We start from the raw sequence: 144179 nt of genomic DNA, 5'->3' as shown, positions 1-144179 counted from the left end.
AGGATTTCCCTTGATATCTGTATTTCTATATACAGGGTTTTGTGTGTCGAGGTCCCCAAGCCACCCCTCAAAATAATTCACAATTCACACATAATTTTTGTTTCAGGTTTTTGGCATAATTTTGGCCACAACTTTATTAAAATACATAATCTGTGAGTGGTTGCTTAGGCATTGGTTAAGACTATCTGTCCCCCTGCCTGGGACAGAACTGACTTCCGAACTCCCTCGGAAGCCAGTGAAGGGAAAACAATACTAGGGAGCAATGGAGCTGAGTCACAGGCCCTCACCGCTCAGCCAACCTGCTCCCCAGGGCTTGCCGGCCCTGGTCCCATTTCAGAGATTGGACGAAATCGTGGCAAGCCCCTGGATTCCTTGAACGGAATTCCCTTCCACACCCCCATTGGAGGGGCAGGCCCAGCCTATCCTTACCCCTCCTCCAACCAATTTTTATAACCAATGCCTAACCGCAACCTTACAAGTTGTGACGAATTGCTAAGTAGTAGGCCAAAACCAAATGGCACCAGCCAATCAGCCAAATGGACAAAATTCCTACTAGGCCCCTGCCCCAAAGGCAGACGACCCCATGACAGGCATAGCAAGGTCAACTGGAACTCAGGGCGGGCGGGCAGGTGATCCGATGCACTCAGCAAAAGAGAAAGCAAAAGCTGAATGCCCCAATATTTAAAACCTTTGGTCCCACCCACCACATTGCGACATGCAATTTGCCCCAGCAACCTGGCCATCCAATCGTTGCCCCAGGCCAGCTCACTTTTACCTGCCTGGCAACAGAGGGTTGGCTTGGCAGACCCCACCGCAACACGTGCTCTCATTTCAGGGAGAACACGCTTTATCCAATGCATTATTGCCTTCCAAAATGCAATGATTTAACTCTATCAGTATTTGATCTTTTAAATGATTTTCCCCTATGTTCTTAGCAGTTCTTTTTAATCTCCAAGGACGGTGTGGGAAAAAGGCAGGGTAATAATAATAATAATAATAATAATAATAATAATAATAATAATAATAATAATAATATTTCAGGGGCAAATGCACTCAAGCTACATTCACATGGAAGTTTGTTTCGTATACTCTAACTGAAATTTTCCACATTATATTTGTGCTTTTGAGGCATCAGATCAAGGCTTCCATTTTAAAATGAGCTTAAAAAATATATTTGTAAATGTTTGTATCTCTCATGCCAGGCAGAAACCAGCTGGCTGGGTGCTTTGGCAGATGTTTATCTTCCTAAACAGGGCCCCTCTGATCTATAGCAGTGCTTCAGGGTTGTAAAAGGAAATTACAGGCTGGGAGCAAAAGGTCACACTGACCATACAAATTACAGAATACAATCAAGCTGCAAAAACCCAAATTAAGAGTTGGTAAATAGTAAGTTTTATTGTTTAACAGAAGACTCGAGCCATATTTTCATAAGGTTAAAGGGCAAGAGCTAATAGAAACAGCAGCTGGCTAGGAAAAGGAGTTGTAAACTAAAGAGGCTGCTTTCAAAATTGTTTTTATTAAAGTTCCTTTTTACTTTGAAAAGGCCTTTCCTTCTAAAAATCTATCTATGTTATGTATGAAATATATTGGCTTAAATGTAATTATGCAAAGGATTTAGAAAGTAAGAAATGTTAGATTCTTATGTTAGATTCTTATTCCATTGATGGTGTGTGAGAAGGTGAACCCAAGATCTCTGTTTAAGATAAAAATTAAAACCATTAGCCATCTGTTCTGGAGTGAATAGGGCAATAGGGCAAAGATTATCTGGTAATTAAGGTGCCTGGTCGAGGCAAATGTAAGATATATGGCTAATTGTCTGCCATTTATGGATAGAAGGAAATATAGCTCTTTGTCTCCCATAAAAGGTAATAGGAAATGGGTGTATCTTTTATGATTGGTTCTAGCAAACAGCCAATAGGAATTTCAACCAGGCTGATTGGACAGAGGCAGCCAAAGGAGGAGCAAGGGGGCTGGGCTGAGGGAATATAAGTGCTGGCCATCAGGGCTGGAGTGGGCAGAGCTTTGGTATCCATATACCACTGTGTCTCTCATTTATTTGTCTGACAAATAAATTATTATTTTAATTTCTCTATTGCTGCGTTGAATATTTCATTCCAGCTAAGCGTTAACCACAAGCAGGGTGCTACACTTTCACGCAACATAAAGCCACTTCTGGAAATCTAGTAGAGTCTAGCGCAAGTTAGTGTAATGTCACAACTTTGGGGGTGACGTACCAGCATATAATTCTCTCCTGCCATTTTCATGGGTGAATCATGGGGAAACAGAAGCACACATGTGCAGAAAGGGTGGGGAAGTAGCAACGTTGTCCAATGATGTTAGTTGTTGTTCCATATGGCACTCACTGGTATGAATGAACTTTAGCAGACATGCTAGTTTGTCAGTCAAAAGGCCTTAGTTCCACAGTGCAACAGGTACAGCAGTGTGAAAGGGACATGAGAAAATGGGACACTGCAATCAGGAAAAGTAGCACAATATTCCCCACACCTGAATGCACCCCATACTCAGGCAATATTTGAAGACTTATCTGTGCAGCAAATGTATGGACAAAATTCTGCAAAAACAGAATTTGTAAGATCAGCTCTACTTTCCCTTCTCGCAAGCTCCCAGTTTTCTTAAGGAAAAAGGGAAGGTGTATCTGTAACTAGTAAAACTGAAATCATCAAGAATACAGTTTCAGACAGGCTGTGAATGTATTACGTAACACCAGGTAATGCTTGATATCCTCTCTAACTTGGTTTCACACATTCACCCTCCATCAGAAGCGATCCTTGCCTAATCTGAACTATGTTTTGTGTAACATTTCAAGCACTGGAAGGGCAGATTTCAATTTAGTTTCCTATTAAAAGGCTAATGACATGGTGCTCCCACTTTCCCAATTTAGCTCATAAATGAATGGTAAGTGGTTTGATTGCTGCCTAACTCAGCCATGACTGATCTGGGAAAAGAAAAGGCGGACACTTAACAGTCAGTTTTCTTTAGAGAAGTATAGCCTGACCAATGCTAGCAATTATGCTTTCAGGGTGCCCAGATAAAATGTTCATTTTCTTTTTTGGTTTTAAAAACGTGTTGCTATTTTCAGAGCTTTAGTATCAGGTTTTAGCCTCTCCTTAATAAATTAAAAGAGGTAGGCTGCCCAACTTTCGACAGAGTCTTCTCTTAGAGTTTTGGTCCCTGTATTAAACTAGAGATGGCAGCAAATTCATCTGAAACCAATTGTTCCAACATCTAGAGATACTTCTCTGATATGATGTCAGGAACTGGTTGGTCACAGAGGAAAGGTGGGAGAAACCAGCTGGGGAACCCCCAAGGTAAGAGGGCTTAGAGCCTGGAGATAGCTGGTGGGACAACAATGAGTGGTCAAAAGGAGAAAACGTTGACAAGGAGGTATCAGAAGCTGAAGAGGTAACAGGGCTTAATGAGCAGGGAGATTCTGTGGCAGAGAGAAGTTTAAAATCAGAGGCAGAGGCTGGAGTGTGGAATGAGAGAGGCCAAGAGGCAGAGTTGAGTCGGGCTGGTTAAGATAAAGTTACCAGATTTTTTTCCAATGAATCCGGGGACACTTTAAATAAATAAATAAATACTACACATTTGGGACGTTGCTGCTGCAGCGATGGTAGTGGCAGAGGGGCAGCTGCCGCCTTGACCTCAACTGCCATGTTTCCCCTTCCTCCGAGGCTTCTATCTCCTTTCTCCATGAGCCTGGGCAGCCCCTGAGTTGTTGGTTCTTCAGTGGTGGTGGTGGTGGTGGGGAAGCGGTGCACAGTGGGTCAGGCATGGAAGGCAGAGAAGGAGGGCCGGGAGCAGTGGCAGTGAGGCCATCGGAGCATTCCCAATCCCATTCCTACTTGTGTGCAAGCAGGAAGGGGCAGGGATCCCTCAGCTGGGAAGGGAGAGATCCCTGCCCAGCTCCTGCTTGCATGCAAGTAGGAGTTGGGAGGCTGCTCTGATAAGCAGCATGAAGCCTCCCTTCACAGCTTACTTGCTGGGGTCAGGGAAGGTGGAGGCAGCCCGGAAGCTCCATCTTCGAGCCCCTGCACCACCATCATATGGGGACTTCTGAGCAGCTCCTGAAGCCAACTGCTCTGGGCTGCTGAAACTGCCACTGCTGCGTTTCCCAGGGACATTAGATGAAATCCGGGCACATTCCGGGGATGGAATTTGTCCAGGGACTTATTCGCAAATCCGGGGACATTCCCCCGGAAACAGGGACATCTGGTAACCCTAGGTTAAGAGTCACAGGTGTCTCCCCCTCCCACTGTGACAAGCTCCCCTCCCCAGAATCAGAAGAGGCATGAAGAGGGCAGGGGAGAAGTTAGCATCACACAGACACAGTCTCAGATTGCTTGGGGGGGGGGGTGAAGCATGGAGCAGACGGGAGAGGCAGCTGTGGCATGGCAGGAATGCCCAGTCTCTGTAAATGCTTCATGGTCGGCAAGACCTACCAAAGAAAAGATGCTGTGCTGCACTCCTGTGCAGCTCCTGTTTTTCTTCTAACGAAGATTTAACTTCACTTACTTTGTGTTATCTACTGCTGGCTAATTCCTGCCTAACAAGCATGCATATCCAGATCTTCAAAATTGGGAATAGAGCGCTTCTCAATCTAATTGCCCACACCTCTGATATGTAAGCTGAGCCCTGTGGTGGGAATAAAGATCTCCACCCCCCACCCCACCCCAGCATCTGGCATTTCTCTCCAACATCATCACTGCATGGAAGGACCAGAGAAACTAAGCTTGTGCTGTTATGGTTTATATTGATTTAAAGCAGGTTTCCCAAACTTGGGACTCCAGCTCTTTTAGAACCACAAATCCCATCCACCATCTTAACCAACTGGTTCTGCTATCTAGGAATGATGGGAGTTGTGGTCCAAAAACAGCTGGAGACCCAAGTTTGGGAAACCCTGATTTAAAAGCATTTATAGCCATTTTAAGGTCATCAAGGCAGCTTACATTTTTACTGACCCAGATCCTTCCTTTTACAAACTCAGGACAGTGTACGTGTGATTGTTTCATTCATTCCTCCTAACATTCCTGCTTTTCTGACAGACTTTGTTCATATAAAAAAATTCCTTCCAGTAGCACCTTAAAGACCAACTAAGTTAGTTCTTGGTATGAGCTTTCGTGTGCATGCACACTTCTTCAGATACACTGAAACAGAAGTTGCCAGATCCTTCTATATAGTGAGAAGGTGGGGAGGGGTATTACTCAGAAGGGTGGTGGGAATGGGAGATTGGCAGATAGCTGAGATTCTCTTAGTTGGTCTTTAAGGTGCTACTGGAAGGAATTTTTTTATTTTGACTATGGCAGACCAACACGGCTACCTATCTGTAACTGAGACTTTGTTCATGTTTACCTAGTAAACTCATCACATCTGAGCAAGGATTTAACCTCAGATTCCCCCTCCCCACGCTACATACATACATACATACATACATTCTCTCTCTCTTTCTCTCTCTCTCTCTCTCTCTCTCTCTCTCTCAGAAAGTCTAATTCAGCAGCATGAGCAAGAAAATAGACATGACAATGATTTTTACTCCATTGGATTAGAGATATGTTTGGGAAGAGTGAGTCATCCCCATGCTAGGTTTTTTGTGGTTGAGTTTTCATGACATGCTCTCTTCCTGCATCCTACAGAACCTAGTTACACGGTTGCAATTAATACTCATCTGTCCTCAGTTCCCAATTTTGACCCATGGAAATCATCTCGGGCTGGTACCAACTGCCGCCTGTCAGAATCGGAGTGTTTTGCAGCACTGACGGCAATGAGATGGATTGTTAAGAACTTGCTTAACAAATATAGATAATAAAATGAAATGTCACGTTTTATTAGGTGCTTCTGTCTTATCTGTCTAAGTGATTTTAAATGCCAATATGAGGAGAGAGAGAGAGAGAGAGAGAGAGAGAGAGAGAGAGAGAGAGAGAGAGAGAGTTGGCCAGCCGTGTCCCTTGGAGGTGCTTGCTAAGTGCTACATGGGTTTTTAACATTTGCTTTTCATTAATGGGCTAATTCATCAATGCTATAAACTAGAAGGGAGAGGGAAGAGGTGACAGCTGGAACTGCTGTATGGCACAGAACCGCTCCCCATCTGGGCTCTTTTCCTTACAAGGATAGACCCAGTCACTGTCCATCATCTTCCCAGCTGGTTGCACAGAAGTTGCCCCCCTGTCAATGTAGTATTCTAAAAAGTCATTCATGCTGAAATCCTGTACTCACTTACCTGGGAGTAAGTCTCATCCAACATAATGTGGCTTAATTCTTGTTTGCTATAATAATAATAATAATAACACAGAAATGGAGGCTCTCAATTCAACAGGTAGTATTTATGTATGCCTATACCAGCTTAGGTGTACATATTTGGGTCAGGATGCTGATCTTTGCACCTCTGGGTTAGGGTTGCCATGTTTTTAGAAGTAGAATTCAGGATGCAAAATGTGTTGGGCTTTTTTTTTTTTTAGGAAACTCAAAGTTGTTGAGTTTTTCTTAGGCAATAAACCTCAAAATCCCGAACATTTGGCCGATTTTCTGAAATTCCCCCGGATGCTAAAAAGTGGGGCAGGAGATTAGAAATCATTCGATTTCATTGTTTGTGGGAAAATGCTTTGTTCTCCTATTCCACTGCATTTTCCCTTTTGGGTAGTTTAATGTCATGTGAGAACAAAATTACTCTCCTGAACTTGTTGCTTCCAAATGCTATCTTCCAAACCTAATCATTAGACATACAATGTGTAATAAGCTCTGGTCCGCTTCTGATCTGCGGCTTTGCTCCATTGAGTCAATAAAACTGGTGCATTATTGTGTGCACATCTGAACTAGATCTCTTGTACTTTTTAAAAAATGCATGGGGATGGTAGCTTGATTTTAGCACACTGCAGGGATGAGAACTTTTAGTTTTGTATTATAGGTAGAATACAAAACTAATAGCAGCCTAGCATTTCCTATAACGTGGGTTAGGCTAAAAGCAGTGCTACCCCAACTGTGCTGTTGCCTCTGGATGGATTTGCATCTGACTGATTGTTCCATTAAGCTCCCAATCTGGTGGAAAGTAACACCAGCAATTTGCACCCGCATAAAAGAATTAGAAGTAATTTGGCTCTCATTTGTCCATGTGCAGTGGTGCCCAAGAAACCTGGCAGGACTGCTAGGAAGTCATGGGGGTGCGTGGCAAATGAGAGGTCATCGTTTGTAGCCAGTTGTTTTGCTTTTCTCCCCATCCTTCTTCCATGCAAAGAAACTGAAGACACGAAAGCGTTGCAGTTTCACAAATACTTATCCCCCAACCGAAAAGCATATCCCTATGGTTCAGAAGGGCTCCCTGCCCTCACACTGGCTTCTCTGCTAGGAGAAAAATTGTGTGGCCTTCATTTGTTCTGAGTTCACTCAGTGGTTTCATGCAGATGCTGAACAGCATGGGGGATAAATCTGAACCCCGAGTAACCCCACATTGAAGGCTCCAGGGCTGAAGAGCACTCTACAAGCATCATCTTCTAGAAGCAAACACCCAAGTAGGACTGGAAGCACCGCAAAGCAGTGCCACTCACCCCTAAGTCGGACGGGGGCCACTAGGGGCGCATTGGAAGATGGCCGACAATACCATCTCTCCGACCCACACGGGGTAATTAAGAGGCTGTTATGGGAGTAGGCAGCCTCCCTTGTTGCCCCAAGGAAATGGGGAACACTGCCCTTGCCTGCTGTGCCCATAAATCACCCCCTAATTTGAAAGAAGGGGGTGAGGGCCCTAGGCAGAATGCCCCCGTGTGGACCTCGGCTCTCCTGGACGCTGTCTCTGATCGTGCACTAGCTGCAGCAATTTGGAATAATTAATTACAAAAGAAGCAAATGCACATATTTCAAGTGAAGAAGGGGAGTGAAGTCTGCTAATTTAAGTGACCTCTGCGAAAGAAGACGACGGGTTGGAGAAACAGGAATATTTTACGATGAAGATACACCAAAGGCTGGGTATGTTGACAACGGGACTGAATGGGGGGGAACCTTTTTTACTTTCCTTCTATGTGATTTACAAGAACCCCCCCCCCCATTAGAATCATCGGTTGAACTGACCCAAGCAGGATGATTAAGGTCTGTGTGGAGATAAACTTTAACCAAAAGTATGCTTTATGAAGATCGAGAAGCAATAAGAGCTTTTGGAATGGCACAGCAATTAATTTGGAGTCGCCATCTTGCCAAAGGATTTATAGCCGAGACGAGGAACGGACTTGTTTTCAGACTGCATTCCTAGTGAATCTCCTCAGAGGTTTTGAGAAAGAAGGCAGATTGGTGAAGATTAATGACGCTAAGACTGTTTTGATGTATGGAAGTGATGTTATATGGAAAATGTCTGGATATGGCTACTGGATAAAAAAATAATATCCACGCAGGATTACAAACTGTTCTAACCAGCTTGCGGAGACTATCAGAGGTCACAAAGAGAAAGGAAAAATATATGAAAATAACAACAAGAGATGTGGAAAAACAATAAGAAAGGACTGGATAGTACTGTGAACATCATAAGGATAGATTTGTGGACATTAAAACAGCAGTAAGAAGCAAGAAGTTGATTGGATCCCCTTCGGAATTTGAAATATGGGTACCCCCAACAAAAATTTAAAATTCAGCTTTGTCATTTGGAATTTATGTAATTTGGTTTGATTTGATGTGATTAGTCAGTTAATAAAAAATATTCTTAATAAAAAAAAAATAAGTCGGACAGCTGCTCCAGGAGGATATAATGGTTGATGGTATCAAAAGCCACTGGGAGGTCAAGTAGAGTTAACAAGGACATATTCCACCTGTCTCTCTCCCAACAGAGGTCATCATACAGGGCAACCAATGCCATTGACCCTTACTTTTGGCTCTTAACTGGATGAAGCCTAAATGCCGACTGAAATGGATCTAGAAAACCAGCTTCCCCCAAGAGTGCCCGCTCAAGAACCTTCTCCAAGAATGTGGCTCCAACTGACTTGAATGTTGGCCCAATGACAAAATTCCTAATGCTTAGTAGCTTGGGCATAAGAGGTTCTCACATACCTCCTTTGGATGAGGGAGCCTTTATCAGGGAACGATATAATTTTCTGTCCAGCTCCCTACCCCCACCCCACTTCTCTCCTCCACTTTTTGCAGTAGCTGTTCATCAAGCAGTATTGAAATCCCAAACTTTAGGCAGTGTCTCTGCATTCAGCCCACTCAGGCTCCCGGGATCAGCAACATCTCAGCCTTTTCAGCTTCATTTCACTACTGGCACTCTTCCCTTGGGCTTCTCTTGGTTCCACCAAGTCTCTCACATCTCTCACCTTCACCTTCACATTCATCTCCCCATCCTGTAGTTTCACCTGATCAGCCCAGATACATGCAGAAGAAGCAGAAATGCTGGGGCCTGTTTTTAGTGCAGAACACCTGCATAGACTACTCTCTTTCTGTGGTTTAGCATCATTAATTGCAGGTAGTGCTGGCTGAATCAATCAATCAGTTTTGGTTTCTCTCTCCGTTTCTCATTTTTCCAATTTTAAGTTATCCACATTTCCACACACACACACACACACACACACACACACACACACACACACAGTGGTGCCTCGCAAGACGAAAATAATTCGTTCCGCGAGTCTTTTCGTCTTGCGATGTTTTTCGTCTTGCGAAGCACAGTCCGTCGCAACTGCGCCTCTTCAAGCGGCTTTAAGAAAAAAGCGCAAGACGTTTTCGTCTTGCGAAGCAAGCCCATAGGGAAATTCGTCTAGCGAAGCAACGCAAAACCGAAAAACCCTTTCGTCTAGCGAGTTTTTCGTCTTGCGAGGCATTCGTCTTGTGGGGCACCACTGTATATGGATTGTGAGTTATGATAATTAAAGGCAATAGGAATTTTGAAATGCAGAAGAAATGATAAAAATGGTGGATCATCAGAGGTGCTGATGGAAGTCCAAAAAGATTGTATAAGACGTGAAGTTCTGTGGAATGTATAATAATTGGTATGTTGAAATTAATAAAAGTTATCCACATTTCCATGTTAGTTTGCAAATTTTGTTTGAACTTGTTATAGCAAGTTATAGCAACTTGTTATAGCAAACAAGTTCCTCTAATATTTATTGGTTTGTGGATTTATAAATTGCCTTTTGCACATATGTCTCCAGGCGATTTAGTCATGTATTTTTTGTATGTAGTTTTCTACTAATATATGAATTCCTTGCACATTTATCCCTAATAGATGCATTTTTAACTACATTCACTTTGTTGTTGTTTTTTACCCTATCGCAAAATTCAGAGGAGTGCAGATTTGAAAGGATAGTATCTTAAATTCCATTCAACATGCAAACAGGCAGACCTAGAAGAAAGAGTCTGGTGGGGGTATACAATGACAATAGTACCTTGGGTTATTTACTTGGCTTACTGAGGCTATTCAAGGGTCATGAATCCCACCTGCTCCTTTCCAAGAGCACACCTTACAATTTCAAGATATTTATGAAACTTTTCCAGCATTCATGCGACATGAAATCTCCCACAAGCCTCAAGTACAGCTCTTGGACTCCCTTGCCAAATGTTAGCCTATTTAACTCATCGCATCACTGAGAATTTGACGGGTTCTGGGTTGTAGGCGTAAACCTATAAATCCTGGTGTTTAAAATGCTGTCATGTATAATCCTTTCAAGTTACAGTGACCTTTGGAAGAAGTCAGTGGCTAAAGTCCCATCAACATCATCTTGCAACAGCATTACATCCTTTATGCTTTCATCAGTGACACCACAAATCAACAACTTTAGTCAATTCCTTGTCTTATCTGCTGTACAATGGATTAACTAAATTGGCATATCACAGAACTATCAATGCCAGTGTTTTACTTAAACATTGAGAGAAATTGGAGTTTGTTTACTTATTTACTTATGAATTTATAATTTGCACTTTCATAAAAATATAGCAAGGCTGAATGCAACATGTACAAATAAATTGCACAAAGATAACCATTAAAAATGTCCAGTAAACATCAACAAATACTGATTGGATTAAATTCCTGTTGTAAAGGCCTGTCACCCTTCATCAGGTCGGTCCAAGTACATTGCTATATGATACATGACATGCTGTTAATGACTCATATAATACAATCCTATATGCAAAATGCCACCTAATATAATCCAAAATATTAAAATATTACACTTACATATACAGGCAACTTAATGCTCAACTATTAGGTCAGTTCCTGCCTTGTGAGGGCACTCAGCTCCTGGTGAAATGCTGACCTGGTGAAGGGTGATGAAACAGAGATTTTACCTGGATGTCTCATTGTCAGAGTCCTCCTTGTATACCATTTTTCAACTACAAGATTTAATACAGAGAATCTGCACTCTGGACTTCAGTACAATATAGTTGAACTTTTGGACGTGGAGGCATTGAAAGTCATTTGTAGAATTGTATATATCACTTCAAGACTGACCAGAGACAATATATACGGTATTGTTTAAGCTCATGCCGATCAGAGTATTAGTATGTGTTCCATTGTGATATTTCGTGTACAATTACATTTAGAGCACTCATCTTGTCCTGTGCATGCAAAGCTACCTTTGCATACCTTTAGTGCTGACCTTTAAAGCCCTAAACGGCCTTGGCCCAGTATACCTGAAGGAGGGTCTCCACACCTATCGCTCAGCCCAGACACTGAGGTCCTCATCCGAGGGTCTTCTGCTGGGGCCCTCATTGTGAGAAGCGAAGTTACAGGGAACCAGGCAGAAGGCCTTTTCAATAGTGGTGCCCACCCTGTGGAACGCCCTCCCTTCAGATGTCAAGGAGATAAAGGACTACATAACTTTTAGAAGACATCTGTAGGCAGCCCTGTATCAGGAAGTTTTTTATGTTTGATATTTTACTATGTTTTGTATATGCTGTAAGCCACCCAGAGTGGCTGGGGAAACCCAGCCAGATGGGTAGAATATCATCATCATCATCATCATCACCTCCTCCTCCTCTTTCTTCTTCTTCTTCTTCTTCTTCTTCTTCTTCTTCTTCTTCTTCTTCTTCTTCTTCTTCTTCTTCTTCTTCAAACCCAGACTGTTAAAAGGGCAGGAGTGGGGAATCTCTGGTTCAGGAATCAAATGTAGCCCTCTAGCTGGCCCTTGAGACTCTTTCCACCCTCTTTCTAGGCCAGTGGTTCCCAACCTTTTTTTTTGGGCCATGCCCCACCTAAGTATCTCTAAAATCCTGATGCCCGCCCCCCTGTGACATATAATTCTTATTATTCAAAAAGTTAACTCCTATTCACGTAGAAGAAGCCTAAAAGGCCATTCACTGTTAATAAGTCATTCTCAAATTGCCCCCCTTAAAAATCAAATTGCCCCCCTGTGGGGCATGTGTCCCATGTTGGGAACCACGGCTCTAGGCCATGCCCCACAGCAGCTTAGTAGAAAAGATGCAGAAAGTTAGCTTGAGACATGTGTCTGAGTCTGGGAGCTATTGAGAGGTACATCTTCCCCCCCATGGCCACATCGTAAAGAAGTGAGGAAAGGAAGATCAGAAATACATCACTTCCTCCCTCACCAGGGTGGGGCTTAACCAACTGAACCAACTCTAGCAATTAGAACTCTGTGATCCTGAACTCCTTCATATACTAACTAGCAAAATATGCATCTAAAGCTCTCCGACAGGATTGCGGCCATCAACCTGAAAAAAGGTTCCACATGCCTATGTTAGGTTCAAATGGCGGGTGCATTTTTAAGAGCATCATTTATTAAATCACACAGTACTTTTGCATGACCCGTTCACTGTTTCCTGCTATTAAATCTTATTTTGATCATTAGTCATGGATAGCCCCAAACAGCATGTGATTCCTGAAAAAGCACCACGAATGAACTGCAATGTTTGTCAGTAAGCAGGGGGGTGTCTTTTGATATAGCATTTCTCGTTACTGCTACAAATTAATCAAAGATTATGTTCAGAAACCTCTGTAATTGGAAGTCAGTAAAATCCGGGGGGGGGGGATATCAATGATTCTGCAGCATAAATGAAGACATAAGAAAAAGCAGACAAGATTAAACCTTAGAAAAAGCTATGTATATAACTTTAGCAATTTACCTGACATTGAGGGGAAAAATAGCTGTCACAGTTCATGTCGTAAAGGCAGCTGGAATGGAAGTCGGGCATAAGCCTGTGTTTTGAGATGCACACGATAATTAGGAAAATGAGTTGTATAGCAATCAAATATGCTTCTAACCATTTCAGGCAGGAGGAGATTTCACAACCAAAATTCATTCTCCAGCACTAATCATGGATTGTTTAGGCTGTAATTAACATAATAGGAAACATTATCTGCCAAAATCTGTCAGCTTGGCCATAAAGTGCAGTCTGACATGCTATACAATTAAGTCTCCTATGATGCTATTATGGTTAAGAATTTTGAAGCTGAAAGCCAATCTGTTTAATCAGATGAGTCCCTGCCCATGCAGGCACCTTCAAAGCAATTTCTCACATGGCAACATGCCAATAAACATGATGCAAACTGTGGCCGGGGCTTGGGTGTATTGTCGTTGCACAATCCTGCCAGCACAAGTTAAGACTTTGTTAATGGGTGGGATAGTCGGGTTTCTGAGAAACAATGGGCTTAACTCTCTGGCTGGAATGGGATGTCGCAAGAGCATGTATGGCTTCCACCAAGAACAGAAGCATCACTGCATCCTGAGCTGGATAACAGCCATTGCATAGAGCAAATTCTCTTTTTGGGGGACATCATGGCACTTAAAAGCCACCCAGCTCTGCTGCTGGCTGGAGCCAGACTCAAAATCGCCAAACATTGGGAGTCTGCATCTGATCCCTATAGGGATGGATGGTTTGAGAGCATGTGCCTTGTCTGAACCAAACACAGAAGGGATCAAGGAGCAGTTATGAAGTGAGACCATTGTGATGATGTATGGACACTGTTTACATGCTTTACCAATAAAAATAACACACTGCAGAGCGCCCTGCCCCCAGTGCCGGATTTACGTATAAGCTAAAGAAGCTATAGTTTAGGGCCCCACTCTCTTGTGGCCCCCTCAAAAAAATTTAAAGGCAAAAAACCCCCCCTTGATGTACATTTCCAAAATATAAGATAAAAAACAAATAAAATAAAACCTACATACAGCAACAGTGTTTTGTTATGCACAAATATTTTGTTAACATATTTTGTTATGTGCAAATGGCTTTAGGTACCTATTAGGTCCATAAATTACCATATAGCATATATTCAACAAAAAAAAACAGTGACAATTTGTTGTTGACAAAGGACAGCTGGACATAAAAAGGGCCCCATTACCTTCAGTAGCTTAGGGCCTCATCAGACCTAAATCCGGCCCTGCCTGCCCCTCAATGCCACATGCTTGTACAGTGGTACCTTGGGTTACAGACGCTTCAGGTTACAGACTCTGCTAACCCAGAAATGGTACCTTGGGCCAAGAACTTTGCTTCAGGATGAGAACAGAAATCTCACAGCAGCAGCAGGAGGCCCCATTAGCTAAAGTGGTACGATAGCGCACGATTAAGAAACATTATGCTTCTGCATTTTATTTTAAGCAAATGATAAAGTAAGCATTGATGGAAAAAACGAGACATATTTGAAACAAAATATTATGTTTATTAAGAGTCTTAAAATTAAATTACAAATTTTTGAAATTGGTAACATAATATATTTAAAGGTATAATAAGATGAGAAATAAGATAACAAATTGCTGAACTGGCTAGAACAATGAATGCAATGCTGAGAGGATGTGAGGAGGTCCAAAAGTTGAAGGACTGTTGAAGGACGTTAAGGAAAGTTTCTTAATATTTTTTCTTTGTCTATTTTTCTTCATATACATATATATAAAAAATGTTTCTTGTATGTTGCCATGTAAACAAATTTGTTAACCTGTGAAAAGAAACGCAATAAAAAATCTATATTAAAAAAAAAAAAATAAAGTGGTACCTCAGGTTAAGAACAGTTTCAGGTTAAGAACGGGCCTCTAGAATGAATTAAGTTCTTAACCCGAGGTACCGCTCGTTATAGCAAGGCTACCTTATCAATACCTCATTGATGATGCTTGGATAGCTCACCTGGAAAAGCACAAGACAATTAATTTCAGGGTCCTCCATTCGAGCCCCACATTGGGCACCAAAAATCCTTCATTGCAGGGGGTTGGACTAGATCAGTGTTTCCCAACCTTTTTTGGGCAAAGGCACACTTGTTTCATGAAAAAAATCTCGAGGCACACCACCATTACAGCCCCGTGACGTCAGCGCGCAGCACGAAAGTGTAAGTTTCAATTTTTTCCCCTCCCCCTTGCCTTCCTTCTGTGCCAACCGCCAAAAAGCCAAGAATCGCGGGACCGCCGGCGGAGGGGGGGAGGGTGAGCGGAGGCAGCGGCGAGCCCCGTTCCTCCCCATCCACCCCATTCCGTGCAAGGAGCGCGAACAGGTGTGAGAAGGGAGTCAAACCTGCGGGTTGGCGCCGGGGAACCTCCAAGCTTTGGGGGGGGGAGGAGGCAGCAAAGCGAGGCAGGAAGGAGAGTGCGGCTTGGCTGGGTGAGCTTTGGCAGGGGCAGGGAATGAGAGCCGCGAGGCGGGCGCTGCGGACGGAGGCGCTGCCCGCCGAGCTCGCAGGCAGCCAGGCAGGCAGACGGCGAGAGCCCCGCGCTGGGCGGCCTCTCCTCGCCGCCGCCGCCCCGCCTCTCGCCACCCGACTCGCCCGCCTCCCTCCGGGGACGGCGCCCCAATCGAAAATTTGAGTTAAAAAAAAAATCTTTCGAATTTTTTAATTTTTCCCGCGGCACACCAGGCAACATCTCGCGGCACACTAGTGTGCCGCGGAACAGTGGTTGAAAAACACTGGACTAGATGACCCTTGCGGTCCCTTCGAACTTGACATGTTCTATGAAAATGTCCATTTTTGGAATCAATTTTATTAGGATGTCTGCAAAAGTGTACTGAACCTTCTGTTTATTTTCTTCCAACTGGAGTCATGTGTGCCACACAGTCATTGCTCCCTTTATTATTATTGCTCGTCTTGTTTGTATATTGTAGTTTTTGAAAGCTCAGTAAAGGATATCCTTTTTTTCCATGCGCACACACAAAAAGGATACCATGGCACTCTTTCTAATATACACAGGAACTCATAATTGCATGGGTTTATTTGGCAGCTAATTAATTTATTTAATAACCATTCCACGCTTTCTCCAAACCTCAGGACTCTGCAGTTCATCCTTCCTCCCTTTTACCCTCAAAACTACCTTGCAACAAGAAGACTGTCACACTCAGGTGAAGACTAAGCTAGATCCCACTTCCATGGTATCCATTTCAGTTCTGAAATTTCTCCCACCTAGATCCAGAAATGGAGCCCAGACACCGGCCTACTACCTGAATTGTTGTATATGTGAAAAAGGCTAAGGTGTTCGACTATAAGACAATCATACCTTGTCTGTTCTGCTGTCCGGTGAAATATAGAGGTGGGAGATTTTCATTTCTTTCTTTTTTTTAAAAAAAAAAGCTTGTTATTGAAAACACCTTCTTCCAAACAACTCAATTTGTCAAGCCTGTTGCGACAGTCAAGGTAAGCACATAAGTGATTGATTCCAGCAAGGCTCAAGGGTGGCTTTGAAAAGAAGATGAAATGTTTGAAATTAAGAATTTCAAGAAGCAGAGAGTCACTTTACACCAAAATGCAGACTGAACCTTGGAGGAGGGATGCCTATGCAAACGAGCCCTGTGCTCATTTGTTTTATTTATTAATGAAATGCCTTTGCCATGTATCTCAAGGCAATTTACAAACATGCCATAAATACAGCTAAGAACAGACTAAAACAAGGACAAAAAAAAACCAACAACTAAAGATGGACTTAAAGTGATACAAATGTTTTCTCTTCTCTGTCCCCAGTGCCTTCACTCACTTCTGATTCAGCAGCAAACAATGGTTTTCTGCTTCATCCGAACTGCATTTTAAGACAATCATATCTTGATTGGCAAACCACAGCTTGAATTGGGCTTACATTCCTGGCCGGCTGGAAAACTGGTTTGCATCAACCACAGTTTGCTTGGTTCAGGGCCGTCTTTAGCATATGTGCCACTGGGGTGCAAAGATCCACCCAGCGCCCCCAAATTTAGTTTTTTGTTGTTGTTGTTTAGTCGTTTAGTTGTGTCCGACTCTTTGTGACCCCGTGGACCAGAGCATGCCAGGCACCCCTGTCTTCCACTCCCTCCCACAGTTTGGTCAAACTCATGCCGGTAGCTTCGAGAACACTATCCAACCATCTCGTCCTCTGTCGTCCCCTTCTCCTTGTGCCCTCCATCTTTCCCAACATCAGGTTCTTTTCCAGGGAGTCTTCTCTAGCCACCCACAAATTAACTTTTATTGAGCTTTTTTGGAGAAAGGGGAAGCCAAAGTTGCTGACCTTTTTTAGGGGGGAAATCACTCACCTGTACAGTGGTACCCCAGGTTACATACACTTCAGGTTACAGACTCCGCTAACCCAGAAATAGTACCTTGGGTTAAGAACTTTGCTTCAGGATGAGAACAGAAATCATGCTCCGGTGGTGCGGCAGCAGCAGGAGGCCCCATTAGCTAAAGTGGTGCTTCAGGTTAAGAACAGTTTCAGGTTAAGAAAAGACCTCCTGAACAAATTAAGTACTTAACCCGAGGTACCACTGTAACTGCTTTTGTTTCTTGACTCGACAGGAATATTTGATGCTACGGAGTAACAGAGCAACCGGGGGGGGGAGGACTTTTACTCTGCTGCTTTTCACTGCTGCCAATCGAGTGGGACCAGTATACAGTAGGTATACATTTGCTGCTGCCCCAGAATTCGGCGCTTGGATGCCCCGCACCCCTTGCACCCCCGGGTAAAGATGGCCCTGGCTTGATTCATATGTAAGACATAACTATGTATTGCTCCCAAATCAAAATCAAGTGTTAATCAGAGTGTGCGAGGGAAACAGGAGGGGCTACATGAGGACAAGACTTATTCACCTAGTATATGTCTATATGATTTGCTTTTCGCTGTTGCAATTTGTCTCACACCTTACAATGTAATATAATTCACTGTGTTGTCTTATCATAATCTTGTCCTTCTTCATCATCTTGCCCTGTCTTAAGCCAAGCTATTCCGAGAGTCCCTTGTACACATCTCCGCAAGCTTCTAATTTACAATGCAATTATGAGAGTAAAGGATGAACTCAAGAAAAACCTACAAATAAATAAAAACGGGTAAACTCACTCAATAAATTATTCATTTCAAATTAGATGCACTCAACTCTATTAAAATGCTACTCGATTGCATTATTGCTGATACAGAACTTCATTTCATCTCCTCAAAACAAAAGAGTTTATTTGTACTATTAATAAAGAATACTGCCATAGGGATTTCTGCGGCAGTCGTATATCTCTGTTTCTCTCAATTATTTCCTCCCCCCTTGCTGTATAAAGGTGTACTTATTTTTCCAAGTAGAAACATTCTTATCGCCAATCACTCGAAGTCACAGGTAGGCATCTTAATGAAAGCAATCTTTTTAAAAAATGGGCTGGTTTGTTAAGGAACACTCATTTGTCAGTAGACAAGATGAGACTCCAAAATGGAATCTCCCTGGCAGTGGGCGTGAGAGGAACCTCCAGCACAGACATAAAGCAAACCTGTAGAAGCAGAACTCATGATGGTGATGATGATGATGATGATGATGATGATTTATATACTGCCCTTAATCACAAGATCTCAGGGCAGTTCACAGGATAAAAATACAAGGTGAAAACACAAGGAAATAGTTAAAACAAAAACAACAAAGCAATTATACCCCCCTTCCACAAATGAAAGTGGAAAGGAGATTGTGAGCCGCTTTGAGACTCCTTAGGGTAGTGATAAAGCGGAATATCAAATCCAAACTCCTCCTCCTCCTCCTCCTCCTCCTCCTCCTCCTCCTCCTCCTCCTCCTCCTCCTCCTCTTCTTCTTCTTCTTCTTCTTCTTCTTCTTCTTCTTCTTCTTCTTCTTCTTCTTCTTCTTCTTCATGGACCTGCTCCTGAAAATCACATCTCTATCTGAAATAGGCATCTGTTAGGAAGGGACTGTAAATTATTGGCGAGAAATGTACCACATGATATAAAAGGAAGCCTAATTGGTAATTGATAACATCCTCTGTCACTCCTGACCCACAAATGCAGAATATTTCAATTGACCACAAGAATGAGCCCTGTTGAGGGGTTCAATTCTCTTATGTGATTAGAACTGTTTGAGGGAGAGCAGGGACATGCTGGCTGGCCCTGGACCCTTCATCATGTCCCTCCTGTGGGATAGCTCTTATAACCAAAATGCTTAACTCTAATTAATGCAAGAAGGGGTTAAGACGATAGAGTAAGCTCTCCTGCCAGGCTTGGCTAGCTCACACCCCCTCACCTTGCGAGGGAAGGTTACCAAACACTTTGTTCTCTCACTTCCACTATGCAAACCTTACCAGTAAGGAGGTCTAAGCTGGATGCTCCAAGTTTAGACTGCATAGCTTAAGCAAGCCATATTTGTGTTTCAAGACAAATAGAAACATGTACTACTTTGGAAGTTTCGCTGCCTGCTTTTTCTTGCTGCTGTATGGAAAAGCACATGAATCGTGGCTCATACTCTTCCCTCTTGCAACATGGGAAGTAGCTGTAATTCAAGTAGCAAGAAAGGCACTTACTACAGACTTCATTATATAGTCTATGATGGCAGGAACACTCATTTTCCTGGGATTCACATATGAGCCGTATAAGCTCGCATTCTGCGGCGCAAACCTTCACATAGCTTACCAACATAATGCTTAATGCAGCCATATTCCTCCTAGCAATTAAAAAATTCAGAAGATGGGCTCTTTATGAGAGAGAAAAAAAGTCAGATCCAACCGTTATTTAATATCTCTGTGGAAAATGAAATGGTGAAATATATCCCCTGTGGTGTAATAAACATGGCACTAAAACTCTTGGGAACTGGAACAATATTTTCAACTCCCAAGCTAGCAGCAATATAATAATGAGCGCTGAAATGCAAATCCTGGGAGGAATGGTTTTAAAAATCAAAAGGCCTTAGCTGGGAATATGCCGTACAGCAAACGACAACCATGGGCTAAGTTCTGAACTCTGCAATTCCATCAAGGATTCAACTGAATCCTCCCCTTTATAATGAAATTCAACAGCATCAATCATTAGGAAGTTTAATAAGCTCGGCAGAGGCTGGGAGTTCATGCTATCCAAGTGCTATTGGCAACAACGATCGTCACTCCAAGTTCACAGAACTTGTCACTTTTGGATCCCGTCTCCTCTGACACCTCTCTACGGGATCATTCTTAGAAACAATTGAAACAGTGAAAATTCAAGAATGGCGACAGGGATCCTTTCCAAATAGTGGGAGCTTCCAGGCCAGAAATCGGGCTGTCATGGTAGCAAGCTGCCTTATGCTGAGTCAAACTATGGGACTATCTAGCTCACTGTTGTCTATGATGAGTAACAGTGCTACTCTAGGGTTCCAAGCAGGAATCTTTCGCAAGCCCTACCTGAACATGCCAGGGCAGAGGTGCCAAGTTCCGCACGACATTGGCAGTGCTCGTTGCATGCTCGTGACATCACACGTGACACACATGATATCACACAGGTCAGAAGGAGGCTGCAAGGCTCAACAAGGCCCAACATCACAGTGGGGAGGCCCAGTGGGACCTTCCACCACTGAGGGGAGACCTCAAGGGGACATCACCACTGTGGGGCGCCCCAGCGAGGCTCTCTACCACCATGGGGAGGCCCGGTAGGACCCAGCCCCTCAAGATGGGGGGGGAGACTCAGCCCTGTCCCCACATAATGGGGGGGGCTGAGCTGTCCTCAGCCCAACAGAGTTGGTGCCTAGGTGCCAAGGCATGAACCTGGGACCTTCAGCATGAAAAGCAGTTGCCTTGCCATCGAGCTAACAGCCAGGCAGTGTCCGTTAAAATCTGTGAATTGATTTGAACACAAACTGGGAAATAAAATGAACACACTAGGAATAAATAACAGAGCTGTCAGGCAATTTTAAAAGAATTTCTAGGTGATTAATAGTCTGGCTTTAACTTAAAGGAATTGTTTTCTATCTTACAAAATCCCAGGATAGATGCTTGTTTTGACCTAATGAAGGGAATAAGAGGAAACTTTCAGTTGAAAAAAAAGCACATGCTCCAAAACAGCTGGGAGGAGGGGAACACACACACATATAAGCAGGTTTTCGGACTCCGCTACTAAGCTGGATGACGAACCACACAGAGCCCAGTGCCATGTGCATAATTACTGTTGCCGATCAAACTTCTGAAGCCTTCTAGTTTGCCTTGGTTTATAAATCTGCAATCGCACCTGTTAGCTGTTTGGGGATGCATCGGGTGGATTTAGTGCCCAGGAGTTGTATGCAAAGTAGAGCTAAGTAATGCACCCCTTCAGTGAAAGGATTTCAACTTGTGCAACAGGGTTTTCATCTCCTCCTCCTCCTCCTCCTCCTCCTCTTCCTCCTCCTCCTTCTGTGTGGCCCCTAAATCTGTTCTAGGGTTTCTCCCAACACTCTGGAGAAGATTTGAGGGCACAGGGTGTGAGGTAGGGTAGGAGACAGGGCTAAGTCTGATTGCACAAGCAGAAATCCTTGCTTTGATATATATTACTGCCCCAGGGGATTCAGGGATGCGGGTGGCACTGTGGTCTAAACCACTGAGCCTACGGCTTGCCGATCGGAACATCAGTGGTTTGAATCCCTGCGATGGTCCCTGCTCCTGCCAACCTAGCAGTTCGAAAGCACGTCAAAGTGCAAGTAGATAAATAGGTACCGCTCTGGCAGGAAGGTAAATAGTGTTTCTGTGCGCTGCTCTGGTTTTGCCAGAAGCGGTTTAGTCATGCTGGCCACAGGACCCGGAAAAACTGTCTGCAGACAAACGCCGGCTCCCTTGACCAGTAAAGCGAGATGAGCGCCGCAACCCCAGAGTCGTTCGTGACTTTGAGAACTTTGCTTCAGGATGAGAACAGAAATTGTGCTCCGGCGGCATGGCGGCAGCAGGAGGCCCCATTAACTAAAGTGGTGCTTTAGGTTAAGAACAGTTTCAGGTTAAGAACGGACCTCTGGAACGAATTAAGTACTTAACCCGAGGTACCACTGTATAAATCTGGAAAGTGAATGTTTAACTCCAAGAATCCTGTAACTACTGCACAAGTAGAAACCTTATCCCTGTCATGGGGAAAATAAATTTTCTTTTTCAGCCGGTTTCTGAAACATATTTTTATTTTTAAACCTCATGTGCTTGTGTGACTTGCTAATAAGAAACTAAAAAAAACACAACCCAACCCGTTTTACTCCACTACTTGGCCTATGGATTTAAAGCTTCCAGTCTTTCAGCATACTTTACTAAATCATTCCGTTGCACTACCTCCTATTGACAAATACACACTTGGAGGGTTTATCTGAGAACTGAGGCAGCTCCAAATGCATAAAGGGCACTCATTAAAAAAAAATCAAAGCTAAAATCAATTAAAAACGATCAATAAATGCCCTCTTGGAAAGTTTGGTGCTGGTTAGTACTGTTTTGGGGGTTTATTTGCTTCTTCATGGTGAGCCAGTTTTGAAAATGTTATTTTAGTTTTAGTTTACTTATTTTCTAAGATTCTTATGCTGCTCAATAACAAAGGGTCGATGGGCACTTTATCTTGGATACAAAGTCATTACCATGAACTCTAAAACAGAATGAAACCAGGAAGAGAATAAAAACAGATCAAAAGCCAGCAATAGATTTTAAACAGCAACAATTTTTTAAAACTCGCTGGCGTGTGTTTACTACTTTTTGAAAGAGGTTGTGGTGCATATAAAATTGAATGAGGGAGAAGGGAAGCCACAGCTCCCTGTTAGAAGGAAAGGTCATATTGAATATTTTCAGATGTGGAAAAGAATGGGCAGCTATATCTGTATGCTTGCGCTTTCACATTTATATAAATAGTGATGAAATTGGAGGGGGAAATATTCGGGAAACCTATATCTTTGCATGCATATGGCTCTTGAAGTTAACACAACAGCTGCATGAAAGTGGAGGCTGGTCTGTGACCGTCTCTCCAACTGAAAATGTCAAGCAGTGTTTTTTTTTTATAAAAAAAATCTCAAAATCTCAAAGCCACACATGCCTTCTGGTCCCGTTCCCCCCATATTGTATATTTTCTTGAACTTTTACTGTTACTGTCAATCTGCTGTTCTCTGGCCTCCTGTAAAGTTTCCAGTAATAACTGGAATTTTCTTGAAGACAGCCATTTCTGTGATTGCCTTAATAAAACCATTGGTTTAAATAAGTCATGCATTATTTGTTCATATATAATCAGCCATTTATTTATTTAATTTCCATACCCCTCTTCATTTGAGGAACACAAGGTGGTTTACAATAAAGTGGTACCTTGGTTTTCAAATGCCTTGGTTCTCAAACGCCGAAAACCCAGAAGTAAGTGTTCCAGTTTTTGAACGTTTTTTGGAAGTCAAACATCCTATGTGGCTGTGGGCTATTGTTTCTGGGGTGCCTGCACCAATCAAAAGCTTTGCCTTGGTTCTTGAACATTTCGTAAGTCAAACGGACTTCCGGAACGGATTATGTTTGATGCTTTTGTTTTTACTATTTATTTTGCATTTTTGTTTTTTCGGTTAATTTGTTTTTGTGACTGTGTGGAACCCAGTTCAGCTACTGATGGATAGATGGATGGATGGATGGATGGATGGATGGATGGATGGATGGATTGTGTGACTGTGAAAATGGATAAAAGCCCCCCATCCAAACAATGACTATCATCAGTGCAGGTAAGAAAAGAATAATAATTTTAATTTTTTTCATCTACAATACTGTCTTATTTATTTTATAGTACAGTACATTGATTATTGTTTTCATTTTATTGATCAATGGTCTTGTTAGATAGTAAAATTCATGTTAAATTGCTGTTTTAGGGGTTGTTTTTAAAAAGTATGGAATGGATTAATCCGTTTTGCATTACTTTCTATGGGAAAGCACGCCTTGGTTTTGGAATGTTTTGGTTTTGGAACGGACTTCCAGAACGGATTAAGTCTGAGAACCAAGGTACCACTGTATAGCTCTTCCCCTCCTTTGCGGTGTACCTGGTTGTCCACTGCCAGGATCCAGGATCCAAATCATCTCCCTCTGTGCTTTCCCTGGTCAGGCAGTTTCCACCACTCCTCCTCATCCAGCCTGACAAGGTGTTAAACAACAAGGGGGATAAAACTGAACCCTGAGGAACCCCACATTGAAGGCTCCATGGGGCTGGCCAAGCATCCCCCTCTAAAAATGACCATTCAAGTAGGACTGGGACCACCACAAAGGGGTTCCATGCACCCCTAACTCAGACATCTGTTCCTGAAGGATATTATTGTTGATAGCATCTAAAGCTGCTGAGAGGTCAAGGGGAATTCACAAGAACACATTACCCACCCCCCTCTCAACAGAGGGGCAACCAAAGCAACTGACTCTTACTTTCAGCTCTTGACTGGATGAAACACAACTCCAGTCCTGCAGGGGAAGAGCTGTAGCTCAGTGGCAAGGCACATGGGAGTAGCCAGGGGGCAGGGGGGGCAGATCTGCCCCTAAATCAAGTAAATAAACAAAAATACTTAACTAACTGACCAATTGCATCACAGATAACTTGGTTCTGCCCACCCTAACATAAAGCTTGCCCTCCCTAAAATAAATCCTGGCTACGCCCATGGCAGGGCACATCCCAGAAGACAGAATGTCACTGGTTCAATTCCTGGTATTTGCATGTAGACCTGGGAAGACTCTTGCTTCATACCCCGGGGAGCTGCTTCCAGTCAGTTTAGACCAGTGGTCTTCAACTGGTGGTTCACAACAGGAATACTTGTTGTTTAGTCATGTCCAACTCTTCGTGGCCCCATGGACCAGAGCACGCCAGGCACTCCTGTCTTCCACACAGGAATACTTCTTGTTGTTGTTGTTTAGTCGTTTAGTCGTGTCCGACTCTTTGTGACCCCATGGACCAGAGCACGCCAGGCACTTCTGTCCTCCACTGCCTCCCACAGTTTGCTCAAACTCATGCTGGTAGCTTCAAGAACACCATCCAACCATCTCATCCTCTGTCGTCCCCTTCTCTTTCCCAACATCAGGGTCTTTTCCAGGGAGTCTTCTCTTCTCATGAGGTGGCCAAAGTATTGTAGCCTCAGCTTCACGATCTGTCCTTCCAGTGAGCACTCAGGGCTGATTTCCTTAAGAATGGATACGTTTGATCTTCTTGCAGTCCACGGGACTCTCAAGAGTCTCCTCCAGCACCATAATTCAAAAGCATCAATTCTTCGGCGATCAGCCTTCTTTATGGTCCAGCTCTCACTTCCATACATCACTACTGGGAAAACCATAGCTTTTACTATATGGACCTTTGTTGGCAAGGTGATGTCTCTACTCACAGGAATACTACCACCATGCAAATATATGGTGAACAGTTAAGAAATACAGTCACTCAACCATAGGCATGTTTGGGTCAAAAGTAGGTTCTGGGTCTGAATAGCCTGAAGATACCTGGCCATTGGTCTGACTTGGTATAAGGCAGATCCTTCTGTTCCTAATGGCAAGATACCTAGAAACCTAGTGGCAAGATACCCAGATACCAGGTAGGACCAACTTTGGATTTCTCAGGAGTCATTCTCTTTTCTTGTTAGTGGTCCACAAGCCATCTCTCCATCTATCAGGGGTGGGGAATTAGTGGTCCTCCAGATGTTGTTGGACTCCAACTCCCATCAGCCCCAGTGAACACTGCTAGTGGTCAGCGGTGATGAGAGCTGTCATCTGGCAACATCCTGAGGGCCAACCCAGCTCTGCTTGTGGATTCTCCTTTTTCTCTTCACTCGGTGTAACCTTGTCCTTTCCACATCTCCCGTAGTTTGTCTTTTCCAGTCCCCAGACCCCCATGCATTTTTAATTTCTTCTTCTTCTTCTTTTCTCCCGATAATTCATTTTTTTCCTCTCTACTTTATTAAAATCATCAAATATATTGGCAGAATGAAAAGCAGCATCGCTTTCAACAGAGTCTTAGAAGGTGGGATTTGGCAGCCTTCAGATATGCAAGTAATGCGCTGAATTATTAATGGTATTTGCAATGAGAGGTCCTTTCACTGGGGGCTGCTTTGTGCTTTTTGACGATGCCAAGGAATAATCAAGTCTATTCCTTCCCTCATGCTGATCTCAATTATTAACATTTCCCTTCATTAATTTCAGACATATAATATCAGCTGCTGTATGGAGTGACATTTTTTTATTTTGATTCTCTCCCCCCCCCACCCTGCACGCTTTCCCTCTTATCACTTTCTAGGTTTTGTTTATTTTGCTTTTCAGGGTCATATATCCTAATAGCAATCTCAGTTCTTCAAATGTTGGTTCCTGTGTGGCCAAGATGAAACCATCCGTGCATAGCAGAGAGTTTACAGCAGGCTCAGAGAAGCCAGAAGTTTTTCAGAAGTACAAAAAATAATAATCTTTAGGGAGCAGGGAATACCCAAAACAATGAAGACTGAGCATGCTCAGTCACTGTGGAATACTGAATGACTGTTGGTGGTGGGGGCAGATAAGGATATAATGCAAGAGATGGGGTAAATTGATTTATTTAATACATTTGTAAAGCACTTTTCAGGAAAATATTCTCCCAAAAGTGATTTACAAGTCAGATACCGAACATACAGCTCAAAAATGTGACACACCAAGGGGAAAAAATTCTCAAAACAGTATTTCAAACTGTTGCTAAAAGCCAAGAGGACCAATGCTATGCTCCCACCTCTGGTGTAAGTTAGGCTTCAGAGTGACCAATGCTGTTTCCAGGAAGTCAGACTGCAATGGATCCAAATAGTCAGAATCGCCCAATACTGCCTAGAGTCAAGGCCAGTCCAAGTGGTTTTGCAGCCCAAGGCAAAGGACAAAATGGCATATACACACAAATAGTATTATATATCTAGTAGTGAATCCTACTTCAATATTAGCAATGGAGCACTGCCCTGCCTCTGAGGGAGATCAGCAAGTTAGTTATAAAGGTGGAGGGGAAGGCATGAGACACACGGCTTTCTTCTCCAACAGAAGGGTATGGTCAGGGAGCTCAGGAGAGAACCTTGAGGGGTACCAACACCTCCCAGGAATAAATTGCCTCACTCTCGAGTTGTCCAAACATTAGCTGCTCTACTACCTTTCTAAAGCACTCAATATTGGAGACCAGGTGACAGTTCCCTCATGCCAAATGAACTCAGGAGCTCCAAGTGTCCCTAGTTTCCAGGCACAGGCTTGGATTTACAGAAGCCATCCTGGTTTCTGATTTGATCCCAGAATGTCCTTAGGATGTCCCTATTTTCACGGGAAAAATGTTGGAGGGTATGGAATAGGATGTCCCTCTTTTCATCAGAGGAACATTGGAGGGTATGTGAACTTAACTGGATTGTGTAACAGGGATCTGACCACTGCCTTCTTTAGGATAGCAGGGACTACCCTGCCCCTCAATATGGCATTCACCACTTCCAGGGTCCACATGCCCCGCTCCCTCTGACAGATTTCAATAGCCAGGAAGAGAGATGCTGGGGATCTAACCTGGGACTTGCTGCACACAAAACAGATGTTCTACCACTGAGCTACAGCCATTCAGAAAGGACTTCCTTGCCAGATCAGACCATCAGTCATCTAGTCCAGCTTCCTGCTTGCAACAGAAACCTGCCATATTCTTCTGGGAACTCACAAGCTTTGCTTGGGTTTATTTCATATGAGTTATATTTATTTATGTTTCCTGTTTATGACCCCACAACAACAGAAGAGCCCTCAGGGCACAACCATGAAAGACAAAATTAAGTTCTTAAAATAAAATTTAAAAGCCATCACTGGATACGAGGAATAGGCCAAGACTTGGGGTGGGGGATTGAGACCCAAAAAAAGATGATGTGGGATGTCTGACTGAACTCATATGGGTAGAATCTAGCAGAAATTTAGCCACTTCTCTACAATAACCGTGCAGAGATTGCCAAGGGATTTTTAAAATGATGACAAAAGGTCAGTTCCCTGACTTTATGTCCCACAGTAAACTAGGTTTAGTCATGAATGAGCACAGACAAGGTTACCATCTTAATAAACCTCTCGTTTCCTGGGAAGGCAGCCTTCTTCAATCATTTCCGCAAAGAATTGGAGAGGAGACTATGGAATAAATATCCCCGAAGCTTACTTGCTTTAGAGTGAAAGTAATACTTTTCTTTTATTGAATAGTAGGAGATAGATGAAGTCCAGTAATCCTGTTAGCCTGTAGCTCCGAAAGGAACACAAATACATCCTGACACTTTAGAGGTTAAATGAAGATTAGGATTAATATAAATTCCCTTTGTAACTAATTGGTTTTGTTAACGGCTGCACTCTATGGCAGGGATTTTTAAACGGTGTTGTGGGGAACTCTGGGGATTACTGGAAGTTGGTTGTGAAGTTAAGAAAGAAAATAATAATGGAGAACCAACTTTCCGGAAGGGTCTTTTGCCCACCACTACTGTACTTCACAAGTAAGCCGAAGAGTCTTGGATATGTCCTGGAGTTTATTTAATTTTTATTACCGGTACATTTATGGGCCACATCTTTCTTCCAAGGAGTTCAAGTTGTATATGTGTTTCTCCTCCTCCCTGTTTCATCCACACAACCACCCTGTGAGGTAAGTTGAGCTGAGAAATGGTGACTGGCCCAAAGTCACCCAGTGAGCTTTATGGCTCACCTTAAGGACCGCTTCTTTCCATATGAACCTACCCAGACCCTAAGATCATCTTCTGAGGCCCTCCTTCTGAGGCCCTCAAGAGGTCCAGAGGATGGCAACACAAGAAGGGGCCTCCTCTCCAGTGGCCCCCCGTCTGTGGAATTCTCTCTCCAGGGAAGTTCGCCTGACGCCTTCATTATACACCTTTAGGCACCAGGCAAAAACATTCTTTTTTAACCTTTGATTGATTTGATTTACATCCTATGCCTTTCTAAAATGTGTTTCAGCGGTGGCTCCCTCGGCCAATAGAGCAAGATGAGTGCCGCAACCCCAGAGTCATCCACGACTGGAGCTAATGGCCAGGGGTACCTTTACCTTTTTTTATTGGGTTGTTGTTTTTATTTTTATGAGGTACTTTGTGGTTTTATATCTTGATTTTATTCTGTGAACCACCCTGAGACCCCCGGCTGTAGGGCAGTATATAAATTCAATACAGTGGTACTTCGGGTTAAGAACTTAATTCATTCTGGAGGTCCGTTCTTAACCTGAAACTCTTCTTAACCGGAAGCACCACTTTAGCTAATGGGGCCTCCCATTGCTGCCACGCCACTGGAGCACAATTTCTGTTCTCATCCTGAAGCAAAGTTCTTAACCCGAGGTACTATTTCTGGGTTAGCGGAGTCTGTAACCTGAAGCGTATGTAACCTGAAGTGTCTGTAACCCAGGGTACCACTGTAAATAATAATGGCTGAGTGGAGGTTTGGATCCTGGTCTCCCAGGTCATAGTCCAACACTCTAACCATTACAACCACACAGCTGGGCTGCCACCACACTCCTCCGACCTGACATGATGTCAGGAAGCTGTGTGCAATGTTGGCACCCCCAATCTCCCCCCACAAGTTGACACGTATGCATGGAAGTAAAGCTCCATTTAACTCAGTGGGACTCACATCTCAGTAAATACTTGCCAATTCGCTACCCTTTAACAGCCCCCCTAAGTCATCTCTGCATGGAAATGGTTTCTGCATTCCATTGCAGTAGCAGTTTCAAGAGAAATGTGTTGTGTACACTGCTGTGATACTGAACAGTGATAAGAGGAAAGGGATCCCCAAATGTATTACGTTGAAAGATGAAATCTCATCACAGAAGAATAGCAGTAATAGAACTGGTAGATATTCTTTTATTGCCAGCGCAGCTAATAAAAAAACCTCACTTGTAATCAGCATTTATAGTACTCAGTTTAATCAAATTCTTGCTGGTCTAGTTGTTTTTAGCCCAGAGGTGAAAGCTTTTTATATCTTGTCCATAATAAAAGAAGGCACTTATTTTCTGTCCAGGAATGAAAAAGCAGGAAAGAATTAATAAATGAGTGGTAGCTACACATGCCAATTTATTCTTCTTTATAATTTTATAAACTAGAAAATGTTACATCATTACATTTTGCCCTATTTTCAGCCCCCCCCCATATAGATACTCACACCTCATTATACACACACACACACACACACACACACACACACACATTCTCTTTGTGTGTACATATGTGTGATGTACCGTACTTTTTGCTCTATAAGACGCACCAGACCACAAGACGCACCTAATTTTTGGAGGAGGAAAACAAGGGGAAAAAAAATTCTGAATCTCAGAAGCCAGAACAGCAAGAGGGATCGCTGCGCAGTGAAAGCAGCAATCCCTCTTGCTGTTCTGGCTTCTGTGATAGCTGCACAGCCTGCATTCACTCCATAAGATGCACACACATTTCCCCTTACTTTTTAGGAGGGAAAAAGTGAGTTTTATAGAGCAAAAAAATACGGTATATTGTTATGAGTATGGGACAGGGCAGATTCCCCTAAATTCATGGGTCTAATAAAAGTTAGAATGAAGCTATTGCTTGGCGGGTTAAACTGAAAGTTAGACTTTAAATAGCTGGATTCAGCTTTGCTTGCCCAGGAAACTGCCTGGCAAAGGTGCCATCAAGAGGAATGCTCAAGAGGTAATCATCAGAATGGCCGAGTCATTGACCTAATAAAAGACAGAAAAAGAAGCCATCAGCAAGTCTAAGACTATGTGACCCACCCCATGCTCTGGGCAATTAACAGAAGGTGATGCCAGGATGGAGTGAGGGGGGAGATCCAGGTTTGCAGTGGGTGCTGGTGTAAGAGAACATGGGAAAATGTGTCAGTTTTGCAAGCCTGAGGCGGGGCTGTCTGTTTTGTGCTGCAGAGAGGGCCAGACACAACGTCTGGGGTCTCTTGGAATCTGAGGCTGCAGCAATGGAAGGAACAGAGCATGTGAATGCTCTGCACTCTCTCCATCCAGGCTCAGGTTGTATATATGTGCAAATAAACCATATATCATAAAGACACCACAGTCTCTGCTGTGCCTCACTGTCCGAAAGGAAGCACAGACTCCGGTAAGTGTGCCCGATACCTCTGCTTGGAGATTGGGGTGGTATGTAACAAGGTGGGAGGAGTAAAGAAAAACTTTAGATAAAGGAAAATGTGTGAAATTATTTCAGATGGCTGAGGTCAATATAATTTTTTTTGGAGGGGACCTATAGATTTTTAAATTGTAGCTACAGTCAATATTGCCTTAGATTTGCTTGATGGCCTTTCTGTTTAAAATCCTGCATTCTCCTCAGAGTATTTTGTCTGTTATCCCCTGTGAGCGAAATTATCGTGAAAACAGGAACAATCCGACTTTCAGATCATGCATTGCCTCTTTACTGACTGGTGTCTTTACTGCTTACAGGCACACCAACTGTGTCTCGGTGCTAGCTGAATATTGAGTTCTGATCCAAATGGTTATGATTATGATATTTATAATACAATTTTAGAGCACCATTTCAGTTTCCAGGAGGGAGGGACACAAAGAGAGATTCACAGCAAGGCTCAAAAGGCTATTCTTCCCTGTTTTCTGTGTTCTATTGAAAACAATAATGACAAAGCAGTTTATAAAAAAATTACATTTGTTACATTTACAATTACATACAATTACATTTGTTATTGCTTGCCATTTAACTGTAACTGGGAGCTGTAAGGTCAGAAAAGCAGGCTTCAGTGTATGCTTCATTGTATGAACGGGGAATCACATAAACCAATGGGGGTTGTGCAAACAATTTTTCAGCCTGTTCAGGAGCTCAGCCTGTTGAAGGAAAAGGTGAAATCCAACCAATCAGCTGTTAACAGAGCAAGAGGAAAGGCTGAATTTGGACTCCAGTTCCCCTCAGCTGATTGGTAGGGTGGCCATTTATGTATCGTTCCCCACTCCCAAAATGTCAAGTTTTCATAAAAATTGCATATGTCAATGAATATGTATAAATACAAAATTAGAAATTATTATGTTATTATTATTTAAATGGAAATGCAATACAGTCGTACCTTGGCTCCCGGACACCTTGGGAGTCGAACGTTTTGGCTCCCGAACGTTCAAAAACCGGAAGTGAGTGTTTTGGTTTTTGAATGTTCTTTCCGAAGCTGAACGTCTGACGGAGCTTCCAGGGCTTCTGATTGGCTGCAGGAGCTTCCTGCAGCCAATCAGAAGCCGTGCTCTGGAAGTTGAATGGACTTCTGGAACAGATTCTGTCTGACTTCTGAGATACGACTGTACATTTCATCATAGTAAATTTATATGTATATTTTTATAGTTTTTTATTTTGACAAAGTAATCATAATTAATAAGAATAAAAATGTGCACCCCACCCGCAAGACCATTCCATTGTAACTATCCAACTTTCAAAATTGCAACACCTCTTGCAATGGTGTGACCCTTTTCCATTTTAAGAGTACAAATTCTACAAACACCTTCCATATCTCCTCAAAATAATTTCTCCTGCATATTCCCCATCTTATCTTAATAGCACATGTTAATTTATCATTAATAGCTATATCCCACACCTCTTTATACCATTCTTCCATTTTATATTCACCTTTCCCCTTCTACTTCCTAGTTATAGTAACTCGCACAGCTGTCAATAAATTTGTGAGCAAGACCTTCGTAGCCTGCGAAACTTCCACCCCATCATAAATTGAAAATAATGCTACCAATGTATATGTACAGATGAAAATTTAGAAATAATTACTATAATTTAAATAGAAACACATTTCATCTTGTGGGTGGGGAGACTGAAATCATGAGATCTGTGTGCCAGCACAGTCTGTTATGTAGATGCTAATTGTTGGTGGACAACTCCCTTCTTACAGTTCTTTATTTTGAAACTAGACAGCCCTTTATATATGTTATATACGTTAAGTATAGTTTGAAGTGGACACCTACCTCACTAAAGGCAGCCCCTCCAGGTATGGAAGAGAGGTAAAGAAAGTTGGATGCCAGGTTTCTCCCCATTCATATTACTGTTATTTCAAAGTACTTCGCAGCCCAAGCAATCTGTAGTGTGCAACAAGATGAAATACAGATTCTAAAAATAATAAAACCATTTCTAAAATTAGACCATCAATACAGTGGTACCTCGGGTTAAGTACTTAATTTGTTCCGGAGGTCCGTACTTAACCTGAAACTGTTCTTAACCTGAAGCACCACTTTAGCTAATGGGGCCTCCTCCTGCTGCTGCTGCTGAGAACGATTTCTGTTCTCATCCTGAAGCAAAGTTCTTAACCCAAGGTACTATTTCTGGGTTAGCAGAGTCTGTAACCTGAAGCATATGTAACCTGAAGCGTATGTAACCCGAGGTACCACTGTATTTTCATTTGGCCAGGTTTTTCAATACAAAGCAAGCATCTACCTTCCATGTAGTGTGCAACAAGATGAAATACAGATTCTAAAAATAATAAAACCATTTCTAAAATTAGACCATCAATACAGTGGTACCTCGGGTTAAGAACTTAATTCATTCCGGAGGTCTGTTCTTAACCTGAAACTGTTATTAACCTGAAGCATCACTTTAGCTAATGGGGCCTCCTGCTGCCGCCGCCGCGCCACTGGAGCACAATTTCTGTTCTCATCCTGAGGCAAAGTTCTTAATCCGAAGCACTATTTCTGGGTTAGCGGAGTCTGTAACCTGAAGCGTATGTAACCTGAAGTGTATGTAACCCGAGGTACCACTGTATTCTTTATATGATGGAGGTCACACTTCAGGGAGAAGCTTCTTAAACAAAAAACGTCTTCAACAGTCCTGCCTTGCAACATAATGATGCTAAGCAACTTTCTAGTTTCAGCTGTAAATTGATTTCAAAGGGCTGCAGCTGCAACACTAAAAGCCCGGCTTCTAGAATGAGATTAGTGCATCTCCAAGGCCTGCAGGACAAAATGAGAAGAAACCAATCCTCAAGACAACAGTTACTTTCAAAGTGCGTGCCTATAACCTGTGTGTGTGCCTACGTAGTTTCCAGAATTGTTGTCACCGGTCCCTGAAAGGATTAGAATACCAAGTACATTATGACAACAGTGCACCAATATCTGTTATGGCTGCCAGTGTGGCTCTGGCTAGGAGCCTGGAAATCTCCTCAAATATTAATGCATGGCAAGGTCTCAGCAAGCTCACACGCCTCAGTTTTTTGAGGGAAAAGAACTAGTCATTCAAAGAAGGTAACAAAGACTCTCCTCCCTGAAAGAGAGGGGAGTGGTTGTGGTCGGGAGCCCGAGCACCGCCCAGCAGGGGGCATGGCCCCCTGCCTCCAGCTCACCTGGCTGGCGCTCACGCCCCCCCCCCCGGTGGCCACCCAACCAGGTGCCACGGAGGGGGCGTGTTCAGCAGCCTTTTGCTGCAGTGCCAGCCTCTCCCTGGCCTCATTCCTCCTCGTCGCCCCGTCACGAGTCACCCGCCCTCCACTCCCTCTTAGTTAGGGCTTAGGTCATTGGCCTTGCTATGGACCTTAGGTTGGTCGCCCTGGTTGCCCGGGGGGCCTGGTAGGAGTTTTTCCATTTGGCATTAGGCTTTTTGGTTTTTTCGCCTACCTCGTAGCAATCGTCACAACTTTTGTGGTATTGGTGGGTAGGTTAGGCATTGGAATAATGTGTTGTGGTGTGTCGAAGTGCTAGGTGTGGCCATCGCCTATGCCTTCAATTTTAGGGGTATTCCGGTAAAGGAATCTGGGGGTCGTGTATTCCGTCCGATGCCTGGTTGGCGGGAGGCCATGGCACGACCCTCGGTGACATCAGGGGGGAGCCTATAGTTGGATGAGCATCAACAGGCTCCACCTACTGGTGAATAAACCCACTTGTTTCGATCCAATGCCTAAGCCAATACCTTTTCATTGCTGTAATCAATAAAGTTGTGGCCTTTTCTAGCCCATCAACCTTACATCACGTGTCTTTGTGTCTTCATTTCACTTTGCGGTGGTCGGGTCCTCGAACCACAACTCCCAGTTGGCACCACCATCCACAGACCAGTGTCAAGAGCTGACACATCCTGCCATTTTGCAGTCGAACAGGACTAGATGCCTGGCTGTGGGCCTCCTGAGAGTATCTTAAACACTTGATATCTTCTCTAATTTGTCTTCTGAACTTGCTGCAAACTGCTCTGCACAGTATTACGAGAAAGAGAAGGCAGCCATATTTGCTAGGGTTCCCATATTTCAAGAGCTAAGAATCCAGACACAGTTGCTGAGCCTTTTTTCGGAGATCAGCAGCTGCTGGCAGCAGGGTGGTGAGCAGCCTTCCGAAATTGCCATCTGGAAGGCAACAAGGAAACAACCTCTCCACAGCGCTTGTGCTTCCACCGGGGAACAGACAAAATCCCAGACATTTCATCTTAAATTTAAAATCCCCTTCAGGCAGCCATGTTAGCCTCTGGCCCCTGGACACTACCAGAATTTTCCAGTATATATGGCAACCGTAGATACACCAATCTGCAAAGCAACACTGTTGTGACTTTGTGCCACTTGGAGAAATTAATGTAAATTTCCGCATCTCTACTCTGCAGCTTTGGATTTTTATCTCCCTTTTCTTTCTCGCTTTTCCTTTTCCTCCACGCCAGATGCTCAATCATCTTTCGACCCTTTTTCCCCTGAATATATCACGCTAACGCAGGAGAGCACTTATAGTCACACCTGCATTCAGCACAGTATATAGGAGGATTTGATGGTGAAGGAGGAGGGAATATACACACACATATGCATAATACTGTTAAGTAATTTGCAAAGCTCCCTGTCGTTACAAATGCAGGAAATGATTTGAAAATGGCCATGAACTGGTTCTCTGTAAAGCACATTAGAGTGAGAATGAAACTGCAAATAGCCATGAAATTTGCAGTCAGGGGTGGGGGCGGGGAGTGACATTATCCCCACCTTTTTTAATATATATTTCTAGAAGGAACTTTTGTAAAAGCTGGAGAGAGTTGCAAGCCCAGCTGCTGCCTCCATATGCCTTCTGCATTTCATAATTGCAGAAATGCCAGAAAATACATCTACGGACATCAGTATGGATGTGCACCCAGCTGGTATCCCCATATGCCTTGTCACAAATTCACATTTCAAATGCTGTGCGTGGAAGAACTCAAAAAATTGCCCAGTAGCACCTTAGAGATCAACTAAGATGTATCTGAAGAAGTGTGCATGCACATAGAAGCTTACACCCAGAATGTTTGGCTCCTGAACAAACTTCGTTGGTCTCTAAGGTGCTACTGGGCAATTTTAAAATTAATCTATCTATCTATCTATCTATCTATCTATCTATTTATTTATTTATTTATTTATTTATTTTGCATCAGACCAAGACGGCTACCTACCTGAATCTAGAATAATGGAAGAACTCATCAGAGGTGACTTCTGAGAGACTTATACATTTACTTATTCATACCACAGTTTCTCCATGGTTCCTCCCCTTCTCATTTTATCCTCACAACCACCCAGAGAGGTAGGTGAGGCTCAGAGATATTCACCGGCCCACAAACCTGTGAGCTTCGGGGCAGAGTAGAGGCAGAGAACTGCCATGAATAGGCCTTCCTACTTGACTCAAACTCAATACAGCCCACCAGATGTATACAGAGTCCACCAGAAAAATATGGCGACTTCTTTCTTACCACTGAAGCTCGTTCCCCCCCCCCATTGTTTTTTCCCATTCTAAATGCCAGTACAGTGGTACCTCAGGTTAAGTACTTAATTTGTTCCAGAGGTCCATTCTTAACCTAAAACTGTTCTTAACCTGAAGCACCACTTAGCTAATGGGGCCTCCCGCTGCCGCCGTGCCGCCAGAGCACAACTTCTGTTCTCATCCTGAAGCAAAGTTCTTAACCCGAGGTACTATTTCTGGGTTAACAGAGTCTGTAATCTGAAGCATATGTAACCTGAGGTACCACTGCACCTCACTTATTCACCACATCTTAGAAACACTCAGCCTGACAACTTTTCAAGTCCCTCAAGGGGACTTTCTCTAAGAAAGAAACTTGCAACGTATGCTTGAAAAAAATTACTTTATTTAAAAATACAGTACACAGCAGTGTGTCTCTTCCCCACCCTGTTACTGCTGATTCACAAAGATAACATGATCAATTTAACCCAAATACTAGGCTCTTATAAATCCTGAGAGACAGACTCAGTTACATGCTGATTTACATAAGACAATATGCTGAAAAAGAATAGTCTTTCTTTTAACATAAAAGAGTCTCTTCCTGAACTTAAGAATCAGATATAAAATCTGCAGAATTGCTGTACTGCACTGACCAGCCAAGGATTTCCCTGAAATCCTCGTTGTGAACAATTGTACATAAGGAGGGTCCTAAACAGCTAGACCAAGTAATGAAACAAGCAAGGGGAGCATATGGGATATGCTATGATTTATCAAACGTAAATTGATCCTTTAAGAAATGATGCTCATAACACGCATTAGACTTATAGTTAAGGGCTCGATTCTTTGCTTCTAGTGACCACTTTACCCCCTTCTTTTTTAAAAGATCCACACAGTATCACATAATCTTTGGGAGACACTTGTATGCCAGCTGGCTCTGATCCAAAATCACACAACTGTATCCATCCCTAGAGAAGACATGTCCCCTCCTTAAGAATGCTTCTAGACCAAGAGCTGGAAATTGGCTATTGAAGTTACATGGTCATCACCATCCATCGTGCAGGCTGGATACAAGAGTGCATTTGATCTATCTCTGAAAGAAATATCGTGCACTTTGAGTCAAGCTACACAATTAGCAGAATCACATGGTACAAGCTCTTTCAGACTGCATCACTTCAGACTGCAAGGGGGAGATCACATAAGGAAACATTGACAACATTAGCTTTCCTGCGCACAGGAAGGTAACATGTTGAAGATTATGTTGCAACCTTCACGGCATGCTAGTCTGAGAAAACTTCAGAGGGTTTTAACAAGAGGGTGTATTGAACAACGTGACCCCCTCCCCATAACCTTCAGTCTGAAGTAGCAAACTCTAGAAAAGGCCAAAGTCATGTAATTCTGATGATCGTAGAATTTGGATCTTCTGCTGATGAGAACAGAGTTTAATTTGCCATGCTGAATGAAGATAATAAAATGCCCATGAGAATAATTGTGGATGGCACGGAGCACCACATCATTTGATTAAAAATTTGGCAAGTGTACACGAGCCACATAGAATTTATGTTGCAGTTTCATCTCCTGCTGCCAGACAGAGCAAAACATTAAGTATATGGGTGAAGCATGGCTCAAGGGACAATTTTCCTTGGACATTTGCCCTGTACAAATTTCACTTTAGCAGGAACAAAGAGCTGGGTTACCTTTTTACTAGGGAAGTCACAGCATGTTTGCTCAAAGCAATTAATGGAAAGGGAAGGGAGCTAATCAGGGCAAGGGGCAGCATTTTTTCCCTCCCTCTGATTTCAAATGGAGGAAATTAAGTGCATGCCTAACTTTCTCAGTGAAATCAAGGGAATATAAAGGTGCATTGTGTGCAAAGTCTGTTGTAGAAAGGCCTAGCTCACTTTGACACACTGGGGAGGAAATGTGGAAATATGTGTGTAGGTTGCCAGGGTAAACTAGATCTCAAAATACAGATGTTTTGGATTTTATGTTCCTTTGTGATTTTGAAAAATAGGAACATGTGCAAAATTGTTCACTAGGCCTTCTCTTGTGTATTCTCACATACTTTCCTGGTGTAACTGAAAAAATTCCTGAGATATACAATAAATAACTGGAAGGATGATAGTACTTTGGTTAAACTTCTTACCATTTTCAAGACCATTTTTTCACGAGTCCTTTCAAAGGAAAAAAAAAGCACCCACCCCCTACCGCCTCCCAGACTAAAGAAATTGAAACATGAAGCCTCCTGGCATAGCAAGGCTGTGATATAGCCCCATTTTACTTTGGTTGTTATGGTGTTTGAAAGGCAATGTGAAAAGACCCTTTATTTGGAAGCCTGAATCCCATTTTCAAGAGTGCCTTAAGCAGTAGGGAGCGGTATACTTCACACTGTGGATTGTAGTCAACAAATCAACAAGGGGGTTGGCATTGGTGACTTAGAGATGGGACCCCGGAGTGACCAAATCCAGATTTTATCCTTCAGTAAAAATGGGAGTTAGTGCTCCAGACCACCTACAACATGACTTAAGGTGAACCATAGCAGCAGTGCTTCCACTTTTTGGGGAAGAGAGGAGTCGGGAGAAAGTCATAAGAGATGGTGAATCCAGGTCCAGGAGAAATAGCAGAGCACTGCGATAGAACATGGTTACATTAGGTATTGAAATGACTGCAGAATCCTTACAAACCATCCTTACAAACCATGTGCTGAAACTGATATCAGTGAAGCAGAGCTGGGCATCTTAAGTCCACGTACTTGTAAAAGGAATAGGGAAACCCATTGCTACAGCAATAATGCGCCAGTGGGAGGAACTCTGGCCCACTCTATCGGCTACTCCATGTTGGGCAACCTTCTCCTTGCCCTATAAAGCTTCACTCTCTAGCATTGGAGGATCCATCATTCACCACTGCTTCACACAAAGGATGGGGACAGATCTCAGATCAGCAGAAGGCAACCTCTTGATGGTTCCACCACCCTCTAAGGTTTGGGGGCATGTCAGCCCAGGATAGGGTATTCTCTATGGCAGTGGATTCCCTCCCACAGAGGTGTGTCCAACACCTTCATTGTGTAGTTTCCACCAAACAATGAAGAAGCAACTCTTAACCCTAGCTTTTCACAGCTACAACATATATTTTAGGACCCATACTATTATTGTGACTGTAATTTGTTTTTAAAGTATTTTGTAATATAATATTTTAAATTGTTGCAACCCACCTTGGAACCTTGTGGTGAAGGGTAGGTGATAAATTAAAATAATAATAACAAAGATCATCGTCATCATCAGAACAAGGGAGAAAGATGTGAGGACCCCTCAGGCTGGGAGCCAAGCACATCTTATATATTGCTCCTTCTTCATGCCAGAATCAAAGGTTTTGAGATCACTTTTGGAAACAGGTTGCTAGCTATGTCACAAAACCTTCAAGTACTATCAACGAAAGCAATCATTTTACTTTTATGTTACAAATGGGGGTGGGGAGAATATGCTGGACCTCAGAACAGAGCCATTAACCTTCAGTATGAGATTGTTAATCGCTAAAATAATAGGATATCCCAATGCCTAAGTGTTCTCACTTCTAATCCTAACTACAGGGTACATTGTAGACATTCAAGAACTACAAAATCAACTATTCAACCACATGAAGTCAGGAAAATATCCAAATAAATAATTTGTTTTAAAATTATGATACAATATACTTATTACAGTAAAAATTGGCGGGTTGTTGTTGTTGTTTCTTCAAAAGCAGAAGCACCAGTCTTAACATATAAATGTGTATGTGAAACACGGCATAATGCGAAGTGCAAACAGCATTTGAGTATGGGATTTTTAGAAAAGAAAAAAGAAAAGAAAAAGAAGTGTATGCACTGAAATCTGTTTGGATGGGAACAAGTGCCATGCTAAAATGTAAAAATAAGTAACAATGAAAAATCAGACATAATAATGTTCCGTCGGATACTTACATAGCTAGGTGGGGGGGGGCAGCCAGAGATGGGAAATGATATATTTATGTGATGTGAACAGATTCATGCTTTCCCAATACCTCCCCTCCCCAAAACCCTCATCCCCTAAATGGTGCAATGCTTTTTGTTGGAAAATATTCCTAACTTTTGACATTTCTGGCATGTTCTTCATAGGCTGATGTAAATCTTAATGCTGCTAATCAGGTCATAAAACCAGACAAAAGTTTTATTTTTCTCCTCTGCTGGAAAACATGTCAGTTATTATGAGTGAACTGTGAAAAGGGATGACGTCCAGTGCAGCGAATAGACATCCGTCTCAACATCATGTGACTTCTGCAAAGGCCGTGATGTGGTTCTACAAAAATGTAAAAAAGGAGTGGGGTTGGGGGAGATAGAGGGAGAGAAGAAAACAATTAAAAGTCTATACAGTAACTGACAAAGCAACAATGTGCATTTCCTACCCTACCAACTTTGGGAATGGTCGAGTGCTTTTGGAGTTTTGTTGCGCTGTGGTGGTGCAAATACACATTCCTGCAAGAAGTCCAAAATGTTTCACAAGACTCCACCCATTTTTAGGGCATTGTCAACGCAGTGTGAATGTGGGGAGGTGAAGGGGACATTTGAAGGAAGAATGAATATTCCAAAGGAGTGTGCGGTACTTAACCTGCTGCCGCCACAACATATATAACACACTTTCCAATTCTCTCTTGAAACTCCCAACCCTCCCCAGTTGATTTTCCTCTGTTCTGACTGACTGCCACTTTTGCAGGACACTTGAGGTAAAAAACACGAAAAACAGCCTTTGCAGGGTGAATCAGCAGGTAGGAGAAGGGTTAAGCCAGGCATAGGCAAACTCGGCCCTCCACATGTTTTGGGACTACAACTCCCATCATCCCTAGCTAACTGGACCAGTGGTCAGGGATGATGGGAGTTGTAGTCCCAAAACATCTGGGGGGGGGCGAGTTTATCTATGCCTGGGTTAAATACTACTTTCCTACCCGACAGTTCTTGCTTGGAAATTGTCAGGGGCCCAGAGTCAGGCTTCTTTCTCTTCATTAGGTGATGGAGGCAAGGACTCAGAACCCGAGGGGCACATAGGGCCAGCCCCAGGAGTACTGCTATCAGATGAACCTGGGGGGCAGCAGAGCCCCCTCCCCCTGGCCCAAGGATGTGGCACTGCCAGGACCGGCTGAAGACATTTTGGCGAACAACAAAATGGCTCCCCCACTTTCTGTCTGGGAAGAAGTGGAGAGTTAAATTCTACATCAGGAACAAGTGGGGGGGGGGGGAAGAAAGAACTACATCAGGATCTGCTGCCCTGTGGATCCTGCCACCCAAGGCCATCACCTCACCTTGCCTCAGGGGTGGGCTGGCTCTGGCCACTGCCATCTTCTGACTCAGAGGACTCCACTGGAAGGCTCCCAGAGGGTCCTCTTCTCCAGAAAAGTAGGAGATTACAGGAGAAGGCTGAGGCCTTTGGATCAAATAGCATCTTGTAGAACAGGTGCTCCTTCCAGGCTGCACCGGCTGTTACTACAATTATATAAGACTCAATTTCAGCTTGTTCCTTGCTGGAACAACATCAGAGATCTTTGTTTTCCAGTGTATTGTATCCACCTTACACCCCAATTAGGTTTTGTCTTGCTGGACCACAGAGTAGGACAGAAGTCCTCCACCTGTATTTTCATTACAAGGAAAATATGGGACTGAGGACCTAATGTTTCTCTTTTATTATAACATTTAGTTTCACCTTGTTTCTATATTTACTTTATTTGCCATTGCTTAGCAATGTGAGTATTGGGTAACTTAGGTGTAATTCTATAAGGATCTTATAATAATTAGGATTTAAATTCCAGGCAACAAATTAGACAGCGTCTGATTGCGGATCATATTGTGTTTCATTGTTAATACAATTTTAATGCTGCATTTCTTCCTTCCTTCATTTTCACTTTAAAAAAGTATTAATTACTCCCAGAGAGACATATGGCACAGAACGAAGCAGCTAAATGTTAGAATGAAAATGACATTTGCTCATTGTCAGTACACATTAACAACACTTCTTCTTTTTCAATCAGTGAGATGCCCCCTTTATTTGATCTGCTCTACACTCTGCTTCTTTCAACAGGATGATTCTATTTCTCCATTGTTTGTGCACATTAGCAAACATTTAAAAATACACGTTTTTATATAAAACACAAACTGTGGTCTTCTGTAAACAGAAACTTAAGTCCAACTATACTGACAAATTATCTGAGGCCCACAGTCACAGATTTGCATGGCATTTTGCGTTTACAACCAAGTACTCAGTAGCAAATTGTGGCATTCAAAATAAGCCTGTCATTTAGTTTTTAACCAGAAAAGGTTGATGGCAAAAAAAAGGATGTTCTAGATGGAAGATACAGGGCATACATTTGTCAAGGTGCTTAAGTCCCCTTGAAGTCAATATGGTAAGTTAATTGTGACCAATTGATGTCCCATTAATTTCAACAGGACTTTTGTATGACTTTCTCTGATTTTGGCTGGGTCTCCAGCACTTGAATTAAGTGTTAAGACCTACTTATTTATTTATTTCCTGCTCATCACCTGAACGTCCCAGGGCAGATTACAACATTTGGATGGGATGGCAGTGAGGTTGAGTGACAGGAGCAGCCCAACAGTCAATCACACCGAGCAAGCTGGAGTTAACTCTCTATTAGTAAAACAGGATCTGGACAGAAGTGTCAGGCCTAATAAGCACAGCAACTCAAGTCTTGCCCCCATGAAGCAGTTGCCAAGACTAAAGGTCCATGCCTCCTGACAGCCGGCTATGTTTCCTCCTCTCCAGGGTGTTTCCCAAGCAATCAGAGATTGTGCCTGTAGGCCATTCTATGCTCCTCCTACTTCATGCCTCTCCAAGTTCTGGGATACCAGAGGGGAAGATGGCTTCTTGCAAAAGAAAGAGGAGACACCCATGCCTCTTCACCAGCCAGACTCATCTCTGCCTCTTGGCCTCCCTCCTCTCCTCTCCTGCTTCAGCTTCTGATTCTGATTCTGGACTTTTCTCTGCCACAGACTCTCCCTGCTCACTAAACCCTGTTAACTCTTCAGCTTCCAACACCTCCTCCCTCCAGTCTTCTCCCTCTTTGTTGTCCCACCACTCATCCCCTCATCGCTCTGCGTCCAACAAGTCCATGACATTGAGGGAGCTTTGGGCTAGGCGAAGGTGTCCTGCAATTGTGTGCACTCCCTTCTTGTCTTGGCACACTTTGTCACCAGAAGGCTACTGCTGCCATCCTGCCACAACCCTTCACACACTGTTGCCGGTTGTTCAAATAATCATTCATACGATTATTCTTCAGGAACGCCTTTAGTCACCTGCAATAATGAGCTACGAGCCTTGCTCTTTAAAATGCGACTTTGTGAAATCTAAGCTTGAAGAGATGTATATTCTAATGCAGATATTTGATCATGTAAGGGGTCTTGTAATATGTCAGACCCCTAATTAGTGAACTCTGGAGTTTTCTAACCATGCAATCTTTAGCAAGTCCTTGAGGTGCAACTCCCACAGCACACACACACAGCAGACAAATTGAAATGTCGTGCGAGCAAGCAGCACACACACACAGGCTCCCAAATGAATGTTTGTTTCTACCCGTCAGTGCTCACAATTAGTTCGCATCAGCCTCCTCTTTGGCTTCCTACCAGAGCACTACACGAGTTTGTTTTGTTCTAATCGTCAGAGGCAGTAACTGGCAGCAGCAACAGAAAAAATTAGAAGCGCAGCATGCATTGTAATGATTATTTCCCACCAATGTATCACAGGAGGAAAAAAAAGAGAAAATGGAATAACACGAAAACCCAAAGGGATCAAACCAGTAAAATCACCCTCCCACTAGGAAAGCAGGATGCGAAGGCTGAACCTCAAGTGCAGGTTTTCGATCAAACATTTCAGCATATTTAGCACTATGCTAAATGTTTATTCTATTATTTTTTAAAAAAAAATAATATATGAAAGAGTATCATAGTCATATAAAATATGTTTTGTGAAAAATAAGAAAGGGGCTGTATATAAAAGGGGAGATCTGTATATAAATTTTGACTACAGACTCCTTATTTATACTTTGTATTCTAGATCTCATTTCAGAGCATTAAAATGATCTTATGAGAGACGTCGGTGCTGAAGCACAAATTTTGCAAATACACATCACCTCAGCAAATGAATTCTTTTTGCCTCCCCGTTACAGCAAAGGCAAACCAAGTATAGAATACAAAAGAATACTTCACAAAAGTTCTGTTTCTCAAAATGCCCTTCACCTGCACTGAAGGCTAACATGTCCGCCTTCGTGAGAACACACGTAAAGCACACCAGTGCGCTTCTATGCGCACATACGTTTATTGCCTTATATGAAGATGCTCAAACTGGTCCATTCCTACTATCCAGGAGAAAACCCTAAAGAGGCGTGCTTTAAAAGAGCTCTGCTGGAATGGCTCCTCTTGACCATTACCAATGCCTCGACTCTGCAAAATGTACAATAATTACACAGACAGAATCGAGTTAGACATATTTTCCACATTATGTACTGTCATCTAACCAGCACTTCAAGTGAAGCAAAAAAATGAAATAAAATATGAAAGGCGAAGCACAAAGCATGAACAGAAATAACAGCAGTTTATAGGCAGCTCCTTGAAGGAAAATGCTGAGGAATGGGGAAAAATATGCGATGGGAAAAGAAATGTGGGTGTTCTTTGCAAATAATATCGTATATTGTGGAGTTCGTTGTAATACATTCCAGTTGTTCTAGATATACTGATATAGCTGCAACCAAGCAGACAAAAATAACCTCCTGCCTAATTCTGGGCCTGTGGAGCATTTTTTTTAACCTTTCAGTTGTGCCTGGATCCAAGCCCAGTTGAGAACGAACCCTCACACCATCCCAATCAGAATTCTGAACTGATTTAACAGGTACAGTCAAACCTCGGTTGTCGAACATAATCAGTTCCGGATAACCATTCAACTTCTGAAATGTTCAACAACCGAGGTGTGGCTTCCAGTTGGTTGCAAGAGCTCATTACAGTCAAGCCATGTCAGACATTCAGGTTCCAAAAAACGTTCGAAAACCAGAGCATTTACTTCCGGGTTTTCAGCGTTCGGGAGCCAAAACGTTTGAAAACGGAGCCATTCAGGAACCGAGGTTTGACTGTATGGTATTGGATTTTGGATTTGATATCCTGTTTTATCATTACCCTAAGGAGCCTCAAAGCAGCTAACAATCTCCTTTTCCCTTCCTCCCTCACAACAAACACTCTGTGAGGTGAGTGGGGCTGAGAGACTTCAGAGAAGTGTGACTAGCCCAAGGTCACCCAGCAGCTGCATGTGGAGGAGTAGGGACACGAACCCGGTTCCCCAGATTACGAGACTACCGCACTGAACTACTACACCACACTGGCTCTTGCTTGCTATGAGCTGCTTTCAGAATTAAGTTTAAGTGGAGTGGGAAGGATTATGAACTGTGGAAATGTATATGGTATATTTATAACACACCTACCCCAACACACACACACACACATCATATGCCTATTGTCTGATTTTATTTCAGCCTTAAGGCAAGTGAACGTATATATATTTAGGAGGAAAAGAAAGATGCATTGCATGTAAAGACAACCAGTGCAACCTTGAGATTGTATAGATTTTAAAAAAAATGTTTTAAAGATGCTTTTGTTGTTTTGCCACTTATTGCTTGCCACCCTCAACTCCTTTGGAAGGAAGGGCAGTATATAAATATAAATGTAATAAATAAATAAGGCAATATGAGAACAATTCCATGTGATCTTATCATGATGCAACAGCTATTTTGAAGTAAGGTCTTTTGCACCCCATCTGCAGCTTGAGACTTCAAATAACATCTTTTCCAGTTCTTTTGAGAATAACAGTTGCAACTCTAGACATGTTTACTCAGAAGTACATCCCACTGCGGGAGGCAGTGGAGGACAGAAGTGCCTGGCGTGCTCTGGTCCATGGGGTCACGAAGAGTCGGACACGACTAAACGACTAAACAACAACAACAACACATCCCACTGTATTCAATGGGACTTACCAACAGGTAAGTGGGCATGGGATTGTGGCCTTGGTTTATGTGCATTATGTACAAATGTTAATGTGCATTAACATTTAGTGACATCTGAAGAAGAACAGTCAGCACTTCCCACGTGAAAATATATTTATTCATATTCTTGTGGGAAGTATATACATATATGACAGACAGGCAGACTATAAATAAACAAAACAAAACAAAAGGCGATAAAGGAAGTAAGTCTAACACCCAAGTTTGTATGTCATCTCTTTCATTCAAATCCCTTTTCATGTCATGTCTTTAAGATTATAAACCGGAGGACAAGGATTGTCTCATAACTGATCTTTGTATGCTGCTCTGGAAGATTTTCTTGACTGAAGAACAGGAAAAATATGCTCTCTCTCTCTCTCTCTCTCTCTCTCTCTCTCTCTCTCTCTCTCTAACAAAATGTATGAATGTCATTGTGTAGCCCCTATCAGAGGATTTGTAGTGCCTCATCAGAATCCTGGATTTATGTGAAATCAAGATAAGATAGGGGAGCAAATGTGAAGGCAGGTTGCACAACACCAGTGGCTATGGCATGGGAGTGAGAAGGGAGGGATACGGGGGGGGGGACGACACATGATGGTTTAAAATAATGGCAGAAGTTTAGGTAAAGAAGGGAATGGAAAAGGGAGACGTTTGAGTACAGTGAGAAGGAGAAGACACCAAAAGGGGGGGAAATGTCTGCTTTAAAATATTCTGAGTGTGTGGGTGTCAGGAATGAGCCAGCTCCTAGTGAAGGTTTACAGCCAACTGCAGAAAGCAGCCAAGAACAGAGAGGCTTAGATGTTAGTCAGGCAGGGGAGAGCCGGCAGCTGCAGACTTTGGTTATTCCTGACCTTGAAGTGTAGGCTGATAAAGCAGTAGCGGAGAGCAGGCTAGAACACAGTCAAAGCTCGCAGGAAGCTCAAACAGGCACGAATAAACACAGAGATAGCATGTCAGAACAGGAAGGGGTTGGAGCTAATCCAAGAAGTCGGCGAATGGGAGGGTTACTAGACAGGAAGGAAAACAAGAGATGCAAGAGCCATAAGTTCAATATCTTCTGTCGACATCGGAAGTAGTCTTCAGAAGGGTCATCTTGAGTGATGATGCCGGAGGCTTTGTTAGAGCCATCCAGAGCTATCTATTTTTGCAATAAATACTCCTTTTTAATTACCTACGCTTACTGTTTTATCAAGCTGGGAACCTGGACTCCTAAAAGTGTGTGTGTGTGTGTGTGTGAGAGAGAGAGAGAGAGAGAGAGAGAGAGAGAGAACTCATTGGCCCTGCTCCTGCGTTGCTCCTGTTAGAGGTCAGTTGCCTATGTCCCCAGCCCAATTTCTTTGTCGAGGTCAGGATGCCCAACCAACTTACACTGGATATAATACCAGTGGCACTTTCTACTTCCATGTAGCTTCAGACACAGAGGCATATCTGTTCCATTCTATCATAGAATTGTAAAGTTGAAAGAGACCATGAGGGTCACCTAGTTCAACTCCCTGCAATTCAGGAATCTTTTTGTCCAATGGGGGCTCAAACCCACAACCCTGAGACCCACAACTGAATCTGTGCAAGGTCCTACTTGGAAGATATTTCTCATTGCCTTTTCCATCTACTCGGGTTCTTTTTCTGTAGGATGTAGTGGATTCTCAATCTTTGGCCTGCAAACAAGACCCGGGTGCAGTGATCATAAGGAGGTAGAGAAGCTAGTGTTTTTCGTTTTGGAAGTATTTTCTTTCTTTCTTTGCAAAATGCAGAGCCTGGTTTGGGCAGCAATTAGAGAAAGAGAACATATTTGAGCTGAAGAAAAACCTGGAAGTGGCAAGAAAGAGTTCTGCACAGGGAGAATTGAACACGGGAAATATTTATTGCCTCCCATCCCTCATCTTACAATCCTAAGGATAAATATACTCATAGCTAGGGTTAAAAGCATGTTAATTAGCAATCCTTGGAGGTGAGGCATAGTTCCCCCAGCTTTTATGCTAAACACATAAAGCTTGTCTCTAGCTCCGTTAAACTTGATCACTTGACTGTCAATTACATAGAATGCGCATATAATTAATTGCTGGTCATTACCATTAGTCTGCATTCTCTGTGCTAGGTAACACTCTGAATTAAGTTCATTTTTTAAAGTTACAGTGGGAAAATGATTATCTTTTGTGCACAAAGCACAATCACAGCCTATGGGCAACAGTTGAAAGTGTTGCATTTCTTAAAAATGGCACAACCCCAGGCATGTTTACATCCTCTCTGCTCAATGAGTAAGAATGACATTGTGGATCATTAGTCAAGCAGAGCATTGCTTTAAATCATTCTTGGTATTTTCTGTCTGTTTGGAATGCAAGTTCTCTCTTGAACAATGGGAAATCACAAATGAGCCTAGCCTAGTATAAATTTCAGAAGCTTGACCTTTTGCCTTTGTCTGGGCAACAGAGCAGTAGCTTCTGCTTGCTTGCTTTTTTAAAAAAACTCCTGATTTAGTTTGAGATTGCATTCAAGCACATCTTAAGGAGGGAGGGCACAAGGTGGCACAGATGGCAGTGTACAGGGGATAAAGAGAGAAGGGGGGCAAGGAATTTCTATTCTTTCAGTTTCTTGGGTTGCCAGTGGGAATGGGTGAATCTCTCAATTTTGGTTTCTCTCAGTTTCTCATTCTTCCAGTCTTAAATTCAGTTCTCGACATCAGATTGCAACTTAAAAAAAAAAATTCCCATGCAAATTCACCAGCATTTTAGCGAGATTTTCTTCTAATACAGAAGGCTTGTATGCAATTTCCCCTAATATACACATTTTTCTTTCCCCAGATATGACAAATTTCGCTTGTTATTTTTGCTAATATATCCATTTTTATGCATGATTTACTTAAACATGTGCATTTGTGTACACATATGGCTTAAGAAATACACTGCAAAATTCAGTAAAGGGCTAATTTGAATTGATAGCTGTTTCAGGTTGCATATTGATTCAGGTAGTCTGAAATGGGTAAGTTCACCTTTAAATGAGACCTTTTCCCATTTCTGCCCAGTCCCTAGCTGCTGGTAATAGTTATCTTATGTTTGTGTGTGTGTTTGCTTTAGAAAATGCAAAGCAGGTAAATGTGTGCCTCTCAAGATAGAGGAATGGGTCAGTTTTCCCTTAGTGCTAACTTCTACTAGCCTGGGATCTAAAGATCCATACAAAGTTGTTCTACATGCTAAGTGTGGGAGGTTTGTCAATTTTCTCTTCCACAAGCAGTCCCAGTGCATCATGGAATGCAACTTAGGAAGATCTCCTAAGCCACAGTGACAGTACATGTGATAGTAAAAGGTATGGATCATTATGGCAAATGAAATAAATATAGTTTATAATAATAATAATAATAATAATAATAATAATAATAATAATAATAATAATAATAATAATAATAATTTATTATTTGTACCCCGCCCATCTGGCTGGGTTTCCCCAGCCACTCTGGGCGGCTTCCACAGAAACCAAAAAACACTAAAATATCATACATTAAAAGCTTCCCTGAATAGGGCCGCCTTAAGATGTCTTCTGAATGTCAGGTAGTTGTCCATCACCTTGACATCCGATGGGAGGGCATTCCACATTGCATGGATGGCTGGTTATATAGGATAGACAGAGAAAGGTACAGCAAACAGAGCTTTTGGTTTGCATCACACTCCAAACACCATGAATATTCATTTCAGCTGTCAGAATATTTTAGAAGAGCAGCAAAACCATCTCGACAATTGTTTCCATTGTTTGTACCATCATCACTATTGTCGTTATTATTCATTAAATTCCTATACCACCCTTCATCCGAGGACCACAGGTATACAGATGCTTGGGGAATCAGAGAAGAAAGCTGGGCATAACAAGAATTTCCTGACCTTCCAACGCTTTGAATAGATCCAAGGATATATTTAAGCAGAGACAATGCAAATGTCACATTGAATTTTCAAGTTGAACATAAGGGATAAGGCAGGCCTGTGGGCAGCTGTGCCAAATCTAGACCTTCTAGCTCTGGTTTCCTGAGGTCAGTGGCTGGGCTGGGAGAGAGAAAAGCTGAATCCTGAAATGCAGTAAGCAGAGGTTGTTGCTCTCTTGGCAAGCAAAAGCAAGAGGAGGCTTCCTAATATTCATACCAGGCTTTGATTCCCCACTGTAAAGAAACACATTGCATTTCAGCCAGACAGATGGGAAACGCCAAGCTGCCATTTCTTTCACTAATGATTCACAGTGCCATTCCTTATCCAGTTCCGTGTTTTCCTACTGTCTCAAAACATCTCTCCCTGTTTGTGTTCTATCAGGTTCACTGTGGGCCCCCACTGTCCTGGCCATCACCTGGAGAAGGAGGAGGAGCAAGCTGACACCTTGTGCAGTGTCCAAGAGCACAACACTAGTCTTCTAGCCAAAGCCAGGAAAGTTCCCTGAGTTCCCTCTGCTCTGCAATTGCCACAGCTAGGAAGGATAAGCTCCAGCCAGACAGCCAGTCATCCAGCCAGCCAGCCAGACAAGCAAGAGGAATCATCACAGTTCAGGGACACTTTCTGATCAGGCAAATGCACCCAAGGAAGGCATGCAGCAGGGGAAATAATGGGTGGAGTCTGGGGGAAGAAGTGTGGCCTGCCTGGGGAGACTCTTGAGGACTGGATGGAGAGGCCTGGGAGGCCGCCTTTGTGCTCCAGGTCTGAGCTTTCATACACTTGCCCTGAAAGGAAAGATTTTCCTTCCCAACATATTCCCCTATTCTTTGGTTATTTAACAAGTTGATAGGGGGGAACACACACACACACACAACCCTCACATGCTCCCCCCATCAGCTCCACCTCCGATAGGCTCACAGAGGTTTTATTTTTGCTTCAGACACTCTTCTGGAGTTCTTCCACATAAGAGGGAATCCCAGGCCAATCAGGATTCCCCCTCACAAGATGGCGCTCTCCATTGAAACACACAGGTAGAGTCCTTTCACATGCTAGATTTGGAATAATCCATATGATTCCTCAAGGTGGTGTGATTTATGATGTGCCCAGATTCCCAGCCATGAATATTCTCCTCTATATCTGAGAAGGAACAGTCTGTACATGAAATACAATATTCACTGAGTGGTGGTGGTGGGAGTGGGTCATTTAATTTCCCCATTCATTAACAAAGCAACAGGTGGGGACTGACTTTTTTAACATCAGAAAAAGTCCATGGGTGAGAGAATCTGAACTCTCCCCCACCTCATCTTCCCATGGAGCTCCTCCCCTCCTCCTTGATACTTTTCTCTCAGTCCAGCTCTGAGAGTGGAAGTGAGCTGGGCTCTCAGAAAATTGCCTAAAGTGATGGGGCACAAGATGACCCACTGAAGGACTTCTCTTCAACCCACACAACTCTTCCGATGGGAACTTTGGCTGCCCCTTCCACAATTCCTTTGGGGAGGGCCATAGCCTTTCCCAAGTATCTTGCTTCATTCTGACATCTAGCAAAGGCCTAACAGAATGGCTTGTGTAGAAGATGCACATTCATCAAGCAAATGCTGGCTCGAGCAAAGGAGATGGTGACCTCCTTATGACAAAGCGTCTCAGGCATCTTTGCGTTGAGTGGTGTGTCAAAGAATTCCAAGAAGAAATCTGTTTATTCTCCGATGGCATTGAAACACATAAAGGCTCTTACACTTGTGCCTGATCATCTGTAACTCCCACAAATTTCAGGGAAATTACAGGGTTATACCCCAAAGACAAGGATGCTGAGTGCCGTGGCAAAATAAACAAGCGAAACAATAGCAAGGAGCAACAACTCTTATCTCTTTCTTTAAGCCACTTCATGTATTGCCACTGCAACCCAGCAGCTTCCATGGTGGTAAGCTGCTTCTCAGGCACACTGGCAATGCAGATATACACCTCACCTACACTGTATTGATCTTCTGAACTCTCTCGTGCTGGCTGGGTGCCTCTTTTGATGGAAACCGGGAGTGTGTATCCGCATTTGGGGCAAAAAAAGTTGTTTTGTTTGACTAGTTGCCTGTGGGTCTATGAAAAGTGATTAGTATTCAACGAATCTGTACTCAGAGCAGAGCTGCTGAAATTAATGGACCTAATTTAGCCATCTTCGTTCATTCCAATAGAGACACTCTGAGTCAAACATAGCTGAATGCCACTCACTGCCCACAACTCCCTGGTGAGTGTGCCTGGCAGAAACTCCAGGTGCACATTTAAATGTAGAATTTTGCAGTATAATGAACAGTAATAAAATGACCTCTCGTGTTTACATGTAAAGGTAAAGGTAAAGGGACCCCTGACCATTAGGTCCAGTCGTGACCGACTCTGGGGTTGCGGCACTCATCTCGCTTTATTGGCCAAGGGAGCCGGCATACAGCTTCCAGGTCATGTGGCCAGCACGACTAAGCCGCTTCTGGCAAACCAGAGCAGCACACAGAAATGCCGTTTACCTTCCCACCGGAGTGGTACCTATTTATCTACTTGCACTTTGACGTGCTTTTGAACTCCTAGGTTGGTAGGAGCAGGGACTGAGCAACGGGAGCTCACCCCATCGCGGGGATTCGAACAGCAGACCTTTTGATCAGCAAGTCCTAGGCTCTGTGGTTTAACCCACAGCGCCGCCCACGTCCCTTGTGTTGACATGTAAGATGCTCTAAATGTTCTCTAGTTCTCTAGACTGTGTATAAGGTTAAAAAGTAAATAAATGATAGGAGCACTGACCACCACTAATGGGCTGGATATTACATGCTAGGCTAATGGATAATGACAGATTTGTGCAAATAAGGGGTAATCTAACTTTTAATAATATTAATATTTCTAAAACATTTTGTCCTGTCTCATTATCCATTTCAGTGGTTGCTTTTGTCACAAAAAGCCGTTCTGACACAATCTGACTTTCTATTATGTAACCATGTGGCATCTTTTCGGAACTAAAAATGTTCCTTACTGCCTAATATACCCATGTATTATTTATTCTGACTGACATCTCCTAGAATCACCTGTGATTGCTGCAGGCTTTCCAGCCCTTGCTTTGGCAAGGTAATAATAACTCCTAACCATTCGCAGTTCTGCTGTCCTGATCAAAGGAAGTGCAGTGTGATGCCTGATTGCCTAATCCTACCAGAGACCAAAATTCTGCTCACTTCATTAGCAGTTCTGTGCCTAGGAAGTGGGGGCGGGGGAGACTGCTAGAAGACTTGTCTATCAACCTGAACCTTCTACTCTTACATGCAGATGTCTCTTGGCTGACTCACTTCCTGAGTTTCTTCCACTAGATGTTTCTTCTCAATCAACATATAAAGAATATGTTGGGGGGAGAGGAGCAATGAAGATGTTCTTTAGTACCCTCTACTTGATTTTGGTTTGAAGCTACCATGCCTGTGCTGCACATAATGGGAAACCACAAGTTCCACCTTGGCATGGTGAGAGGATTTTGAAAGCATCTATATGGGTTTTAAGGGACGCGGGTGGCGCTGTGGGTTAAACCACAGAGCCTGGGACTTGCCGATCAGAAGGTGGTGGTTCCAATCCCCATGATGGGGTGAGCTCCCGTTGCTCAGTCCCTGCTCCTGCTAACCTAGCAGTTCGAAAGCACATCAAAGTACAAGTAGATAAATAGGTACCACTCCGGCGGGAAGGTAAACGGCATTTCCGTGTGCTGCTCTGGTTCGCCAGAAGTGGCTTAGTCATGCTGGCCACATGACCCAGAAGCTGTACGCCAGTTCCCTCAGCCAGTAAAGCGAGATGAGCGCCGCAACCCCAGAGTCAGCCACGACTGGACCTAATGGTCAGGCGTCCCTTTACCTTTTTATATGGGTTTTAAAGCACCTATAATTCATGGTTGCATCTGAACTCAGGGGAATTCTAGATTGTTTTAGCAAGCCTTCCATGACCTGGTATCCTCCAGACCCCCATCAGCCCCAGCCACCATGGCCAATCATCTGGGATGGTGGAAATTGGAGTCCAAAACATCTGGAAGAGACCAGGTTGGAGGGAAGCTGGATCATACACAGTGGTGTGAAGTTGTCTTGTGTGAACAAACCTTTGTTTAAAATACTTGCAGCTCCCCTGAGTTCCAAAGACTTCTAGGCAATTTTAAATCACAACATAGTGCTTCTGGTCCCCCCCCCCCTCAGGGTTTGCCAAAGGAGGAGAGAAAAGTATGGAAACCCAAGACTTGATACCACTCATGCACAAGTACGAAACCTGGGGAGATGGGTAACATTTTTCAATCCAAGGTCCACATTTCCTCAAGGGCAACCAGCTAGTGGGCAGGAACTGGAGACAAAAGTGGGAAAGCCAATGGATGTGACTCTTACTTTGTACACTAGGTTATTTTCCAACCATGCAGAAGTCTGCGGTTTCTACACACACACTTCTCCATCTCCCATTAAGACGAGCAACAGGCATTATCAAAGTGAGGGTGTGGCCTGAAGAGAGTGGGTGTGGCCTGGGAAGGGGGTGTGGCCAGGGAAGACTCCCAAGGGCTAGACAGAAAGGGCTGGAGGGCCACATTCAGCCCATGTTCCCTAGGTTTTCCACCCCTGCACTAAATACCGGCTTGGCATTATATACAAAATTTGCCTTGCTATCCCAAGTCTGCAGTTGTCCTAGCATTCGGTGAATGGTAGCTTGTGGCTATGAATCAGAAAGTTCTCCTTTTGTGTCACCAGAATTTAGAAAGGAAGTGACATTTCAAATTCAAGAAGAGCATCCATTACCTTTTCTAAAGGACTCTCTACTCGAGGGAGGCTGATCATAGGCATTTGAGCCAGATTGTCCATGTGAGAATGTTCATGTTCTGGTTGTCTACCTCTAAAATTATTTACCACACACACAACCTAGAAAGAGAAGGAAGAAATCAGATATTATGAGAGAGTTTAATAGATTGGATCCTGAACACCCACATCAACTGTACAATGTCCTCTGATAGAAATGCTCATTATTAAATCACTCTTCCATAATGAATGAGATTACAGCACAAGCACAACATTGTAAAAACACAGCTAGAATATGCTTAGGCTAATTATCAAGAAGATGCCAGTGTACATTGTCGTTCTTTGAATTTACCAACAATTGCTTGTAAATAGGCATTTTAGATGCCTACCAACAATTGCTTGTAAATAGATATTTTTAGATGCCTCTGGAGTATTTTTTCAACAGACATCAACATGCACTTATACGTCAACTTAATGCACTTATCAACATGCACTTATCCATCAACATGCACTCTTTGAACAGAATAGTCTAACCATCAAGAGCTCATAGATAAAATAAACAGTAGTGGCTGGTGTGGTATTGCTGACCTGGTTTCCCAACACTGCACATCACTGCCAGTTATCAAGAGGGAGAGACAAGGCGGTGGATAGCTCTTCACAGGTACAGCAGCGAAGCCAATCCAACACCCCCACTATTGCAACTGCACCACATCAAGCTTCCCACTACCTCCCGCCTCCCTCTTAACAGCCAGCAGTGACATACTGTTTTGGGAAACCAGGTTAGCAATGCAGCTCTGCCTGCATTGCCCACTACTGTAAATAATGTGGCATATCTTCCAGCACATGGTGACCTTCTGCACTCAACTTGTGAAATGTGGATCCACATTGCCAGAAGGCTGCAACAAAAATGCCATTTTCTAAATGACTGTATAATACTTTGAACTTTTTTTTAAAAAAAGGAAAGCCAGTTAGCACATTGCACTGACAATAATTTAGTGACATTGCTGACAAACATGAACTCACATTGGCCTCAGCCCCAATTTGTGCTGAAGTCTTCCAATACAGTGGACTCACTTGGAATTGAATGGTGAGGTTTGGATAATAACCTTTTTTAAAAACTAACATATTATTTTAAACATGGGATCCAGTAGTTGCAAATGCACACAGCTCAGTGGAGGAGACACTTTCACTGCAGGCAAAGGGATGAACACATGTAGCAATTTAAGCTAGTGAGATCAGTGATCTCTCATATGAATGTGTTCCATGTGCATGCTGGAGCACATATTGAGCTCAGGATTAGCATTAACTGTGCATTTGTTTATATTTATGAATGACTGTTATTCAAGCATGCAGCCTGCATTCTGATGAATAAATCATGTGAGGAACCCATTCATAGTCAAACTCATAGTCATAGAAAGAGTCACATGCAGCCGTACTTACCAGAAACGCTGCTATAGAAATGCCAACTAGAAATCCTGCTATCACGTCTGACCAATGATTTCGATATTCTGCTACTCTGTTGATACCAGTAAGAAATGCCATGCACATTAAACTCAAGCAAAGGACTGGTTTTGCCAGTCTTGTTCCTCTGGCCTTTATCGTGTTGGTGATATACATCTGAGGGTGAAAAGATGGGGGAGGGGATTAAAGCAGCGTGAGTTTTCATTCTTAAGTGGGGAAAGCATTGCTCAGATTTTAAAAAAGGCAAAACTTACTTTGTTGGTTGGTGGGGAATAGAACATAATGATTTTAAACAATGCAATGTAGTACATACAAATTTAAGCCTTGATTCATTTAATTGTTTATATACCCCTGCAATTTAGACAGAAGTGCTCAAAGCAGCTGAAACCATTTATCAAATGGATACACTAAAAGTAATACACCTGAAACAAAACAAAACCAGCAGGAATATATGTCTGATGTTGTCCTCACCTTCCTCCCTTTCTTTCTGGCTCCTTCCCACCAGGCAGTTAGTGGTAAATGACCCTGTGTATGGTGGGGACAACGACAGTCTAGCTGCATTAGGACCAGGTGGATGTTGTCTTCACCCGCTTCCTTTGTTATCTACCAACTTCCACCAGGCCATTGGTGATAAGAGAGAGAGAGGGATGATAGATGATAGATGATAGATAGATAGATGATAGATGATAGATAGATAGATAGATAGATGATAGATAGATAGATAGATGGTAGATAGATAATAGATAGATAGATGATAGATAGATAGATAGATAGATAGATAGATGATAGATAGATAGATAGATAGATAGATGATAGATAGATATAGATGATAGATGATAGATGATAGATGATAGATAGATAGATAGATAGATAGAAGATAGATAGATAGATAGATAGATAGATAGATGATAGATAGATGATAGATAGAGATAGATGATAGATAGATAGATAGATAGATGATAGATAGATAGATAGATAGATAGATAGATAGATAGATAATAGATAGATAGATAGATAGATGATAGATAGATAGATAGATAGATGATAGATAGATAGATAGATAGATAGATAGATAGATAGATAGATGATAGATAGATAGATGATAGATAAATAGATAGATAGATGATAGATAGATAGATAGATAGATAGATAGATAGATAGATAGATATAGATGAGAGATAGATATAAATGATAGATGATAGATAGATAGGTAGATGATAGATGATAGATAGATAGATGATAGATGGTAGATGGTAGATAGATAGATAGATAGATGAGAGATAGATAGATGGGAGATAGAGATAGATGATAGATAGATAGATGATAGATAGATAGATAGATAGATAGATAATAGATAGATAGATAGATAGATAGATAGATAGATAGATAGATGAGAGATAGATATAGATGCTGAGAGATGATAGATGATAGATAGATAGATAGATGATAGATATAGATAGATGAGAGATAGATATATAGAGATAGATGATAGATAGATAGATGATTAGATAGAGAGAGATGATAGATAGATAGATAGATAGATAGATGATAGATAGATAGATGATAGATAGATAGATAGATGATAGATAGATGATAGATAGATAGATAGGTAGGTAGGTAGATAGATAGATGATAGATGATAGATGATAGATAGATGATAGATAGATAGATAGATAGATAGATAGATAGATAGATGATACAGATAGATATATAGATAGATAGTTGATTACAGAGAGAGAGACGATAGATAGATGGCAGATGATAGATAGATGGTAGGAGAAGGAACCATCCAGCAGGAGGAGATTGATGTATTTACCTGCTCTTGAAGAGCAATTGTTGGTAAAATGCTATTGTCAGAAAGGGGAGTACAGCGTGAACAGGAGTAGGGAATCCATCTCTGCTTCCCTCACTTCCCTGTACCTTCCCACAGGGCAGTTGGTGGTAGATGGTCATGGGGGAGGAAGAGTGGAAAGCCCAGCAGAAACAAGTGCTTAGTGTTGTTTTGCCTGCTCCCACCCCTCTCCTTTGTGCACACAGTCGTAGCAGCGCCATGCACTCATCCAGTGTTCTGGGCTGAATAAGCTAACAATGGGCCCTGACAGCAGCAAGAAAAATTGTGCCCACCACTTTCAGTGTTATTGGAGAGCTAAGGCACTTCTGCTTCTTGCCTCTTCATGTTCACTAAGGGCAATTAATGCTAATCTACCTCATTGTGTGGAGAGGACATAAGCTGAAATGTCTCTATGGTTAATCAAGAAACATCTTTGCTCTTAACGTTTCCAGCAAGCTGCAGACTAGCAAGTAATCTTGCTGCAGTCTATGGCTGCCATCCAACACTGGCGCACTTTTAAGTAAAATCAATGGACTGATTACACATAACTCTGCATTAAACTGTGACTTAACATCTTTCTTCGCTGCCCAGTAAAATGTGTTCAACAGACTCAGGAATGAAACACAAACAACAAAACGCTACACTTTGAATTCCTGATGGCTCTCCACTGCTTCTAGTAGCCACCGGATGCAAGAACCGTTCAGCAACCATGTCTGAAACCTGTTATCAGTGTAAAAGGTAAAGGTAAAGGTACCCCTGCCCGTGCGGGCCAGTCGTGTCCGACTCTAGGGTTGTGCGCTCATCTCACTTAAGAGGCCGGGAGCCAGCGCTGTCCGGAGACACTTCCGGGTCACGTGGCCAGCGTGACGAAGCTGCTCTGGCGAGCCAGCACCAGAGCAGCACACGGAAACGCCGTTTACCTTCCCCCTATAAAGCAGTACCTATTTATCTACTTGCACTTAAGGGTGCTTTCGAACTGCTAGGTGGGCAGGAGCTGGGACCGAAAGACAGGAGCTCACCCCGCTGCGGGGATTCAAACTGCCGACTATACGATTGGCAAGTCCTAGGCACTGAGGTTTTACCCACAGTGCCACCCGCGGGGTTATCAATGTAGGTTACATCTAAGAGGCAATCACCCAATTCACCCTAAAGATTAATCCTATGAAGCAAATAATCTACACTGATTGGTAGCTTTACTGATCAAGGCTAGAGATGCTTTCTTTGGCATCTTGAAGGCAGTATGATAGCCACTCCTGGAAAACAGGGTTCGGCACTTTTCGGGGGTTTCTGAAATGCCTGCAAAACCTATTTGACCAGAGATGGCAGTGGGACAAAGGAAAGGTGGGTGTGCACCAGGGGTAGCAAACATGCTGTGCTCCTGATCTTATGGACTACAACACCTATCATCCTTGGTAATGCTGGTTGAAGCTGATGGAAGTTGTAGCCCAAAACATCTAAAGGGCGCCATGCTTGTTTCTCCTGGTGTGCATCATCCTTCCCCATCACTGTAATCGCCATATGTTTTTGGACTACAACTCCCACCAAGCACTGCCAATAAAAAGGGATGGTGGGAGTTGCTGTCTAAAACATCTGGGGAGCACCAGATTAGGATAGGCTGATATACACCAAGGGAATCAATGACTTTATCATACTACAGTGGGGGGGGGAGTATTTGATCCCCTGCTAAATTTGCCCGTTTGCCTTCTGATGAAGAAATGACCAGTCCATAATTTTAATGGTAGGTTTATTGTAGCTGTAAGAGACAGAATAACAACAGGAAAACCCCCAGAAACCCAGAAGACAAAAGTCAGAAATTGACGTGCATTATAATGAGTGAAATAAGTATTTGATCCCCTATCAACTAGCCAGATGTCAGGCTACCTGGTATCTTCGCTGTATGTAACGAGCTGAGATTAGAAGCACCTGCTGTAAGGGAGAGGTCTTACCTGTAATCCCAGCTCGTTACAGTACCTGTACAAAAAACACCTGTCAACAGAAGCAATCAAACCAGCATATTCCAAAGTAGCCACCATGACCAAGACCAAAGAGCTGTCCAAGGGTGTCTTGGACAAGACTGTAGTGACAAGACTGTAGACCTGCACAAGGCTGGACTAGGCTACAAGACTATTGCCAAGCAGCTTGGTGACAAGGTGACAACAGTTGGTGCAATAATTCGCAAATGGAAGAAACACAAAATAACTGTCAACCTACCAATAAAATTATGGACAGGTCATTTCTACGTCAGAGGGCAAATGGGCAAATTTAGCAGGGGATCAAATACTTTCCCCCCCTCACTGTACTTCCAATTCTCTTTTTTAAAAACTAAGGTTTTTCTTCCTCCTCAAAGGGTCATAGTCAAGGCTAAACTAGAACTGGAAATCCAGGTCCATGATGCACTACCTGAAATTGAATTTATATGCTGACTAAATTTGTCAGCATCTCATCAAGTTGAAACCCACACCACACACCAGGTTTCCCCCATGCTGTTGACAGATATTCTTGGTGGCAGTTTAAGAAGAAAGAGATAGTATGGTTGGAACCATTCCTTATGGCAACTGCTTGCTACAAGGAGTAGCTCCAGTCCCTGCATGTAGACTATTTACTTTCATTGCCCGGCTAGTTTTTGCAAGGCTCTCAGTCTGTATATGTGCACACATGTGTCTTTCCATAATACACACTGGGATCCTTTGTGAAGGCTAAACTTCCATTCCTTTGCAGAATATGACACTTTAGTCATTTTGCTTAACGTACATTTCCATAAGCAAAAAAGAAAAAATAGTAGCAAACATTACATTTTTTTTCTTGAGTGGAAAATGCTGAAGCTCATCATCTGCTTGTGAATGTGCTCCTTTATGAATGGCAAGCTAACAAAAACAATTCTGCCTAACATAGAGAATAAACAATGACTTTAAAAGGCTGCATCTCTAATACCACTTATCCTTCTTTCTCCCTGCAGTCGGGAATCAGTGTTGTTTTTGCAGCTCTCCTTTTATTTCTGTTCCCCAAATTGCAGTGAATTCTCTCTTCTGTAGTAAGACAAGTTGCTATATTAGCATATAATACTGATGAACCGAGAAAGAATTCAGTTTCTCTTGTCTTCCTCACAGCATCTGTCTTCAAATACCAATAAACACTCAGCTGCTTTGGGGGGGGGGTGTATTCCCCAAGGTCTGCATTTAACACAGACCCAAACCTTATGTGGCCATCCTACTGGCCAAGATTCAATGGTTTCTCCTGCAGCAAACTCAAAAGCGCAGATGTTTGTCCTTTAAAAAACCTGGTGCATATCCCTGGAAGCCCATGGCTTCCTGCCAAATGTTTTCAAATGTACTATTATTATTATATAATTTATTATCCAGTGATTACCTATGTGTCAAGGTGATTTACAAACATACCATGAAAAGCTAAAAATGGGTTTTAGAGGCAATAGTAAAGATGGTGTTAAGAACAATACAAAATGAATAAGCAGAGATTTTTACACGTAGCTGAAAAAACTTGTCAAAATAAAGATGTCTTCAATGATTTCTGGGAAGTACAAGTAGTGAGTGCCTTTTGTATATCAGCAGGGACGCTGTCCCACAGAACAGAGGCAGCCACACCTAAAGCCCTGCTCTGAGTTACTGTATTTATGTGCCGCTGTTCACACATTATGCCGAACCAGCAGGGGGGACAAAACACTTGCCCCATAAAGTGTGGACTTGACTCTCAGCACAGGGAAGGCATTTTTGAAGGCGTGCCCTATATAATCCCCACTCCAGGCCTCCTTGTGGCCTCTTCCAAAGCCCTGTTCCCATGGCAACCATCCAGGCCTAAGATTGGGCTGCAGGAAAACTTGGTGAAAATGCATCCCGGAAGTAAGTGGAGAGCTATGGCTGGTAGAGCCCAAATACAGCCTGGCCCTGCTGTGGTGGCTGCATCACATATGGAGGTATGCCTGTGGAGTTGCTATGGCAATGGGGCTTTGGGAATGGACTGTGAGGAGGCCTGGCAGGGAGATATTTGGGGAAGGAGTGTTGGAATTCCATCCTGCTGGAATTCCATCCTGCAGGGCATACTTTCTTAACAAGCACCTTTCCTGTGGGGAAGGCATTTGCGAAGAAGCACCCTGCACAGAATTGAACCCTCCTTCTCTTGGTCGGGGATGAGGGAGGCGCATTTCTTCCAACCATACATTTAATTAGCATCTTAGTTAAGCATTAGCCCTGCCCCTGAATTGATTTGGGGTTGGATCTGAAGCAGATGGTCTCCAGGAAGGGTCTTGGGTTGGGCAGGGCTGGGTATAGTTTTCTGCAAAACCAGGCAAGGGCCTTTTAACTAACCAGCCTGCTGTTCTAGGGGCAGCCAAGCCAACCATGTTACAGGTCTTGTCAGAAGGCTCTGGTTGACAGAAAGTTTTGGTTCTCTATCATTCCTGGATGAGCCAACATCTTCCCATAGCTATTTAAGTAGAAGGGAACTTCAGCTAGCAGGGCTCACTTGGAGCTATCCAAGGTCCTGTTTTTTGTTAAGCGAAATTTTGACCATACTTTCCCAGCCTGTCCGGCTTTCACTTTCTACACCAGCCTCCCTCAACCTTGAGTCCCCATATGTTATTAAACTACAACTCCCATAATCCCTGACAACTGCCTATGCTGGTGAGGAATAATGGGAGTTGTAGTCCAATAACACAGGAACCCAAGTTTGAGAAAGGCTAAACTACACCTTACCTGATGAACCTGACATGGCCTACTGTGACTCAACCTTGCTTATCTCAACTGGGCATTATCTTTTTTTACTTGACTTCACCACACGCTACCTACTTTCCTTGTGAGCCTCAATAGCACACATAACGGGATAATCACCACCACTACAACAAAAAATTATTCTAAATTAAACTGGCTTTTCACTTTCATATAAAATGCCCTCAACCTTTAGACATCATACTGAAAACAACCTAAAAGGTGCATTTTCCAAACTTATAAATCCTGTAAGATCAAGACCTCCAACCGTATCTAAAGACTACTACTACTACTAATAATAATAATAATAATAATAATAATATCAGTCTCATACCTATTGGTGATGGCAGTGAACAGTATCAAAATGTTCCATTATTCTTAATTGTCTTTATAGAATAGACTCATCTTATTAAAAAAAAAAAAACTCTGCAGGAATTTATTAAAACAGATTGGCATCTTTAAACACTACTCCTTTTAGTTACTGCAATCCGAGACAGACATTGACAAACTAGAAAGGATACAAAGGAGAATTGCAAAGATACTGAAGAACAATAGTTATGCAACTGTGTATAGTTGAAATCACACAAGTGAAATGTGTGTAAGACGCAATCACGCAGTAGTTGTTCTTCAAGCTCTTTTGTCTCTTGTGTGTTGATTTTACTGTACATTGCTTAAGATACGTCTGTTAGAAGCAGTATATAAACAAATCAATAGCCAGCCATAGACTGAACATGTCTATGATTGATTCATTGATTCATTGATTGGCAGCAATTAAAAATATGGAAAACTGGGGAAGTGGTATGGCAGGGGAACCAAAACTTTGCAGGATTATGCAATGGATTCCCCTGAAAGGTATTGTGGGTTCCTCTTATTGCTTTAAATTGGTTATTAGTTTTACACCATGAATTTATATATAGGAAGTCACCTTGGGAGGGGTTTAAATGTAAAAGGCAACCTACAAGCAAATAAATCTGTGACCGCATTCAGTCAAAACTGATACTGTATTCATTTCACAGACTGTACTAACTCCTGCAGTACCATATTCTTGTTAAATCCTGCCCTCCAGTATTGTTGCCATTTTTAATCTTGGTCTTTCTTGAACTTGATTCTGATTGCGCAGTGCTACAGAGGTTTTGTGTGCTGGCAGGGAGAGAAATAGAAACGAGAGCTTGTGTATCTGTCAAGAGAAAACATTTACAGAATGTTCAGGAAAAACTACACAACGCTTTTAGTAATGGAATTCAAATTCAAGCTCCCTGGTAAATAGAGGCTTCATTAACTCAGCAAGGATTGCCTAAACTTTGTTTAAAGCTATGTTGTTGGTTTTTTGAAATGTGGGGGAAATCACTGCTGTCATTTTGAGACATTCACATAAAAAGCAAGACACATCGGGGGGGGGATCTACTTTTGATTTTTTGAGCTATTTCAGGGGCAGGGAACTTTCAGTCTGAGGACCAAAGCCTAAGCCTCTCATTCAGCCCCTTGGGATTCTCCCCAGTCTTAACTCTTCACCAGCACTGCTCCATGTCTTTTCCCTGGGTGGAATTTGAAGTCGCTCAATATGAAAGATTGTCACTTATTTCCCTCCCCTTTCTCTTTCCCAATTCTTGTACCTGCAAGGGCATTTTTTATTTATTCTTAATGCTTTTCTCCTTCCCCCCACCCCTCTTTGTTTGTCAATCTGAGTGAACACTTTTTTATTTAAAAAAAATCAAAGCAACACTCACAACTTGGGATGACACTGTAAGTAAATGAGTGCGGGACATGGAAAGGACAAGGGAAGGATTGATCCATTCATGGGAGGGGGGAACATGATGCAAATCATCCACTGACCACAGTGCAGCAGTTTGGGGTCATTTATTTCTCCCCTTATTGAATTATCCCCCAATTGGGAAAATCCAAATTCAGTGGAGAAAATGTGTGAAATTGCAGCTCTCCGCAGTGGGGGTCATGCCGATGATGCTCATTTAATGGGAACACAAGCAAACTTTGAATCCACAACATACTCCGGTGTGAACAAACCCTTGGTCTCCAGGCCCTTCCCCCCTTTAGGCACTCTCTTCTAGACACACTCTTGTTTGTCCACATCCATCTTAAATTACAGTGAACGGAAATGATACAACGTTCTTTAGATATGAAATAATTATGTGAAATTGACTGTTTTTGCTTTGCAGGAATTCTCTTTTCCACAGTCTTACAATCGTTTCCCAACTTAGTATGCCATTGTTAGCACCATGCTTGCAAGCACTCTATTTGTATGGCCTCTAGAATTCCTGGATGAGTTCCTGCTTTTGATCCTCTGGATCCTTGAACTCTAGGTGATCCCAGGAGAAGTCTTGCTACAAAAAAAATCAACCTGACTGACTCTGGATGCCTAGCCCTGCATTTTCTTTTCCCTCACTGTTGCTAACAGTAGAGTGTGTGCCATAAAGACTAGCTAAGATTGAAGGAAGTCTCTCCTTTTTACTTTATTTTTCAGTTTACCCTAATGCTACTGATCCTTGCACAGACAAAGCATAAGGAAGTCTCTCTCTCTCTCTCTCTCTCTCTCTCTCTCTCTCTCTCTCTCTCTCCAGCTTTCCTACTCCCACTACACCTCCTCCTTTCCCCTCCCTGAAGCAATCCACTGTACATTACAGCCTCCGTGGCTGACAGCCATATCACTTCTCATCCGCACCCCTCCTTCCCTTCTCTGGAACAGCCTTCACAGTCAATTATTATACGACCACTTTGTTCTTCTCTCCCAATAAATCTCACTTCTTGGGAAAGCTCTGATCTTGTCTCTGTTGCTCCCCACCACTGTACAAGGGCACTCTGCTTCTCAGATTTCGACCCAAAGTTAATGCAGCCTGTGATCCTGTGTATTTAATTAAATGTGCTTAAGTTTATGGGCCTATTCTATGGATAGACATGAACACCTCCTCTGGCAACAGAGCCAGGATTGCAGAATAGAACCTGGGACATTTCCCCTAGCACATTTGGTCTAATTCCCCCCAGTCCTTTCTATTCCAGAAGAGGCTAGTCTCTGAACACACAGAAGCAAACTGTGCATACAATATACCTTTAAAGCACATTCAAAGCACATTATTTCCCTCAAAGTACTCTGGACACTGTAGTATACCCTTCATATAGATACAATTGCAGACCCTCCAAGTGTCCCTGTTTTCCAGGGATGTGTCTGATTTAGAGAAGCTGTCCTTGTCTCTGATTTGATCCTGGAATGTCCCTGCTTTCATTGGAGAAATGTTGGAGGTTATGGAGTTATTTGACTCCCGAGCCATCTGAAGGCAATCCTGTATAGGGAAGTTATTTTTAACGTTTAACATTTCATTATGTTTTTATATATGTTGGAAGCTGCCCAGAGTGGCCGGGGCAACCTAGTAAGATGTGTGAGGTATAAATAGTGAAATTATCATTACAGAATGGGACGTCCTATTTTCATCAGAGAAATGTTGGAGGGTATGTAATTCCAAGTACAGTGGTACCTCGGTTTACAAACGTAATCTGTTCCGGAAGTCCATTCTTAAACCAAAACCGTTCTTAAAATGAGGCGTGCTTTCCCCAATGAGGCCTCCCGCCGCCAGTGCCCTTCCAACGTTCAGACTCCATTCTTAGACCAAGGTAGTGTCAAACCAAGACACTATTTCCGGTTTTGCGGAGTTTGTAAACCAAATGGTTCTTAAACCGGACTGTTCTTAAACTGAGGTACCACTGTACCTCTTAACAAACTACAGTGCCCATAAATCTTTGAGGGAAACACTGTGCTTTGAATGTCCCTTAGGGCTTACCCAGCCTTAGTCTGCAGGTATGTACAGTGGCACATATACCAAACAAGCATACTAACAACACCATGACTATAATGCAGAAGTTCCAGCGGTGTTTCCTTAATTTTACTTCTCCACAAGCACACTTCTATACAAGTCTACTTGGAAGTAAACCTCACTAAATTCAGAGGGTATAAAGTAAACATCCTTACTGGGAACAAGCTCCATTCAATATGCCTAGGGTAAAGGAACCTTAGACGGTTAAGTCCAGTCAAAGGCGACTATGGGGTTGCGGTGCTCATCTCACCTTCAGGGAGCTGGCACTTGTCCACAGACAGCTTTCCAGGTCATGTGGCCAGCATCACTAAACCGCTTCTCATGCAACCGAACACCGTGATGGTGACCAGAGCACACAGAAACACCGTTTAGCTTTTTGCTGCATTGGTACCTATTTATCTACTTGCACTAGCGTACTTTCGAACTGGTAGGTTGGCAGGAGCTGGGACCAAGCAACGGGAGCTCACCCCATTGCAGGGATTTGAACCACCGACCTTCAGTGGTTTAGACCACAGCACCACCCACGTCCTACCTTACCTTACCTTTACCTTGATATGCCTAGCATGACAGGTACAGCCTAGAGTACATTATTGTACCAAGAACCAAGGAGAATCCTTCAGTGGACCTACAGAAGTCATCTGCTCAGAGAAGTCTATTTTTTTATATATATATAAAATTTTTATTGGGTTTTCCGCTTTTATAAAGACAATACAGACACAAAAATAACACAAGACACAAACATGTATAAATTCAGCAGATCCTCTTTTCATAACCTTGTTCCCTGACTTCCCCCCACCCCCCCTCGTGCATCCCAATTCCCAAGATTATATCAGCAAGTTGGTATTTCTCCTCTTAACCATCTTATTCATTTTATTACCTCTTTTCTAATAAAAAAATTGATTTTCCTAAGTTGGACTTAAGTTCTCTTCCATCGATTTTTCATTTTATCTTGATTAAAAGTCATATTAACCAAACCTGAAAGTCTTAAGAGTTTTTAAGAATCTCCTCTTCCCTCCCTCCCATCCCCGGTTTTTGTCCCTTCCCAATAAAAATCCAAAGTCAAGATTCTCAGCCTGGGTTCCTCACGTCCGAGGCTTTCAAGTCCCTTTCAGTCCCTCTCCGCCGGTCTTGTTGGTAGTCCTTTATGTCAGTCGTCGAGTCTGGAAAAAGATCTTTCACCATCAAAGCATATTCTCTTCCCACAAGGAGATTTGAAAGCAACTGCTGGAGTATTTCCACAAAGCCTGTATCTTCAAAATCAAAGTCCAAACGGAGGCCCCAATCATATTTCTTTATTTTAAGTTCCTGTATTCCATATTGTCCCAGAACCTCCTCCTTCTTCTTCTGCGTCTTTCGCAGACTTGTGGTAGATATGTTCCCAGAGTCTCCTTGCTTGTGTTCCACAGATGTCAGCTTTTGGTTGTTGCTTCCCAAGGTTACTTTCTCTTTTTCTTGTTTAGTCTCTTCCACCTCTGTAGACATTGTTTCCCATTCAGCTGTGGATTCTTTCTCATTCAGGTCCTCAATACAAACAGCAGAGTTGCCTGTTCCCAAGGTCATAGTGATAAGTTGTTTATTCATGGCTAAGCTCTGCTCTTGTAAGATTCCCACCAATTGAAACATCCTTTCGATTTCCACTAGTAACTTTCCATCCACAGCCATTGTATCCATTGTAGTTTCACAGAATTCCCCCTAGGGGGAATCTGGTTACTTATTAGTCTTTTCTCCAACAGTCCTTTAGCTTATTATTGTTACTTTGTTTCCAACAATTTTAGCTCAATTATAACTCGTCTTAATCCAGAGGGATCTTAAATAGTGATTTTTCCGCTTTAAACTGCCCGTTTGACAGCTTTGACAGCTGTCAAACTCCGCAGCTCTTACACAGGCACAAAGGCAGGACGTTCCCGAGCCCGGGAGGGGGGGTTGTTTAAAACATAAAGAGGGTCTCCAAAACTCCACTCTCCAGCACAAAATTTCCTTTAACTAAATCTTGAAAGTTAGTGTCCTTTTTAACTCACCCCACCAAGGGTAGGCTCTCCAGCTTAGCTCTTATGTCGTTGCTTAGATCGTCTGCAGGGGGGGGTGCGGACTTCCTTTTAGCACACCCCCCGGTCGTCTCCAATTCAGGGTAAAATTTTTAAGGTCCCAATCCGTCTTACTCACGGGTAATTCTTTCAGTCCAAATTTTCAAGGAAGAAAGTCAGCGCTCTCTGGTCATGGCTCGTGGCTTCGCTCCACCGAGGTAGCGGTCGACTCTCAGTGCCACGCCACCCCCGTATCCTCTCCGCAGCCTTTAAAAAGGCTCTTCGTGGATCGGGGGGCGCTTAAGGCACCCGCCGAGTCTTCAGTCCGCAGGCTTCCGCGCCTGCGGTTTTTAAGGGTCCCCGCGTCACCGGCGCGGCAAAGACCCGTCCTCAGTAGAGCCGATTCCCTCCGCAGCTCGGAGGGAATCCGCCATTTCCAGATCGCGTCAACCCGGAAGTCCATCTGCTCAGAGAAGTCTACAGTATGCTGCTCTGGAGTTGCTATGCAGCCATTATCTTTTTCTAACTGTTCACACTCTTCCACCTCAGGCAACAAAATGTTATGGGCCAGTCCTGTTGGCCAGAGGCAAAGGGAGGAAACAAAGGGAGGAACATGCTAAGCATGTTGCTGAAATTGCTTGGAAAATTATATGCACAAACATACAAACATACATTCATGAGGGGTTTTATTTAAAAAAAACACTAAATAAAATTCAAAATTCTTAAATAAGAAAAAACAAAGCACAAAAAACCAAATTTTATATAATTGGGTCAAATGGTCTGATTTAGCAAATATCAGAGAGGAGGAAATATTTTATTATAGCAGCCTCTTATGATGATAAATTCACAATAAATGATCATCTCCCTCCAGCCCATGGCATGGTAATAAATAAATTCATTCTTTCACCCTAGACATATTAAATCTTTTTTGTAAAGTTAGACAAAACAATTGGTTGTCATAATTATGTAATAACATGGTAATTTGTGGTAAACTCCACTAGAGGTCAGGAATAATCATCTTCACCGTTACACATACTGGAAGATGAAAGGTAAACGAATCTTGCTGAGAAAACGGCTTGTGGAAATCATAACTAGAAAAATGCATTTGAAACTTTGATATTACAGGTTCATAGTGCAGCAGGTCAATACAAATCAAGGCTATTTAAAGCAGCAACAAAGAAAAGAAAAAAAGGCCAGAATAGTTGGCTGGGTTTCATTATGGAACGTTTTGGGTTCTGGACTAGGCATGAGAGTCATTGGCTGACAATGGGTAACTATTTCTCAAAGTTGGTGTGAGGGTAAAACAAAGAGGAGGAGCAAAGAGATCAAGGTGTGCTGCCTTGAGCAACTGGGAGGAAAACATGATACATGAATGGAAAGGAAGGAAGGCACCAATGTTGCTAACTTCTTGGTTAATCTAACCACTAAAATGTGTTTAAAATTTGACACCTAAAGAAAGCATTTACACTACCTAGGAGTGTACACTTTGAATAATTTTTGGGTTATATCCAATAATAATTCTACTTAGAGCAAACCCAGCAAAATGATGAGCATAACAAACTTTGAAGTGGACAACCAAGTGAATATCATGTATTTTTTGACTGGCTTTGATAATTTTGTGGCACACAACATTGCAAGTTTTGCGACTACTGCTCAAAAACTGAGAAGGTACATTAAGGGTAATATGGTGGACTGTAAAGATCTGATCAGCAATGAATTTGAGAAACTTATTTGTCTCAGCTTGTTTTTTTCTAATATACATATGTACTAATTGGGTTAGACTGACTTGTAATGGTGTATATATTTTGTATAGCTTGTATAGTATGTATATATTTCCTTTTTAGTGGTGGTTGAAATGACCAAGATGGTAGTAACCAACAAATAAATTCAGTGTGGTAAGAGACAAAGAAACTTGGTTAATTTAATTTCAAAGGTTCTACTCTGGCAGAACTTAGTTGGTGCTAACTTTATATAAATGTTGCATCTTTACTCCTTTTAGAAAATGGTGTGTCGCTTATTGAACATCTAAGATCTTTGCTGATTTTGTGTGCCTGTCAGGGAATCTTATCCCTTCCACGGTGAGATGCCAAGAAGCAGATAAACAAGAAGAGTTCTTACCAAGTAGTTTATTCAATATTCAAAGAGAGAGAGAGAGACGAAGGAATGCGGTCTCTCTTAGATAATGGCGCTGCTCCAAGTAAAGTCCCCACCCCACCCCCAGTCCCTCCTATTCTACGTCACCCCTGCTGATCTGTGTTTTCTGCCTCTGAGCTTTCTTTTTTTAAAATAATATTTATTAAAAGTTTAAGAATTAAAGAAAAAAGTAAAAAGTAAAAAAGTAAAAAATAAAGGGGAAAAATAAACAATACAAATCAATACATTACAATACATATAAAAAAGCAAAAGACACAATACATCAAAACAAAAACAAAAGCAAAAACAGTTAAAAACACATCCGATATTTCCATATCTTTATCTTTCATTAACTTGTTTCATCGACCTCCTCACACCTCCCTTTTTGTGTTCTAGTTATTAATTATTACAGCAAATCCTTTCCATCTTTCACAGTTTTCTGTCATTTAATTATCTTAATTTGTTTTAACCTTATCTTACCATTAAAACCCTAAAACTTATTTATACGTAACTCCTTATAACATTTCTACTAAAGCCATATAATTTCATTCCAACATTTTTCTAACACTCATTAATTTTGCAACATTTCTCTAAATATATATATTTTTATAAACTTTTTTTCAATCTTCTTCCACCGTCTCTTCTCCCTGGTCTCGGATTCTGTCAGTCCTTTTTATCAATACCATATAGTCCATCAACCTGGTGACCTTCTGTCCGAGGCTCTTAACTCTCTTCCATGTCCCTTCTGCAGGTCTTCTTCATATTTATACATGCACTTTACTTTATCTTCTGCTGATCTTGTTCTTAATTTCCTACCTTTGGCACTGAGGAGTAGATCTCGGGGAAACTCCAACCTAACAATGTCTTTATTCCTTCTCAACAGGTCAGCCCATTCTCCAAAGTCAGAACTAAAGTCCAAAAGATATTTCAGAGCGCCACTCTCCCCCTGACCCAAATCCAGATCCCAAAGGCCAGAGCATCCCTGCATAAGAGGATCTATCCAACTTTCCTTCTCCAATCCAAGCAGGGCTCCATCCCACCAAATCTGGCTTTCTCTAGATTCGATCATAAAGGGCAACAGCTTATGTTCATCAAATTGCCTCTGTGAGGTCGGGGCTCCATCCACTTGAGTTACTTGAGGTTCAACAACAACTTTCTCCTTCGTCTTCTCCACAGCTTGCCATGTCAAAACAGATTCCTGGGTCAATTCCCGGGTAATTTCTGTATAGGTATTCCCTTTTTGTCCCAACTCAGTCATTTTTTGTCCCAAATTGTCAATTTTAATAATCATCACATCCATCTTCTCATGAAGCTGTTCCAATAAGGCACTTGTCTTGCAAAATGCAATCACTAAGGCTTCTTCTGTCAACATTATTGTCCAAGGTCAGACTCTGATTCTCACGCTCTTTAATCTCTGCAGCTGGAAAATTCCCCAGCTCCACTTCTGCAGCAGTTTCAAAAGCTCCCTCTAGGGGAAACAATTTCTATTTGTATCCATCCTTTTAAACGCAGATCCAGTGACAGAGTTGGTTTCAATTTTCAGTTACTTTTTTTTTACTCCTTTTTAAGTGCAAAAGGAAACAATGGAAACAATATATTTCTCTTATTTAACTATCTGTCAACATACGTTTTATTCATAGTCAATGAACTTTCCCAAAACGTCAATCTTACTGGCAGCCCGTTCGAAACGGTGGTGATTTATCTTCCTTCACTCTCACTCCTGCAGGCTTAAACGGTCTAAAATTTCCCCCCTCTTCTCCTGCTTCCAAGGGGGGTTTAGTAAGTTTAACCGACGGAGATTTAATCCTTTACAAAAGACTTTCCAGGCTTTAGCTTGCAACGTCTTTGCTTCAATCTATTTACAAAAGAGGAAGGCAGACTTCCTGTTTGAAACCTTCCCGTTTCGATGCCAAATTAAGAAGTTTAGAGATCCAATTTTCCGTTCTACTCACGGGTAGTTGTTTAGAGTCCAATTGTCCACAGGAAAAAGTCAGCGCTCTCCAGCAACAGCAATGCGGCTTCACTCCGTGAAAGAAGCAGTTGATTTAAAGCACCGCGCCACTCACCCCACGTCACTCCGGATCCCCGAAACCGGGTTTCCCTGCGAGTAGGGGAGGCACAAAAGGTGCCAGCCAAATCCCACGTCCACAGGCTTCTCCCGCCGGTGGTTTTTAGTGGGTCTCCGCCTCGCCGTGGCGGTCCAGACCCTGATTTCCATGGAGCGGATTCCTCCAGATCAGAGGAAATCCGCCATTGCCGGAGGCGCTAACCCGGAAGTCCCTGCCTCTGAGCTTTCTGTTCTACTATTCTCAATGCTTGCCAGGACCTGGGGGGGGGCGGGCGGTGTCTGGCATGCTTTCCAAAGACACTGAGTCTGTCAGCTGTCCCTTTCCTGGTCCTTCTTCTTCCTTCTGTCCCTCTCCCAATATTCCCCAGCTTCTCCCCTCTGCAGCCTCTGAACTATGACCTTCTGCAAACCGCTGTTCTAAATCTATACTGTCCTCTTCTCGGGAAGCTGCAGGAAGAGGGGGTTGTTCCCACCATTCCTCCTCAGTCCAGCCTCTGACAGTGCCAGAATGAAGAGCTAGTAGTTACTGGGTAGAATCATTTCCTTTCATAGGTTGAAAAGCAAATAAAAGCAATTCATAGCTTGAAAAGCAAGATACATATTTCGAGAACTAAGCAAATTGAACAGCTCAGGTAGCTATAAAAATAAAAGGGCACAAGCTCACTGGCATGGGTAGAATCCTCCTCCTAGTGACAATTAAGGAGGGCATCTCCTGGAACCAGGAACTAGAGACAGAGTCCTGTGCATGTGATGACATGTCCCTGACATGTCAAGTTCCACCAGCAATATGGTACAGTCATATCTCAGGATAAATCCGCTTCAGGTTGAGCGCATTCGGGTTGCGCTCCGCGGCGACCCAGAAGTAACGGAGCGCTTTACTTCCAGGTTTTGCTGCTCGCGCATGCGCAGATGGTCAAAATGATGTCACACGCATGCGCTGAAGTGGCGAAAGGCGACCCGCACACGCGCAGATGCACTGTCACGTCTTACGTTATGTTCAGGATGCGAACGGGGCTCGGGAACGGATCCTGTTCGCATCCCGAGGTACCACTGTATATGACCTCAGCAGCCATATTTCCAATGCTTGCTTCCAGGAATGTATTGCCCGTGTTTCTTTGCACCCCCCCCCCAATTCAGCTTTTGTCTAAGGGAGATGGGTTTAGTTCAAGGAAATAAAGTGCTTCTATAATTCAGGTTTGATTTTAACCAAACTGTGTTTGTTTGTTTTTTGAAAAAATGAACTTTTACTTTAAATACTCCACAGTGGTACCTCTGCTTAAGAACTTAATTCGTTCTGGAGGTCCGTTCTTAACCTGAAACTGTTCTTAACCTGAAGCACCACTTTAGCTAATGGGGCCTCCCACTGCTGCCGCACCGCCAGAGGACAATTTCTGTTCTCATCCTGAAGCAAAGTTCTTAACCCAAGGTACTATTTCTGGGTTAGCAGAGTCTGTAACCTGAAGCGTCTATAACCTGAAGCGTCTGTAACCCGAGGTACCACTGTATTTAGTTCAATTATTATTAGTAGTAGTAGTAGTAGTATTTAAAAATCTCTCGTATTATTTTATTTCTGAAAAACTACAAAGTTTTATCTTCCATGTTCGATATATGCTTCCATCTGCAGAACTGGCACTATAACAAGTTCCATATAATGTTCATTTCTGCAGTTGCAACAAATCAATCTTTTGGTGTGGCAGCACCTATTTTCTGGAACTGACTTTACTGTACTGTGTTCGACACCTGTTAAAAGCTTCTATGTTTAGGCAAGCCTCCCCAGACAGATGTTAAAAAAATTATATTTGTGGTTTGTTTGTTTTTTAAAAAACTTGGTTTTATATTGTGATGCTTTTCTTACATCTTTTAGCTTCTTAAAATCTGATGATTGTATCAGCAATTTCTTATGATTTTTTTCCTCTTATGTTATGTAAAATGCTTAGAGGGTTTTTTTCTAAAAAAAAGTGAGATTAGATAGATAGATAGATAGATAGATAGATAGATAGATAGATATATGCTTTTATATTGTTAAATATATACTTTTATATTGTTAAATAAATACTTTTATATTGTTAAATATATACTTTTATATTGTTAAATAAATGCTTTTTTCTGGGGAGACACAGGAGTACGCATACCCTCAAACATTTTGTGAATCTAAGTTTAGCATCTTTGAGGGACAGTATTTCAATATGTGTAGGAAAATGAGAGTACCCCTAAACATTTTTTTAGGGGGGGGAAAGCCCTGTCCAGGAGTAAAATGTAGTGTGCTGGAAGCGGCTGGGGAGCTAATATATTGCCAGCTCAGAAATTCTGAAACCGTTGTTGCGATCTGAACTTCAAACCTATTTCAAACAATGCACTGTTATATCGCCCTGCAATAGCAGCCACTTCGGAAAAAGGGTGTACCAAACATGCAAAGGGAATTCCACACTGATTTCAAAACTAGCAAGAATTCTGAAGCAGGCATTAGACTGGAGTTAGAAGTTATGGCAGATGTGGGCTGGGGGCTGCTGCTGAAAACAGAAACCCACTCCCTTCCTTTTCCGTAACACCTAGTGATACTCAAGGTTTAACACCCTTGTACTGTTACACTTAGGGACGCGGGTGGCGCTGTGGGTAAAAGCCTCAGTGCCTAGGACTTGCCAATCGAAAGGTCGGCGGTTCGAATCCCCGCAGCGGAGTACACTCCCGTCGCTCGGTCCTAGCAGTTCGAAAGCACCCCCGGGTGCAAGTAGATAAATAGGGACCGCTTACTAGCGGGAAGGTAAACGGCGTTTCCGTGTGCTGCTCTGGTGCCGGTTTGCCAGAGCAGCTTCGTCATGCTGGCCACGTGACCCGGAAGTGTCTGCAGACAGCGCTGGCTCCCGGCTTCTAGAGTGAGATGAGCGCACAACCCTAGAGTCTGTCAAGACTGGCCCGTATGGGCAGGGGTACCTTTACCTTTACCTTACTGTTACACTTCCTTATCCACAAATGGTCACCAATGAAGCAGATCAGCAGCAAGGTAACTTTGCAGTATGAGGGCATCCCATCACATTCTGAGCATCTTGCCTTTGTGAGGGGAGGAGATATGGGGCTGCTGGTTTCAATCAAGAGCCATGTAACTGTAATATCTATCCTTAATCTACAGCCTTCGTGTTTTATACAGACACATGCAACCACACACTTAAAATCTCTGTTTTAGCTGCTCTGAGGTTAAATCTACACACATATAAAAAAAGCCCTGAAAATGCTTTTTTTTAAAAAAAAAAACACGTTTTGAAAGATATATTGAATTTGGCATAGCTCACTTTTGCCATCTAATGGCACAATTGTGTACTGCACTTTATAACACATTCAAAACATTTTATTTGCAGCTGTATAGCTGAGTCCTCATCAGTTTCATCAAAATTCACAAAGACCTTTGGGGCAGGCTGAGCACAATGTAAGGATGAACAACACCAGAACAACTTCCTTTCCTGAAAGCCCTTATATCCAGTTCCTGTCAACGAAAAAGATAATAAGTACAAGAGAAAGGGCAGGTCAAGAAAGTGGGTGTAAATAAACGTAGAAGGAGGAAGAGCTGAATTTCACAGGTTTCAAACTGAACAGCCAATTCTTGTGACTGCAGGCTTAGTTTTTCATTAAATAAAAATAAAAATCTTGGGCTCTTGATCAATATAGTAATCACTGTATTATTGTGACTCTACAGATACAACTTCAGGGATGCAAGTAGGACAGCTAAGCTTGTTTTCTCCTCTCCTTCCTTTTACTCTAAACAAAAGCTGTAAGCTTCTGCACAGCCAAGCTGTTTAAATCCGACTGACTTCCACAGGATTTAAGCAGCCTAAAGGTTGGGCTAGGCATCTGGTGGGAGATGAGAGAATACGAACTGGATATCCACCTAATACCTTGAAAAGTGGCAAAGGCAGGCATGATTTAGAAGGATGAAGGGGCAAGCTGGCACCTTCATTATACAACTTTCGGCGCCAGATGGAAGCGTTGCTCTTCAACCAAGCCTTTAATAATAATAATAATTTTATTATTTGTACCCTCTCCATCTGACTCGGTTGCCTCAGCCACTCTGGGCAGCTTCCAGCATAAACAAAGGCATAATAAAACATTAAAAACCAGCCTACAGTGCTGCCTTCAGATGTCTTCTAAAGGTTGTATAGTTACTTATTTCCTTGACATCCGATGGGAGGGTGTTCCACAGGGCGGGCGCCACTACCGAGAAGGCCCTCTGTCTGCTTCTCTGTTACCTTACTTCTCACAGTGAGGGGACTGCCAGAAGGCCCTTAGAGCTGGACCTCATTGTCTGGGCTGATTAACATCTTCTACCCCTTTTAAATGTACTTTTTATTTTTTGCGGGGGGGGGGGGGTAGGTTTACTGGTTTGTGTTTTTTGTTCTTGCTTTTATCATGAATTTTGTCATTTTATATAATTTTTTAATGTTGTGAAACACAAATTTAATAAAAAATAATTAATTAAAAAAATCAGCAGAGGAAAGGTGTGTACTGCTTGACTCTACTAAGAATATGAGGTTCATGCTTGCTGTGGTTGAGAGAGAAATTGTTGGGGTATAAAGGGGAGAAGCATCATAGCTCAGTGGTGTACCTGCTGAAGGCCCCAAATTCAATCCCAGATATGACGCCAGGTAGGGTTTGTAAAGACTCGTGCCTTGTACCCCGAGAGCTGCTCCCAGTCAATGTAAATAAAACTGAGATAGATGGTCTGACTCAGTATAAGGCAGCTTCCTATATTCCTCTCACCTTCCACTTCCCCCCTTCAAATTGTGCCCAACCTCTACTGGTTGGACTAGGACTACTAGCAGAGACTAGGAATGGGGGAGAGTTTTGGTTTGGTACCTATTTTAATGCAATCCTACATAATTTACACTTCCTGAAACAATACACAAACCAAGATGCAGTTACTCTTCAGAATGTGCCCCCTTCCAAATCTTGCAATGCAATTCTCCAGCCAGATAATTGTATAAAAAGACATATATTAGAGGAAAATGTGCACTGAACTGCATATCCTAGTGAAAATAAACATACAAAAATGAATTATGGTTAGAGAGCTTGCTTGCAAAAATGCGTATAGTAGACAAAACTGCATGCAAAATAATTCGCACTAAAATGCTGCAGAATTTTCACGAGGACCTTTCATTTTAAGGCAATCTGATGCCGAAATGTGGAGAACCAAATTAAAGACTGGGGAAATGCAAAAATGAGAGAAACCAAAGCTGTCAGATTTGCCTTAACCTTGAGGAAGACTGAAGTCCTAAATGCTGCATCAAGATTTACATCTTCCTAGTACCTTAAAGGATAAAACTTCACTGCAAGGCAAGTGATAAATCTCCCTGAAACTGACCCAGCCTAATTATATTTGTTTATTACACAGATTACCAGAAGACAACAATGAGCTGAACTTTTCTCATGCAACGCAGAGCCCACATCAAGGTAAGAAAACAAACACTACTAATGAATAATGAACGTCGCTTCGCTTTGTATCTCAAAAAAGTACCTGTATGCCAGAGGCTCAGATGCTTCATTATCAATTTAGTTTTTCATTTAATGAAGTATTTATGAAATGCGCACAACTCAGATTTTAGATTTCTGACCACGCAAGCAGTATTACCGTAAGAAAAACAGTAAACGACAATGACTGTGTTTGCATGTAATGCTCAACCGAAGTTGAGCATTAAAAGGACAAGCGGCAATGTGGATTCCGCCAATGTGGATGTACTTCCCTCTTCCCCCTTTCACTTCTATAGTCCATTAACCATGGTTGCTCACCACATAAAAACCTTACACAAAACTGTGGTTAATGTTAGTTATGATTTAGCACAGTGGCGCTGCTAGGAATGGATTTGGGGACCAAATTCTGCGACCTCTGGAGCTTCCACACTCAGAGAGAGGTGTCCAAAATTTCCTAGCTCTCATTTCTTCTTCTGGATTGAGCCAAGGTGGGGTGTCCAACTTTGCTGACAACCTCCCAAGTGAAACCATTGCTGTTTTTAAAACACCAGAAGGGAAATGCACTTTAAAATCCAAGTGACACTTTTATTGATAACTTGACAACAGATAACTTGGATGGTCAGCTGCTGTTTTGATAATAGAGCTACAAATAAGTGCTGGGATACTGCCAGGGAGACGGAGGCATCAGGCAGGCCCCCAAGGCTAATCCAGTTGCAGGCAGTTCCAAGAGTGGAACAGGTGATACGGGGTATACTGTGTGCATGACATCTGTATGGTTGTTGCAGTTACACTGATGACTGCAACACAGAACATGAATTGGGGGAGGATGTTAGAATTCCTGATCTATGATTGCAGCCATGGGATTTTTGTCTATCACATGACGGTATATGTTTTGACTCCACAGAGTGGGATGTGACGGAGACAGGATGTTTGTGTTACTGTGTTCCGTGAAGTGGGACTATTGTCCTTTGTTCTTTTTCTCTTTGCTGTCTGATGCTAGAGAGAGAGGGAGCCATGTTGCAGTGCTCCATGTGTAAATAAAGTAGATTAGCCAAAATGCTGAGTTGCTGAGGTCTGTCACTCGCATGATGTGCAAACTCAGCAGATCCCTAAGTGTGCCGGTGTCGGTTGGCATCGGTCGCTGTGATGTTTGGGCTATAGAAAGCTTATGAAGCTCCCGGGCGATCGACCAGGAGGGAGGGAACATGCCAGTAGGGCATGTGTCTCTGCCAGGGTCCTACTGGAGTGTAGGCTGAACTCCTGACAGTAAGTGGAAAGGGAACTATAGTATGCGACTACAGAGCGCAATTGCTTTCCCACTCCCTTCAGGCTCCATTTTTAAATCATCAACAGGCCTGGCCAGCTCTCCCAGCCCTGGAGGAGCGCATGGCTGCCAAACAAAGCAGGCAGTGTAACATCAGGGGAGAAATCATGGTAACAGCTGGGGGTGACCTCTAAATCCAAGGATGTGCCTAGTTTAGGGAAACCAACAGACCTCAAATTGTGGTTAATGATTCTGGCTAGTTTTCCTTGACCATAGTTCACCCTAACCACAGTTGTCAAATAACCAGTAACTATGGTTAGTTGAAAACTGAAGACAAAGCTTTCAGGCTCCTTGCAGGCATGCAGGACAAGGGGAAGGGTAAACACATGAGCTTACGCTTAAAAGGCTAAACTGTGGTTTAGCATTACGTGTCAACCAGGCTATAGCCATAAGGAAACGAACCCTCAAAGGATAACCTCAAATTTCTTCCATTCCTTTCCCCCATCCAAAGCTTTATGTGGGTACAAAGATCTTCACTGAACAAAGCTGACATGGTTGTAGGGCAGGGTTGCACTGAGGTCTGTGATTCACATTTTGTGCAGCAGTACTATTTGGGTATCTTCTGAAGAATACAGGAAGACCCACTGGATTGGGTCAAAGGCCCATCTAGTCAAGCAAAGTGTTGTCACAATGACCAAGCAGATGCCAATGGGAAGCTCGCAAGCAAGACCTGAGTGCAATAGCACTCTTCGCACTTGTGATCCCCAGCAACTGGTATTCTTAGAAGAACACTTTATTTGTGCAGATACAGTTTGCTGGTATGCAGCAAACATGGCTCCTGCGTATACAACTGATTGGCTTTGGGAAGTATGTTGTGGGATGAAGTATTGAGGCTCTATCTGAACTTGCTAGACATGGAGACAACCTGTAACCACAACACAGGAACATAGGACGTTGACTTATACCAAGTCAGATGACTGCGCTATCTTGCTCTGTATAGTCCACACTGACTGGCAGTGACTCTCTGGGGTTTCAGACAGGGTTGTTTTCCAACCAGACCTGGAGATTAGACCTGGTTCTTCTACATGCAAACCAGATGCTGTGTCACTGAGCTATAGCCCTTCCATAGAGTTAGGGGGGGGGTCTTTTAATTATCACTTGTTACCTGAAAAAAATACAAGAGCTTTTCAACTCCAGCTTGGCTTAACTCGAAACAGGTATGAATTTAGGCAGAGGGAAAACCAATTACAGTGGTACCTTGGGTTAAGTACTTAATTCGTTCCAGAGGTCCGTTCTTAACCTGAAACTGTTCTTAACCTGAAGTACCACTTTAACTAATGGGGCCTCCTGCTGCTGCCATGCCGCTGAAGCACGATTTCTGTTCTCATCCTGAAGCAAAGTTCTTAACCCGAGGTACTATTTCTGGGTTAGCAGAGTGTAACCTGAATCGTCTGTAACCTGAAGCGTATATAACCCGAGGTACCACTGTAAAGCAAGTAAAATGCCTATATCTATCATCTAATCATCTGTCTATCTATCTATCATCTATCTATCTATCTATCTATCTATCTATCTATCTATCTATCTATATCTATCTATCATCTATCATCTATCATCTATCATCTATCATCTATCTATCTATCATCTATCTATCTATCTATCTATCTATCTATCTATCTATTTATCATCTATATCTATCATCTATCTATCATCTATCATCTATCTATATCATCTATCTATCTATCTATCTATCTATCTATCTATCTATCATCAATCTATCTATCTATCTTTAATGTATAGCCCGACTTCCAAGCAGTCCCCACGATGGCATTTCCTCCAAATGTTTTCTACGGGACCACCTCCTTCTTGTTTGCATTGATATTCAGCCAGCAGCTATTCATCACCCAGCCTCAGAGCAAGCCGTTGGGAAGCAGAGGGGTGGGGGGGGGGAGCTGAAAGACTGTGCCATCTGGAAGCGAGGGAGAAAGCAGCGTCACCATCATACAGCTGAAACTGCAGCCTCCTGCAGTGCCCCCACACATATGTGAGATGAGGGGAAGTATGCAGAAGGACTTCATGCACAACTGGAATTCGAGGGCAGGAGATCAATCGCTCAGCGGTGTTAGCCAATTAGTGTCGCGCCTTCTGCTCTTGTCCAGAATCGCAGCCTCGGCCACTTTTCATAGTCAGAGAAGCAGTTACTAGGTCAAGGAGTCTTGCTCCTTTATCAAAGAATGCGAGCAACAAGCAGAACTGGTAGGGAAGGGGAAAACAATGTGTGTGTCCTTGTGTCCTGTTCCCTTTCATTGTTTTATTAAAACAGAGGCAAATTAGAAGTAGTAATCTCAGGTGTCAATCTGAACCTTCTTTCTGCTCCTTACAATGCTCTAACAGGAAGAGGGTCTGCAGTTGTGGCTCCTTCCTTCTGCCGCTCTAAATTTAGGGATGGGGAACCAAGGGCCACATTCCCTTCTGGCCAACCTTCTGATGGCCAAATGCCAGTACAGTGGTACCTTAGGTTACAGACGCTTCAGGTTGCAGACTCTGCTAACCCAGAAATAGTACCTCAGGTTAAGAACTTTGCTTCAGGAAGAGAACAGAAATTGCATGGCGGCAGCGCAAGGACCCATTAGCTAAAGTGGTACCTCAGGTTAAGAACAATTTCAGGTTAAGAACGGACCTCCAGAACGAATTAAGTTCTTAACCCGAGGTACCACTGTAGTGGGTGGGACCAGAAAGAAAAGTAGGCGGGTAAAGAAATGTAAATTTTAGCTTTGCACAGTAGTTTCTGCACACAGTCACACACCCCATCATCCATCCAGGGAAACAAGAAGCATTGTCAAGAGTTCAAGCACACCTTCCAGCCAAGGCAAAAACATCTAAGGAAGCGGGGCTGAGGAAGGGCATGGCCTGAAGACAAGAGACTAGCTTGGAGAAATTTCTGAGTCCCCATCGCAGCCTTAACAGTTCCTTCCCCTTCTCTCCCATCTCTCAACCTGTGTGAATGAGAAGTGGGGGCCCAGGGGAGAAGGTGGCCTAAGTCATTGCAAATGATGCAGTGGGTGGATCCTTTCATCCTACCTGAGAGCTACCAAAAGGACCAGCACGATCACCAAAGTGAAAGCCAGCAGCCCTATTTGCAAGGAATGTGTCAAGGGCAAGCTTGCTACAACCTGTGGCCCACCAAACCCAAAATGGCCCTCTCGCCGACCTTTCCATGCTGGCCTGGTTGTTCCTTTATTTATTTTATTTTACCATATATCTACAAGATAACACATGAACATACAAACAATAACAGAACCAAACTGTTACGAAAATTGCAGGGGGGGGCACACCCTTAAAGTTGTTAACTGTTACAAATATTATGCCTGAATGTATCCTTTCGATTTGACAGCTCAGGGAATATACCTAGCTTTATGATTCATATAAAATCAAAACCTTTGCCAAGTTCCTCCATTCCAACACCATTTTGCCCTTGGAAAAAGAACTCTTTCCTCTGCCACCTCCCCAAGCTTGAAGACTCCAGGAAATGCCCAGAGGTGGCAATTGCTGGGCTCATTGTTCTCCAAGGAAAGCCAAATCTCATCACTTAGCCACTGGGTGTTGGAGGTCTTAACCAACATACCAAGATTATCACTAGCCATAGTGAAGGGTTATGACTGTACTTGGCTTTTGGGTTTCTGTTGAAAATGAAGGATAAGACAAGTAGTGTTTACTGAAACAGATTTACAAGCTCATGCCAATTCCAACATCCCTAACAGAACAAATTGTATCACATTGGAAAGTAGCAAAAGTAGAGGGGATAAAACTCTTCATAAATGATGATATCCACTTTGATTTCCCCCCATAGTGTATTTATTTTGCTAGTGTGTCCAACTGTGCAAAATAAATTGATTTAGAGTGTTTTACACATGAGAGAAGGCAAGGAGGCAATTTCCTAAACTTCCACAACATTCCCATCTTTCCTGGGAGATTCTTGGTTAAAAAACAACAAAAGTACAAAATAAATAACCACAAAGTTTTCCAAACAGGCAATATAAAAGCTGTTGGTAGAAGGCTGCATATCCAGCAGGAGAGAAAGTCCCAAGTTGTCATAGCAGCATCAACCCACACCAAACAGTGGCGAAAAAAGGGAGCCTATTGTTAATAAAACAATATGCCAACATATTTAAAAGCTAGAAGATACCCTGGAGATAATTAACATGGGCATAATGGTGTGAGACATAACATTGGCTACTCCTCTCAGTTAAGAGTGCAGAATGCATAGAACTGAACGTGAGTAAAATTGGATATTTGTGTACTTTTCTCTCTCACCCATCCACCAAGGAGGTCAGGGTTGCTTTCCTGAGTTTTCACCATTTCATTTCCTCACAACCACCATGAGAAATGCTAGGGTGGAAGGTGGTGGCCCAAAACCTGCGTCCCTCTAAATGTTGTTTGTTATGCAGGTGAGGAACATCTGGAGGACTATGTGTTCTCCATCTGTCCTACAAGTTTCAGATGTCTGACCCTGACCTCCCAAGTCCATGTCCAAAATGCTACTCATTACAGTGGCTACCATTCTCCATTGTTCTCCATTGTTCAATCCCAGCCTCCAACAGCCTAAAGGCCATGCTTACACTGCTGTTGTTTAGGAGATCAGAAGCACCATATTCCCAACCTACAGTACCCATATGCAAGGTCACTTCATAAGGTCACTGTTGGATCCTAACACAGCATGCAATGTTTCTTCACTCAACAGTTATTGAACTTATGGAATTAGCCAATGTAAGCTGGTCACTAGCCTAAATGGTTTTTCCTGGTTTAGATGATCAAGGGGATGAAGCATCATTAAGATGCCTTAATGATTATCTGTATCTTAAAACCTAGACGCCCACTTAGGTAGTCAGTCCTATTGAACTCAGCAAGTACCCATGTGTTGGATCGTGGAAGGCGGGTTATTTGCTTGTTTTTGTTTTTATAATGTATTTATGTATTATGTATTTTGTTTTCGATTTTTATGTTGTGAACTACGCTGTGATCTTCAGATAAAGGGTGGCATTCAAATGTAACAAATACTGTATTTTTCCGTCTATAAGATGCCCCCATGTATAAGACACCCCCTATTTTGGGGGACTCAGATTTAAGAAAATGGGGAAAGATGTATCCATGTACAAGACGCCCCCTAATTTTTGACATTTTGAGGGGGGGACTAGTCTTATACACAGAAAAATACGGTAATAATAATGATAATGGGTTTCAAATTAATTTGACTCTATGCTGGTCTTCAAGTTCCATAGTCCTGCCCACCCACCCCCGCTGGATGTTTCTGGTGGGCTGGTGAAGTAGTCCTGGATGATACCCAAGTTATTTCCCTGCTCCCTATTCACGTATGCCAACTGGCATACCCAGCGGCAGCTGGTGGGGCACTGCTATTTACCTGGATGCCCCAGAGGGAATCAATGTGGTGAAGAAACTGCTGCAGATTCTGCAGTGCCAGGGCAGCACAGGAGCCCATCGGACACTCTGCATTGCACCAACCAGCCTAGTGCCTCTCCCCTCTCAGTTAATGGCAACAGCTGAGAAGCCAGGTGAGCCACGCCACCCCTACCCTCCTCTGCCAGCCTGGGGGCTGGGGGACAGGGGGCAGGCTGGTGTGGAGGACGCCCTGGTCCTGAATGGGGTAACTGTGCCCCTGAAGGACCAGGTGCGCAGCCAGGGAGTCATTTTGGACTCACAGCTGTCCATGGAGGCACAGGTCAATTCTGTGTCCAGGGCAGCTGTCTACCAGCTCCACCTGGTACACAGGCTGAGACCCTACCTGCCAGAGTGGTGCATGCTCTGGTTATCTCCCGCTTGGACTACTGCAATGCGCTCTATGTGGGGCTACCTTTGAAGGTGACCCAGAAACTGCAATTAATCCAGAAAGCGGCAGCTAGACTGGTGATGGCCACCGAGACCACATAACACCAGTCTTGAAAGACCTACATTGGCTCCTAGTACGTTTCCGAGCACAATTCAAAGTGTTGGTGTTGACCTTTAAAGCCCTAAATGGCCTCGGCCCAGTATACCTAAAGAAGCATCTCCACCCCCATCGTTCTGCCTGGACGCTGAGGTCCAGCGCTGAGGGCCTTCTGGCAGTTCCCTCATTGCGAGAAGCAAAGATACAGGGAACCAGGCAGAGGGCCTTCTCAGTAGTGGCACCTGCTCTGTGGAACGTCCTCCCGTCAGATGTCAAAGAGATAAACAACTATCTGACATTTAGAAGACGTCTGAAGGCAGCCTTGTTCAGGGATGTTTTTAATATATTTTTAATCTTTGTTGGAGAAACCCAGCCAAATGGGCAGGGTACAAATAATAAATTATTTTATTATTATTATTATTATTATTATTATTATTATTATTATTATTATTACCGGGTCCACCTGTTGCCCCACTGCAACCATGGCAGTATCCCACTCCCTGTTCCAAACCTCCAAAGACAGGACATAATTCATTACCCAAATATGTAGCCTCCCATGTCTTGATGACTACTGTGTGCTTGGCAGGAAGTAAAAAAACCAGGAAGTTCCTCAAGTCCATACTTTGTGACTACCTTTGGACTCGTGAACCATAAGTTGTGCAGGCTGTTTGACCAAGGCTTTAGATGCTAACAGATTTATTTTTTCTAAGTCACTTGTATGCACTTTGTTCTTTATATAATTTATACACCACTGAGTTTGCAACAGGGATTACAGAAGACATACCAATGGGATCCAACAGAAAAGCAGACTTCATTTTACTTAAAATTATTTTACATAAAAAATCTTAATATTGTGAACTACTCTGTGAACTTCAGATGAAGGGCAATGTGCAAATATAATTAATAATAAACTTCAATCGGGGGAGCAGGGGAGAGACGATTGATCTCAGCTGGGAGGGGAATTCACGGAATTGGACTCACCACACATGACTCCTGGTAGATATGAGCCATGTGTATTTCTAGTAAATGCATAAATCTGAAGCTTTACCAGTACTGTAATTGCAGCACAAGTGCTCAAGTGCATGCCAGTAACTTTTTGAAAGCAGAAACTATTTTTAAGTAGCTTTTATATAAGTTTTCAGTCTTTAAAAAAATAAAAAAGAAAATATACTATGGGGAATAACCAAAGAGTATTTCTCTTCCCTATGCTTTTGGTATTTCTCTCCCTCCCATCTTAATTCTCAATATTTCTAGTTGGCATACACCCAAGAATTTGTGAAAAGACTTTGGGCCACAAAAGAATGTGTGACACAGCCTGCTTTGTGTGAGATCTGACTCATTTCTTATTTGTACTTGATCTCAGGAAAAGGAAAATGTTTCCACTGTAGAATTATTCCTGAAATAATCAGCAGAGAAAGCTGTTGAGTGTAAGGGAAACAGTTTGACAAGATAAACGCGGTTGCAGCGGCACAGGTAGTCTTGTATAAAGGGCATTCTGAGAGCTAGACTATTTAGTTTTTGCTATGTTGTTTCTTGTTACACTTGATTTTAACTCATTTTAATGAGGCGCTCGATATTGCTTCAGTTTCGCTCCCTACCCAGAACTGTGTCAGCATGCCTGGAATTTTTCTCCTTGCCTGCTTTCCATCATTTATTTCCTAATTGATTCAAATGTACAACTCGCAACCTACAAACCTAAATAAAGTACATATGAGAGTCCCTGACATGTGATCGTGCTCTTCTGGCTGCTGAAAAAGACCCAAAGATGTCAACATCAGTGTTGTCAAATTGCCCTCCCAAGGCCTATTTTTCACTCATGTGGAAGACTTAGATTGTGGCTGGGACTCCACATAAAACCAGGCCAGCAGAAACTAGGGAAAGCAGCATGAAATTAGCTTTCCCCCCACCCTTACTCTCTGCTACTCCAGTGCCAACATTAATGGGGAAGCTGGAGGAAAATGCCATTTGATAGGTTAAAACATGCCCTTGCTTAATCTGGGGACAAACGCAATCTGACAGTGGATGCATTTCTCAGATAGGTCCTTGGGTATTTTGGTTAATTATTTTAGTCCATCTGAAGAACAAATGAACCTAGGTGGAATGCTAAGTACGTCCAAAACGGTAAGAGTCTTGCATTTGCCTGGAACTATCCCAGACCCGCCCCACACTCTGAAGCACTTCATTTTAATAATAATAATAATAATAATAATAATAATAATAATAATAATAATAATAATAATAATAATAATATATTTATGATTTTCAGTTATATACATTTCAATCGTTTTACAGTCATTTTAACATTTTAACTCTGAAACACTTCTTAGAGCTGTTGCCATGGCTGGTGGGTCCCAGTTTGTCTGCAGACATGCTCTAGATGAGGGGTAGTCACTGTTGTGTCCACCAGGTATCATGGACTACAACTCCCATCGGCCCAGCCAGCCTGGCCAATGGTCAGGAATTATGGGAATTGTATTCCAAAACATATATAGAAGGCATCCTTCATCTAGAGCAGACCTGTACACAATCTGGGACCACAAGGTTCATTTACTCCAACCCTCTGCAATCATTTTGCTCAACACAGGGCTCAAACCCATGAGGCTGAGATTAAGAGTCTCGTGCTCTACCAACTGAGCTATCCCAGCTTCTTGTGCTCATCCCTGGCCTAAACAGGTTGAACTCTACCCTTCTCACGGGCTGCAATGCCAAACAAAACACTCTAATGTGCCAATACAGGAGGGGTGATGCAGGTCCCCATGATCTGTTCTCCGCCCCCTCCAAAATCCCTTGTTTCAAACACCTGCACATGGTAAAGAAAACAGAGGCATTTCATACTTTTAAAGCTAAAGCTAAAGGGAACCCTGACCATTAGGTCCAGTCATGGCCGACTCTGGGGTTGCGGCGCTCATCTCGCTTTATTGGCCAAGGGAGCCAGTGTGGCCAGCATGACTAAGCCGCTTCTGGCGAACGGAAACGGCGTTTACCTTCCCGCCGGAGCGGTACCTATTTATCTACTTGCACTTTGATGTGCTTTCAAACTGCTAGGTAGGCAGGAGCTGGGACCAAGCAACGGGAGCTCACCCCGTCGCGGGGATTCAAACCGCCAACCTTCTGGTTTGCAGGTCCTAGGCTCTGTGGTTTAACCCACAGCGCCACCCGCGTCTTCATACTTTTAAGAAATGCAAAACTGACCAGTGGCGTAGTGTTGGTTGCTGTGTCCTGGGGCGAGTGGGTGCATGTGCCAGGAGGGTAGCAGCCCAACCCTCACTGCTTGCCCCCATAAGAGCAAAATAGGGCTGCACTGAGCCAGCTGCCCACCCGAGCAATGGGCAGCCCAGCCAGCCAACTGAGAGAGGAACATTGGTCCAGGCTGTGCTGGGGGGCACTGTGTTCACGCCCCCCCCCCAATTGTGCACCCGAGGCCACGGCTCCCCTGGCACCTCCCACAGTACACCCCTGACACTGACCCATGAGGCATGTGTGTTAAGACAGAGCAAGTTTAAATAAACTAGGAAGAACAAGATACAGTAGTTGCTCAAGAAGCAGCCGAGGCATCACAGAACGAGGCTGTCTACTTTACTTACGGCCAAATATGTCGCTGCATATATACTCAGAGCTGCCTCTTTGGAAGGAAATGTTTTTCTGGCTTTCATGATAAGATCTGGGTTTCCAGAGCAAGCCTCTGCACCACTGATGAACTGCGTAAATTGCTGGCATCCAAGAGCGGTGTAGTTGGGTTTGCAAAGTGCAATAAAATGTGGCGCAAGATTCCCAGTCACCACTTGTCCGGCATTTACAAAGATGTCCGTTGCAAAAAGTCCAAATGCATAAATGCCTGGAGAAAAGGAAGAGGAAAAGGAAGAGTTCATAATCTGGAATGCTGACCAAACGTTACTTCAAACAGCAATGGCAATTTCTCCATTAAAATACCATCCAGAATGCATGAGCAATAACGATGCTAATATATAGTTTGGGTATTTAGGATGGTTTGGAAGTCATCCTCTGAGCGTGTGAACACTACATTGTCATCAACATACTGAAGCTCTATGATGGAAGTTACAGTAACCTTACCCAAAACAAAATAAAAAAATTCCTTCCAGTAGCACCTTAGAGACCAACTAAGTTTGTTATTGTTATGAGCTTTCGTGTGCATGCACACTTCTTCTTCTTGCATGCACACGAAAGCTCATACCAATAACAAACTTAGTTGGTCCCTAAGGTGCTACTGGAAGGAATTTTTTTATTTTGTTTCAACTACGGCAGACCAACACGGCTACCTACCTGTAACTGGTAACCTTACTCTTACTCAGCCTGCTCAGATTGAAGAGTTTTCCATATGTTCGATATATGATTTCTACTCCAGTGGGGAGTTTCCCTGTGACAAAGTGTAGGATCATGGCAATGAAAATAATGAATAGAGTTGGGGCAATAACACAACCCTGTTTAACACCTGATCCCACTGTGAATGGTTCACTTTGAGAGACATTGTTATCTGCGATGGTTGCTGTCATATTATCATGGAGGAGCCGAATGATGTTTACAAATTTATCTGGGCAGCCAATTTTCAGAAGGACAATCCACAGGGCATTACGATTTACAATGTTGAAAGCCTTAGTCGGGTCAATAATCACTGACAACTGGGAAAAACTGGCCTGCGAGCACTCCAGTTGGAGAACAGCCTTTACCAAAGGTGTCATGGGCTTTGAAGATGCTCAAACTCAAGACGCAAAGGAGAAACATGCTAAGAGGAAGGCATGTGGCAAATCCACACTGTGATCAACTCCTGCCCAGAAACCAATGTCCCCACCGTGGAAGGACGTGTGGATCCAGAATTGGCCTCCACAGTCACTTCTGGACTCATTGTTAAAACCGTGTTTATGGAAGACAATCTTGCTCGGTTACGAGTGATCGCCAAAGAAGAAAGAAGATATAGTTTGGGTATTGCTGGAAGTATTGTATATTTGCATTGTCCTAGCTAGTTAGAGGCACAGCAATCCAAGAGAGAACTTTGTTTTTGTTTTGTTTTTTAGCAAGGCAAAGAAAGCTTGGGGAAATAGATGAAATGGGGGAAATGTTGGTAATCATTTCCCTTAGAGGAAGCAGGTCCATCATTAGGTGTGTTTTTGTCCTTCCTCCCACCAAACGTTAGCAAAACTGAGGAATGTTTATTTTGAATCTTTTATTATCAAAGCTGCATGTCTTAGGCCCTGGGTCTTTATTGTTCATCAAGTACAGATGTATTCATCTCATTACTGAAATGAAAAAGCAGATGCGTTATCATGTGACGAATTCTTTCAGGGGGGTTTCATCAAGTTCCTTAGAAACCTGTCTGGGAATACCAAGTTGAAAATCACTGCCTCTCTTTTAAAATATTCTGAAAAGGTTTTCAGGAACAACAAAAAAAATTCTCTCAGATGCCTCAAAATTACACTTTTTGTAGGGATTCCTTTTCACTGTTGCATATTTTTATGTTTTGGGATTTATAGGACTATGGTGTGCAGCATCCTATTTTTATTTATTTATTTGCTTCCTTGTAGTTATCAAGATGAATATTAATGTGAGGGGGAAGTATTACCATAGGTCATTCTTCACCAGGTTGTTGCTCTCCAGAGATTTTGGGTGACTGGTGGGAGTTGTAGTCCAAAACATCTGGTGAGTAACAGGTTGGCAAAAACCACCATTTAGGGAAAGTTTTCCCAAACCAGGGTATCCAGCTGTTTTTTGAACTACAGTTCCCATCATCCCTGACCACTGGTCCTGCTAGCTAGGGATGATGGGAGTTGTAGTCCAAAAACTGGAGACCCAAGTTTGGAAAACCCTGATCTAGGGTGAAGACTGGCATTGTCTTTGCTTTACATCACTCTAGTGGGCATCTCAAGAGAACAGGACAAATCTGCAAGTAAGGCTGACCATGGTGCTCACTAATAATAATGTAAAAAGGTAAAGAGACCCCTGACCATTAGGTCCAGTCGTGACCAACTCTGGGGTTGCGGCACTCATCTCACTTTACTGGCCAAGGGAGCCGGCATACAGCTTCCGGGTCATGTGGCCAGCATGACTAAGCCGCTTCTGGCAAACCAGAGCAGTGCACAGAAACGGCGTTTACCTTCCCGCCGGAGTGGTACCTATTTATCTACTTGCACTTGATGTGCTTTCGAACTGCTAGGTTGACAGGAGCAGGGACCGAGCAACGGGAGCTCACCCCATCACAGGGATTCGAACCACCGACCTTCTGATCAGCAAGTCCTAGGCTCAGTGGTTTAACCCACAGCGCCACCCACGTCCCATCAATAATAATGTAAGAATTATGAAATTCTAGGTTGTCTGATGTAACAAAGTAAGAAGGTTTTGAAGACTAGTCTGGTGTAGACGATTTAGCAACAGAATTTCACCCTGAAAGGGCACAAAAACCTCAAAGGAAGCAGCAGAGAACCTCTGACCTGCAAGCCTAATTCATCCCACCAGGCCTCCTCATTTGGCCCACAAAATTGTTTTGGTGAAGCCAAACTCACCTGCCCTGCACTGGGCATCATATACATGCGAGGCAGGTGAAAAACCAACTGGACTAAATGGGGTTTGCAGGCACCGCTGACTGGCATCAGCTGCAAAACCCTATACACAGTACTTTGCAAGCGTTGAGAATCCACTGATCATCAGGGCTTTGAAAGTGCTGCGTCAGGGCGCATGCCTTTAAACAAAAATGGATGATTGACAGGTAGACAGCCTGTGTGACACATGAAGATCTGGAAAGAATGCATGATAGTCTTACCAAGAAATCTGACAGTCCTGCGCACCAGTGGGTTTATATAGCAACAGTCTCCGGTTAATATTGTTTTTTCTTGGTTTTCAAAATCCCGCGTGGCCATCTGTAAGCAAAACACTGCAGTTTCTCCAACGATGATCTTGAAGGGGGAGAACAAAGAAGAAAAGGACTTCAGTAAACATGCTTAAAAGTGTGTGCAAACAGTCCCTAAAGAAGCCAGTGTCTAACCGAGTGAGGTGCTGAGTATACTGATGTTGGGGGAGGAGGGAGGCTGTAGATTGTCATCTGTTCCCTTATTACGCCAGAGCAGGGATAGTCAACCTGGCGCCCACCAGCCCTAACCACCATGGAACATAGGAAACTGCATTATACTAAGCGAAGATATTGTTCCCAGCTCAGTTTTGTCTTCGGTGACTGGCCAGGTATTAAAACCAATGACCTGCCCTTCTCTACAGGCAGACTTTATATGACAAACTCATGGTGGACACACTGCTACTAAATATGAGTTTATTTGGCAACACTCATGATTATTTGATATGATTTGTATAAATATGAACCTTGTATTCCACTATGGAATAAACTTTAGGCTACTCGTTTATTTAAAGCTTTCTATGATTATGTATTATAATTATTATGCTAACATGTATTTTTTTTAAAATTCCTCTTTCTAGATTTTTATTGAGCATTTAAGACAAATATTTTCAGGTGCAACCTGTGAGGTAGAAACGGGGATCAGAAGAAATGATGGGTGATAGCTTGGAATTTTTTCACTGCAGGTTTTTTATATTCTTGTTAAAGAAGCCAGGCAGTTTTAGCATACAATTTTAGAAGTCTTGGAAGTAAATTAATTCTGGATTCTTATGGAACACACAAACACACACCAGTCCTACAATCCTTATAAACAGGGCTTCGTCTCTCACATATCTATGATATCCTCTGCCTTCAATCCTTGAGTAAATATGAATTTCACCTTGAATGTTAATTAATCAGAACAATGACAACAACAAAGAGAGCTCTTTATATCCAATCCTAAAACAGCATTTTAAGTGTTGTTTACTCAAGTGTTGAGTGAAAGCCTTGACAGCATGTGTATTTCAGAGGTAATCTTGTTCTCCTTCCATCTTCCCACAGCAACTGTAAAGAACACAATGGATTTGGCACCGTATGCAGACACTTCATTTCCAGTGCAACTTTAACTGAGTCCAGAAGCAGATAAATGGCCAAGGCAGCGGGTGCAAGTTCAGAAGAATCTGCTCCAATTTGCTGTTCATGCCTGAGGAAATCTGACAGAAGTATTCTCTGGGCAAACTCCAGCCAGCTTTACCTCAGAACTCTCAAACTCTTGGGGAATGGGGCTCATTATTATTTTTTGACTTAATTATTTGCTCACTACAAAGCAACTTACAAAAATTAACAGCCAAAAGAATTTACATAGAAACAAAGAGAAGCCATTGCAGTAAAACCATTTACAGTGACCCATAAACTTGTCATGACTAAAGTCTTTGAGGGCAAAAACTGGAAAGCGCTAGAAGATTCTGGAAGATTCTAGAAGGTTCATTTCTGATGCAAATATTGTTTTGACTATCTCAAGGTCACACTGAGTCAGGAGAGATAAGTTCCTGTGCTCAGCAAGCTGCTCTCTCGCTCTCTCTTACTTTCGTTTGTACTTCATGTGTCTGATGTTTTTTCTGAAGTTTTTTGTAACAAGCCTTTGCCTTTTAGTAAAAGTTTTTTTCCCCTTTTGGACCTTTGACTCTGCATGGTGTTTGTTTGTTTGTTTGTTGATTGGTTGCAAGACGCTATCCATCAGGTTATGGACCCAACTATTTTTTGGAGTTTTTGAGCATTTTTTAGAGTATGGTTCCTGAGTCAAGGGCTGGCAGTGGCAAGGTGATGCCAAAGATTGCTAGGAGCCTGTACTGTGAGGCTTAGGGAGCTTGTGTGGTGAGGTCAACAGAGCTGGACTAGCAATGAAGGTGCTGGATTTACTGCCGGAAAGCTGGAGCCAGAGGAGGACAAGGAACATCTCCTGGAGCTGCTTAAACAGCAGAACTTCAGCATCAGCAAGCAGTTATCAAGCAAAGAGGAGAACATTGATCATGATCTGTCAAACACCTGGGAGAAGAGATAGGATCTCAGCTGGTGCACAAAAGATGTCAGTGATGGAGTGGACCTCATTGGGGAGAGAATTCCACAAGTGGAAAAGCCACCTTCTGAACCTCCTTCTGAGGGGACACCCAGAGGAGAGCCTCAGATGAAGGGTCCAGGTAGGCTCATATCAGGAGAGGAACTCTGAAAGTTATTGGGATCCTGAGCCATACAGGGCTTTTAAGGTCAGTTAAGGCCTCTTGGTTGTTCTTGTCTGACTCTCCATTCTTCCCTGATTCCTAGAGCCCCGCTTGCCTCACCAGAGTTGTTTGCCTTACTGATAGAATTTGCTTTCCTGCATAACGGACCATCCTGGAAAGCTGGAATGGGCCTCATCTGATGATTGTCCTGGTTCTGGCTTGGCTGCCAAATCTTTAGACTGTTGATCATCTCATGGGTTCGGTCTCAGGAGATTATATCTGGCCTTGATCTGCAGTTCTGGACTTGAATCCCACCAACAAAATTTAGTTGTGAGGCACAACTAAACTTTATTATCAGTTTTCTGGATTCCTGCCATGCTGCTTTGCACACCAGATTCGAGGGCAGAGTACAAATTTAGGTTTCCGCAATCAAAGTGGATTAAAGTGCCTTGTCACCCTACTAGTGCAGGGATGAGGAACCTTTGGCCCTCCAGACAATGATGAACTAAAACTCCCATCAGTCCCAGCAAGCATGGCCAAGGATGATGGGAGCTGTATTTTAGCAACCAAAGGTCCCCTACACAAATCCTAGCACAACAGATGCCTTCTCAAAATGCTGGGGGCGTTTTTTACACCTTGGATGCAACGGTTGATTTAGGTCCATGCTTGGATAGAGATGTAGGCTTTTCTACTCTTTTGAAACTGTCATGATTTTGGATTTACATCCAGTTCATTCAAAACAAGTACATGGCCCACACTTTGAACTGTATTCCAGCATTAGCTGCTATTTATGATTCTGTTATCACTTCTCCCACTGGGAAGGTCAAGCAACGTTCCGTGTTCTATTCTAGAATCTCCTTTACTGCCAATTACAAGCTGTCTTGAAAATTTTATTTATGAACCTCGTAAAAGTAATTCGGTAGATTTCTGCCTACATTCTTCTCAATCGCTGTTAGACCAATGTTTAGATTCTCGCCTCCTTCTCCCCTCCCAGATTATTTCTAATTTTGAGGCACCTGCTGACACCTGCACCTAATGATCCAAATCTTGGCTGCATTATTTCTCATTAGCCTTCTCTTTCCTCATAAAATGAGCATTTAGTTTCAGTGCTCTCATGACAATCGTTTGTTCATTGATATCCGAATGAAGAAACTCATAGGATTGCGTCAAGTCTCTGATGCTTGTTTAAGCTGATGAAAGAAAATGCCAATCTGATGCAGTTTTCATTTTATAAATTTAATAAAATACTTTTATCCTGCTTCTCAGTCAAAGACTCTCAAAGCGGGGGACTTCCGGGGAGGCGCCTCCGGCAATGGCTGAATTCCTCTGATCGGGAGGAATCAGCTCAGTGGAAATCTGGGTCTGGCCGCCACGGCGAAGGCGGAGACCCGTTAGAAATCACAGGCGGGAGAAGCCTGTGAATGTGGATTCGGCAGGCACCTTTTGCGCCTCCCCCACTCGCGGGGAAACCTGGTTTCGGGGATCCGGAGCGACGTGGGGTGAGCGGAGCGGTGCTTCGAATCGTCTGCTTCTTCCACTGAGCGAAGCCGCATAGCTGTTGTCAGAGAGCACTGACTTTTTCCTGTGGACAATTTGACTCTAAAGTAACTACCCGTGAGTAGAGCTTAACCGGGAGAATTGAATTTTTAAAATGTCTAATTTGGCATCGAAACGGGGAAGGTTAAATACAGGAAGTCCGCCTTCCCCTTTTGTAAATAGACTGAAGCAATTGAGGCTGCAAGCTGAAGTCTTGGAAAGTCTTTTGTAAAAGTCTAAATTTCCATAAGTAAAGAATATAATCCCCCCCCTTGGAGGCAGGAGAAGGGGGGGGGAGTTGTGGACTGAGTTTGCCTGCGGAAGAGTCCAAAGAGAGGTAAAATACCGCTGCTCTGACCCTGGGAACGGGCTGCTAGTAGGACTGACGTTTGGTGGGACGTTTATTGACAGCATTTGGATCGTTCATTGACAGCTAGTATAAGAGAAGATACATTGTTTCCACTGTCTCCAGCAGTGAAAGTAACTGAAAATTGAAATTAGTTTTGGGTCGATTGAACTGTGTCTATAAGAGGATATTATTTATCAATACAAATAGAAACTGTTTCCCTCTAGTGGAAGTTCTTGAAACTGGTGGCTATATAAGATTTGGGCTGGGAAATTTCCAGCTATAAGATAAAAACCGTGAGACTGTGAGATTGACCTTGAATCTATTGAGTGTTATGGCAGATGGGAAAGACGGAATGTCGCCAGAAGAGGCTTTAGTGGTTGTACTAGTGAAAATAAACGACTCGCTCGAACAGCTTCAGAAGAAGACGGATGCGATAAATATGAAAGTGGATGCTGCAAATAGTAAAATTGACTTAATGGTAGAAAGTTTAAATAACCTGGGATAAAAGGTGGATGCCAATACAGAAACCACCCAGAAACTGATACAGGAACCTACCCTGATACGGCAAACTGCGGATGAAGTTAAGGAGAAAACCCTTGCTGCTGAAATTAAAGTAATTCAACTGGAGAGAGAGAGAGTCCCATCCATACAAGAACAACTTGATGAACACAAGCTGACACTTGTCATGACTGAACTTAAAGAGAAACAGATGAAATTAAGGATTAGAGCCCTACCTGAGGAAAAGGAAAGCTTGACAGAGTTCCAGGAGGAGATAGGACTAATATTGGTTGAGAAAGAGAGGTATTTGGGGGTTAGTATGACCGCCAGAAATGTGATGTCGGGGATGCTGCTTTTGTTTCAAATATTGCAAGCTTTGGATGGGATGGATTGTTTCAGGAGGTGGCAGAGGGATGTCTCTAGATTTGTTTGGCAGGGCAGGAAGCCTCGAGTAAAATTTAAGATATAGACGGATGCTAAAGAAGGAGGTGGACTTGCCCTGCCAGACCCTTAAACTTTGTTGTGAATCATCTGCTTTTTGCTGGCTGAGAGAATTGGCAGAATCCGAGACCAGGGAGAAGAGCTGGTGGAAGAAGACTGGAAGTTTAAAGACTATTTATAGAAATATTGTAAAATTAATGAATGTTAGAACAAAGTTGGAATGAAGTTATATGGCTTTAGCAGAAATGTTATAAGGAATTAAGTATAAATAGATTAATAGAGCATTAAAGGGAACAAAATAAGGTTAGAATGTGTTAAGATAATTACAGGATAGAAAACAGAGGAAGATGGAAATGAATTGCTGAAAGAATTAATAGATATGGAATACAAAAAGGGAGGTGTGAGGAAGTTGTGGAAATAAGCGAACGAAAGATATGATATTGAAATTGTTTAATGTGTCTTAAATGGTTTTTGCTTTGTTTTGTTTGTCTTATGTGTTAGTGTTTTGTAGTGTTTTTGTATTGTATTGTGTTGCTTTTTGTTTGTTTGTTTTTCCTTTTTTGTTTGTAGTGTTTAAATTCTTGGAAACTCAATAAATATTATTTAAAACAACAACCAAGACTCTCAAAGTGGGTGTTTTAAAGGGTTTTTTTCCTAACAAATTTAAAAGCATAAAGTATTCAGGTTGCAGCACATTAATCAGGAAGTAAGCCCCACTGAAAACAATAGGGTTTATTTCAAAATTACAGAATGGCAGGAAACAGACTAAAATCAAAGGATCTTTCCAAACTGTTACTATTCTGAAGGCATCAAGCACACACCAGAAAATTCAAGTTGCCCAAGTAAAGTAGATTCAGAAAGTATGGAAGTTTCAATGGGCAGGCTTCATCTAACCAGTCCCATCAGTGGAAGCTTTGTACAAAGACAACTGCTTGTTTCCCCCTCCCCACCCTTTCCCTCTCTCTCTGACACACACAATTGGCTCGGGGTGTGTGTCAGAAAAACTCCCAGAGCAGCATGCAGGGGGGTGGGGGCATCATTCCATCTGGCAAGCTAGAATTATTGAACAGCGCTACATTGAATTCTACCTAATGTGTTTACTAAGTACAAGTAAAATGCACTGTGCTAAATTAGATGGCTCTCTTTTGGCCCAAATTTACATTGTGGGTTGGCCGCTCTTTCAAGCATGTGCAGACACACATACACAAAGGCACACACACGAGAGAGAGAGAGGACTGACACACAAAGTGGAATACAGCAGATGGGTTAACAGCTCCCTCTTTCTCCTCTTCTGCCTGCTCTCTATCTTTCTTCCCTTCCCCATCCCATTCACTCTCATTCTGTGGTCCACTCCAAGCTTCTTGGTGGAATGTATCCAACTCGCAGGTTAGCCACCCCTCCTCTGGTTTCAGATGTGAACTATTAGCCTAATGGTACGCAGCAGTGCTATTTCCCTAGGAAAAACAGGTGCCGGAACTCACCATGAACACCTCCCTCATTCTCTTACAATGGCAGTGACACCCACCTGAGAGGGGCTGAAACCCAAGCAGAGAGGTGCCAGAACTGAGTTCCTGTGTGTTCCCCCTGAAAAAAGGCCTGGTATGCAGATTTGCATGAACTTCAGAAATAACTGCAAGCACACCAAAACAAAAAAGGCTACCTTTTAAGATGATTCATAATATTATTTAAAAAAAATAATTACTGATTCATTATATCAAATCTAAATTAAAAGCCTTGGAAATTATTCATCATGATTTCATGCATTCATTCAGGAGGAGTTTCCATCCTCAAGCCAAACCAACACACAGAAAAAAATATATTATTTGTATTCAGCGGCGGAGCAAGCCGATTGGGTGCCTGGGGCCGCATGTGTGTCCTGTACCCAGGAACGCGCTGCAGGCCGCACCGTGAGTGCCGCCTGGCATTCTGTCACCCCCCTCAGTGCTGACACCCGGGACGAACCGCCCCCATCGCCCCCCATTCCTCCACTCCTGTTTGTTTTGCTGGATCATGCAATGTTAGTCTTGACAAGCTTTCCACTTCCAATAGCCAAAGACAAAAAGTATCCTGGCCTACATATTTTTTATTCCTGATTCTATCACTGCTCCATTTTTGGCTTTTGCCCTTGTAACCATGAGTCCAGTTCCTGTCACTGCATTCAGTCTTCTAACCCAGTCTTGACAATGGGTTTATCCTGCAACTTCTTTGTAGCTGCCTTGTGTACCAATGCGAAAAACCCTTATTTTGCCATGTTACAAGCAGACTGCTAAGTTAAACGAAGAAGTTTATGGCGTTAAAACAAGGCTAGTCACCTTCCACCACTCCTTAAGACTCTTGCCGTCCCTCACCAAGCTGTCTGGTGCCTTTGGGAGTTGGGTCCAACATCACCGAGAATAAATCACATTGTCTTATCCTTGCACTCAAGCTACTGGAAGAGACCAAATGCATTGAATTTTAAAACTTGGAAATTGCAGGATGAAGGTGAAATATCATATGGCCTCAAGGTATGACTGATGTTCTCATTAAATATCCAAGAATAGACCTAATATTCTTGTACTCAGGGCAATAAATTCTGAAGTCTAAAAGGACGCCACATCTGACATCTTTACGAGACAGGATTTCCTCCAATAATTGCCATGTGCTGCTGAACAGATGATACATATTGAACATATATGGCTCAATATAGCTGGACTGCTTTATTTCACATTTAGCAAGTAGTTCGTTTTTAGAAAGGCAATTTATCATTCTTTGAAAATGGAGGGTATTGGGAAGTTTTCACCTCTGCTCAGCAGTCTGTTCCAACCACTATTCTCTTACCACTTACCAAGGGGGTGGAATCCTACTCGTGTGTTTGTGTGTGTGTGCGCGCGCGTGTGTGTATTCTTTTGAAGGGATTTTGCACCTACTGTATTAACCCTGTGGCAGTTCTTAAAGTCCAGACACCCTATAGTCAAGACACCCATTAAAAACAAAACAATTCTACTTTGAGCATAGATTCCAGTGGCCAAATCATTAGATCCACATAATCTATGGATAGGATTTGCCAGCTTCATTACTGTTCCTGAGCTGCAGCTCAGTAGTACAGGATCTGCTGTGCATGCCGAAGGTTCGATCCCAGGTTCAGTCCCCAGGATCTCCAGCTAAGTCTGGGAAATACTCCTGCCTGAAACTTTGTAGAGCCACTTCCAGTCAGTGCAGACAACACTAAGCCAGTGGTTTGACTCAGTCTAAGGAAACTTCCTATATGCCTTTTACAACAGCAGCCTAGCAGCCAACCTAGCAGTTCGAAAGCACGTCAAAGTGCAAGTAGATAAATAGGTACTGCTCCAGCAGGAAGGTAAACGGCATTTCTGTGCGCTGCTCTGGTTCGCCAGAAGCGGCTTAGTCATGCTGGCCACATGACCCGGAAACTGTAGGCCGGCTCCCTCCGCCAATAAAGCAAGATGAGCGCTGCAACCCCAGAGTCGGCCACGACTGGACCTAATGGTCAGGGGTCCCTTTACCTTTACCTTTAAGGAAACTTCCTATATGTCTTTTATAACAGCAGCCTAAGTAGACATGATCTGAGGTGCATTGCTGCCACCAATCAACCTTCCCACATCTTGGGTTTAAAAACCAACCAACCTGTGTCCTGTGTAGCATTATTGTGTCCAGTGTATCGTATTCAGGCAAGAGCCAATAAACTGGAGATCAGACCAGATAAACATTTACCCTCATTGCATGATGTTATTTGTTTCTTTTACTGGAAGTTAACTGGGGAAGAAAGACTTGGTGGAGGATTCATGTCAATGGCTACCCTGTGCCCTGAAGAATGCCACATAAGGTCTTAACACACCAAAATTAAATAGGGGAACCTCTCTCCCAAGTCAATTACGTTTCACATCAGGAAAATCTTCACCTGCTTCTTTTTTACACTTGAGACTGCCTTTGAAGTTTCCACTGAACTATGCATAATATTGAAGGACAGTTCCTGTTTTGAATATTTAGTTGTGTCAAACCACTATATTTTCAAAATTATTAATTTTTTAACCCATGTTTTAAACAGGCTAAGTAAAACCTAATCTGAGAGCTAAATGACACACCACAAAACAGTAGTGTATAAGGCAGAAATCTCTAAGCTCTTTGTGGATTTATTAAATGTAAATCCAAGTACAGGCAGTGAAGGACAATTTGTGATTTTTTAATACTTTTTTCCTGCTAAGTATGCATCTCAATATTCAAATCTGCAAATATGAATTTGACTTTCTTCTCTGCTAAAGGCTTGTGTGTTTAGTTTAGAAATATCATATTCTGAGGCTCAAGAATATGGAGTAAACAATTCTTTGATCTTGCACAATAATTTGAGTAACAAAGCATTGAATGTTATTTCTCTCTAGGGTTCACATTCAGGTTTCTTGCAAATAGTTTTTATGAGTGATTGTCAAGCCACATGTTACAGCAAAAATAAATCCCCAAATGTCAATCAAAGATCTGTCAAGACTTAAATTCTGACTGTATATACAGTATAAATTATTAGGGGAGCCCACTGCTTATTTCACTCCATTGTAAAAAAAATCTTTATTTCTACCCTCTTCTTAATATTATTTAACCAATGATCAATCCACAAGAAGGCTTGCCTTTTTATCCAACGGCTGCTAAACTTTTTGTCAGAAGGTTTTGCTTCTAAGCTTATAATGTCTACCATTATTTTTGACATTCTTAAAGAACTGGTGAGGCCGGACTTTCATTTGCAGAAATCATGCTGACTCTTCCACATCAATACTTGTTTTTTCTGCACGTTGAACAATTTAGCTTCAATAATGCTTTCCAACAACTTAGCAGTGTCAGAAGTCGGGCTTATGGGCCTGTAATTTTTAAGTTTCATCTGAATACCTTTTTAAAAATTTATATTACCCTTGCTACCGTCCAATCCTCTGGTAAGGAGACCAATTTAGTGACAGGTTCCCTATTTTTGCTAGAGCAACAATTTCACACTCGAGTTCTTCAGAAGCTCTCAGATATATTCCATCCAAGCCTAGTGACTTGTTAATTTTTAATTTGTCAGTTAGTCTTGGCACTTCATCTCTTATCACCTCCATTTGACTTCGTTCTTCAAATGCCTTTCCTGAAAAAAACGTGTTTCAGGTGTGAGTACCTGTCTAACATCTTCTGCTGGTGGATGTAAAGAATTGATTTTTCTCTGCAATTTTGCTACCCTTCTTCAGTAATACTTTTACAACTCTGTCATCTTGCAATCTTCCTACCCCTGTGACTGTCTCTTCTATCTCGTGTATTTAAATAAATTATTGTTTTAGGAAATGATTTTATCAATATGCTTCTCAATGTTTATTTGCTTGCATTACTGAAAGGTCTACAAGAATTTATGTTGTCTTCAAGTTTTACTTTGAACAAGATTTCAAAGTAGCTTCCCTGACTTTTCTAGCTTCTTTGACTCTGCTTGTTAAAAGTAAAAGGTAAAGGACCCCTGGACGCTTAAGTCCAGTCAAAGGGGTGCGGCACTCATCTCGCTTTTCAGGCCGAGGGAGCTGGCATTTGTCCACAGACAGCTTTCCAGGTCATGTGGCCAGCATGAGTAAACCGCTTTTGACACAATGCATCACTGTGATGAGTGTCAGAGTGCACGGAAACGCCATTTACCTTCCCGCCACAGCGGTACCTATTTATCTACTCGTGTTGGTATGCTTTCGAACTGGTAGGTTGGCAGGAGCTGGAACAGAACAATGGGAGCTCACCCTGTTGTGCATACTCAAACTGCCAACCTTCTGATTGGCAAGCCCAAGAGACTCAGTGGTTTAGACCACTTGTTAACCATACAGGTAACATCTTAGATTTCTTTGACCTTATGCTCTATGGCAGGGGTAGTCAACCTTTTTATACCTACCACCCACTAATGCATCTTTCTTGATGGTAAAATTTCCTTACTGCCCACCAGTGCTGCAGTAACACGTGCCATAGAACCTGATGGACAAGTGGGGATTTGAACCCTGGTCTCCCAGATTCCTGATCCAGCACTCTAACCCCTACAACACACATAAAAAGGTAAAGGGACCCCTGACCATTAGGTCCAGTCCTGGCCAACTCTGGGGTTGCAGCACTCAACTGGCTTTATTGGCCGAGGGAGCCAGCGTACAGCTTCTGGGTCATGTGGCCAGCATGACTAAGCCACTTCTGGTGAACCAGAGCAGCGCACGGAAACGCTGTTTACCTTCCCGCTGGAGCGGTACCTATACATCAACTTGCACTTTGACATGCTTTCAAACTGCTAGGTTGGCAGGAGCTGGGACCGAGCAACGGGAGCTCACCCCGTCGCAGGGATTTGAACCGCCAACCTTCTGATTGGCAAGTCCTAGGCTCTGTGGTTTAACCCACAGTGCCACCCGCGTCCCCATACATAGCTGGTGCCTTAATCCCTATCCCTGTTAAACACCACAAAGGAAAAGTCAATGCAAGCTTGTTGCTGTTGTGCAGATTCATAGCAGGTAGGTGTAGCTTAAAGATCTGCCCTTGGACTCACCAAAAGTGACATTTGTGCATCCTTAGCAACTGTTGCCGCCTCGGGGAAATCTACTTTGCATGCTGGCAATTGCTCTAAAGAAAAATCCAACAGTGTAAACTGTGGTCCTTTGAGGTTTTGTAAATGAGAACTGCACTTTTCTGTAAACTGATATTGGCTTGTGAGGTGAGACCGCTGACAGGAAGAGCAGTAGCAAAAGAACTATCAGTAGCAATTTCTAGTTCATTATGCTGAGCCTTCCCCTGGGGCCATTTTTGTTGTATATCCTTGTTGCCATTGCTCCTTGTTTGTTTAATAGACACAGAATGCCCTGCTTAATTCCCTTATAAGCAGGATGCTGTTTTTTCTCCCCACTATTGGGAAAAATAACCAGCCATTTTGAAGGGAAAGGAAAACAATTTCCTTGTTAATTCAGCTGGATATCTTGCTGATTAGAATAAATAATGAGATTGACACTGGAACTGAACATTAAGAAACAAATTTGATGCCACACGTAAATTTAATGTTGCCTTTGCGATTGTGATCTTAAATTGTCGCCGCTTCTCTGCTTCAAATGATGTTAAATTGTTTAATTTCTTTTATCTGGACCTTTTTATGCTGCTATTTGGTTTAAAGTTTCACGTGCTGGTTTCTATGCCTAAATTGTTTCGGTGATTCTGATGGTGAGGCCTTTCTCTGAACGGTGGCAGGAAAAGACTGAAACAAATAAATGAAATTAGCAATTCAATGACTGATTTCTGTGCATAAAATATTACACACCACCTCCAGCTTGTTATTGATATTTGGATATGGGGCTTGTGCACGGCATATTATTTACCAATTGACCTGTGATACACATTAAAAGGTATAATGGAGCTAGCTATATTAGGGCAAAATGTGGGTCACATGTCAGCTTAATTTGCTATTGTAACATTACCACTGGTGCATAAAACGGCCCATCTTTCCCTTTATGGACATTGTGAGGTAAATGGTAAAAATCAGGGCTGGTGTCACAGGAAGGGAGGAACTGCCAGGGACCCCCCTGGACATGCTGCAATGAGGAAGGTTGAGGGTTTTTTAAATGTGGTTTTAATATGTTATTCTTAACAGGCGATTCTGCTAATTATTGCAATTTGAAGACACTGACCATTCACCTGGCAATAAGCAGGGGTGATTTTGAAGTATTTGGTGAGCATAAGATCATTTTAAGTCATAGGAATGGAAGATATGTGGTCAATCTGTTCATTTTTAAAATTTATTTTTTAAGGAAACGTTTTAATTTTGGACATGTACAACATAGGAACTGGAGTAAGAATGCAGACTACTGACGGCTGGAAGGCTGACGAAGCTGAATGTATCTGGCATTCCAGGTATTCACACAACTCCGCTGAAGAATATTGAGGGCATTTAATGTACTCTCCTGTATTCCTTCTTACTCACATTACAGTGCGGGAAGGTCAGGGGTTCAAATCTGCTCAGCGGTGGTGAGCTCCTGTTGCTCTGCCCCAGCTCCTGCCAACCAAGCAGTTTGAAAGCACACCAGTGCAAATAGATAAATAAGTACTGCTGCAGCAGGAAGGTAAACAACTCTGGCACTCATCACAGTGTCCCATTGCGCCAGAAGCGGTTCAGTCATGCTGGCCACATGACCCGGAAAGCTGTCTGTGGACAAACGCTGGTTCCCTCGGCCTGAAAAGCAAGATGAGTGCTGCAACCCCATCATTGCCTTTGACTGGACTTAACCATCCAGGGGTCCTTTACCTTTACCTATACTTATATACACGTTGAGGATACAATGTCATACAATTGTTCCACCTTGGAAGCATTGCGGCTCATCTGGTGGAACTATCCCCCTCCTCACACACTGCTCTAGGATTCTCCCATTCCCCTCTCCAGCCAATTTTGGGGCCTGGGGGTACATGGGGGAGGAGAGGGGGGAATGTCTTTATGGGGCGGGTTCGGTAAATCCTGCCCTTCATTATTATATTCTTACAGTTCACGGATTTAGCCAACTGAAGTTTCTGTATTGTACAAGTTTTGTTTTAGTGCATGGGCTTTTATTATTTTTATTATTATATCCTTGTTTTTCCTTTTTACATCCACGACAAGGCTCAACTTTCTTCTTTTGCTTTGTTTATAATGGTTTGTTTTCCTTGACTTTTGTGCTTCATGTAATGGTAAACATGATTCATTTTACACAAATTCAGACTTTTAAGTAGCAACTGGAGGGGGTGATCATCTCATCTCTCCTCTACACAGCTTCTCCGTTCTTCTCTCACAGCTTGCAAGAAATCCATATTTTCTGCAGAATCCCGGGAACCTGCATCAGCTGTTTAACAGATGGGAGTGGGGCAACATGACCAAGTGTGGGGTGATTTAACCTTGATCATTCCCTGTGCAAAACAACGGACAATTCAGGGATTCTCTATATTTGGGAGTGCATAATATAGAACCCTTGATATTGGGAGTTCTTGTGACAACTCATCTCCAGTAGGTCTTGCGCCCAGGAAGCAGTTGCTGAGACTGGAGGTCCCTGCCCCACCACAGCTGCCTAAGTCCCCTCATCTCCAGGGTTTTCTCCAAGCAACTGGAGATTGCATCTGAGTGCAGCCAACCTCTCTTCACCCTCTTCATGCCTCTCCTGATTCTGGGAGACCAACGGGGATGGGAGCTTGTCACAGCAGGAGGGGGAGATTAGCCTGACTAATCTCTGCCTGTTGGCCTCCCTACTCTCCTGAGAGAGCCGGTGTGGTGTAGTGGTTAAGAGCAGTGGACTTGTAATCTGGTGAACCGGGTTCGCTTCCCCGCTCCTCCACATGCAGCTGCTGGGTGACCTTGGGCCAGTCACACTTCTCTGAAGTCTCTCAGCCCCACTCACCTCACAGAGTGTTTGTTGTAGGGGAGGAAGGGAAAGGAGATTGTTAGCTGCTTTGAGACTCCTTAAGAGGAGTGGAAGGCGGGATATCAAGTCCAAACTCCTCCTCCGCTTCCTGCTTCAGCTTCTGTCTCTGATTCTGGACTCTGCCACAGACCTGTTACCTCTTCAGCTTCCAGTAACTCCTCTTCCCAGTCTTCTCCCTCTTCATTGTCCCACCACCAATACCTCGTCTCTGAGCCTTCTTCCCTTGGGGGTTCCCCAGTGGATTCCTCCCACCATTCCTTTGTGCCCAACTAGTCCATGACATCAGGGCAGAAGGAGGCAGCCAACACAGATCACAGAAATTAAAAGTGTAAGTAGCAATTCACAATGCCAGCCCTGGATATAAACAATGAGGACAGCAGGCACAGCTGAGATAGATGCAGTATTATGAGTTGACAAAAGGGAGTAACGGTGGAACCTGTCTCTATTCCAGTCCCCAGGGGGAAATTGCTACTTACCACAGGTAAGTAGGGAAGACTAAATTGCAGTTTGTAGCTGAAAGGATTATTTGGCAAAAGCCATAAATAAAGATTGACTGGCTGGCTGGAAAGAACATATTAATCAGATATTTTGAACTGGGAGTTTCAGGTGGAGATCTATATGAGAGCATTTCACACAACACCAAGTGACAAGATCTATTATTCAGTCCCCCAGCCTTTTGAAAAACAATCTGCGGTATAGAGTGGCATGTTTTGTGACACAGCGGAGCTAAAAGCTTTTTTGTTCTAATATTTTATACATCGTCTGAGTATGCCCTTTCATTCCCCATGAAAGAGGTTTTCTCTTCAAGCCTAGATTGCCAATGCTGGGAATGCATGAGCGTTAAGAAATTGGAAGAAAAATTTGACGCATCACCACACACCATGGCCTCGATCCTATGAGTACAAGTAAAATGCAATGTGCTAAATTAGATGGCTCTCTTTTGGCCCAAATTTACATTGTGGGTTGGCCGCTCTTTCAAGCATATGCAGACAAATATACACAAAGACACACACACGAGAGAGAGAGAGGACTGACACACCAAGTGGAATACAGCAGATGGGTTGACAGCTCCCTCTTTCTCCTCTTCTGCCTGCTCTCTATCTTTCTTCCCTTCCCCATCCCATTCACTCTCATTCTGTGGTCCACTCCAAGCCTCTTGGTTGAATGTATCCAACTTGCAGGTTAGCCACCCCTCCTCTGGTTTCAGATGTGAACTATTAGCCTAATGGTACGCAGCAGTGCTATTTCCCTAGAAAAAACAGGTGCCAGAACTCAATGTGAACACCTCCCTCATTCTCTTAGAATGGCAATGACACCCACCTGAGAGGGGCTGAAACCCAAGCAGAGAGGTGCCAGAACTGAGTTCCTGTGAGTTCCCCCTGAAAAAAGGCCTGGTATGCAGATTTGCATGAACTTCAGAAATAACTGCAAGCACACCAAAACAAAAGAGGCTACCTTTTAAGATGATTCATAATATTATTTTTATTTAAAAATAATAATTACTGATTCATTATTAGAAAGCTAAATTAAAAGCCTTGGAAATTATTCATCATGATTTCATGCATTCATTCAGGAGGAGTTTCCATCTTCAAGCCAAACCAACACATGTAACACACTCTACAGAAGATATGAAATGTAAATTTGGACCAAAAGAGAGCAATCTCATGAGATATCCCTGCTAGCAAAAGGAGCCGGTTTTCACCACTTCCTCCTATAGTCCTCTGTACCAGCCAACAAAATGATGCTCTGGGGGTTGGAGGATACTCCAGAAAAGTGTGGGAGATGGCACTGGGGGCTTCAGGGACAATTGGTGGAAATCTCTTTGCCTACCTTTCTACCGCTGGGAGCATCTACTGGATCAGAGTTCTTTCCATTCACAGAAGGGCAACTCAGAATCCAAGTCCATTTCTGGTGAACATGCTGCACGCTAAAGAGCATACTTCAGCACATCCCTACACTCACATGTCCCACTTCACATTAAAAAGGGGGAAGGATGTTAGAATTCCTGCTTCATGTTTGCAGTCATGGGATTTTTGACTATCACATGACAGTGTATGTTTTGACTCCACAGAGTGGGAAGTGATGGAGACAGGATGTTTGTGTTACTGTGTTCCATGAAGTGGGACTATTGTCCTTTGTTCTTTTTTTCTCTTTGCTGTCTGATGCTAGAGAGAGAGGGAGCCATGTTGCAGTGCTCCGTGTGTGTTTATATGTAAATAAAGTAGATTAGCCAAAATGCTGCATTGCTGAGGTCTGTTATGCAAACTGCACAAACTCTGTGTGCCAATGTCGGTTGGCATCGGTCGCTGTGATGTTCGGGCTGAAGAGAGCTTTTGAAGCTCCCGAACAATCGACCAGGACGGAGAGAACATGCCAGTCGGGCATGTGTCTCTGCCAGGGTCCTACTCGAGTGCAGGACGAGCTCCTGACAAAGAATAGAGTGCATGTTCAGAAGCTTGCATGTGCAACACACATACTGTGCTGTTACATATCCAGTCACACAGCACTTTTAAGTCAACCACACCACCTATATGCCAGGCCTCTGACAGCAGTGCATCTCCTTTAGCTCTGCTGGAATTGCTAAGAATGACTTCTCCAAATAAGGAGCAGAAGATATTGAACAAAAGCAAGCCATTGCAAAATGGGAACGGGTCCTGAGAAATAATTAAAAATGTTAAGAGGTAATTAAGTGAAAGCAATAATTATACTAAGGAAGGACATAGACTCAAAGCAAGCTCATAATGAATTCTATCAACTTCGTTCACAAGCCAGAATGGTTTAATATATGGATGAAGAATGCTAGAGAATAAAACTAAGATTTAGTTTTTTGGTTCCAGCAGCAGAAGCCCACACAAGTACTTCCACTAGAGCAATGGGGCTTTCCCTCTCTCCTCCTCCCATTTCCCCCATGTAGGTCAAAAGAATCCCAGAACAGCATGTGGGGAGAGGAGGGACAAATTGTTCCACCAGGAAAAGAGATATGGTTGCGCTGATGGAGCAATCTGCTTAACCCTACATTGACTTCCTCCATACTGTTGGAGTGTAAAGGTTTATATGAAGCTTAAGGGATGCTCAATCTATCATTCAAGTTCACAATGGTACTTAAAGTTATCTTTTATCAATCAATGACCAATAAATTTGGGGTGAAGGAATGTTTGGACATGATAAGCGGAATATAGTGATGTCATAAGAACAGCCAAAAAATGCACTATTGTCAAACTTGTCAAAAATAAATTTAGAATTTGTCTTATTCAGAAGAATTATATGTGTTGTTGAGGAATTTTTAGGGTCAGTAATTTAATTAATAAACTCCCTTTGTATATGTTCAAGTTGTGGGAATGATAAGAAACAGTAAGGTAGTTTCAATTGTGACCCTAATTTATGGAGTAGTGACTTACTATCTTCACATGATAAGATTCTCAGAAACTGTATACACTCAGAAGTTTGAACATACCGGCCTGTTTTCATCACTTGAGTGGTGATATCTTACAAGAGCTGGAAACTTAGAAAAATGCTCTCCTATTTAGAACTACTGAAATCTTAAGATCTAGATTTTGTAAGAAATGGTTAAGTGCCACTATCGCTTACCTTAGACTATATTTATGTGCTATTAGAAGAAGTGTTTGCTTGTTAATGCAATTACTGTTGTACAAAACTTGAATTGAATCCACAGCAATTCTAGGTGTCTACCTTGTTGAAGTGGATTAAACAGCTATTGGTAATCAACTGGCAGCCAAAATGCAAACTAAGACCGGAGGTTGTAGGAATTGCTGTGATACATAGCAAGCCTCTTCTTTCAGGTGACCATTGTTGAAGAGGATGCTCAGACTTTGCACTTGGGTACTTTTTAAAAGAACAAAGGGGTGGATTTTTTTAGCCTTATATAAGTACATTCTCAGATGAACAGCACCGAATGCTCATACCTGGCTCTGTGTCGTTTGCCCAGGTAAATAAATTTTATAATGAATGATTTTAGAGTGTTGTTGTGTTGTACTTTTGCACTGTTTTATTGTTGTTAGCCGCCCTGAGCCCGGCTTCGGCTGGGGAGGACGGGGTATAAATAAAATTTATTATTATTATAAAGGCAAAACAAAATTATGCACTTCTGTGGAGGCCGTTTATGAATAAATATCTCACCTTTCCATTGATACATACACAAGAATGCCTTCACTCATCAAATGACAAAAAAGAAGATGTGAACCTAGAACAACAACAATCTGTCCTTTCCTAAACCTCTGCCTCTTGTGCAAACAAGCAGCAATAAAGCACATTAAGATCTTCAGGCCATCCATGCATGATTACATCGCTTAAGGTACAGCATCTCCAATATTCTCCCAGGACACTCTTGTTCCATGCTCCCTTCCCTACTCAGCCCTATGAATTTAAAGCCATCCTGTAGCAGTGGGCATGAAAATCCCTAATAGGTGAGTAAGAAATGAATCCAAGCATGATATTGCAGCAATCAGATGTGAAATTTTGGAGACTCAACAGCCTATGGTCAGGTGTTTGCACAATGCAGAATAGAACAAATATATGCCAGATGGATATTCAATACTAACTTCCTTTGAAATTCAAATCTAACAGCAATTTTAAAATGGTTGCTTCACTGCAACCATTATACCAACAGCTATAACTGGAAGCCACAAATGCTCCACTCTATTGGAAATTTAAAAAAAAAAAATAGGGAGTGGGGATGAATCTTAGTGAAACATCAACTATTAAAACATGATATCTGCATATATATATATATATATATATATATATATATATATATATATATGCTTTCGTAGATTTTCACGGGTATATATATACAATGAAAGGATCAGATGTTTGGTTTATTGTTGATATTTCAGTAAAGCCTCTTGAACATCTCACATGGGCCATACAGTCAGTAAGTAGCTGTCATGGACTGGCTGGATTCAGAGGAAGCATCAACTGGGGAACCCCCAAGGGAGGAAGGCTCAGAGCCCAGAGATTGGTGGAGGAATGACGATGAGTGTTCAGAGGGAGAAGAGGGAGCAGATTGGGAGGAGGAGGTAGGGGAAGCTGAAGAGGCAACAGGGTTTAGCGAGCAGAAGGAGGCAGTGGCAGAGAGCAGTTCAGAATCAGTGGCAGAAGCAGAGGCTGGAGAGGAGTGGGACCAAGAGGCAGAGATGAAGCAGGTTGCTGAAGAAGCCAGGGAGTCTCCCCTTCCTGTTGCGACCAGCTCCCCTTCCCCCTGGTCTCCCAGAACATGGAGAGGAATTGGGGGGGGGGGACAAAGAGAGACAAGACAAAGAAGCTGGGGAAGGAACTGGGGGAGGAGCCTCAAGAGAGCAGTGGAAGGCACCGACCTTCAGTCTTCACAACTGCCTCATTGGGGCAATACCTACAGGGAAGAGATGATGTGATTGCTAGGCCTGCACTGTTTGGGCATCTTTGAATAAAGAGTTAACATCACTGACACTGGGTGTTTTATTGCTGACCTCCTCCCGACAGTAGCCTTTGGCAAGCTGTTTGTTTCCCCCCTCAGTGTGGGGGATGATAATGCAGGGTTGCCTTACAATGTTGTTGTAATCTTTACAAATAGATAATGAATGTGGAGCGCTTTGAACACCTAAAAGTGCTATACAAATGTTTGGTCACTTTTTTTGAATAATGAGTGCGGGTAACTAGTGCCAACAGGATTACAGTGGTACCTCAGGTTAAGTACTTAATTCGTTCCAGAGGTCCGTTCTTAACCTGAAACTGTTTTTAACCTGAGGTACCACTTTAGCTAATGGAGCCTCCCACTGCTGCCGCACCGCCGGAGCACAATTTCTGTTCTCATCCTGAAGCAAAGTTCTTAACCCGAGATATTTCTGGGTTAGTGGAGTCTGTAACCTGAAGCATATGTAACACGAGATACCACTATATAGCCAAAACAGAGCCACTGAGAAACAAGACTGGAGTATCTGCATGCTTGGGGGAACCACTAAGTGTTCAGGAATACAAAACAACAAAAAACTTTTGACAGAATATCCAAGGGAGCAAAAACTCCAAAAAAAATAGCCCATTGAGGAAATTGTCATGGAAATAGTTAGTGGTTGACATGGCAAAACTGCTCACCTGACCACCTATCAATGTTTGCCCTACGGCATACTGGGAGGGCAAGAAAAAGGGGCGAGGCAGCAGCAAGATGCAACTGTGATGGAGTCAGTCCAGCTCTCCTGCCAATGCAATTGCACCACACCAACTTTGCCTCCTTCTCACCCTTCTGGTATGCCACAGCAACAACCGTGATGGGAGCTCAGGTAAGCAGAGGGGCACCCTACCTTGCCAACCACTGCTGCATGGGAGGTTGGCTATCAGAAAAGCAAAACAGAGAAGTTTGGGTGTGGAATGGAAGGCTGGAGGAGAGCATGGCTGGCAGGCATCCTGAGCAATTAGGAGGTGAGAGCACCATTGCCAGCAACATTTTGTTGTAGGTTCCTCGTACATTATATAATAACCATCTTAGGTGACATCTACTCTGACACTTCTGACTGCTGCCTTTGATCATTTATCTCTTCCCGTGCTTCTATTTCATCAAACTGTCAACAGACTTGCCTCTAGATGGCCACCTAAACGTCAATGTGAATTATTTCCAAAAATGTCTCTGCAAAGTTTTTGCATAATATGCTTGTAAACCTGCCTTTTGCAACTCATTTTTTTCCTGCCAGTATCATCCTTCCAAATATGCCTTTTGAAAACAGGGAAGAGGGTGTTTCTTCCTTCCATGTGATTTAACAACCATGTTATTTTTAGTGTTTTTCTTTTGAACCAACACATAACAATGTGTAGAGTTAATGCTTAGTATAATAATGCTGACAGGCCAAAGTGCTTTATAGACAATGTTCGACAATGACAACAAAGGGCTTTATTTTAAAATAAGTTCTTGTAGGTGTCATGCTACACACAAAACAGCACTATGCTTCCATTGCCGTAGTAGTTCAATTTTTGATTTTTTCTTTCTTTCTTTCTCCATGAAGGAAGCTGATGGAACTATTAGGGTGGCATAAAATTCCTGGCTTCCTGGAAATGCATTGTGTGACATTTCCTTCAAGGCACCTTCTCCCTTTTTGAAGATACAATCAGGTTCTCCTTGGTCAATTGTTAGTTGATTTTTAATACAGCTTTGGCATCCATACAGATTTTGCAGATTACTTATTTGCTGCTTTTGAAATTTCAGTGCACTTAGTATAGGGTTGCCATATTTTAGTTTTGACCAAAGTTGTTAAGCTTCTTCTGCAAACGACACTGCCGACATGGCATACATACAGATTTTCGAAGACATTAAAGCAATTTCCACCCGGACACTATTTCCAACGGCTGATTACCGGTTAGGTCCAAGAAATTCCAGACGTATGGCAACCCTAACTTAGTATTAACATCCCAGGCCTCATGTTACCAATCTGTTTGTTTTTTTAAAAAAGCAAACAAACAGTTAAACCATTTTGGGGTGCTGTAGGAGCAACTGTCCCCAAAGCCACTTCTGCCCTACAGAGGAGGTGGGGTTGCGGGCTTCACAGCCCCACCACGCACGTGGCGGCTGGAGCCCTGCCCCCGTGTGATTGGAGGGATTCCCAGCTATGTCACCCCCTGGCCAGCCAATCGGCTGGCTCTGGGGGCGTGACCTGCCCTATTTAAGGCAGAACACAGCTGGGGATCTCCCTGTTTGCCACCTGCCAGCTGTTCCGGTTTTCCCTACCCTCCCGCCCTATAAGGTTTTCGTTCCTTGATCTTGCCATGGACCTTGGTTGGTCACCGTTGAGGGGCCTGGTAGGAATTTTTCCACTTGGCAAATTGGCAGCAGCCACTTGGTTTTCGCCTACCTCGTAGCAAATTGTCACAACTTTCTTGGTATTGGCGATTAGGCACTGGTATTGTTCTGTAGATGGAAGAGGGTAGGTAGTGCCATCACCTGCCCCGCATATTGAAGGGTAGTCCCATAAAGGATTCCAGGGGGCGTGGCTCTGTCTGAAGCCTGGGGAGGTGAGGGCCTAATGCAAACCCCTAATAGGTGACCCCGGGGGAGTTCCTAGTTGATGTGCATCAGCAGGACTCCCCCTACTGGTGGTTAACCCTTCCTGGACTTCAAGCAGACGGGCTAAAGTCATATATAGTCGGATAGGACCAATGCCTAAGCCAATACCGCTCATCACCTGTAACCAATAAAGTTGTGGCCTTATTTTGCCCATTAACCTTAATAATTGTGTCATGTGTCATTATTTCCATGGGGGAGGGGGGTGGGAACTCACCACGCAATTGCCGTATCCCTATTCCACTAGTAGGAACATCTCCTGAGCAGAGTTTGACTCAGAGGAACTTAGGACCCAAGCCAGCATTCTGAAGATGGCATTAAGAGAGTTATCATTGCCTTATTCAGCATTAGTATTGACATTCTTTGGTGGAATTAAATGCACAGGAGGAAGGCTGAAGATTTCAGCCTGTCTTCCTAGCGTAGGCAAAACCTAGGAAGAAAAGATCCCTATAGAGTGCATGTCTCTGTGAGCGGAATGGAACATCTATCAGCTCCCCTTAAACAGGCAAAATTACCATTAAAATCCGCAAAGCTATATGCCAAGTGGAACAGATGGAAGCTCGTTACATTCTTTTTCCCTTGGCATTTGCTTACCCATCATTCTACTTCATAAAAATAATACACATGTGCTACTCCATTTCCAAGGAACATATCCCTTTATGTCTCCCCTCTTAAAAAGATATTTGACTGGGAAGAGCAAATGGCCCAATGAAAAACTCAACTGCTGAACAGACAGAGATTAAAATGAAGACAAGTTCTGGATTTCCAGTGAAAGGTTTCTGTCTTAGACTTTGTTGCAGATTATCCTATATTCTCCTTAATACAATGGTCATAGAACTGTAAAGTTGGAAGAGACCCTAGACCAAAGACCTCCTACAGCGCAGGAATCTCAACTAAAGCATCCATGACAAATTGTACAAACTGTACAAAGGGTACCAACTGGAAACTGCCCCAACCCTGACAAGCTGAGAAACCTATCCTCTTCAGAGCTAAGTGCTACAAATCTCTGTTGCACAAGACTATACAGGATAGGAGTGCTATTTCTGCATTCCTGCATTCAGTGTTTCATTTAGAGAAGATGAGCGATCGCTTTTCTTAAAGAAATGTACAGAATTTTATTTCCGAGTTTCCCAGGGACAATAGATTAGAGTGAATCACATCCTATTTAGTGCCATCATGACTCCAGTGAGCCTCAGAGATGTACTATGTAGAGGGGGAGAAAAGTTAAAAGAACTGTTAGTAATCTCATTTTTTTCAGAACGTCAAGGCTGGCAGTGCCTCCTGAAACCAGCAGGGGGTAGAGGACAGATTGTTCCTTTGGACTCCAGACAAAAACCCTATTACTCAATGGTTTAGAATGGAAGGAATGCTGAATCGCAGACCCCCAATAATCACTGCAGATCTGCAGATTCTCTCTGACTGGATATGACTCTCATCTATGAGAAACCCTCATTACAGGCACAGTTTTAGGGCCATGTCACCCACAGCCACAGTATGAAGGCTGTATGCGCAACAGAACATTGGTCTTTTCCCACCATGCGCAAAACCTTCCATGTCAACTGGGAATTGCAGAGATAAATGAGTGGGTCAGGAGGCCCTTCAGAGACAAACAGGTAGACAAATTGCTTGAGTTACTGAGCTTGTATCTTTTATATGAGGTACCGCAAAAAGAATAGCACATTGGCCTCTTGTGCGGGTGTGAGCACGTATCCAATCTGCTTCTTCAGCCTCGAAACTGCAGAGTATTTAAGACTGTTTTTAACAGGAGCCAAATCAGAAAGCACACACGGACACACGCACACACAAAATGATGCTCATACATGGTGTTGTTTTTTTCAAAAATAAGAATATTACTAAAAGCCTAGCAAAAGGCAAAAGGATTTGTCTGTAATATTCAGAATCAGGCAGCACTTCTATTTACAGTAAGCCTTAAAGTGCTATGGCACCTCGGAGAGTAGCTGGTTTATTGTGGCATAAACTTTCATATGCTGTTGCCTGAAAAAATTCATGCTACGATAAATCATTTAAGCTTGGAGCCAAAGGGCCATGAGTGGAAGAAAACATACCATCCACGCGGCCTCACAAGCCTGTACACAAAGTCATATGCACAACTGACTGTGCGAGGGGCTCTGGCATCAGAAGGAAATTCTCAAGATGCAACTTGATCTCCACCACACAAGTGTTCTGGCATAAGAAACATAGCCAGCCAGTTCAGCAGTAGCTTGTTCTTGCACCTCAAAAGTGGATCTCAGCCTTCCAGCCACAGAGCAGCTTGACATGTTCTGAAGTAGTGGGGGGAGAGGAATCCTTAGTGATTGGTGCTTCCTCTCCTGTTTCTTCTAGCTGAAGAGACAGGATGTGGGGGCAGAGAATGAATGTTCCCCAGAGGGCATTTTCATCTCCCTACAGGGCGAAACTTGGAAGGCTGGGGAGATGAAGTATGGTTCACGAGTCCTGTTGGGCCTCTCTGTCACTTTTCCATGAACCAAAAATGACCCCTAGACTCAGCTAACAGTCTCCTATGGCAGCACAGGAGAGAGCATCAGTTGTGGTGGGGAAGCAAATTTTAAGAGAAACTCACTCCCTATTATTTATCTGCCTATTGAGGAAACTCTGAGAAACCTCTAAGGAATACAGGATTCCCTGGGACACAGTTTGAAACCGCTGCTGTCTACAGTGTTACTGCATAAATCAGTCATCATGAGAGAGAGAACTATCACTGCTTGAATACATTTTCTGCAAAGGCAAACAAGGTCAACAGCAGATCAGAAAATCAAGTTTGGAGACATGTCTCCCTTTGGCTATGCATGTCCTTTCCCTCCTCCCAACACCTACCTGACATGTGCTAGGGAACCACAGCCAATCTGGGGTTTTTGGCAGAGGCCTTAGAATAGTAGCTACGGCAATTGCTGCATACTGGCTGAAGAAGTTCTATGTACTCTGAAACTGAGACAAGCTTTAATTATTTGTTTTGGCACCATCAGTTATGAATTGTTTTCCTACATTATTTTCTACTAGTTCAAGGTTTGAAAAGAAGGACCTGCTAGATCAGGCCAAGGGCTCATCTATTGCAGCATGCTCTTCTGACCATAGCCACCCAAATGCCTGTGGTAAGCCTGCAAGCAGGACACTAGCAGAATAGCACTTTTCTCTCCGGTGGTTTCCAGCAACTGGTATTCAGAAGCATATTTCAGAGAAGTGTCCCTTCTTTCATCATCCTTCTTTAGCACAAGTTTAGCAGGACTTTGGAAAACAAGATCAGCTCTTGCATATCCAGATGCAAACACACTTCCGTTTGTTTGTTTGTTTGTTTGTTTGTTTGTTTGTTTAGCAGTCTCTTACCCAGCACTGCTCCTTTACACCTTCAACATTAGGGGTACAAAGGAGAAGAGGGGAGGCTAGTCAAGGGTTTGGTGAGCATCCCCACTTAGCTCCTTACAAAAGTGCTATTTGAAGCATCTGCGCCCCACCCCCTCTCCTTGAAACAGTGTCCCATTGAACTCACTGGGGTTTTAGTTCTGAGTATATTTCACAGCTGTTCATTATTATTTACTACACTACATTTGGAGACATTAAACGAAAGATACACACGTTGACTAAATCCTACTTCAGCTGGATGTTGGTCACTAAAGTTGTGTGACAAACAGCATCAGCTGAAACATGCAGAGTCAAAGGTTAGCCTGTTCCCAAGCCCAGGGAATTATATGAGCAAAATGTGTGGTTGGGGGGGGGGGTTAAGAGACAAGACATGCAACGGCCTGTCTGGTGACCTCAAAACCCTCATCGCTTCCTCAGCCAATCACAGGAATAATCCCAGTGTGAAACAGATGTTAAACCTAATTAACCTGAGAGCCCAAAACCCAATTAACATGTAAATTTCAAGCAAGCACACCTTCTGAACTCCATTTCCTTAAAAAAAGTAGATAACTAAGAGGAGTAAGGGGGATGAGAGAAACAATGTGGGTGGGCTAACCTTCCCACAAGGGGCTGGATATGACATAGCTCTATGCTCAAAAGACCAACAAGTTATGTTTATGGCACATCCCTCCCAAGTAAGGGACCTTAATAGCACACATTTCTCTAATGCAAGGACTTTTTGTAAGTCCTCATCTCTTGATCAGCCTCTGCTTAATGGACAGCAACACAGTTTTAGTCTAGCAGAAGAAAGAACTCACACCCTCTGAGTAGTATCTGATCTGCATTGTGATTTGGTCTATCATTGTATACAGTGAGGTTATAGGCAGTATTATGTACAATGCATACTGAGGACATCAATACTTCCTCTTTCTAGAGCAGGGATGGCCAAAGGCAGGTGCTGCCCCCCCCAGCCTCTCTGTCTCACCCTCTTAACTCTCCCCAGCCCACACACTTCTCCTCAGGCTACATCCCTCACCCACCTCATTTTGTTTTTACCTGGCTAGAATGTGTCTCCTTGGAGACTGATCAATTAAGGGGCTCATGTGCGCTTTTAAAGTCCTAAGTGACATAGGCCCCAAATATCTGAAAGTCCACCTTCTTCACTACAGACAGTTTCATGTGTGAAAATCACCAGAGGAAGCCCTCTTGTTAGTTCCACTGCCTTCAGAAGGTGACGGAGGTGATGGCATTCTCTGTGTTGGCCCCTAACTTGTGGAATTCCCTCCCCACAGAGGTGTGCCTGGCACCTTCACTAGACAGTTTTTACGACATGTTGAAGATACACCTCTTTACCCTGACCTTGATGGTTGGAATTGCACTAGTGGGTCAGAGACTCCTTAACCCTGGTCTAAGGAAATATTGTATTTGGCTACTGGTCTGTTGAAAGGCAGTGTGGGACACCTGCCACGGGCATAGATTGCGTATTTCTACATAAGGTAAAGGTAAAGGGACCCCTGACCATTAGGTCTAGTCATGACCGACTCTGGGGTTGCGGCGCTCATCTCGCTTTATTGGCTGAGGGAGCCGGTGTACAGCTTCCGGGTCATGTGGCCAGCATAACTAACCAGAGCAGCGCACAGAAATGCTGTTTACCTTCCCGCCAGAGTGGTACCTATTTATCTACTTGCACTTTGACGTGCTTTCGAACTGCTAGGTTGGCAGGAGCTGGGACCGAGCAATGGGAGCTCATCCCGTCGCGGGGATTCGAACCACCGACCTTCTGATCGGCAAGTCCTAGGCTCTGTGGTTTAACCCACAGGGCCACCCGTGTCCCTCGTATTTCTACATAGCCTGTACTAATAGCTTTATCCTAAGCATTTGCAATGACATATGCACCCACAACATCAGTATGTCACCATCTAAGTTGCCTTAGAAATGGACTACAAAAAGGATCACGCTCGCTCTCCTTATCATCTATGGTGCCCTCATTTGACATAGATAATGATGACTGGCATCCTGATCTTAAACACATTAGTGATGATATTAAGTCCAAATGGAATCTGACATGTCTCAAAAACAGCAGGATTGCAACGCATGAAAATAATGGATGATTGACACACACCTCTACTGTACATCATTCAATAACGCACCCATCAAATCACAGCTGAAGGCATAAACTGCCTGCATCACACAGGATTGGGTGATAAGGGAAAGCATGAAAGCTCAGTCTGGATGCTCTGTGATTACTGTTTCACCCATACAACTAATCATTGTTCATACACGGTGCATTTCCTTTACATTATATGAAACAGGCAACACACTATTGTGTGCTATTGAAACAATGGGACCTACTCTAGAGGTATGAAGATTCTCAGTCACTATCCTTGTAAATAAAGCTTTTCTAGCACAAAATGTGGCATTACATCTTATTGAAATATAATTTTTAAAAAGGATTCCATGCAACGTGTTCAGGATTGAGAAAGTTGACTAAAAGGGTAGATGTGCAGAATCCTCTCAACTTCAAGCAATGTGAAATGTATATCTGCATCAAAAGGCAGCATTCATTGTTACTCATGTATGGTTGAAAGTGATTAGCCAAGAACCAGTGCATGTACAAAGCTGAAAGCCATGGTTTGCACACTTCACAGATTCCTCCCTTCCCTGGTTGCTATGATCCATGGTTTAGGGTTCATGTTCTCAATACTAACCATGGCTGATATCACTACTGCAATGTAGAGATTAAAAACATAGTTTAAAGAGTTTTTGCAGTCTGGGATTACAAGAAAACCAAATCACCACCTACACTGGTGGTGCATGTATGTATATCATAGTTATCTATGTACATCATAGTTATCGCTGAAAGGAAAAGGAAGCAAGAATTCACTCAAGAAAGAAGGACAGAAAGTGGGAAGGGAAAGAAACCCACAATATATTGTGCTTTGTAAGACACTGTGCATCTTTTCCAGCAGTGACAGGAAAGCTCTAGTTGCTGTTGGACACCAACTCCCATCAGCCCCAACCAACATAGCCAATGATGAGGAATGATGGGAGTTGCAGTCCACCATCTGGAGGGCTACAGGTTCCCCATCCCTACTTCACAGGGAGCAGGCATTGTATCTACACATCCCCAGGATGTGCCCCCATCAGTCCTGAAATGCTACCAAGTACTAAAATTAACCGCTCAATAAACTTCAAAGAAGGCATCAAAAGGCTAAATCCAAAATGTGAGCCCCAAATCCAAATCATAATGCTCACGATTCTGAGCTCAATTTTTAACAGATAGGTGGTGATCGCTTAAAGAGCACTGAATTGTTTGGGCAGAAAATTTATTTCCTTCCTTTTTGTTCAAATGATACAAAACGTGTTCACAGCGGTAGCCAGAAAATCATGTGCCACCAAGGACAGGACAAATGATAACAGTGCCAAGAAAGGTGATTTCTGACTGCTGTGCCTTGGGGAGAAAGTCTTGAGATGTGAGAAGTTGACATATTTCTCAAGTTTTCAGGTCTGTGCTACTGTCCTTGAAACAACCAAGTGCCCCATGGCACATTTGTAAGACTAACAAATTTATTATGGCACAAACTTTTTCTGGTCTCTACAGAACCTTATGCCCTAATAAATTTGTTAAGTCTTTAAAGTGCCACAAGACATGTTGTTTTTGCTGCCATCAACTGCCCTCTCAAAGTTGTCCTTGAAAAGCCACATTTTAGCTGCAACGAGACATTTAGGAACCACAACAAAACACCCGATCGAATGAATTATGTGGATTTTTTTTAATTGGCAAATAATAATAATAATCCACAGTTATCATCTTTATAAGTAAATCACATTTGATTGGATAGTGTATCTCCTTATTAGTCGATATGCCATATAACCTTTATGTAATGAACAGTGTTCGAAATTAGCCAGGCACATTTCACATTTGACTATTGGCCACTTGCGACCAAGTGAAGATGTCTGGGTGCCAGGATGGCACCTAACATCTGCACCATCTGGAACTGCATGCCTGGGCATCATTGGATCTTGGCTGTTTTCACACACTAATACCACACCCTGTAGAATTCTATCAGTTCTATTTTATCCGCACAGTCAGAATGAATTTCAGAAACCAAAATCCTTTTCCCATGCAGCCTGAGCAGGAGCAGCGAACAACATTACAGTTAATTGTTTTAGCCTATCCTCCCTTACACCCCGCCCCCACTGCCCTGCTCACAGTTGTGAAGAATATCCCTGTGTTATGAATGGTCCATGTCACCATTAAGGAAAAGAGGTCAGACTAAGCCAATACAGTGGTGCCTCGCAAGACGAAATTAATTCGTTCTGCGAGTTTTTTTGTCTAGCGAATTTTTCGTCTTGCGAAGCACGGTGTCGGAAAAGTTTTGGAAAAGCTTCAAAAATCGCCAAAAAACCTCAAAAAAGGCTACCACACCGTGTTCTATGAGTTGCTCCTCGAAGTCAAGTCGCAACTGTATTAACGGTGTTAAGAAAAAGGAAACAAACTTGCAAAAAACGCAAGACGTTTTCGTCTTGCGAAGCAAGCCCATAGGGAAATTCGTCTTGCCAAGCAGCTCAAAAACCGCAAAACCCTTTCGTCTAGCGAGTTTTTTGTCTTGTGAAGCATTCGTCTTGCGGGGCACCACTGTATATATGTGGACTGTCCCTGGATCAAGTGACTTTTCTTCTTTAAGTTTTCAAAGCTCTTAACCTTAACTCAAAGTTGCATCTGAACTAGCCAGATGTTTAACTGATAATCACTCACAGTCAGTCCATCATTTCAAAAACAAGACTTTAGAGCTGTCTTGCCCCAAAATGACAACTAGACATGTCGTTTTGGTGACTGTAACCTTGGTTTAAGGATCCATTTGGTCCTAGCTTATAAATCTGAGTTTCTAACACTGGTAATGAGGAGTAGGGAGACCATTTCTGCTCCTACATGGCCCTTGGTCTCTCAAGCAGTGATATTGCCAAAGCTTGAATATGAATCTGGTTTGGTTTATGAACTTGTTCTGCTTATGATTCTCTGTTGCATTACAAGTCAATGTCTATCTAGAATGTTAAACGACATTCTGTAGCTACAAGGTCAGTGTTCAGCACTCCAGGCACCCAAAGTCAACTACTACTGTGCTTGCGCAAAAGGTTTTTTAAAAAATATTGATCCCTCCTTCTCAATGAAACTCTTGTTGAGCCCTGAGAACGTTGAAGCCCCTTTTGTTTGCTGAGTATCTGAGTCAGCTCTCTCAACTGTTTCTTGCAACTGTGTTGCGGCACCAGCACCAGCCAGCCACAATCCAAATAGAAAACCTTCTCTTGTTGAATGTGTTTATTTGGAGAGGGGGAAGAGATTCATTTTCCAAGCACCTCCCTCCCGTGGCAAGGAAAAGTGCATGCAGCTTGGGGAATTCAGAACAGCTGCTTAACACAACACCTTGCAAAGCACTTTGCAAAACCCATGTGGGCAAAAAAAACCCAAAACTGTCAGAGGCTGGCTGAAAGCTGGGACTTGTCAGGGGCTTGACATAACTGAGCCTTGCCTCTATGGAACCTCACAGCTGTGTGAGGGGTGCTTTTGCTCCTCTGCACACTATGAAGAGTGAGAGAAGGTGGGAAGGAGGCAGCCAGAGGAGCAGCATAGATTTGGAAGGAAGAGATAAACAGAGAAACACTGTCTCAGCCTCAGAGATGACAGGGAAATCCTTCTGGGTTGCAACCTGATGTAGAAACCCAGGAAGTAAATTCCTTACTGGAAGAGGCACTGAGGGAGGTAAGAAGGGAATTTGTCTGCTAACCTCAAGGAGAGCTTGATGATGAGAAGAGTCTCAACTCTCCTATGCTAGGAGCCAGGGACTTACCAAGACACCTCTGAAGGAAAGATGAGTTTGGGGGACTCTGAGAGCACCCCTAAGTTGGCCGCTCTTATCTGGAACAGAGTTCAGAGCAAGAAGGATGCTGAACTGTTGTCATGGTGATGTAATAGTGCTTGACTGTTGGTGGGGCTACCCACATATCAAACTTGCCCTATGAGGAGATCAGGATCTGGTCTGCTAGCCAGATTCGGTTCCCCACCACTGGCTCAGTACCTCTTAAAGGTGAGGAGAAGCAGAAAGACACACAGTTTGCATTTGCCAGAACATCCAGGCAAATAGCAAATTACAAGGGTAAATTAAAAGCAACAAAACCATCACAACACTTCGCAAAAATCATATGCCCAAATGGTTCTGTGGCATCGGGTGCCACAGAAGCTATCAAGCTATCAAGATATTCTTTTTGCATTTTAATAAAATAGTGATAAAGTGATAGAAGAAAACTTTGTTTGACACTGAAAGCAGAAGGGATAAAGCACAATAGAAAAAAGGAGTCATCAAATGAAAGGCTTTTCTAGTCCAGCATCCCCTTGCTCAGATGGGAAGCCTATGGGAAGTACACAAGCAGGACAGGAGGACTATAGCCCTCTCCTGCTATTGCTCCCCAGAAATTGGTATTCAAAGGCTTCTGATCCTGGAGATAGCATACAGCCATCATGCCTTGACCTCCATGAATTTATCTAACCACCTTTCAAAGACATCTAAGTTGTTGGCCATTGGCACATCTTTTCATAGCACACCTGGTAGGTTAACTGCAGTCCTCCTGGAAAAGTAATATACACATCATTTCAACTGTAGGTGCAAGATTAGGCTAACATGTATTTCCCAGCTTTCAAAGGCAAGAGTTCAAAAAAGGCAAGTAGTCCTACTAAAGAAACAGGAAGCATAGTAGGAAAGGTTGTAAGTGGAACTGAATAAAAAAATTCTGTATAACAATTCACATGTTTTTGACAAAGAAAAGCACACACAGTGGAGAATCAAGCGAGACAGTTCTCCTTTTCTTTCTTAAATAGATTTCAGGACATAACAGAGAAACTAAAAATATCTCAACATGACTATGACCTCTAGATATTAAATACTTCAATCAGTAAAGAAAAGAGAATACTCAGCTACTTATTCCGCAGTCCAAATTGGCTTCTGGTGGCCTTCGAGGCACAATTTGGGGTACAGATTTTGATCCACACAAAAAATGGTAGAATTGTTTGAAGCTCACATAGTTAAGACTCTGCCTCTCTCTTCCATCCTGTCACCATGCCTAAAATTGGCTGAGAGCTCTGTCTCGATTATGCTACCCACGTACAAAAGTACAAGCAAGGAGGAATCTAACAGCCGTTCTCAGCAGTTACTCAACAAATATACAACTCTTTCTTTTGGTTTTGACTTATCTCTGCCCATGTGTCTCACACACACAAGATTTGGAAGATTGTCTAAACCAGGGGTGGCCCATGTGGGGCCCTCCAGATGTTGATGGATTACAACTCCCAACATTCTTGGCCACTGGCTATGCTGGCTGAGGCTGATGGGAGTTCAGAGGCATCCAGAAGGCACCACATGGCTGCCTTATCTAAGCTATCGTTTGTAGATTTAAGCAGCACATTCTCCCCCCTACTCTGTGCACCCCCAAAATCTATTATCAAGGTTCCCCAGCCCTGTGGAGCAGATTTGGAAGTGGCAGGGAGGGAAAAATTCCATTCTGCTAGCACATCTAGCTGAGTACTACTCTATGGTTACCTAGAGAAACTATAGTTAGATTATTAGGAAGGAGCCATAGCAAGCTTCAGACTTCCATTCTGCCCCTCCAGTTCCTTTTCACATGACAGAATGAAAGCTTCCACTTTCCGTTTTGACTAAACTGTAGTATTTCATTACATATGACGATCTCAAGGAACTTTGGTTGTTTTAGTTGTGGTTCGAGGACCCGACCCCCGCAAAGTAAAATGAAGACACAGGGACACGTGATATAAGGTTAATGGGCTAGAAAAGGCCACAACTTTATTGATTACAGCAATGGAAAGGTATTGGCTTAGGCATTGGATCGAAACAAGTGGGTTATTCACCAGTAGGTGGAGCCTGTTGATGCTAATCCAACTATAGGCTCACCCCTGCTGTCACCGAGGGTCGTGCCAAGGCCTCCCGCCAAGCAGGCATCGGACGGAATACACGACCCCCAGATTCCTTTACCGGAATACCCCTATAAATTGAAGGCATAGGCGATGGCCACACCTAGCACTTCGACACACCACAACACATTATTCCAATGCCTAACCTACCCACCAATACCACCAGAAAGTTGTGACGATTGCTACGAGGTAGGCGAAAAAAACCAAAAAGCCTAATGCCAAATGGAAAAACTCCTACCAGGCCCCCCGGGCAACCGGGGCGACCAACCTAAGGTCCATAGCAAGGCCAATGACCTAAGCCCTAACTCAAAGGGAGTGGAGGGTGGGTGACTCGCACAGGATGACGAAGAGAAATGAGACCGGGGAGAGGCTGGCACTGCAGCATAGAGGCTGCTGGACACGCCCCCCATGGCACCTGGTTGGGCGGCCACCGGGGGGGGGGGCGTGAGTGCCAGCCAGGTGAGCTGGAGGCAGGGGGCAACGCCCCCTGCTAGGAGCGGTGTTCGGGCTCCCGCCCACAACCACTCCCCTCTCTTTCAGGGAGGAGAGTCTTTAGCTGACAAACCAGGATATCAAACCATAGTTTGATCCTGGTTTGTTTTAATGAACTAAAGTTCGAACAAACACTTCCCCAAGTTTGTATGTAGCAGAAAACTGGCTTCGTACTCAAATCTGAAGACACCTGAAGGTAGCCCTGTTAAGGGAAGCTTTTAACGTTTGATGTATTACTATATTTTAATATTTGGTTGGAAGCCACCCAGAGTGGCTGGGGAAGCCCAGCCAGATGGTTGGGGTATAAATAATATATTATTATTATTATTATTATTATTATTATTATTATTATTATTACCTGAGGAAACTGACTTTTCTTCACTTGCAAGCATAACAATGACACTAAGCAAGATTGAGGGGGGGATTAATATCTATACAAATTGTTTCTCATGCTTAAAGGTAAAGGTACCCCTGCCCGAACGGGCCAGTCTTGACAGACTCTGGGGTTTGTGCGCCCATCTCACTCAAGAGGCCGTGGGCCAGCGCTGTCCGGAGACACTTCCGGGTCACGTGGCCAGCGTGACAAGCTGCATCTGGCGAGCCAGCGCAGCACACGGAACGCCGTTTACCTTCCCGCTGGTAAGCGGTACCTATTTATCTACTTGCACCCGGGGGTGCTTTCGAACTGCTAGGTTGGCAGGCGCTGGGACCGAGCAGCGGGAGCGCACCCCGCCGCGGGGATTCGAACCGCCGACCTTTCGATCGGCAAGCCCTAGGCGCTGAGGCTTTTACCCACAGCGCCACCCGCGTCCCTTTCTCATGCTTGCCTATGTATTTATGTCACATTTAGCATTACCACAAAAAAGACTAAGCATATGAATATATGGAGATGGTTGTTTCTCAGTTACTAGGGTCTCTGCAGTCATCCCACTGTAGTGGTATACTCAAGCACAACTCTTTAGTTTCTCAGATAAAAGTGCCTTTCACCCCAGGTGGAAAAGCTGTTTTTCAAGTGTTTCATTCAGTGTGAAACTTGGTTGAGTTTCAATTGTTGTATGCCACTATGATGACTCAGGACACAAGGGCAGTTCGTAAAGATTACTAATGCACATCTCTCTATACATTTCCACCCCCATCGTTCAACCCAGACACTAAGGTCCTCCTCCAAGGGTCGTCTGCTGGTTCCCTCACTGCGAGAAGCGAAGTTACAGGGAACCAGGCAGAGGGCCTTCTTGGTAGTGGCGCCCTCCCTGTGGAATGCCCTCCCTTCGGATGTCAAGGAGATAAAATAATTACACAAATTTTAGAGGATATTTGAAGGCAGCCCTGTTTCGGGAGGTTTTAATGCTTGATGTTTTTATTATGTTTTCAGATATGCTGTAAGCTGCCCAGAGTGGCTGGGGAAACCCAGCCAGATGGGTGGGGTAAAACTACAACAACAGCTGCACTAGTCCATCATCACACTATTTGAATTAGCTGTTTTCCGAGGTTCTAAAGGCAGAGGGGGCAGAATAAAAATGAAGGGACTCCTGCCTGTACTAAATGACTTGGGTATAAGGGAAGGCGCTGGTGGAGGGAAGGGGAGTATCTCTGTGTAATAATAATAATAATTTAAATATATATATATTTATACCCCGCCCATCTGTCTGGGTTTCCCCAGCCACTCTGGGCAGCTTCCAACAAAGTATTAAAATACAGTGGTCTGTTAAACATTAGAAGCTTCCCTAAACAGGGCTGCCTTCAGATGTCTTCTAAAAGTCTGGTAGTTGTTCTTCTCTTTGACATCTGGTGGGAGGGCGTTCCACAGGGCGGGTGCCACTACCGAGAAGACCCTCTGCCTGGTTCCCTGTAACCTGGCTTCTTGCAATGAGGGAACTGCCAGAAGGCCCTTGGAGCTGGACCTCAGTGTCCAGGCACAATGATGGGGGTGGAGACGCTCCTTCAGGTATACTGGACTGAGGCCATTTAGGGCTTTAAAGGTCAGCACCAACACTTTGAATTGTGCTCAGAAGTGTACTGGGAACCAATGTAGATCTTTCCCGACTGGTGTTACATGGTCTCGGCGGCCGCTCCCAGTCACCAGTCTAGCTGCCGCATTCTGAATTAGTTTCTGGGTCACCTTCAAAGGCAGCCCCAAGTAAAGCACATTGCAGTAATCCAAGCGAGAGATAACTAGTGTGTGTGCCAGTTTTAATCCCCCGCTGGCCCTAGGCAAATGCCAACGCACTGGGCAGGAGGCTTGGAGGGCAATTTTCGCCCTCCCTCGTCCCATGACTGCCAGAGCATCCCAGCAGGTGCCTACATGTCCCAGCAGGCATGGCCTGATGGAGGGCAGGGTGTGGCATGTGTGATGTCATACATGCATAAAAGCCCCCCCCCCTCGATGAGGCCCAACCCGGCACACCTGGGGATAGGTAGAGTAATCAGATAGAGCCATTTCTCTGCTATATGTTTTACATAGCTGAGGAATACATAATGACCATTCTCCATCAAATGGAGGGCGCTATTTGTGTGGCATCCCCGATCCAACGCGACTTCCAGCAAAGCAATCCTGGACTGCCTCCCCTAGTTGCAAACCTAGAGGTTTCCGCCTAACCTCAGCTCAATGAACCAATCACAGCTGGGGAGGCGTAGCCAGGGGAATGGACCAGGTAAGGGTTGGAACCACCCTTTCGGAACAATAGAGGGGGTCACCTACCTGGGAGTCCTCAGTCGGCTCCAGAGCTTCTCCTGCCCTACCCTCCCTTAGTTTAGGCCTTTTATTGCAGGTTAACATCTTATTTACAGGCATGCGGGTGCTGCTATGGTCTTAACAATGGTTGCTCTTAAAGGACCGGGAAGGAATTTCCCTGCATTTGCAGGTTTCGCCATCCCCATAGCAAAACGCCACAACTTTGGCGGTTTCAGGCCTTGGGAGGAATCCTTTGGCCTATCTTCACTGGGGGCGTGAAGCTGTGATACACGGCCCCCCTGTGGCGGCGATCCCAGGGTTCCCCGTTAAAGGGGTTGTGCTGAGGGGAGTCACTGGCCATACGCTGAAAAGTTGTCAGTGCTCTCCCCTGTGTGGCAGCCTCTCTGCTTAAACATACATCTTCCAGAGCCAGCCCAATCCCCAGATAGATAGATTGATTAACCCTGATGTGCCCCAGATCCCTGACTAGGAACTGGGAGGGAAAAACACCCAATGCCTAAGCCAAGGTCTTCCTGCATCTTAAAGTTTAATAAAGTTGTGGGCAATTTTAATCCCATAACATGCGTCACAAGTCATTATTCTACCTGGGTGTCGCCTGGGGTCGGGGGGGGGGTCTCCGCCTAGCCACACGATGCTGTTTCCTGCTTGCAACAAGGCATTTGGAAAGATAAATAAGGAGGATAAAATGTATCTAACGGCCACTTTTTAAACAGTCTTGCCAGATAGAAGTGTGTAATGAATATTTAACTGGACCGCAAATCTCCTTAAAAATTAATATCTTGTATCTTGGGAAACAAGTCTGGCAGCCAATGTGTATTGGATGCAGTGACAGAGTCATGTGATGCAGCTAATTAAAAAGGAGGTTTATTCCCCCATGTGTCCTCTTTCTTTCATGCCGTCTCTTTCGATATGAGATGCCGGTATCGGGAATGGCTGATCTGTGCAGAAAGCTCTAAAGGTGCCAAACTCAACTATAGAATCAATGGGACCAATCAATGACAGGGCACAGGCAGTGTTTCTCGGCTGTTTTGAACCCAGCATCCCCTTCTAAACTTGTGCCGCTCCAACCGATCAGCAATCGCCTCTTCCACAGGTGAATATGCAGAGATGCAGTCATGTAAGTACCGCTGACTCTGCTTGTGAAATTCTGTAGACTGGGGTAATAATCCAGAATCGCACAGCCACACAAAAGCAGCTGTGAACTTCCTTCTTTCAAAATCACGTTGGGATGATACAGACACAGACACAAGTCCAGTGTGGATCACTGAGGATCCACGACAGAGTGTTTTAGATGTATGGAGGTCTTGACTGTGATTTATCACGATCCTCTCCATTCTTGGAACTTCATACACCTAGATTCCCCTGCCCACCTAATGAAGCCAAGGTAACAAAATAACATACGCGCTACATACCGCTGGGTCCATACTGCACTCACATGGATACAAAATAATTCTTTGGAGAGAAGAATAGGGTCCCTAATTGCTCCAATACATTTAATGCAAAGGCACTGTACATTCACAGAATCAGAGTATTGTAGGAAGGGACCACGAGGGTCATCTAGTCCAACCCCTTGCAATGCAAGAATCTTTTGCCCTCATGGACTTGCTAAAGGGTTCCTGTAAGGTGCCAAATGTATTAAGAAAATGACACCTTCAGTATGCAATGCCTTTGAGGTTTTTTGCTGACACCGGCAACAGTGGTGTCTATCACATACCTGCTGTTAATTACATTTCAGGTATCTGATGGAAGTAGATTTCAGCTTACATTGCATTTTTAAAAAATACCCCAGCGCCCTATGGGAATTATGGGCTAATATTCTCTCTCTTTTTTCCCCTGCCCCGCCACCTCCCTGCACCCCATGTAAGGAACTGACTTGCATCACAATCCAAAGCATGCTTACTCAAGCAAGTCCCACAGAGTTCAGTGTTGCTTGCTCCCAAGTAAATGTGCACAGGATTGCAACCTTAAGTCTCTTTTACTTCAGTGTCAGCAGGTGACATTTTTACAGTCAAATGCTTTCCCTTCTTTGACCCATCCTATAATGCAAGCAAACTTTAATATGTCACTCTCTGTTAAGAAGCGAAGACTCTTAGCTGCTAAAATCAACACAAAATTATAGTACAACCCTGCTTAATGTTCAGTTGTTATCATTTACTGTGTAGATGCATGGAATGTTTTTTGGGTGTGGAGGTATATGGGGGTTGTTTGTTATATGTATATATATATATATTGAAACTGAATAGCAAAGAAGCTTTTAAAAAGAGGACAGGCAGTTGCATAGTTTAAAACATTAAGTTTTTGTGTGTGTTTTCTTGGAAGAGTACTCAAAAAGTTTTCCCATTTCCAGTTCTTCCTGGCCTGAGAAAAGCACAATATCATTCTATCCAACGCTCTGCCTTAACATTTGCAAGGTGGGAGGCAACCTGTGCCAGCCCTGGCTTCAATTATTTCTTGATTAGGGCATAAGTTGGCTCTCAGGTTTAAAATCACTCTGAAGACTCGCAGGGTTGCAAGTGTGATTGATTTATAATTAAAGAGACTCCTAAGCAAAGCCCTGCTGTGATGGAAAGGAAATTCTCTCTGAGTTTTAGTTTTCCATTCAGAATTTCCTAGGATAGCATTGCTTTATTAAACTGCAAATTCCTAAATATTACCATTAATCTTTATGGCCTTAATATTTACTGCTACCAAGGGGGAAATCAGCAGATTCGAGAACAAGACTAATTCTATGCAGTATCTCTCTCTCTGTCTGTCTGTGTGTGTGTGTGTGTACACGCACGCATGTGTGCATTCATGTCTATATATAATCCAGCCCTAACAGCCACACACTCCCCTCTCTGTTCATCTGTTCAATATGGTCAAGGATTATTAAATGATGCTAATGCTTTTGTCAGCTGACATTACAACTTGTACACTGAGCCGTTTAAAGGCAGATGTTTTGTTGCTTTGCTGCTGATATTCTTCCCCAACCCCAGCTGAGAACCCAGCTGAACTGCATTACAACACAGCCACATATCTGTGTGTGTGTGTGTGTGTAATGACTTCTATTTTAAAAAAGATATGTACAGAAAACCACATATAAGTAGCAGGTTTTTAGGATTTCACTTGCACATCATGCCACGTGCCACACCGTATATCTCTTAAATGTACTAGGCAGAAATCAGAAGAAGCACCTGCTCCATTTTAAATAGCGATCTACTGTCAGAAATAACCAAGCTTGTCTTTTTTTTTTCTTCCCCGTTGGCTGAAATATTAACATGTGGCTATTATCAGCAACTGGTCTCCTCCAGAATGCTACCCACCGGATCTGTGACTAACACATGCTTTGAATGGAGCCAAACAAAAATCATGTCAGGGTTGGGTTGGGTTTTTAAAGAAGGATGGGGGCAGGGGAGGCACTATTCCTTCTCCGAAACAGACTAGCACTGAATCTAGCTTTTCTGAAAACCCAAAGGCCCTCTCTCAACTAGCTGTCCTTAGAAAATGGCTGAGAAGAGTGGAGAGCCCCCTCCCCAAATGAGAGAGTCCAACTGGTGGCCCAATTGCTGAACCCATCTCAAAGGCACCAGGGAACAAATTTGGACTCAAGCAAAAAAAAAGGGGGGGTTGCACTATCTGATCCCAATAAAGGAACAGAAGTGCAAGAATGTTGGATAATATTCCAGCACTCAAAATACTAACAAGGCATAGCATGAAGGAGGATTTCTTACCCCCAAACAACTGACCCACTGACAGTGGATTCCACCCCCCTCAATTTATTGCCCCCTCCTTGTGCCTTCCCATAGGTGCCAACTCCTAGGGGTTGAGGTCCCTTTGCCTTCCCGCCCCCCAATAAAATATTTGAGGGCCTCCCCAAAGTTGATAGGCATTGGCATTCCAATGGTGTGGGTGTGCCCCATCATGTGATCAATTATGTGGAATGGGGCTTACCTGCCTCCCCCACCCCAAATTTTATTCAAGTTGGCACCCCTGTGCCCTCCTGACACCTTGTCAACAAGTTGAGCAACTTAAAAGGCGAAAAGCCTATACTGTATATATTTCCCGGGGGTGGGGGTGTGCCAGAAAAAGGGGGACAGACCCAGAGGGTGGGAGAGGGAAAGGGGAGGGACCTCGCTTGCCGACAGCGACGCTTACCACCAGCACGGGCACCCCCGCCGCCAGCGAGTAGAGGAGCACGGGGGGCACCGCGCTGCTCTCCTCCGGGCCCGGGTAAGGCTTGCGATAGGCGCTCTCGTAGCAGAAGAAGCCCTGCACGTTGACCGAGAAGGTGTCGGTGTACTCGAAGTAATAAGCCAGCATCACAGTCCCTGCCATGATCACCATCTGGAAGTAAAGCATTCTGGTGAGAAGAGCAGCAGCAGCAGGAGGAGGTGGAGGAGGAGCAGGAGAGGGCACTGGCATGTACTCCGGCGGCGGCAGCGGCAGCCCCCCTCCCCGGCTGCGCGCTCCGCCCGCTTCCCGGAGGCATCCACCGGGAGAAGGAGGAGGCGCCTTAGTCCCAGGCAGGTGCAGGAAGAAGAACAGGACCAAAGGCGTCCGGGCGCACGGCCGAGCGCATGGATGGCAAGGGGCGGAGGCGGCGCGGTCCTGGGCGCAGGGTCGCGCACGTGGGGCAAGGCCCCTCCGGGGGAGTGATGGAGGCAACCAGCACGGGCTTCCCCCGCGGCAGGCGGGGCCCCAGGCGCCGCTGGAGGGGCTGGGGAGGGGTCCTAAGCGCGCTCCGTCCGCGGCAGCTCTCCAAGGCGTTCCGAGCGAGGCAACTGGGCGCCGGGGAAGCGGGTCGCGGCGCGCGCGCGCACAGCCCTCCGCTGCGACCACTGGGGGGGATTTGGGGGGGGGGTGTCGCCGGTCCTTTAATCCCGCAGCGTCCCGTATAGATCAGAGTGGGTAGTGGACCCAGCCCCCCGCAGGCGCACGGAAGTCTCCTCTTTGCAGATTTGCCTGCGGGCAAAAAATATATCAGTAAGTCGTTCCAAAAAAAACACCCAGTTAAATAAATCCCTCAGACTGGAGACTTGGATCCAACAAGCCTTGGAGACGATCGGAGGGATCCTTTCCACTCCGGGAACGGATTCCTTGCCCCCGGCGCGCTCAAAGTTCCATCCTTCGCCGCGGGGATGCGGCCCCCCGGCGCCTCTCCGCTGGCTGCCCCCGCGCCTGCGAAAAGCTCGCCCTGCGCTTAATCCCTTGCCTTGCTTTGAACCGGTCCCTGCCCGAACGCAGCGGCGGAGGCAGCGCAAATGCCGTTTCCAAGGCTGCCGGAGAGCTGGAGGGGGTGGGGAGAGAGGTGGGTGGATTTTGAAAAGGCGCTTCCTTCTCGCTCGCGTCTTTCCTCCCCTATTAAGGATTTTTGGTTGTGTGTGGCTTTTTTCCCCCTTAAAGAAAAAAGCGGAAGCAGTAACTCCCCCGTGCTCGTCAATCGAAGCATCAGCTTCCCATGTGTGTAATATATTATATATACATAATATATATAGCTCCTTCTCTTCCTCCTCCTCCTGCTTTGAGAACTAGCTGCTTGCAATCTCTGGCATTGCAGCTGGCTCTCAGCTCGTACTAGCTGCTTAAAAACACAAGAGACGCTTCTCAGAATCCAACCATCTTGAGAGGCTTCTTATGCAAACTGGTGCAAACGACAGAAGGGCTGCCCAACGGGAAAAGCCACAACTTGATTTATAGTATCGCTCTGGCTTCAGCAGCACTATTGATCTGCGGTTAGATGATGTTCCATCAAAGCACCCACACTTTCTAGCGCAATCCCCTCCTCACTTTCCTTATCGCAAAAAGCCCGGTCTTTTGGAGAAGGGGATTTGCTGCACAAAACGTCCCAGTCAGCAGTCATTGTGCAACGTGGGCTTGCCAAAACATGATTCAATCCTACCTGAAAATATTGACAATCCAGAAATCTCCTAGGTTTGGCCAGTACCTGGATGAGAAGCCACCCAGAATCTCGTTGTGTGCCTCCTTGACTTTCATGATGGAAGAAGGATTGGGATACTGAATAAACAAAGGGCACCCCAAGAGTTCTCTTGCATACACAGTATGCTGTTAAAGCACATTTCTCCCCTCAAGGAATCATTGGGAAATGTAGTTTAAGGGTGCAGCTCTGTGTGAGGTAGACTACAATTCCCATCGTGCTTTGAGGTATGCGCTTTGAAGGTATAATGTGGATGCAGCCACTGCTACAGAGTCAATCCTCTTCCATTCGAAAACTGCATGCTACATTTGGGATTGCAATTGCTTGAGTATTGCAGTGTGTGTATTTTTGTGTGTTTGTATGTGTGTAAGGTTTTCCTCTCGGTTCCATCCACACTAGTGGATGCAACAGTTGCATATGAGACAATGTAGCTGAGCCACTGATGCTGCTTAATGCTTTCTTTATCAGTGCAGCTGTTTTCATACAAGATAAATTTCCTGCGCTGACATCAATTCTGTGAGGCGGGGCTGCATATCTCCAGGATAAGGTTGTCACATAGTGTCACTGGTGAAATGGATCTAAATGTGTATCTATCAATAATAATAATAATAATAATAATAATAATAATAATAATAATAATAATAATAAATTTTATTTATACCCCGCCCTCCCTGGCCAGAGCCAGGCTCAGGGCAGCTAACACTAGTAAAATTACAGTAAAAACACAATTTAAAATACAGGTTAAAATGCAATTTAAAATGCAGCCTCATTTTAAAAGTAGCTCATAGATCAAAACCATATGGTGAAGGAAGCATAAGGGTCAGACTGAGTCCAAACCAAAGGGTAGGCGGAACAGCTCTGTCTTGCAGGCCCTGCGGAAAGATGTCAAGTCCTGCAGGGCCCTAGTCTCTTGTGACAGAGCGTTCCACCAAGTCGGGGCCAGTACTGAAAAGGCTCTGGCCCTAGTTGAGACCAATCTAACCACCTTATGACCTAGGACCTCCAAAATGTTGTCATTTGTGGACCTTAAGGTCCTTCGTGGGGCATACCAGGAGAGACGGTCCCGTAGGTACGTGGGTCCTAGGCCGCATAGGATTTTAAAGGTTAAAAGCAGCACCTTAAACCTGACCCTGTACTCCACCGGGAGCCAGTGCAGTGCAGTGGGAGTCATGCAGTTTTCTATGCACAAGTGACTTACAGGGGGGGGAAATCATGCAATGTATTCTATAGGACTGCAGGTTTGGAATAAAATATTCTCATAGGCACATCTATGGAATATTAACTACTGTGAAAATCTGGCCTTGATGGAACATTAATACTGGTTTTGTCCTGGAGCAATTATGTTTTTGCTATGCTTGGGTTTGTGGCTAATGTGGCAAACATTCCTGGGGGTCATCAGTTAGTGTGCAAACAAACGCTGTCAATGGCATCTTTGGTGTATGTTTCTTAGGCGACTTACAATGTCAGTAGCTGTGTGGAATTTCTTTTCGAATTTCTTTTTATCGGACTGGAGAAAAGGCAGGTCCTTTATCAACCCTGTGAAAAGTACTTCCAAAATATTTAGCTATTGAATTAAAGAGAACATTAAAGAGAGCATGACCTGAGCTTTCTAATGTAGGTTGTACTGATTTCATACAAAGAGGGACAATTTCCCTCACTACATTTACTCCAGCTATCCCTCCCCCACTGCCACAATTGCTACCCTACATCAGAGTTTGCCAACATGATGCCACAGGAGCAACTATGCCCACCAGTACTTCCTGTGACAGCTGTGGAACTTCCCCTCCAAAATCTACAATGCTTGAGAGACAGTTTGCTCTTCCTAGTCACTTCCTATATGCACAGGATTGGGACATGGGTGGTGCTGTGGTCTAAACCACTGAGCCTCTTGGGTTTGCCAATCAGAAGGATGGTGATTTGAATCCCAGCTCCTGCCAACCTAGCAGTTTGAAAGCATGCCAGTGCAAGTAGATAAATAGGTACCACTGTGGCAAGAATGTAAACGGCATTTCCATGCACTCTGGTTTCCGTCACGGTGTTCAGTTGTGCCAGAAGTGATTTAGTCATGCTGGCCACATGACGCAGAAAGCTGTCTGTGGGCAAACACCAGCTCCCTCAGCCTGAAAGTGAGATGAGCGCTGCAACCCCATAGTCACCTTTGACTGGACTTAACCGTCCAGGGGTCCTGTGTGTGTGTGTGTGTGTGTGTGTGTGTGTGTGTGTGTGCATGCACAGCCTCAGAGAGGTGGGGGAACATCCCAAGGATTGAATGATTGCTATGGAAGAATGAAGTGAAACATTCTCCCAATTCAAATAAATCTATCATCGTTATCATTATCATTATCATTATCATTATCATTATCATTATCATTATCATCATTATTTTATTTATACCCTGCCCATCTGACTGGGTAGCCCCTGCTACTCTGGGTGGCTTCCAACAAATATAAAAGCATACTCAAACATCAAACATTAAAAACTTCCCTATACAGGGCTGCCTTCTTGATATTATCAAGAGGAAAAACTTTAGTGCATTTTTTAAAAAGTCAAATGTTGGCTACTAAAAATCAGATGTTTTATTAAACAGTTGCTTAAATGGTAGTAAAACACAAAATATGGAAGTGGAAAGTGTTTGCAGAATTGCAATAAAAATTCAAAACTGCCTGCCTCTTGGATTTCTGAAATACCTAGTTTTCCATGGTATTTCTTTATGTCTCCATCTAGCCCGGTTAGTTGAATAACGTAATGCAAAAAAGCACTCCTGTTTATCTATTTAAAGGGAGAGGCATTATATCCCCCCAGGCCATTCACATAAGCAGCGTTGTGCTGTGCCATGCATAAGCTAGGTAAGCTTGCTTCCTAATGAGCTGAATTAATCATTGGGATGTGTCTCGCAAGTTGAAGTAGAATATTCACAGCAGCCACAACATGAACCGCAGGATCTTGCCAAGTTTCCCGAGTCACTAAGGCTGCAATCCTAACTGCACTAACCTGGGTGTGAGACCTGCTGAATTCAGTAGGACTTACTTCCAAGTAGACCTGGTTACAATTGCGCTGCTCAAGCTTTGACAGGGCAAGACAAGTTGAGCGAAGCTCCCCTTCCCGTCTCCAAGCACAGTTTCTGAATACGAAAGGGCAAACCTAAATTTATGCAGGTCACCTATTCCAACATTCAGTTGCACTTAACCGTAGCTCAGAAGAACCAGATGCTGACAAGCAGCTGTTGTGCACCTTACTTAAGGAAGACAGTGTGCTGAAAAAGCAATAAAGTTTTCATTGATGAAAAAATGCAAGTAGACAGGTGCAGCAAACATTTCCGAACATATAACTGTCCTCGGCTCACCTGTATGTTCTTACAGAGAAAGTTGTTCTTCCAGAATAGGAAATCTGCATTCTTTAAGGGAGGGGGAGAGACTGCTTAAATAAACTTCACCAGAACTCGTAGTCAAAAAACATTCCAGCCACTTTACCTATGAGCACACAGATCGCCATTCCCCAACCTGGTGCCCTCCTGATTTTTGTTGGACTACAGCTCCCATCCTCCCCCACCATTGGCTGATGGAAATTGGAGTCAATGACATCTAGAGGGCACTAGTTTGAAAAAGCCCAGTGTATAGATGACCAGTGGCTCAGGGCCAGACTCCCATGCATTCAGCAACACAGGATGGCACAGTTGAAGAGGTGTGCCCAACATGTCTGAAGCAATGAAAGAGTCTGGCTTTCTGCATGACTTTTTCATGCTTGCCTCCTAGCATAAATGGACTAGAATCCTCAGGTAGGAAACTATTTGGTCTGTTCTGTATGCAGTGGTGCAGCTAAGGCTGGACTGTGGAGATCTGTAATGGTAAAGCTTATAATTCACAGCTATTCCCTTAGTACAGAGATTTTCAACCTTTTGTGTCCACGGCTTCCTTGACGAACTCCATTCTTTCTGTGGCACCCCTGTGGGGCTCAGGAGCCCAGTTATGCCACCCTTTGCCTGCAGAGCCGGTAGCCTCTCAGCCTTTTTCAAACACCCTCCCTTGTGGAGTGTTCCCTCAGCCTCCTCTCCTCTCCCATCTCCTTGGGAGTCCTCCGGGCAATTACTGCTGCCACCCCTGGTCTCTGAGGTGCCCGCCCTGCCCTAAAGATAGGTGTCTCCTCCCACTGCCCCACAAGGGCCCAGGAATCAGCCCCTGGCCAGCCCCAGAGGCACTATTTGTCTGGGGAGCTTGTAGCCAGGGCTGCTGCAACAAAAAGCTGTGCAAGCCTTTGGGAGGCAGAGACGTGAGAGGGCATCAGAGGAGGGAGGGAAGGAAAGAGGGACAGAGGCCAGTGTTGCCTGCAGCACCCCTGGCCATCATTCAAGGCACCCCAGGGTGCCACGGCACACTGGTGGAAAACCATTGTCTTAGTACTAAGAAGTTGGTAAGTTGAGGACTTGCCCTAAGTTCACATAACCCCAGGTATTTCAAAAAGACCTATAGGTTTATCTTAGAACAATAAAGGTGTTTCAAGTCATTCATCATTCCTCTAGCCCAGAGGTGGGGAAAATGTGACCTCCCCAAATGCTAATGGTAATAGCATATAGCAAAGTGATGTTGTATGGGTCACTTGGTTCTCATGTGTGGTCTCCATTAATAAATACAGGGTGATATTAACATTGTCTGAGTTGACTATTTTGTGATGATGTTTTCCATTATTGTTGTTTAATTTTGAGTCCTGCATGCATCTATCTTATTCGGTAACTGCTGTAACTAATTTCAACTTGAGGGTAAATAAGGCATTAGTAAGAAATTTCTTTGTAAATGGAGTCCCCACTGTGCTTGTATGCAGAAATTCTGGTGCACTACTGTAGATATGGAATTATGAATCTGATGGAATATAGTTCTGTGTATTATTGTTGTCTCCAACTTTGAGCTTTCTTATACTCTGGCCTGGATGTTTCCTTTCAAAGAGCCTGAATTTCAGAACCTTCCGATAGCACCAACAAACGTCAAATTAAAAAAAGAAACACTGTTTTCAGTTGCAGAGCAGCCATTCACCCAGAATCCAGGGTATGAACTTATTTACTTCCCTCTTTAATGGCATTTAGCTTGCAGGCATGTTGTGCTGCTTCTTCAATACCATTTGTGCAATTTCTAAAGTGCGATGAGAAGTGGCAGGTCTTAGGATGTTTGGAACTGATCATCAGTTAATTGAGATCTGAAGTGACATTTATTAAGGTCTAGTAGTGAAAACATTGGCTTACAAGCATACATACCAGCAAAGAAAAAGGGGGGGGAAGCTTAATTGTCTGTTGTACCAGTTCCTATGTTTGAATTCAAATCATGTTGTTCCCTAAGGGATCCCCGCCCCCCAGAATCATAAAGGTTAGAAACAGAATTTTAAAACAAACTGAACTTGTCAAGATCCACAACAGAGCAGCCACAGAGTCTCAGCCATGTTGATATCAACCCAGTCGTCTTTGTCTGCCTGGAAACCAAATCTTACAACTGGAAGAGGAGAACAAAATCTACTCATAGTATGGAAGCTGAAAGATAAGACAAGAATGACTTGACCCATATAAAACTAGCAAAGATGTACCACAAGAGTGACAACTTATGTTGCAAATGTAAAGAAAAAGTAGGTACCTTTTACCATATGTGGTGAACGTGTCCCAAGGTGAAACACTTCTGGGAAAAGATTTATACAGTGGTACCTCGCAAGACGAATGCCTCGCAAGACAAAAAACTCGCTAGACGAAAGGGTTTTTGGTTTTTTGAGTTGCTTCGCAAGACGATTTTCCCTATGGGCTTGCTTCACAAGACAGAAACGTCTTGCAAGTTTGTTTCCTTTTTCTTAACACCGTTAATACAGTTGCGACTTGACTTCGAGGAGCAACTCATAGAACGCGGTGTGGTAGCCTTTTTTGAGGTTTTTAAAGACTTTGGTGATTTTTGAAGCTTTTCCAAAACTTTCCCGACACCGTGCTTCGCAAGACGAAAAAAATCGCAAGACGACAAAACTCGCAGAATGAATTAATTTCGTCTTGCGAGGCACCACTGTAATGAATTGAAAAAAATGTTGAAATATACATTTATTAAGAAACCAGAAGCCTTTCAACTTGGAATAACAGGTTTGGAATTGCCCAAGAAAGATGTCAGATTGTTTTTGTATGCCACAACTGCAGCTAGAATTTTGTTGGCCAAAAATTGGAAATTACAAGAAGTACCAACAGTGGAGGAATGGCAGATGAAGATGATGGACTTTTGGGACCTAGCCAACCTGACCGGAAGAGTCTGCGACCAGAAGGAGGAGGAGTACCAAGAGGAATGGAAGAAATTCAAAGACTACTTAGCTAGATATGTTAAGATATCTTAAATAGAATTACTTGTGAGTATCAGATAGGCCTAGGATTTAAATATGTGATGCTGTAGAATACTATGTTAAAAGTTAAAATGGAAAGAAAGAAATATGTTAATTGATTAAGTAAATCTTAGTGAAAATAGTTTTGGAAAACTGCTACAATGATTTATATCGAAACTCATTCAGGGGGATTCAAGGAAGTCACCCAACAATGTTAACAAAAGTGGAACTATTACAGCTGGGATAAATGTTTGTTTGTTGCTTGTTTGTTTTTTGATGCTCTTTTTTTATTCGTTTGTTATAAATTTGGAAAACTAATGTAAAAAACTGGGGGGGGGGAGAAAGATAAGACAAGATTTCTGTTCTCATCCTGAAGCAAAGTTCTTAACCCGAGGTACTATTTATGGGTTAGCGGAGTCTGTAACCTGAAGGGTCTGTAACCTGAAGGGTCTGTAACCCGAGGTACCACTGTACAAGAAAGGAGATTCTGACTAAACATCAGGAATAACTTTCTGACAATAAGAGCTGTTTGACAGTGGAATGGTCTCCCTCTGAGGTTGAATGGCTGTCTGTCACGGATGCTTTAGCTGAGATTCCTGCACTGCAGGGGTTTGGACTAGATGACCCTTGGTGTCCTTTCCAACTCTACAATGCTACGGTTGTATGAACTGAAGCAGGACTCTGATTGCAATACCGGCTGTTGGTGGGAATGAAATGGGACTGAACTTCCAGTGCACCCATCAGAGGAAATCCTTTTTTGCAGCTTCTACCTCCAATATTTTTACCACTGCAAATCCTGCCTCCCTCGTCTCCCAAGAGCTTAGGAAGCTTGTACAGAGCCTGAGCAGAGGATGAGGAACAGCAGAGAAATCGGAAAAGACGGGGGCGGGAGGACACGAGGTGGCAGTGAACTCAATTGTGATTGGTATATTGAGTCACAATCTCAGCCCATCGGCTGTTTAGCACTTGATTAAATGACTAAAGTAATTAATGCTTTCAAAGCTCTCGGAGCGACTCTGATGAACAAGAAGCAAAGAGTGGTGCTGTGTATGAATGCTCAACGGGGGAAAAGACACACATAGATTGTGCAAAATTAGTGATGGCGCAAAGGAGTTGAAATTGTCACTCTTTTGTTCCTTAAAAAAAGAAAGAAAGCAGGGATTGAAATGTTTCCTAGGGGGAACAAAGGAATCCTGCACACTGCTGCAAATGTGTAAGAGCGAATACAAATGACCCTTTACCACATGTTAACTTACCATGCTGCTCAAGGAATCAGTTATTTGGTAAAACAATCACCTGTTTTGGCAAGGAAGGACTGGAGCTAAGTGGTTGAGCACATGCTTTTAATGCAAAATGTCCTAGCTTCGATCCTGGTATCTCCAGGTAAGGCTGAGGAAAGACTCCTGTCTGAAATGCTGGAGTTAGATTACACCAGCATTTGACCTGGCATAAGGCAGCTTCTTATGGGTTGCATTCAACTGAATAGAAAGGCTACTCCAAGGATGAGTGCTAGCACAATGGAGTTTCCCAACCCCACCTGCAGGCACCCCTACTGTCTACACACAGAGGAAAATCTCTTCCCGTTAGGGAAGGACCAAAGCTCAGTGGCAGAGCACATGTTTTGAAGGCCGTATGGAGGAGGAGGAGTTTGGATTTGATATCCCACTTTATCACTACCCTAAGGAATCTCAAAGCGGCTAACAATCTCCTTTCCCTTCCTCCCCCACAACAAACACTCTGTGAGGTGAGTGAGGCTGAGAGACTTCAAAGAAGTGTGACTGGCCCAAGGTCACCCAGCAGCTGCATGTGGAGGAGCGGTGATGCGAACCCGGTTCACCAGATTACTAGTCCACTGCTCTTAACCATTACACCACGCTGGCACCACGTATGCTGCAGGTTCAATCTTTGGCATTTCTCAGGTGGGACCTAGGAAGGACTAGGTAGGACTATCTGAAGCACTCAGTGCTCCATGTGCAGATAGTACTGATCTAGATTAGTGTTTCTCAA

General features: G+C 43.3%; 1 protein-coding gene and 1 long non-coding RNA gene across 2 annotated transcripts; one reads left to right on the top strand and one right to left on the bottom strand.

The window, feature by feature from the left end:
• Positions 1-40828: 40828 nt before the first annotated feature.
• On the bottom strand, positions 40829-135314 carry PLPPR5 (phospholipid phosphatase related 5). The gene is made up of 6 exons (XM_081194090.1): positions 134066-135314; positions 92868-93000; positions 89683-89933; positions 56821-56997; positions 55384-55503; positions 40829-40975 (listed from the first exon to the last, which is right to left on the bottom strand). Exons 1-6 carry the CDS (start codon positions 134330-134332, stop codon positions 40943-40945), a joined length of 981 nt encoding a protein of 326 aa, XP_081050216.1. The 5' UTR covers positions 134333-135314; the 3' UTR covers positions 40829-40942.
• LOC308586942 lies at positions 62166-94564 on the top strand. Its single transcript, XR_014008156.1, has 3 exons — positions 62166-62600; positions 78817-78875; positions 93993-94564. It is a non-coding gene; the product is annotated as an uncharacterized lncRNA (long non-coding RNA).
• Positions 135315-144179: the final 8865 nt, after the last annotated feature.

Source organism: Podarcis bocagei (assembly GCF_964188305.1).
Source record: "Podarcis bocagei genome assembly, chromosome: 5".
NCBI lineage: Eukaryota > Metazoa > Chordata > Lepidosauria > Squamata > Lacertidae > Podarcis > Podarcis bocagei.
Note: the sequence above shows the minus strand (reverse complement) of the source record. Positions and strands in the feature narration are given on the sequence as shown.

Coding starts and splice junctions, on each gene's coding strand:
- PLPPR5 (XM_081194090.1), bottom strand. CDS start 134,332: ATGCCAGTGCCCTCTCCTGCTCCTCCTCCACCTCCTCCTGCTGCTGCT. Junction 55,504..56,820: donor TTTCTATAGCAGCGTTTCTG/GTAAGTACGGCT, acceptor TTCTCTTTCTAG/GTTGTGTGTGTGGTAAATAA. Junction 40,976..55,383: donor TAGAGAGTCCTTTAGAAAAG/GTAATGGATGCT, acceptor ACATTTTTGTAG/AACCACATCACGGCCTTTGC.